Source organism: Cupressus sempervirens, chromosome 6, assembly GCF_028749045.1.
Source record: "Cupressus sempervirens isolate cs-2001-9-10 chromosome 6, ASM2874904v1, whole genome shotgun sequence".
NCBI lineage: Eukaryota > Viridiplantae > Streptophyta > Pinopsida > Cupressales > Cupressaceae > Cupressus > Cupressus sempervirens.
In genome coordinates, this window is record NC_143123.1 from 160,405,008 (window position 1) to 160,549,186 (window position 144,179).

At 35.4% G+C, this 144,179-nt stretch overlaps 1 protein-coding gene across 1 annotated transcript; it reads right to left on the minus strand.

Annotated features, from left to right (window-relative positions):
• Nucleotides 1–38,971: 38,971 nt before the first annotated feature.
• On the minus strand, nt 38,972–98,970 carry LOC149551742 (methylsterol monooxygenase 1-1-like). Its single transcript, XM_089787248.1, has 6 exons — nt 98,390–98,970; nt 97,673–97,995; nt 50,515–50,662; nt 50,197–50,229; nt 49,926–50,038; nt 38,972–39,308 (listed from the first exon to the last, which is right to left on the minus strand). The coding sequence occupies exons 1-5, from the start codon at nt 98,717–98,719 to the stop codon at nt 49,940–49,942; spliced, it is 933 nt and encodes a 310-aa protein (XP_089643374.1). The 5' UTR covers nt 98,720–98,970; the 3' UTR covers nt 38,972–39,308; nt 49,926–49,939.
• Between the last annotated feature and the right edge of the window lie 45,209 nt (nt 98,971–144,179).

Sequence of the window (144,179 nt, forward strand, 5' to 3'; positions counted from 1 at the left end):
TCATCCGTACTTTCTAGATTTTTCTTATTTGACTAGTTTGATAAAAATAGCTTTAATAATCATAATGTCATCTTTATGTCAAATAAGGAAAAAACCAAATTTGTAATAAGATATCCACATGCAATTATCTTTAATATAGTTATAAATGCTCTTAAAATTGTCGTTATAGCCTTGTATCACATGCAAATATGATTTGGAAGAACTTGTTCAATATCTTCCTCTTATAATTCCTTACAAAGAACCTACCAAAATACAAAAACCATATACAAAAAACTACACATTTTACATCATAATACATCATAAATTTTAGAAATTCTCCTCAATACCACTCCCCTCCAACTCTTCATGATGTACCGACATTCCAATATCATAAAAAAATTAGTAACTTATTGTATTAAACAAGATAATCATCAATTCATTAAATCATTATGAAGAAAATAACATAAGAAGTATATATACCTAGTCGAGTATTCCAATAGGGTCCTCTCTCTATTTTAGGGTCTCCAACAGGGCTTCATGATCAGCATTAGCAATAGTAAAAAGTTCTTTTACTTTTGGTCTTCCTTGATGCTTCAATAACTTTACATTTGTTGCTATAATAAGATGCGAATATATGAGAATTACTTTGTGCTTCTGATAGTCTTCAAATGCACGAATTTCGTTCCTTCTAAGCATGTATGTCCGCAGCCATGTTCCAGCAACAACCACTGAACCAATAGGATACATGAATCCATCATCATCTGTGATCGGTTGTGCAAGTTTTTTTTTGCCTCTTACACAACGTGCTAACCAATAATCGGATTTCTCATCATTCCCCTATGGTGCAACCAATGCAAAGACATGTCCTGGCTGAAGTAGATCTGATAGATGGTTATGCTCAAGTGAACTTTCCATGTCATCATTTTTGATAGAGGGTATGATAGATAATGGAGTAAGATAATGTGGAGCCCATGTGTCCACCCTCTGACTTGACTCACAGTGATCCCAATCACACTGAAAACAAGTACAACAAAAACAAGCTAGTTGTCGTGTCCAAATGGTCCATGTACTAGAATTAGAGCTCTGAAATGAATGCATTTTTTATGAGTCTCTCACTCTAGCACAATCTAATCTATCACCTATGGACCCTTCCTTAACCAACCAAAAGAACCTGCGCACCACTGAATCAAGAATCCCCCCCTGTGATAATGCTAACCTACACCAATCAACAATGGTACGAGCATCAAGAAGCTCTGTTGCTAAAATCTTTAGTTGCTCCTTAACTAGAGCTCTCTTCACACATGCCCCTGCTCCATCATGTTCCCCATTTCCATGGCCAGACTCAAAAAAACTCCAAATATGAGGCACCCCTCTCTCTACGTGCATCCTACACAACCAATAAAACATGCGAGCATTCTTGAATTGACTTGTACAGTTATCTGACCAAATGATATGTCTATCCATAGCAATTGCATTCTCATGTAAGAAATCAAAAAAATTCTCAAAACAATGTTGCACAAACTCGTGAGAGTGAGATCTATCATCACTCATATAAAAATGATACTCTCTAATAATCTTTTGATTATCTTCTGCACTATCAAGGGCATGTCTGTATGTTATGTGAACAAAAATTGCAATCTCATTTTGAGGTTGCAATGTGTAGTTCTCAGCAAAATCAACAACTGATATAATAGTGCCAATGGGAAAATTCTCCTTACACGTTCTAAATTGTTGATCCAACCACTAAGACCTGTGAGTATGTCTTGCATACTTGTAAAAAAGATTTTCCTTGAAATCTGAAATAAAATTAGCCACACTGATATCTTTTCCAACCAATTCACATCTAGAGCTCTCACTCCCACTCTTCAATGTGTATTTCACTGTTTCATATACCTTTTTTTTTAGTATTGTCTTTCCAAGATCTTGTTCGCACCCCTCATGGAAACATGTGTCAAACTTGGATAAGCCACCACATTCTGAACACTTCTCATTTAAGCAAGCATTTCTATAAAAGGAACAACCATCAACTCTACGACATAAGAGTTGATCTAGCAAGTCTCTTGATGATTTTGGAAGCCCACTAGCCCCACAATCCTCCAACATTTCTTTACTATGCAAAGTAGAATGGATAGAGCGTAATAGTTCATGGCGCATAGAAAACTCAACATGATATTTGCAACAACATGTATTTCGAATTTTGAGTGGCAAACAATAAAAAGGCTTCAAAGATTCAAAAGCCCTTTGTGATATATGAACACTTGGATGACTCTCTCTAAATTGTTTGAACAACATAGTTTGACTTACTTCTAAATGGTGTTTAGGATGTGGTGTGCGATCTCTAATGCCAATTCTCAACTTTAAGACGTCTTTAGCATTGGGTGATACTCGTGAGTTAGAGTGCCAAAATTGTGTAATTTCTTCCTTCACATCGTCGGATAGCTTTTTATCAAAACGTGGAAGTCTCCCACCAAATGCCCAGGTTTCATTTTGAAGAAGATCATCAATTTTCTCTCGTCGACTAAGTGCTCTTCTCAAAGTAGTATGATTTAGATTCAAATCAATACAAGTTTGTCTCATATATCTACCCTTTCTCAAATGATGACTTACCAAAGAGGTTGTAATGACCCTTCGAGCAGCTCTATTATCCTTCTCTCTACTATTTTTCCCAATGCTATTGAGAGCACTGAAAAGATTCTTCACAATAATGGCATTTCTTTCCAACTTTTTATTGACACGAATCTTCAATTTGGAAAGCATAGGTCTCATTTTTTGCATCTTTAATAAGTGCATGAAAAGCTGACATTGCTCTACCACTATCTTGTTGCCGAAAAACATCTGATAAAGTCTTGAAGCCCACAACCGAATGGTTCGTTCTGATTTTTTTCCTTCCAAACTAGCAATAATCGTTTCATCAATTTTAATTATCCATTTTGGTGTTTTAGAACCTTCACGCCGATTATAATTAGGAGATATGTAAGGTTCTTGTGCATTAGGTTCCTGTGCATTGTCATCTTCGACATGGTCAATTATGCAATTTGGATTATGACTTGGTGGCATTTCTTCTTCAACATTCTCATTCTCCAAATTTTCAATTTCGGCATTATCGTTTTCAATAGGTACATTTTCATTCCCCAACTGTACATATTCATTATCTGATTCTATGATTTCACCTTCGATTAATCCATCGTCAACTTGACTAATATTTAGCATACCTTGTCTTTTTTTTCGGTGTTCCATTTTGTCCCTTTCTCTATATGTCGCAATGTCTTCATTGGATATATTCCTTTTGCATTTATCCTTTCGACGACTACTGCTCCCCATTCAGATGACAAATTCGAACACCTAAGGTTATATTTTTGAAATTTTTTTGATTAGTTGGGCCCAAAAACGCGACTCTTTCCAAAATCCGTGAAGAAAAAGTGAAAAAGTGATGTTGTCCGGTCTGCAGGGACAGGGAATTATTGGGAATTGCTGCCAATAAAATCGGATATCCGATATTGCAAAGTAAATTTTTGGAGGGAAAACTTGCTATAATTTCCCTCTTTTTCCATAATTATATTAATATTATCAAAATCAAAACTTGCTATAATTTTTCGACTTTGGTTTATTACTAAGCTATAGTATTAATATATAGTAATATTAATATATAGTATTAATATAGCTATAGTATCAATATTACTATACCCATAATAATATTAATATTATTACTATAGATATAATAGTGTAAATATTTAGTGTTTATTTATATTATTATTATTATTATGCTACAATATAGTATTAATATATATATTATTATTATAGCTATAATAGTATTATTATTATTACTATAGATATGATAATATTAATATTTAATGTTTAATTATATTATTATTATTATTATCACAAAATAGTATAAATACTATATATATATATATCCTTTCATTTTTTAACCCATATACATACGAATGATTTGAATATGTTCGTAGGGGTCCGAGGACCCCTAGGGACATATGTCGTCGTTTAATGGGTCAAAGAGGGTCGTAGGTCATCCTATGACCCCCTTTGACCCATATGGCCCATTCGAATATGTCCCTAGGACCCTTAGGGACATATGTCGTCGTTTAATGGGTCAAAGGGGGCCATAGGGCACCCTATGACCCCCTTTGACCCATATGAACAATTTGAATATGTCCTTAGGGTTCTTAGGACTCCTAAGGACATATGTCGTCATTTAATGGATCAAAGGGTGTCATAGGTCACCCTATGACCCCCTTTGACCCATATGAACGATTCGAATATGTCCCTAGGGGTTATAGGACCCCTAGAAACACATGTCATCGTTTAATAGGTCAAAGGGGGTCATAGGTCACCCTATTACCCCCTTTGACACATATGATCCATTCGAATATGTTCCTAGGGGTCTGAGGACCCTTAGCGACATATGTTGTCATTTAATGGGTCAAAGAGAGTCATAGGTCACCCTATGACCCCCTTTGACCCATATTACCCATTTGAATATGTCCCTAGCAGTCTTAGAACCCTTAGACACATATGTCGTTGTTTAATGGGTCAAAGGGAGTCATAGGTCACCCTATGACCCCCATTGACATATATGAACGATTCGAATATGTCCCTAGGGGTCCTAAAACCCTTAGGGACATATGTCATCGTTTAATGGGTCAAAGGGGGTCATAGGTCACCCTATGACCCCCTTCAACTCATATGACCCATTTGAATATGTTCCTAAGGGTTCTAGGACCCCTAGAGATATATGTTGTCGTTTAATGGATCAAAAAGAGTCATAGGCCACCCTATGACCCCCTTTGACCCATAATACCCATTCGAATATGTCTCTAAGGGTCTTAGAACCCCTAGGGACATATGTCATTGTTTAATGGGTCAAAAGGGGTCATAGGTCACCTTATGAGCCCCTTTAACCCATATGAACGATTAAAATATGTCCCTATGGGTCCTAGGACCCCTAGGGACATATGTCATTGTTTAATGGGTCAAAGGGTGTCATAAGGCACCCTATGACCCCCTTTGACCCATATGAACGATTCGAATATGTGCTTAGGGGTCTTAGGACCCCTACGAACATATGTCATCGTTTAATGGGTCAAAGAAGGTCGTAGGTCACCCTATAACCCCCTTTGACCCATATGGCCTATTCGAATATGTCCTTACGACCATTAGAGACATATGTCATCATTTAATGGGTCAAAGGGGGTCATAGAGCACCCTATGACCCCCTTTGACCTATATGAACGATTCGAATATGTCATCGTTTAATGGGTCAAAGAGTTTCATAGGTCACCCTATGACCCGCTTTGACCCATTTGAACGATTCAAATATGTCCTTAAGGGTTATAGGACCCCTAGAGACATATGTCATCGTTTAATGGGTCAAAGGGGGTCATAGGTCACCCCATGACCCCCTTTGACCCATATGAACGATTCGAATATGTCCCTAGGGGTCCTAGGACCCCTAGAGACATATGTCCTCGTTTAATGGGTCAAAAGGTGTCATAGGTCACCCTATGACCCCCTTTGACCCATATGAACGATTTGAATATATCCTTAGGGGTTATAGGGCCCTTAAAGACATATGTCGTCATTTAATGGGTCAAAAGGGGTCATAGCTCACCTATGACCCCCCTGACCCATATGAAAGATTCAAATATGTCCCTAGGGGTCCTAGGACCCCTAGCAACATATTTGAATCGTTCATATGGGTCAAAACCCCCTTTGACCCATATGACCTATTCGAATATGTTCCTAAGGGTCCGAGGACCCCTAGCGACATATGTCATCGTTTAATGGGTCAAAAAGGGTCAGAGGTCACCCTATGACCCCCTTTGACCCATATGAACGATTCGAATATGTCCCTAGGGGTCCTAAGACCCCTAGGGACATATGTCATTGTTTAATAGGTCAAAGAGTGTCATAGGTCACCCTATGACTCCCTTTGACCCATATGAACGATTTGAATATGTCCCTAGGGGTTATAGGGCCCCTAGAGACATATGTCATCGTTTAATGGGTCAAAGGGGGTCATAGGTCACCCTATGACCCCCTTTGACCCATATAAACAATTCAAATATGTCCCTAGGGGTTCTAGGACCCCTAGAGACATATGTCGTCGTTTAATAGGTCAAAGGGGGTCATAGGTCACCCTATGACCCCCTTTGACCCATGTGACCCATTTGAATATGTTCCTAAGGGTCTAAGGACCGCTAGCGACATATGTTGTCATTTAAAGGGTCAAAGAGGGTCATAGGTCACCCTATGACTCCTTTTGACCCATATTACCCATTCGAATATGTCCCTAGGGGTTCTAGCACCCCTAGAGACATATGTTGTCATTTAATGGGTCAAAGAGATTCATATGTCACTCTATGACTCCTTTTGACCCATATTGCCCATTCGAATATGTCTCTAGGGGTCTTAGAACCCCTAAGGAGATATGTCGTCGTTTAATGGGTCAAAGGGGGTCATAGGCCTTTGACCCATATGAACGATTCAAATATGTCCCTATGGGTCCTAGGACCTCTAGGGACATATGTCATCATTTAATGGGTCAAAGGGTGTCATAAGGCACCCTATGACCCCTTTGGACCCATATGAACGATTCGAATATCTCCCTAGGGGTCTTAGGACCCCTAGGGACATATGTCATCCTTTAATGGGTCAAAGGGGGTCATAGGTCACCCTATGACCCCCTTTGACCCTTATGGCCCATTCGAATATGGCCCTAGGACCCTTAGGGACATATGTCGTTGTTTAATTAGTCAAAGGGCGTCATAGACCACCCTATGACCCCCTTTGACCCATATGAACGATTTGAATATGTCCGTACGGATTATAAGACCCCTAGAGACATATGTCATCATTTAATGGGTCAAACGGGGTCATAGGTCACCCTATGACCCCCTTTGACCCATATGAATGATTCGAATATGTCCCTAGGGGTACTAGGACCCCTAGGAACATATGTCGTCGTTAAATGGGTCAAAAGGTGTCATAGGTCACCCTATGACCCCCTTTGACCCATATGAACGATTTGAATATGTCCCTAGGGGTTATAGGACCCCTAGAGACATATGTCATCGTTTAATGGGTCAAAGGGGCTCATAGGTCACCCTATGACCCCCTTTGACCCATATGAACAATTTGAATATGTCCCTAGGGGTTCTAAGACCCCTAGAGACATATGTCATCATTTAATGGGTCAAAAGGGGTCATAGGTCACCCTATGACCCCCTTTGACCCATATGATCCATTCGAATATGTTCCTAGGGGTTCGAGGACCTCTAGCGAAATATGTCGTCGTTTAATGGGTCAAAAGGGGTCATAGGTCACCCTATGACCCCCTTTGACCCATATTAACAATTCAAATATATCTTTAGGGGTCCTAGACCCCTAGGGACATATATCATTGTTTAATGGGTCAAAGGGTGTCATAAGTCACCCTATGACCCCCTTTGACCCATATGAACGATTCGAATATGTCCCTAAGGGTTATAGGACCCCTAGAGATATATGTCATCGTTTAATGGGTCAAAGGAGGTCATAAGTCACCCTATGACCCCCTTTGACCCATATGATCCAGTCGAATATGTCCCTAGGGGTCCTAGAACCCCTAGGGACATATGTCGTCATTTAATGGGTCAAAGGGGGTCATAAGTCACCCTATAACCCCCTTTGACCTATATGACCCATTCGAATATGTTCCTAAAGGTTCGAGGACCCCTAGTGACATATGTTGTCGTTTAATGAGTCAAAGAGGGTCGTAGGTCACCCTATGACACACTTTGACCCATATTACCCATTGAATATGTCCCCAAGGGTTCTAGGACCCCTAGAGACATATGTTGTCGTTTAATGGGTCAAAGAGAGTTATAGCTCACCTTATGACCCCCTTTGACCCATATTACCCATTCGAATATGTCCCTAGGGGTCCTAGAACCCCTAAGAAAATATGTCATTGTTTAATGGGTCAAAAAGAGTCATAGGTCACCCTATAACCCCCTTTAACCCATATGAACAATTCGAATATGTCCCTAGGGGTCTCAAAACCCCTAAGGAGATATGTCATCATTTAATGGGTCAAAGGGAGTCATAGGTCACCCTATGATCCACTTTGACCCATATGAACAATTCGAATATGTCCTTAGGGGTTCTAGGAACCCTAAAGACATATGTCATCGTTTAATGGGTCAAAGGGGGTCATAGGTCACTATATGACCCCCTTTGACCCATATGACCCATTCGAATATGTTCCTAGGTGTCCGAGGACCCCTAGCAACATATGTTGTCGTTTAATGGTGCAAAGAGAGTCATAGGTCACCCTATGACCCCCTTTGAGCCATATTACCCATTCGAATATGTTCCTAGGGGTTCTAGGACCCCTAGAGACATATGTTATCGTTTAATGGGTCAAAGAGAGTCATAGGTCACCCTATGACCCCCTTTGACCCATATTACCCATTCGAATATGTTCCTAGGGGTCCTAGAACCTCTAAGGACATATGTCATCATTTAATAGGTCAAAGGGGGTCATAAGTCACCCTATGACCCCCTTTGACCCATATGAACGATTCAAATATGTCCTTATTGGTCTTAGGACCCCTAGGGACATATGTCGTCATTTAATGGGTCAAAGGGTGTCATAAGGCACCCTATGACCCCCTTTGATCTATATGAATGATTCGAATATGTCCCTAGGGGTCTTAGGACCCCTAAGGACATATGTCGTCGTTTAATGGGTCAAAGGAGGTCATAGGGTGACCTATGACACCCTTCGACCCATATGGCCCATTCGAATATGTCCCTAGGACCATTAGGGACATATGTCATCGTTTAATGGGTCAAAGGGGCTCATAGGGCACTCTATGACCCACTTTGACCCATATGAATGATTCGAATAAGCCCTTAGGGGTCCTAGGACCCCTAAGGACATATGTCGTCGTTTAATGGGTCAAAGGGCATCATACGTCACCCTTTGACCCCTTTTGATCCATATGAACGATTCGAATATATCCCTAGGGGTCCTAGGACCCCTAGGGACATATGTCATCGTTTAATTGGTCAAAGGGGGTCATAGGTCACCTTATGACCCCCTTTGACTCATATGAACAATTCGAATATGTCCTTAGGAGTTATAGGACCCCTAGAGACATATGTCATTGTTTAAAGGGTCAAAGGGGGTCATAGGTCACCATATGACCCCCTTTGACCCATATGACCCATTCAAATATGTTCCTAGGGGTCCGAGGACCTCTAGCGATATATGTCATCATTTAATGGGTCAAAGGGGGTCATAAGTCACCCTATGACCCCCTTTGACCCATATGAATGATTCGAATATATCCTTAAGAACATATGTCATCATTTAATGGGTCAAAAGGTGTCATAGGTCACCCTATGACCCCCTTTGACCCATATGAATGATTCAAATATGTCCCTAGGGGTTATAGGACCCCTAGAGATATATGTCGTTGTTTAATGGGTCAAAGGGGGTCATAGGTCACCCTATGACCTGCTTTGAACCATATGACCCTTTCAAATATGTCCCTAGGGGTCTTAGAACCTCTAGGGACATATGTCATCGTTTAATGGGTCAAAGCGGGTCATAGGTCACCCTATGACCCCTTTTGACTCATATGACCCATTTGAATATGTTCCTAGGGGTCCGAGGACCCCTAGCGACATATGTCATCGTTTAATGGGTCAAAGAGGGTCATAGGTCACCCTATGACCTCCTTTGACCCATATTACCTATTGAATATGTCCTTAGAGGTTCTAGGACCCCTAGAGACATATGTTGTCATTTAATGGATCAAAGAGAGTCATAGGTCACCCTATGACCCCCTTTGACCCATATTACCCATTCAAATATGTCCCTAGAGGTCCTAGAACCCCTAGGGACATATGTCGTTGTTTAATGGGTCAAAGGGAGTCATAGGTCACCCTATGACCCTCTTTGACCCAGATGAACAACTCGAATATGTCCCTAGGGGTTCCAAGACCCCTAGGGACATATATCGTCGTTTAATGGGTCAAAGGGGGTCATAGGTCACCCTATGATCCCTTTTGACCCATATGAACAATTCAAATATGTCCCTAGGGGTTCTAGGACCCCTAGAGACATATGTCGTCGTTTAATGGGTCAAAGGGGATCATAGGTCACCTTATGACCACTTTTGACCCATATGACCCATTCAAATATGTTCCTAGGGGTTCGAGGACCCCTAGCGACATATATTGTCGTTTAATGGGTCAAAGAGAGTCATAGGTCACCCTATGACCCCCTTTGACCCATATTACCCATTCGAATATGTCCCTAGGGGTTCTAGGACCCCTAGAGACATATGTTATCGTTTAATGGGTCAAAGAGAGTCATAGGTCACCCTATGACCCCCTTTGACCCATATTACCCATTCAAATATGTCCCTAGGGGTCTTAGAACCCCTAGGGACATATGTCGTCATTTAATGGGTCAAAGGGGGTCATAAGTCACCCTATGACCCCCTTTGACCCATATGAACAATTTAAATATGTCCTTATTGGTCTTAGGACCCCTAGGGACATATGTCATCGTTTAATGGGTCAAAGGGTGTCATAAGGCACCCTATGACCCCCTTTGACCCATATGAACGATTTGAATGTCCCTAGGGGTCTTAGGACACCTAGAGACATATGTCGTCGTTTAATGGGTCAAAAGGGGTCATAGGGTGACCTATGACACCTTTTGACCCATATGGCCCATTCGAATATGTCCCTAGGACCCTTAGCGATATATGTCGTCGTTTAATGGGTCAAAGGGGCTCATAGGGCACCCTATGACCTCCTTTGACTCATATGAACGATTCGAATATGTCATTAGGGGTCCCAGGACCCCTAAGGACATATGTCATCGTTTAATGGGTCAAAGGGCATCATAGGTGACCCTTTGACCCCCTTTGACCCATATGAACGATTCGAATATTTTTCTAAAGGTCTTAAGACCCCTAGGGACATATTCGAATCGTTCATATGGGTCAAAGGGGTATGTCGTCGTTTAATGGGTCAAAGGGGGTCATAGGTCACCCTATGACCCCCTTTGACCCATATGAATAATTCGAATATGTCCCTAGGGGTCCTAGGACCCCTAGGGACATATATCGTCATTTAATTGGTCAAAGGGTGTCATAGGTCACCCTATGACCCCCTTTGACCCATATAAACGATTTGAATATGTCCTTAGGGGTTATAGGACCCCTAGAGACATATGTCATCATTTAATGGGTCGAAGGGGGTCATAGGTCACCCTATGACCCCTTTTGACCCATATGAACAATTTGAATATGTCCCTAAGGGTGCTAAGACCCCTAGAGACATATGTCGTCATTTAATGGGTCAAAGGGGGTCATAGGTCACCTAAGACCCCCCTGACCCATATGAACGATTCGAATATGTCCCTAGGGGTCTTAGGACCCTTAGCGACATATTTTAATCGTTCATATGGGTCAAAACCCCCTTTGACCCATATGACCCATTCGAATATGTTCTTAGGGGTCCGAGGACCCCTACCGACATATGTTGTCGTTTAATGGGTCAAAGAGGGTGACCTATGACCCCCTTTGACCCATATTACCCATTCGAATATATCCCTAGGGGTTCTAGGACCCCTAGAGACATATGTTGTCGTTTAATTAGTCAAAGCGAGTCATAGGTCACCCTATGATCCCCTTTGACCCATATTACCCATTTGAATATGTCCCTAGGGGTCCTAGAACCCCTAGGGACATATGTCGTCATTTAATGGGTCAAAGGGACCTATGACCCCCTTTGACCCATATTACCCATTCAAATATGTCCCTAGGGGTCCTCGGACCCCTAGAGACATATGTCATTGTTTAATGGGTCAAAGGGGGTCATAGGTCACCCTATGACCCCCTTTGACCCATATGAATGATTCAATTATGTCCCTCGGGGTCCTAGGACCCGTAGGGACATATATCGTCATTTAATCGACCAAAAGGGGTCATAGGTCACCTTATGACCCCCTTTGACCCATATTAACTATTATAATATGTCCCTAGGGCTCTTAGGACCCCTAAGGACATATGTTGTCGTTTAATGCATCAAAGGGGGTCAATGGTTGACCTATGACCCCTTTTGACTCATATATATTAATAATATACATATCTATTAATAACATACATACATATATATATATATATATATATATATATATTACATTATTATATTTAATAAAAATATTACGTTATTATATATAGATTAATAACATATATATATGTATTACTTTATTATATTTAATGAAAATATTATGTTATTATATATATATATATTAATAACATGCATATTAATATAATAATATATATAATACATATTATATATTTATATTTAATATATTACGTTATTTTATATATATATATAATATATTATTATACATATTAATATAATAATATATAATACATATTATATTTAATAAAAATATTACATTATTATATATATATTAATAACATACATATTAATATAATAATGTATAATACGTATTTTATATATATATAAATCACATTATTATATTTAGTAAAAATAATAATAATATAAATTATATTTATAGATTGTAATAAGATTAACATAATATATTAGTATATATTGTTAGATTATATCTTATATCTTTATATTATGTTATTATATATATATATATATATATATATATATATATATACATCTTTACATAGTAATATAAGTGAAATAATTTAAAAATAATAAGTTGTGACGTTTAAACCTAATTTTCCCTCCAAAATGAGTTGAGATTTTAAATTTGCCCACCTCAACATATCGAATTTTTGATTTATAATCGGATATCTAGTTTGCGATCGGATATCCGATTAGGCTTGGTAAATACCAAGCCTACCCGGTCAACCCAAAAGACGTGTTTGAAGAGGGTTTTAGTGATACTTAGACTTCGGGTAACCGTCTGACAATGTTATTTTGATCGAAATTGAATAAAACGAAAAGGGTTTTTTAATATCGATCTCTAGATTCCATAAATATAATTTCTGTCAAATTCTGAGTTCGGTAATTATTTATTAGTTAATTATCAATGAAGATAATTGTAAAGTGCTTATTGACATACTGATTGAAAAATAGCTATAACTTTCAAACGGTACAACATTTTTTAAATCTAAAAGTTGCGTCACATTCTATACTTTGGCTAGTATAAGAAAAAAAATAAAAAATTTAAATTTTGTAAAATTTTCTATTAGTTAGGGTGGTCAGACACGGGACTTCTTTTTTTTCGAAAAAGTTTTGGTAGAAAATTCATAGTTAATTATTTATTTGGAATAAAAATACCAAAAAATATGCGTCACATCCGGGCATGAGTCTACTTTTCATATCTATAATTATATTAAAAAAATATTATGATTTTATTTTGATTAAGGTGGTCAAACATACACCTACTTTTTATTTTCGCCTTGAAATTTTCAAACTTTTGACCAATTAATTTTTTTTTCTCCTGATAAGGCCTAGTAGTTTAGAAACTACATTCAATCTCTTACAGATTATTTTCTTACAACTTTTTGATATAAAGTCCATAACCACTTCAAAATTATGTGTCAAGTTGACATAAACCTGATTTGCTGATTTTTCACTGCCACTTAAGGCCATAGTTTGGTACACCATGATCTTGCACATACCCGTGTGTGTGTGGAGAAAACCTTTTCCAAGAGCGTGACCAATTAGAGATTTGGACATACTATATAATTTCATGTATTCTTAGGGGTATTGAGTAAATCAATGATGAAGTACATGCTTTCCTAATTTAGTATAAATACCACTAGTTTTATCTTTACCCCTTAAATTTATGCTTTTGATGTCCCTTTACATAAACTAATATAATTGAAATGTATCCATCTTTTATTGTGTTCCATGAACATATCTTATTTGTTTCTTCTTTATATCCCTTATCAACCAAGAGCACTTCTCATAACTAAATTTAACATAAAATTGGATCTCATTGACATCCCATCCATTAAATTCCATAGCACAAAAAAAAAATGAACTACACATAATAGGTCATCCTCCATAAGCATTTCATTTAAAGCACGTGATCATTTGAATTCCCATCCCTTGCACAATGATTTCTCTAACAATGAATACCACTAGAATAACATGTATCTCAATTATGGCAAACATCTACAAATATGCCCAACTATTATGCATTGAGGGCCTACCTCAACGAGAAAGATTTGTTCACATCTGCAACATGTCTGTGATTCAATGCCAAGTCCAATTTATTACAAATTCAGTTCTCTAACAATGAATCTACTAGAATAACATATATTTCAATTATGACATACATATTGATCTAATTGATAATGGATTTGTTATAGATATAAATTGTGATGTTTCTAGGTAGAGTAATGGCACAACCAATAAGTTTCTTAATTAATTTTAGGAAACTTGGATACAATTATATTGAACATGCATGACCTAGGTGTGATTATTGTTTTCTTTGTTAACTACATTAAGTCTGGAATTGAGAAATTATTCTTAAGAAAATGAGACTCTACCACTCTACATGACTTTAAGATGTAGAAAGAAGAGAGCATCACAACCTTGACAAGAACAACATATTTGGTATTTTTTTCTATTAGAGATAGTTTATCAACTAGATTACATGAGATAAAATATATACATCACAAAACATGATGTCGAATACTTAAATCTAGGATTAACATCAGACTAACAGTATAATAGTTACAAGTATAGCATATATACAATATTCACTTTTAAACAAAAAAAATTGTGACTTAAACAATAAAAAACTAGTTCCGACCAGCATTGTAATTGCTCCTATTAATGAGGTTATGCCAACTAGCTCCATAGAAAGAATCTACTTCTTGGGCATTGTTGATGTATGTTTCGTGAGTGTCCTTGATCAAATTTGGAATAATAGCTTGAATGTTCTAAATATTGGTGCCACCATCCACATTGCTTGGATATGTGTCATGTTGAACACCATCATTCATGAATTTGATATCAGAGTCTATTGCCACATAGTTGGAAAGCTAAATCTCCTCTTTGAATATTAGCATGTTTCCTTCTTTGACTAATGAAAGGAACCTTTCTCTTGGTACCTCTAAAATGGAAATGACCGGTGACATTATATGGGAAAGAGTGAGTTTCATGTAGAAAACCTAGAAAGGTCTTATTCTCTATGTTGAAAGATTTCCTCATTCCTATTCTTCTAGATACACCATAAAATATTATTAGTAAGGGAAAACCAAAAAATATTGAGCTTGGTATCAAACTTATCAACAAACCAGCAAGAATTTCATGCCAAGATAGACCAGGTTTGTGCTTCCAGTTGATAGGATTACCAAAGAAAATTGACTAGATGTTACAAGAAAAACTACACCTAAAGAAAAGATGCTCAAAAGACTCTAAACAATTACACAAAGAACACATAATAGGTTTATTTCCCATAGGAGAAAGAAAATGACCAACAGCAAGTTTCTAGAGAAGCAACAACCACCTAAAGAAAACCTTCTTGGCCTCGACATGAGGGTGCCAAATTTTATTTTATTTTTTAAATTCCATCTAGTGCATGACCAACTAAAGCCCCAAACTTGATTGATTGTATTGATGATAGCCAAACAATAATTCAACAATTTACATATTTATTTACAAGAATTTTCTCTTAGAATTTTACCATCTATCCACCTCACCCAATCAATTACTAACTAGAATTAAAGATCTTGCCAAGAAATAATTCACCAACATTTTTCGTGATTAATGTATATGTTTTCTTTTGACAACATGGAAGTTGAAACTTGGTTCTAAGAGCCTCCCAAGAACCTAATTAGTTCTCTAGAACAATATCATGCAACAAAGAGATGTCTTTACCCTTCCAATCTTTATTCGAGCAGCATCATGTCAGAGCCAGAGGCTTGTTATTAAGAGTAACCTCCCACCATAAAGATTTGTCCATAATAGTGTACCAAGGATTCTTACGAACTATATCCCTAGAGCATAACAAGTGCCCAGCCTAGCTCTAGGCCTTCCATAGAGACTGAAAAATAGTAGTACCTATTGCTTTGACCTTAAACTCAACCATGGCAATATCAATAATTGGAACCTCAATCTATTGCTTACCTTTCTTGATTTTGGCTCTTGAGAGGTTGTTTCTAATCAACACTTTCCAAGTTTGATCTCCATTAAGGCCTTAATGATCCATTTAAAAGCTAGGAAATGCCTTGTAATCTAATATCCCTTAGCCCAAGGCCCCCAAGCTCCTTTAGGAAGCAACACTACTCCCATTTCACACATTGTCTCTTCTTATTACCAATGCCATCAGACCAAAGTAAGTCTCTCAGATTTATTTTTTCTAATTTTTTGTATTGATGATTGGAAAACATCCGAGCTTAAGAATAATATACAAAATGAGATGAAAGATCCTTTTGAACCACCTGAGATCTTCTAGAAAGAGAAAGCATGTGATTTTGCCACTTACTATGCTTGTTCTCAATTTGTTTGTATATCCAATTCCACATATATTTAAGATAGTAATTCGTGCAAAGAAGGGTATGCCTAGGTATCTCACAATCTTGTAAGGTCCCATGCATCGCCAGCATTTATTCAAGACCCACTTGTAAGGGAAATCATTCCATCCAATAATAGAAGATTTCATTGAAGAAAACTTGGACTCAAAGGCTTTACAATAGAAAAGGAGCCTAGCCAACATATTTTCAAAGTTATCTTCAACAAGAGTAATAAATAGGGCAGTGTCATCAACAAACTATTATAGAATCAACTCATCATTGTTAGGAAGCATGATGTCTTTTAGAGGATGACCCAATTCATTTTCTTTGAGCACACATAACATAGCATCTACTTCTAGAAAAAAAGTGAAGGAGTAAGAGGGGAGCCCATTCTAATGGACTTGTCAAGAACAATAGACTCATAGAATTCCCTATTGACTTTAATGACTATAGAGGAATTATTGAAGGGATGTTCACCCTTTTGTAGAAAAAGTGGGGAAAACCCATGGTCTACAACACTCCAACCACAAATTTCTATTTGATTCTGTCATAGGCCTTTTCGAGTTCAAGGAGAATCATTTTTGCATTCTACCCACTATCTTTAGCCCATTGCATGGCCTCCCAACTAGTGATTAGATTTTAAAAATTGAACCTCCTTTTGATAAAACTAGTCTTTGACATTGAGACAATGTCATTAAGCATGCTGGCAATCCTTCTAGCTAGTATCTTAGCAATAATCTTTAATGACATATTTGAAAGAGTGATTGGTCTCCAATTTTTAACCTGAGATTTATCTCCTCCTTTAGGCTATGGTTTGATCACTCCTCTATTAATCTTTTTGTTAAGGGATCCACATTCATAGGCTTCATCATATAAATCAAGTATCTCTATTGAAATCCAATTCTTTGTTCTTGTTGTAAAACTCGACTGGAATAGCATCAAGACTAGGTGACTTCCCATTAGCCATGGAACTAATAGTATCTTCAATCTCTTGAATGTCAATGCTTTGACTAAGTTATTTAGCTTTCCTTCTTGTGACTTTATGGGGGATGAGCTTCACACAATTTCTAAGAGTCTCCTACTTGTCTTGGTCCATCACAGAAGTGAAGAGGTCTTTGTAGTATTTATGGAAAGCACTTTGAATCTCCTAAGTGTCATTAGTGAGGCAATTCTCAGTTTGAATAGACTCAATATTTTCTCTAGAGTGTTTTTCTTTGTTAAGGTTAAAGAATTATTTGGACCCTCTATCACCATCCTCAAGCCTTTTGGTTGTCTCTTAGTTTTTATCATTGAATTTTATAGTTTTGAATTTTCCTCAATTGCATTTTAGTGCTAATCAGATCAGTTTCAAGAGAAACATCGTTTCCTTTATCTTGTAAATCTTTTTAAATTTCATTAAGTCTCTTCTGATACTAGTTCTCTTTTATTCTCTTTTTTGTAGCTACCTTAGTCCCAATGATTTGAAGCATCTTTCTCCAAGTGTCCATCATAATCTCCCAGTTATGTCTAACAGAGCAATAACCATTACAATATTTAGAAAGGACATAGGCAGTTTGATGGCATTACTTATATCTTCATCTTGTAACAAAGAAGTGTTTAATTTGAAAGAGCTTTTTCTAACCTTGGGCTTACTGCCCACATTATGGTTGAACTGAATGCAAACTGAGATAGGAGAATGATCAGAAAGGCTGGAAACATGACCCTTATGGGAGATTTCCCTGGTTGGTGCTTGAAGGAAAAAATGATGGGGTTCACGTACACTCTATCCAACCTAAAATAAATTCCTCTATTGTTGATTTAATTATTACACAAAGTAAACCAGATCCCTTCCAATACTTTCCTACTCTTCTCAAGAGGATCTCTAATTTTAAATCTTCTTTTTAATTTTGACCAAAAAACAACTCATTACCTTTCCAATTATGTTTTATCTCACCCCTATTGTCTTGGTTATCTTCAATCATATTAAAGTCATTTGTAAAGATCTAATTTCTCTCTAGAATATTATCAGCTAGCTAGTCCCACAATCTTTCTCTATAGTCATTGGGGGCATAGATGTTACAGATGCTGAAATGTTTGTCTTTATTATTAAAGGTAGCCCAGACAGCCCTATGAAAAGAGGAAAAGTTGTAGGAGACCATTAAGTTGACCAAATTGGGAACAATCAACAAAGCCACACCCCCTTACCCCTCTGGTGCCTAGAGTATAGACACTTGGCTTTATATCAAAGAAATTTGAGGATATTAAAAGCATGGTATCTCGAGACCTTAATTTCTTGCAAGAAGGTTATTGTGCAACTTATTATACCAGCTTCTCACAATGTATTTTCTATTAGGCATTTGAAGACCCCTAATATTCTAACTATGGATATGTATACTCATCATTAACATTTGGAGGGGTTAATAGGCTTACATAGCCTAGATTGAAACATTCTAGGATGACATTGTTATGAATTTTATTACTCCTTTCACAATTCTTTCCACTACTAGTTGTTTCATAGGTCTTTCTTTTCATTTTTTTGTTAATGACTTTTGTAAAACCTTCATCACCAAGAGCTTGAGGTATAGCATTACTGAGGATCAAATCATTCCATGGCATGGTTAAAAAATCTATTTGAACAGGATTGGATCTAGGGCAGACATCATTAAGTTCTAGGGATGGACTTTTCGACCCAAAGTTCATCATAGCATTGATCTTCTTAATAATTAAATGTTGGGAATTCAATCTTAGGGCATTATCTTCATTGACTTTCTCTCTACTAATAGGAATATATTGTGGTTTAGAAACAAAAGGATTGGGAGAGCCCTTCCCCTCATCATACCTAGCAAGAAGAATAACATATTCATCCTCATATAGAGGATTATTTAAAGTGACAAATTTCTCTGAAAAGCCATTTGAGTTACCTTCCCTAGAATTAGGAACATCACTCTAATTTCCAACATTAACCCTACCTGAGGTAACACTATTCATCTTTTTTCTCACATTATTATTGGGTGTCAATAGGTCACTATTGTTAGGAGGGCTAAAACTCTTTTGAATATTTTGCAGTAACAGGCAGTCTTTATGATTCTGACCATTCATTTTGTAATGAAAAAAAGCATCCACATCCTTGAGTTTACATATTTTCCAACAATAACTATCTTCTTCAATGTTCAAAGAAATTTCATTAAGGAACACAATATCAGGCTTGAGAGACATGAGAGCCCTAGCATTAAGATGTGGTAGGATACTTTTGGACTTCTCAACTTGGAGGACCGTCCCCAATGGTTTCAACATATGTGAGATGCAAGACCGAAATTCAAGTTGAATACCCTGGATCTCAACCCAAAACAGAGAGGAGGACGAATGGACATGCTTGGGTTTTCTTTTGGGTGCCCATGGAAAGGCCCTAAACAAAGTTTTTCCTACATTCCAAATTCCTTTCTTTAATAATTTCTCCTACATCAAATGATTCTTAAGATAAACAACAAACATGCCTTTTTGAACCATTTTTCTAAAGTTAACCAAAATCTCTAATTCATTTCCCCGCACATTATTAAACCAATCATGTTCAAAAATTTACGAGTAGGAAGAAAGTTCAAGTCCATATACACAAAAGAAAATATCAACATTCTTTAATCTTTCTTGTTCAACTTTAATAGATTTTACAATATCATTGCTAGGCTCAAGAGTGATGGTCTCCACAACAAGTAGCGAGACCTTACCTCCCCCTTGCCACCATGTTCCTTTCCTCTTACAAGTTCATATGCTTTTGGTCTATCTCCATTAGAACTGGCCCTTCCTCCTCCTAGTTCCAACTCACACAGGTTTGAAATGATCCATTGAAAGCAACAGATTCCAACAATATTGGCAAGGAAGATTCTGGAACCATGACTCGATATAAAGGTTTATGCACCACATTGTTATGAAAACTATTGAGATTGTTTCCATCATTATTACCTTCTTTCGACCTCTCTTTGTCATCATTCTCCTTTGGTAAGGCCATCAATCAATCAAGCTTGAGACTCAGAGCAAGCCACACACCAAAAGAATCAAGATCTAAGACAGTCAAGGCACTCACATGTGAGACTGAGCAAGTGGGCCGAAACCCTAACCCACAGAAGGCAAAGGAAAACAAAAACAAAGTCTCAAAGATGAAAGCACTACAAACAATGAATGCAAGAAATAGAGACCCAATGACACTTGGCACCCTCTGTGCAGCCAGAAGCACAACAAGGCACCAATGAGGCAGCCTGCAGATCAAGTATGATGGTGATAATAGTGCACCCACTTGCATATCACCCATCTTTTTCCTATTTGGTGGTATTTTCTATAATTGGCATATGCAAAAATGATTTGTAGAATATTTAGCATTCCACTTACAAACACCCCACCCCCATTTTTACAACATTATAAGGGTCTTTCAATATTTAAATAGAATAGAATAAATATGTAAAAAGCTCCCTTTTTTTTCAATTGGAGAATTTTTATATCAAATTCATAGAATTGTTTAGTTATAATATAGGGGCATAATCTTTAAGTTTACACATTTCAATTTAAATTAAAAGATTAAAGGATATTTATTCTACCAAACTCATCTAGTAAACATTTTCAACTTAATTCTTTATGATATCACAACTTTGCACTAAATAAGACTTGACCACAAAGAATTCATTAAGAATCATTTAACTTGATCTACAGAAATTTCTTTTAAAATTATTCGACTTTACCAATATACCAAAAACCCATTAAATAATTCTCACATTTTCAAGATTAATTAATAGTATGACAATATGAAGCATCCTAAAGAGAGAGGAAAAACAACTATCTAGGCAATATGACTTGATGTAAATCTACACTGCCACAACTAGAACCAGAGATAATTTACACTAGTCTATTGTCGTCAATATGCATTAGATCAATCCTCTGAGTGCCACATAATGTAAGAATACATTCCCCACACTTGAACATTGTCTACAAGGTCAGGCAACAGTAGTGCCTCTTCTAACACCTCAGCAGCCATTGTTATGTTGTCTAACCGTTTCCACACAAACTCAGCATACTCTATGAGTAGCTCTACATTGGAACTCTCTCTTGCAAGGGCCAAACCATAATACTTCTTTGCCAAATCCTTTTGCATCCAAACATGATTAAGATAACCAGCAAAATCCTTGTAAAAACTCTCATCCCCTGAATCAGACGCCAAGATATCTTGATGGCTTAATTTATCATGGTAAGCCTTGATTCTAGACCTCACAATATCTGATGCATTTTCTAAGTAAACCCAATTGTCACAATCATCATTTGATGAAGGCAGATCATCTTGTTCAAATAAAGGCTCGCAGCCATGGTGATTGCATTCAAGGTGGGGAGAGAATTGATTACTCAAGTTTCTAGAAGGCTTTCCTTTCTCTAATGAATTTCTGATGGCAGGCAGCCTTAATGCAGGACAAGATTTTTTAGCCAGAAAGATTTTGGATATATAAAAGGACTTGTTGGGCTTAAGTATAGGTTTCAAACAAGAGCTGAAAGAGAAGAATAGAGCTCCATCCGCCATTAATGCAAGCTTGATCAATCTTCCGTCTCCTAGGATCTAATAAGTCTTGTGCAATATCAGATTTTTAGATTAAGAGATTCAGTGCTGTCTCCAATTCAAACAAAAAATATAAATCAAAGAGTAAGTTTTACATGTAAATGTCATTTGGTTTCACATCAACGTGATTGAAAACCAGTCGAGCGTCTTTGGGATACTTTTTCTTGACAAAAATGATAATGTTTACAAAATTTGATTTCTACTTCCCCCGATAATGGACTTGATCAAATTGGACGATGACATGAGAGGACTAAATGTGTTGAATTTTGGAAGCTTAATGCAATTTGGACGATGACATGAGAGAATTTCCTTTAAGATATGAAGGTTTTCTTTCTAATATGGACGATGACATCAGAGAATTTGGCCCACAAGAAGTCACATATTAATAATTTGGGAGTGCTTTGAGATATGAAGGTTTTTTAGAGGTATCATTTTCATTCTTGCAAATTGTATTCATGTTCATGAGAGTAAATAGCATGCATATAGATAATATAATGTTTTTTCATATTGCAGAATATCTTAATATATCTTAATTGGGTATCAACATTTTTCATTATATGGTAGAAATGTGAACGGTGTTTTGGTGGGTTTCATTCTTTCAAATTGTATTCATGTTCAGGGGAGTAAATAGTATCCAGATACGTAATATAATAATTTTCTATATTGCAAATTGAATATCACTATCTTTTATAGATGAAAAATAATTTTAAGATGTAAATTTGTTATATTTATTTGATTGGACATAAATGATATTTAGTATTTTTTTTTTAAATTTAGTTATAGAAAAGAGAGTGAGTGACTAAATATATTCATTTCTTATTAACTGAAATGTAAATAAAATACAGTTGTGTAACAGTTTAATTTTAGATTATTATTTTTTATAGCAAAAAATGTTTAAATGGGAAGACATAAATTGAACATTATTTGAGTGATTCTAATAGATTTTTCATTCTTTAATTTTAGGATGTAAGTGTTAGATATTTATTTGATTGAAAAGGGGTTAGATATTTATTTGATTGAAAAGGAATGATATTTATTTAGTTTTTTTTCAGTTATAGAAAGGATGGCCAAATAAATAAATTCAGCTTTCATCAATTGAATAATTTAATAATTTAAAAATAATAATTAAATTCACACAAGGATGTTTAACTATTGTAGAATAATTTAATAATAGAAAAAATTGTAAAATAAATTAAATATTTATTAAAATTTATGTCATTATACACATATGGTAAATTTGCATATAAATTATTATTATTTGAAGAAACATTATGTACAATTTAATATTTGTTATTGTATCAATAGTTGCGAAAAAATAATGCACACATTAAATTATTTAGGCTAATTAAAAGTAATTACATAAACAATCAATTCAGATAAATGAGTAGAACAAATACTAAATTATTAATTGTAAAAAGTAACTTATTTTAAATATGATGCTAATAGTTAGATTTTAGAGATGAGAGAGTGATCTTCAAAGTGTGAAGAACCCACACACACAGGGACTAGGATTTTAAGGCTTGATCAAATGAATGTGTCATGATTTGTAAATGGATTGTGTTATCTTGCAATTCAAATCCACACTTGTATTAATAAAATGGTAAATGAACCTATATCGATAGGAATGATCCAACATAAATTTGATTACTAGGAATTTGTTTGTCTTCATCTTCCAATATCTTAATTTCATTAAGAACTAGCAATGTTCATAAATAAATTTGAGGAATCTAATAAGTTGTGTGAATCATATTATCCTTAGTTAGGCCCTAGGATAATATTTATGTTATGTCATGTCAAGATGTTTTTATGATGGAGGTATTTTTTGATAACCCATCGATGTCCTTGTACATTGTTCATCAATATAATTATGAGTGAGTGGATATCTTCAAACACTAGAACATAGAAATTAACATGAATTTGTACTCGTGTGGCTAACAATGACTTGTGGGAGGGAGTTTTGATTATGTAAAAATAGGTTTTAAAGGACCTAAAACCTTGTACAAAGTATCATAGAAACAAGAGCAGAGAAGCTCAGAAAATAGAATGCCTCGTAGCCCAAAAAGGAACAGACTAGACAAGCCAAAAACAAGAGGCCAGGAAAAAATGATGCATGAAAAGACAGCAAAAAGATAGCTACAATGTCTTTAGAAGATCCACTGCTTGGTCTGTCAGGATGTTCATGCTTTTTGTAGATGCTTTCATATCATCCACCTTTTTTGCTTCCACACCCTTATTCTTCTTGAAATTAGCCCTTGTTCACTTGCTCAGACCCTGGTCGTCTTTCATAACTTTAGAGTCTTGGCCTTTACCGTGTTCAAACTTGTTCAACAAGGTGTTAAAGTTCTTAGCCATGGTCTTCAAGATAGTATAGTTCTGATCAGCCAATTTCTTAATTGTTTTCTCCAAGTTACCCACTCTAGTATCCAGACCATCCATTCTTTTTTGAAGGTCTTTGCCCAACTGATCTAAATTTTTGTTCTTGGCTTCAAGTGTTGGCTCATGTTTCATCAAATTCTTTGCCAACTCGTGGGAGGGAGTTAGTAAAGTTCCATTATGTAATTTTTTAGCTTAAAACTTTGAGGTCCATAATATGTGATTGTGGAAATGACTTGGGTCAAGTCTACATTGGTAGGGTTGATCCCAAGTGATGAATGGGGGATAGGGATCAAAACTAATCTATAAAGATGAGCCATGGTTAGATTTCAATAAAATAGATTAAATTCACACAAGAATGTGCCACTTGTAAACTCCTTATCACATTAAGGATCTATAATTGAAGTTAGACACTTAAACAAAGAGAAGCTTGGTTGTTGTAATCATTATGATGAGTTGGTAAAGTTCCATTATGTAATTTTTTTACTTAAAACTTTGAGGTCCACAATATGTGATTGTGGAAGTGACTTGGGTCAAGTCTACACTAGTAGGGTTGATCCCAAGTGATGAATGGGGGATAGGGATCAAAACTAATCTATAATGAGTGGTAATTAGATTTCAATAAAATGGATTAGCTTCACACAAGAATGTGCCACTTGTAAACTTATTATCACATTAAGGATCTATAATTGAAGTTAGACACTTAAACAAATGCAAACTTGGTTGTTGTAATCATTATTTTTTGTTTTTGATAAAATTAAGTGTATAATATATCATTTATATTAACCTAAAATCTTGTCGAAGTAATAGATTGTGATAAAGTATATCAAATTACATAAATAATAAGTCATACAATAGTAAGCAACCATAAATCATAGTCCAATAAATAGATACAATGTAAAATAAAATAAAAGATACAAAACTAGAGCAAAGAAGCAAGATCTAAACATCTAAATAGAGAACAATGATGGATATGTAACATGCACAAATCAAAAGAGAGAGTAAATCATCATCAATGTCACTCATTATCCATCCCTATGGAATTAGCAATAGTTGATAACTTCCTTAAATAAAGCTAATGTTCATGATTAATAAAAGTTCCATTGAATATAATGTTTCAATCTTTTAGCAATCTTATTACAATTTCCATTGAATACAATGTTTCAATCTTTTAGCTATTTTATTATAGTTCCCATTGAATACAATGTTTCGATCTTTTAGTAATCTTATTGATTGTGTCGGTTTGAAAGTAAAATGAATAGTGGAAATAAGAATATTCACACATAATAATCACTTAGAAGAATATTTATGTTAATGAGAATTTGAGATACTTTTCTTTTTAAATGTCAATTTTGATTGTTATCTTTTTTTAATGTTAAATTTGAATAATATTAATCAAGATCACTACAATAGCAAGTCAAGAACCTTAAACAACTCTATACTCTTCTCTTGAAAGATGAACAATATGAATGTGGAGATTAAAAACTTTATCATGAGCCCCACAAACTTCAGACCACAAGTAGCACTCTTTGTAATTAAGGGGAGATAAATAGGAATAGTTTCCATTACATACATAACATTCAAGCCATTAAACATGTCATTATGTGAATTAATTTGAAAAAAAAAAACCTATAGGTACTAATGTTACTTATGATCATTATAGCTTTATGTGGTGTTTGTATATAAGTTATTCTGCATGTTATTGGGTAATATAATTAAAAATTTGTTACTTCTTGTTGCAGTATACTTTCACAAAAATATGAAAACTCAATAGAAGTAATTAACAAATTTTCTTAAAATAACTATGTAAAAGAGTATTTTGTATCAATATTTTAAATCATACATTATAAATTACTATGGATGTCTCATACAATAGCATAATCATAAAAATATTATTCAAATTTTGACATTGAAATGCCTTGCCTTGACATACAATAAAATTAGTCTATATTAAACTTTATCTTCTCAAAAAGATTATAGGTAAAAAGTATAACACGGTGTTAGTGTTTACAAAAGAAATAACCAACATTGATCAAACTTACATAAATCGCTATAAATTGATATATATGAACTTTGAAACTTAAAATATATAAACTAGAGTATATTTTTTAGTATATTTGTTCTTTGTATTTTTTTTTTTAAAGTTTATGCAAAGCTTTTTTTAAAATTGACACTGATTTTGTTATTGCTAAAATGTTGAAAAATCAATTTAGTTCAATACGACTACTCTTTATATAGTAAATTTTAAATAAAATATATTTTGAAGAATACTAAAATGTGTATTGAAAACACAAGTATGGGAAAAAAAAAATTAACTTTTTTTAAAAATAAATTTTAATATTTCTTCTTGAAAGACATATGATAGCACAATATTTGGAATATGGTAGATTGAGAATATTCAAAACGTTTTGAGATCTTAACATGTATCTTTCTTCTCACTTCATCAACAACCATGAAGGAAAACAACCATGAAGGAATGGTATTGTCTTTGAAATAAAATTTGCAAAAGAAAACATGCTGACCTCTAAAGTGGTCTAAGAAAATTGATGACACATAAAAAAATTGTATGTTGTAGAATACATCAAACATAAAATATCTCAATTCTATGTAGTCAATCACCATTGATTATCATATGACATTTATATATTCAAAATAAATTATCATGCATTCTAAACTGCATGAGTATACTTTCTTCTTATGAAGTACATTTTTTCTATGTTTGGAAGATGATATAATATCTTCAATAAAATGAAAGATTGTGTAGATCAATTAAGACTCATTTGATTATGGCAACAAAATTTTCTCTTTTCTATTGTTGACTTCAAAATTTAAGAGTTGATAAATTTTATTTTGGACAAAACACACTAAGCATGTAATTTAATGAAATATACAAGTAATACAAGGAATATATATAATAATGTATCATGAACCAATAAGACATGTTCCATGAGTAATATAAGGTATGGACAATAAAACATAATGGAAGTACTTCCCTCAAACCTTAACACACGTTAATATAGATACATCCACACAAGCAATTAAACACACTAAATGACTCACAACATCAAGCTGAAAATTCTCATACGTGTGATAAGAGGGAACATAACCCCATAAAGAAATAAAGATCCCAACTCATACAAATTAAGAGCTATAATCTTAAACTCAAGACACTTACTCAACCATCGACCCTCAATTATCAATTTAAAAATACTTTTACCATATGAAAAATTAAAATCAACCATCTTTAATTTAACTGGTTATTAATATTCTTTGATTATTTAAATAGCAACAAATAAACTACTACTCTAGGCAAGAGCCTATAGCACAACAGTACCTTGTGAGCCTCTCATATGGGAGGTCTTAGGTTCGAATCATAGTTATGGGACTTAGACTCACCTCTAACTTGGAAAGTCAAAATTTGGCTCGAACTCAGACTCGACAACCAAACTCAAAAAGGACTTGAAAAATTTAAAAACCCATGAAATTCAAAGATTTTTTAGGATTTAAAGATTTTTTCATGCATAATTTAGTCAATTAACATCAAATACAAAGTAATTGAGATAAATAGAAGCTACTTAACACCCATACAAAATTTTGCATAGATCACATAAGTATAAAAGCAAATTTCTAAAGGAAAAAAAACTAAATAACATAATATGAAGTTAAACCTAGTATCATTGTCAAATGTCTACAATATATGAAATCCATGGAATCAAAAGTGTTAAACATATATCAAAATATCAGGTAGAGTGTAGAAGACTAAGGCTCCTAGTAGCCTATGCCCTCCTACGAATACACCTAAGATAAGTCATGGAAGACTCTAGAGCCATCCTCTCTCCCTATCTTCAAGGTTGAACCTTGGGGGCATCCTCGTCCTCATCCATGCCCACATAATCTTCACAATTAGACTCAAATCCATCACTCCTAGCCTCTAGGTCCTGCACTCAGTGTCCTTCTGTTGTAGCCTCCCCAATTGTCATCACTACTACCTCTACCTCCCAATCCACCTAATCAACCCACTCCACGTCTTCATCACTGAAGACAGGAACAATCTCTTTGTTCCACTATGCATGCGGATCAACAATCTCGAATACAATCAGTGATATATCAGTGCCATGGATTTGTCTATGAAGAAGGTGAAGGTTGTAGTGAACAAACTACAAAGACAAGATCATTCAATTTTTGCACAATGGAAATGCAAGTAAGTCTGTAGAAGCCTCCTCCAAATGATTCCTTTAGCTATTCTCAATACTTAAGTATAAGCTACAAAGTTGCACAAACAATCAACAATTGAAATGGGAGAACCCACCAGTTTGCTAATTTCTCTCTTAAAACCTCAATACTCTTCTCTAACTCTTTTCTCTCTATCACAAGCATTAGCAAAGGATGGAATGACCTTTTTAGGTAAAATAGATGTTATACAAAGCACAAGCAATTCACTTAACCCTTTATTTTATTATTTTTGCACTTTATGAGTCATGTTGCCAGAGAGAGTCCAGAGCTCAAGACTCTACGAGTCAAGAGAGTCCTTGGACTCGGCAAGTCCATGGTGACTCTACCAGGACTCTGCCAAGTCTAAGGCCAGAGGCAATTTGCCTCTTTTTGATGGACTCTAGCTCGGACTCGGCAAGTCTTGCTCTCATTCACAGAGTCTGGGAACTATTCTTCGAATCTACTTGAGTTTAACACTTCATAATAATTAATTTCAACATATAATTGTAATTAAAATAATTAATCCAAGCCTCGGTCATTTATCCATCAAAAAATTTTAAAACTACTACTTGAAAAAAAAATCATATCACTTCATAGAATCACTCAAACATCAAATTCATTGTAATTGTTGGTGTAAATAAGTATTTACTTATTACACTTTACTTAAGTTTACTTAGGTTAATGCATTATTTAATTATTTTGCATTATTTAATTATTTTGCATTATTTTATTATTTATTTAAGTGAGACACTTAAGAGTTTGTGTACTCTCATGAGTTACGCAACTCTAATTATGCACATGGTGTCTACAACACAGGAGTTTGCATCATTCACTGAGTTGTCATGTTAACAACAGTTATTCGCACTCCTAATTTAGCACATGTTGTCTACACCACTTATTTGTGTGCTACACCATTGTAGGCTTATCCTCACATCATCGCACTTAATTTTGTGCTTAATGGAGGATAACCCATATCTGGTGGACATGTGCCTAGTTGTATGACTTATCATGATGCTAACTTTTGTGCATTCTAGAAGCTCTCCTGAGGCCTTTATATACAGGCACTCCTAGTGTACTCTTAAAATGGTTGTATGGCATATTGAATGAATATCATCATTCTGATTATACTCTCTCTATTGGTCTATTGTGTGCTTGTATTGAGTTGTTTAGGTCTTGGGTGAATTCAAGCCTAAGCCAAATTCTTACATGGTATCAGAGCTAAGGGAGATTCTCTACACATAGCCATTCAAGACTGATCATGCTTTAGCACCTTGACCTGAATCCGAAGAATCCGCAGAAATTGGGGATGTCTAGAGCCAGATCTGACCTCACTGTTGTGTCTGAAGCGTTGATTTGGTGAAGATCGACTATAAATTTGCCTATGCTAGGTGAAAGTTGATCATGAGGCCAATTTTTTTGCAAATCAGAACTTGAAGGTCCCGATTTGCAATTTGGGTATGGTCATTTCATTGATCTGATTATTGTATTTCAGATCTGTAATTATTTTATTTCTTTGCATTTTATTTCCGAACTGGTATTTTCGAATTTTTTAGTAGCACAGGCAGAGAAATTTTTTTTACCAAATTGAGTAGTGACACCTCGGCTCGGCTCTGTATTTTTGGTGCAAATTCGAATTTATTATTTGTAGGGATATCATTTTAAATCACGTGGGCGGGCTCATTATTCAACCTCTACAATTACAGCCATATTGCACTAAGCAACGAACAGCACCGTAGAAAGGAGCACCTCCAGCCACATAAATTTCGAGAGCATTAAATTTTCGCTGAGTGGCCATAGACCCAGCGACCATTCCCACTTCTGGTGGGACTGCCTTTGGTGAAGACACAACGGTAATTTACTTTTATAAAGCGCTTCATGCGCTAACCCCATGCATGTGGGATAAAATGTTGTAAATTCGACGATAGTTTTAACTCCTCCGGCATCTTATGAAAGTTGGGGCATTCACAAAAATAATTTGACAGGAACAGAGCCCAAAACCCGCAAACACACAACATCCAGTGACCTGCCCACATCTACCAAAATTCTACAGACTTTGACACACGGCCATTTACTATTCACTCAGTTGTACACAGCAGACGACACACGTCATCATTTTATTAGCCCACATTATACCACGTTGGCATGGCATCCAATCAGCGCCTATGTCATCAGCCACATCAGCCTTCATAGTCAGCCTTCCATACACGTGACTCAACATCTACGTCAGCTACCCACGTAGACTTTTTCCATATTGTCTGTACTGGCCATATCCCATGTAAGCCATTGACATCATCATTGACGTCATCACAAGGTAGGAGGATGCTGACATCATCATTTCAATGGCATAAATTTGACGATCATCTGACCATCATTCTAGTACCAAAATTGAAGTACTGAGATGGTCGTATGACCATCAAATTTAACCCCATCTTTTGCTGGTGCAACCCCTCTCCAAATTGATTTTCAATTTTATAGTCCGACTTTGGGAGGCCATAACTCGGACATCCGAACTCCAAATCAGGTGCGACTTTTTTTGAAATTGGGTAGAATTTCCTAAAATTTTTAGTGGTGCAGCTATTTTCTAGTTTTGGTGCACAAATTGTTTAGAAATTGCATTTTTTTGGCAACTATACTTGTAAAATTATGCATTTTGCAACTTCAAACACTCCGTATTGGCACATTTGGAGTCAAAAACAAGTTCTATTTTTTTGAAAGTGTGTTATTTTTTGTCTACTTTCCAGATCTGTAGTCAGATTCTAGAGTTGTAAGGACAAAAGTGTCACTTTCAGCAATAGGGCCTTTCTTTGCTTTGTATGCTTTAGAATTGTAGCACATTGCAAAGTTCCAAATTTGTAATCCTTATAGAGGTTGTAATAAGCAAAATTAAAAATCAATGAAGGCAAAAATTGGCAAGTGACCCATTGTAATCGCACTACTGATAAATTTCCCAAAGCATCTATTTTATTTTATTTTGGGGGGGGGTGTGGGTGGGTAAGGATTTCTTGATTTAGTGAAAAGTGGGGGTGTTCTTGGTGTTGTGTTCTATCTTTTCTACACTTTTCTTTCATTTTTTGCATTATGGCCAACTTTAAGTTTCCAAAATTAACTCCACATAACTATGCTACATGATCAATCAAAATGTGGTATCACTTAATACATAATGGAGTTTCACAATATGTAGATGGTAGTCTTCCTAAACCAGCAGGTGATAAAGTTTTAGCAAGTGATATTTCAGCTTGGGTAGCAATGGATAGGAAAGCCCTAGGTGATATATGTTTGGGGGTAGATGATAAGATCACGTATCAAATTAAGAAGTGTTCTACATCCAAGGAAGCTTGGGATACCCTCGAAAATATTTATGGTAAAGCATCTGAAGAGGATGTTTTCAAAATTGAAGATGAGCTTGCCTCCTTAGATCCTAAGTCATATGATTCTATACAGGATTTCATCATCAAGGTGAATGAACTAAGGACGAAGCTTACTAATTGTGGGAGTTCTATCAAAGATGACAGATTGATCTATCGCATACATAACAAGCTGCCATCAGAGTATTCCACATTGGTATCTTCTTTTAACACCTCAAAGACTACCTTAGGGTCTACCTATAAGAAAGTCACTTTTGATGAATATGTTAATTTGTTGGATACTGAAGAAAAGAAGTTGAAATCAATGAGGATTCTCAAATCACCTCAGTCTAAAGCATTGGTGGCCAGCAATAGGGGTTTTCAAAATTTAGTTGGCTAGTCTTCAAGTAAAGGAAAGGGTAAGAAGAAGTGGAAGAACAAATCTAAGGATGCAGAAAAGACAACACCACAATCCAATCAACAAGGCAAGTCCTCAAATTCCAACAAGAAGGGGGACAACAATAAGGAGAAGAAAAAATGTGCTTATTGCAAGAAATCAGGTCATGAAGAGCATGAGTGTTATCTCAAGAAGATTGATGAGTTGACCAACATCATGAGGAAACATAATGTTTCATTGCCTAATGCTATGAGGATAAAGGGTCTTCTTCAGATTCAAAAGGCAAAGGGCAAGCACTCATGGCCAATTCAAATTCTTCAAAGGAATGGATATTTGACTCAAGTGCCTCATATCATATGGGTTCTTCAAAGGAGGATTTTTCTTCAATGAAGCAATCAAAGGTACCACACATCTTCATGGAAAATGATAGCAAAATGGAAGTTGAAGGGAAAGGAAATGTGGAAATGGAAAATGGAGAGTTTCAAAATGTTCTCTATGTTCCAAACCTAAGTTCAAATCTCCTATCAATCTACCAAATCACTCACCTTGGAGATGGACATAGAGTTGAGTTACTTCCAAACTCAGTACAAGTGCATAGTCTTAAAGATGATTCCTTGGTTGCAGTGGGGAAAGTGAATCATAACAAAAGGTTGTACTCTTTCTCCCATTTTGTACCCAAGTCTCCTTCAAAGGCCTTGTTATCTCAATCAAATTCAATAATGCAATTATGGCATGAGTGGTATGGTCATCTTGACTTCCGTTATCTTTAGCAACTTTGCACAAACAGAATGGTCAAAGGTCTACCTCAAATCAACTTTTCTAAGGGTGAATCTTCAACAGATTTAGTGGATATGCATCCAGAGGGGAAGTTATAGAAAGGGAAGTCTTCAAGAGCACCAAGTGTTCTACAGATGGTTCACATGGTATTAGCAAGTCCTTTTGCATTCAGCCAGGGTCGCTACATACTGACTTTCATTGATGACTTTTCAAGGTTCACTTGGGTCTTCTTTCTTCATAACAAGAATGAAGTGTTGGACAAGTTTCTAGCCTTCAAGACTCATGTAGAACGGAAATCTAGAAAGGCCATCAAAGTACTCTGAATAGACAATGGAAGCATGTATGTGAACATAAGACTTACAAAATTTTGTAAACTCAAGGGAATTGATCTTCAGACTCCACCAGCATTCAGTCCACATAAGACAGATCTTGCAACTTTGAGGATCCAAACTCTTAAGTCTATGGCAAGTTGCATTATTCAAGCCAAGTCTCTCAATCCATCATTAGAAATTAAAGCAATCTCTAGTGCCACTCACATTCTTAATCGATCTGCTCATCCAGCCTTAGATGGCAAGACTCCTTTTGAGGCATGGTGCGGCAAAAAACCTATTGTGACACACTTTAGAGTCTTCGGTTGTCCTGCATGGGCAAAGATAACTTCCAGGGGATGCAAGGCATAGTCACCTCCGCCTTGTACTTTCATTGGTTATGAAGATGGTGTGAAGGCATATAGACTTCTAGATCCAAAGACACATCAAGTTTTTGTGGAGAAGGATGTATACTTTGAGGAAAGTTCACCAAGCCTGTCCTCTACTCCTCTCCGCACATCATATCATTTGGAAATTGATAGTGACACTAGAGATAGTGTTTCAACAGATTCAAACACGTGGGGTTCAATCCACAATTGCAGTGAGAGGTCACTATATCAGTTCAGTCTACATGCATACATCGCCACAGTGATAGGTCCAAAATAGCAGGGTACATCCAATCTTCTAGGTCTAGCTTCAGTGACAGATTTGGGGGATAGTATTGATGATCTACCTCTTCTTCTTGACGTAGAAGTGCCTTCTTCAGTTGTCACGAGGGCTCCATCAGACTCTCTTGTTCATTCTCTACATGATCGATCATCACAAGTTGAAGTGATTGTGGATAAGTTTATGATCAGCAGTTAAAGAAGGGTTCTTCATCAGTTGCAAAGAAAACAGTTCTCTGAGATAGGTTCTTCAACTAGTTGAGCAGGTTTCAGAGACATCACGTATCCATGGGATTCTTTCCACACACAAGGGAAGTGTCTCATTTGTACCTTTGGCATTATTTCTTCCTAAGGGGAGGAACACCATTCTGCAATCTTGGAATAGCTTCTTCATCAAAGTAGTTACTGTTCGACATTATTCTTTTGTGGGGGGCAGAGCCTATCCTATCTCTCTTCCTCTTTTCATCAGTCTCTTATGTATATACTGGATGTATGTCGTAATGGCGGGGTCTCGATTACTCCATTCATCTATGCATCCTTATTCATCTCTCTTTTTGGGGGAGGGTTTTTCCCATGAGGTTTTCCCTCTTCCTCCGCTTTATGAGAGATTGCATATCATTATGTATATGGGTACCTAACATGGCCTAGTAGTCGGGACCCATCATGCATTTCATCATAGTTTTCGTAAGCTTAAGGACAATCCCCTAAGTTGCACTTAAGGGGGGGTGTTGGTGTAAATAAGTATTTACTGATTACACTTTACTTAAGTTTATTTAGGTTAATGCATTATTTAATATTTTTGCATTATTTTATTATTTATTTAAGTGAGACACTTAGGAGTTTGAGTACTCTCATGAGTTATGCAACTCTAATTATGCACATGGTGTCTACAACACAGGAGTTTGCATCATTCACTGAGTTGTCATGTTGACAACATAGTTATTCACACTCCTAATTTAGCACATGTTGTCTACACCACCAATTTGCATGCTACACCATTGTAGGCTTATCCTCACATCATCGCACTTAATTTCGCGCTTAATGGAGGCTAACCCATATCTAGTGGACATGTGCCTAGTTGTATGACTTATCATGATGCTAACTTCTATGCATTCTAGAAGCTCTCTTGAGGCCTTTATAAATAGGCACTCCTAGTGTACTCTTAAAATGGTTGTATGGCATATTGAATAAATATCTTCATTCTGATCATACTCTCTCTATTGGTCTAATGTGTGCTTGTGTTAAGTTCTTTAGGTCTTGGGTGAATTCTGGCCTAAGCCAAATTCTTATAGTAATAAACAATACTTTGTTTTACAAAATCTATATTTGTAAGATGATATAATATCTTCAACAAAAAGAAAGATTGTGTAGATCAATTACATCTCATTTGATTTTGGCAACAAAGTTTTCTCTCTTCTATAGGTGAATTTAAAGTTTAAGAGTTCATAAGAAAAATTTAGGCAAAATGCTAGGCATGTAATACAGTCAAATATAAAAGTAATACAAGGAATATATATAATAATAGTATCATGAGGTGATAAAAAATATTCCATAACATAAGAAATGGACATAAAACATAATGAAAGTACTTCTCTGAATCCTCAACACACATTTATAAGATACATCCACACAAGCAACTAAACACACTTAAATGACTTACAACATCAAGCTGAAAATTCTCACACATGATAAGAGGGGACATAACCCCAATAAAGAACTAAAGATCCCAATGCCTACAAATTAAGAGATATAATCTTAAACTCAAAAAAATTGTCCAATCATTGATCCTCCAATATTAATTATACATTTACTATATGAAAAGGAAAAACAAATAAAAAGTTATGAATAGTCCCTTCCTTTAAATAAAAATTTATAAAGTTACATACTCACAAAAAAAGGGGTTAGGGGACACTAAGGTCACCCCACAAGAGTTCGCATGGCCAGAGATCAGACACTTGACTATACATAAAAAAAAGCATATAAAGCAACCCTCAAGTTGCAAGTGCAGTGCCAACCGAGGGGGCAGGATCACGATCATCATGGGCCCATACATCAATGGGGTTGGTGGGGGGCTCAGGAAGAGCCCACCCATCAACAGCATCATCATTCTTCTCTTTATCTTTATCTCCCTTCGGCTTGGGAGGCAAGATTGCCAAGTCCAACCGAGGGAAAGACCACTTAGGATTTATATTGGAAGAAGGTCATGCAGGAGCAGGAGCAACAAGGGGAGTCATTGGGGACTAGTTGAAATCATGGCTTGGGGGATGAGAAACTGAGCATCAAAGACCTCCAAAACCACCTTTGGTCAAGTGGTGAGGAGGCTACAACCCAAGGGTGTGGTAGCGGCAGGCTGAAGAGTTTCGGCCCTGCCGGTGACCACGGAGAGGCATACGATCTCCAGAAACAAAATCAGGCAGCACCCTAGCCATCGTACACAAAGCATTCCCTCAATGAGCTAAGAGGTCTTGCAGGTGGGCCACCTCTAGAGCCACTTTATTAGTTTGTACTTGTATCTGCACCTATGACTTGGGGGTGTGGGAGTGGTGGGTTGAAGAGTTGTGGCCCCATCAGACCACGTGGAGGCGTATGATCTCTAGAAATATAATCAGGCGGCAACTTGGCCATCGCAGAGGAAGCATTCCCCCAATGAGCTGAGAGCTCCTATTGGTGGGCCACCTCTGGAGCCATTTGTCAAGCCTTTCCGTCCAAAAGCTTTTTCTTGGCATATGAAAAATTAAAATCAACCAACATTTTTAATTTAATTGATTATTAACATTCCCTCATTATTTAAATAACAAATAAACTACTACCCAAAAAAGAATTTCATATCACATCATAGAATCATTCAAACATCAAATTCAATGTAATACAACAATAAGATGCTTTACAAAACCTAAACTTGTCAAACACAAGAATGTAACATACATCACCTTGTCAAAGACTCGTAGATAACAAGGACGCATTGTATCTAGTTCCTGTTGAATGCAATAATGTTTGAATTTATTAATAATTTGTAATATTTTGTTTGTAATACACATTACCATATTAATTTTTAAATAAAATAAGTAAACCAACAAAATTCTGAGATGGTTGGATTTGGACATGACAAAAGGGGTCTAGATTTGGTTGCCAAAATAAATATTGGTGCACTTCATTGGATCCAACAAATATAGAATTTGTGAGCTCTAATTTGGGAGTTATTTGTAGATGTAATTGCTCTCTCAAAGTAAAACAACACAACTACATGATACACCTATAAAATTTAGATTGGGTGAAGATCTTCAAATATTTTAAGGATAATTTCTAGATGATGCATGTTCCAAATATTATAGAAGGAAAAAAAATAAGGACCATAGATTTTTTCCTCAAAGACAAGAGCTCTATTGGAGCAGGAGTCCCTGCCTATTGTAAAAGGACATGTAAAAATTATAGCTAAAGATGTATAGTATGTGAATATTCAATATTAATATTTTAATGTTAATTTTAAAAGAGATTAATATTTGTGTATTATGAAATATATTTGATTTTAATTATGTAAAAAAATTTAAGTTAATTTTCTTAAAGTATTAATATATTAAAATTAAGTCTATTAAAGTATTGGCAATCATATGATTCAATATTAAACTTGATTTGTACTATATGTGTATGTATATAATTTGAGAAGATATAGGTCTATTTCTTAATCAAATTTCCATATAAAAATTGATTAAGAATATGTAATGTGTATTATTACTTTCGATTTTGACAATTGTGTATCTACTTCTCTTCTTGAGATTTGGTAACATAATCTACCATTATTATTAGTTTTTTTTTAAATTTTAGGGTTGAAATCTTCTTTAAAGATCTTGTTTGAGCATAGAATATTAAGATCATAAGATTCTTACAAGTATATTGAACATCAGCTCTCAATATACTACTACCTTTTTCTCTTATATAATTATTTTTAACTTAATATATATATATATATATATATATATATATATATATATATATATATATATATATATATATATATATATATGTACATATATATATATATATATATATATGTACATATATATATATATATATATATGTACATACATATATATATATATATATGTACATACATATATATATATATATATATATATATATATGTACATATATATATGTACATACATACATATATATATATATATATATATATATGTATGTACATACATATATATATATATGTATGTACATACATATATATATATATATGTATGTACACATATATATATATATGTATGTACATACATATATATATATATGTATGTACATACATATATATATATATGTATGTACATACATATATATATATATGTATGTACATACATATATATATATATGTATGTACATACATATATATATATATGTATGTACATACATATATATATATATGTGTACATACATATATATATATATATATCTATGTACATATATATATATATATGTACATATGTACATATATATATATATGTACATATGTACATACACACACACACACACACACACACACACACACACATATATATATATATATGTATGTATGTACATATGTATATATATATATATACATATATAAAACCTATGGCATAGTGTCGTGGACTATAAAACCTACTTACTTACTTTATATGTGTGTGTGTGTGTGTGTGTATCAAACCAATTTTATTTATTTTTCAATACCTTGATTTGAATTGTTTATTGTCTAGAATATGGGCCATCTATTTTTAAATTGCATATTGCAATATAAATATAAACTCAAGATCCCTACTTATAAATAAATAAAAGTGCAAAATCATCTTTAAATCAATTAGATGAAAAAACAATAAAAATTTACATCAATGAGCCCTTTTAATATTTTAAAAAACTAAATAAAGTGTGCCCGATGAATGCCCTCTTTTGCAAAAGAATAGGGAGTGGACGAGCAGTTGTAAGACATTTAAAAACACGTCTTTTAATGGGAATTAAATATTTTTTTTCTTATGGATGTTGCAACGAGATTAAATATGAAATCCATTTCAATGTGTTTTGATTCACTATTGTTTAGAATAGGCGTGCATCCAACATTCCATGGCATGACGAAAAGGTTTGATTGATTCCAAGGCACCCAACCCACCGGCTGAACAATGTCATCACAAATCACTTAATTAATAAGAATAGTACAATGTCAAATAGTACAATAAATGCAATTAATGATGTCTATCCATTATTTTTCATATTTTTTGAAGTGGGAAAATAGAATAAACCCCAACAAAAATGCAAGGGACTAATTGGAAAAAAGGAATAAATCAATATAAATTAATTTAAAAATAAAAATTTTGTTGAATGTTAGAACTTAGTTTTTTTTTTGAGTTGCATAAATTAATAGGGGGTCTAATGAAAACATTAGTACCCTGTATAGGGACTAATAAATATGCATTAAATGCAACCACCAATCAATGAGTCAGATTTTACCGAAGGAAACATAGAAATTTAAAGTTGAGGAAAAAATATTTTAAAGTCAACATTTGAACTATTCTACCATGACTATTTATGTTACTAACCAATAGAAAGAAGAAAAAAATAATAATTTAAAAACTCAAAACTAGAAACATTATAGATACACAGATATTTGTAAAAATTCATTTATTTGATTGGTTAGAAAATAAAACAAATGAGCATTCACATGAATGCTATAGTATCCTGCTTGTGGTAGGAACTAATAATGATGTTATAACATTCCAATAATCCTCGTTGTATATTTGTACAAGGTTGGTTGGGTCCAATAAAAAAGTAGAAAAGGGTAGAGAATATGGAACAATAAAAAACTAGCACTCCATATGGATACACTTATATTTTAAGCAATTTAGTTAATTGAATTTTAATTTAATTATTATAAAAAAAAAACCAATTCAAATATCGGATGAAGTTTTACATAGAAAAATGAAGATAACCTCACAATGATGGGTCGTAAAAAATGTGCGTGCACACGTGTGCGTGTACGCGTGGATATAAAGTTTAACTTATTTCAAATTATTTTATTGATTGATTTATCAAGATTATAGGTTTTTGCAATCTGTTCACCATTCTTTTGTGTGTGTGTGTGTGTGTGTGTGTGTGTGTGTGTGTGTGTGTGTGTGTGTGTGTGTGTGTGTGTGAAAAGATATAAAGTACAATTTTGTGTGTGTGTGTCTGTGCATGTGTGTGTGTGTGAAAACATATAAAGTACCATTTTGTGTGTGTACGTGTGTGGGTGTGCGTGTGTGCGTGCATGCCTGCATGCGGGTGTGTGTGCGAGTGCATGTGTGTGCATGTGCGTGTGTGTGTGATACAAAGTTTAACTTATTTCAATGTGTTGACCATTCTTAAATATGTTGTGTTGGATTTATTAAAACATATTTAGAAAGAGATAATCACAATCTAGTCTCCACTTTCAATAATTTTGAATGTCAACTTTAAATTAATTTTCTAGTTATTGGCACTATATAATCTAAAATTGGAACATAAGCAATTTGTGGTTATAACATACTAGTAGAGAATAACATTTATAGTCAAACTAATATATAAATACGTAAAATAATTAGCAAAAGTTGGCATAATGTGATGGTTAAGTTATAGTCAAGCCCTACTACGATGTTTGTTAAATAGTTATATCGGGAATGAGGTCTCATATTTGTGACCTTGTTGATTCATAGATATAAATTAAAATATCTAATCTTGTTCATAATATAATGTAATGGTTGAAATGTGGCATTTTTGTTGCTACAATTATTCCAAACCCTGCTAAGTTATAACTAATGTACTTGGAAGCTTGTAGTATTTACACATTAATGTTATGCATAAGGATGAGATACTTTGTCTTGAACTCACTAGACATGCTCTAGACTAAAAATGTCCAATGCACTGATCTCTTTAGATATAACTTACGTTCTTATGACTCTCATTAACGTGTCTGCTAGGGTTTCTGATGGCGAGAATGTGAAGGTCAACACTGGTGTTTCACAAGTCGGGATTGTGGTTTCTAGAACTACGTCTGGTAAAGGAGATAGCAGGGACTCTACCTCCATAGTGGGCTATCATGGTGCAGTGATTGTTGAGTTGTCATCCTCCATATTGGTGGCTTGTGAGCTTTTGATGGCTTTGGGTGGGGGGTTTGGGTTGCCCTCTGTTGACATTGCTATATTGCAGGAAGCTAGGGCTTGGAAGGAGGCTCTTAGGGGTGCAAATGGGCCTTCTTACATCCATTATGTGTGTTTTGGCGGAGGCTTGGAGAAGGTCTCTAAGTCTCTTGTATCTAAACATTTTCCCTCTTACAGCCCTATTTCAGTTAATCTAAAAAGGGATACTATTTCAAAGATTGGGCAATGGGTTGAGGGTCTTGAGGTGGATATGCTCATTTATTGATTCAAGGGCTTTTGGCCCTCTCTTAGGGATCTCCATTCCTGAATCTCAAAGCACTGGGATGCATATATTACTAATTTTGTCCATATTTTTCCTCTAGTAAGGGGTTTGTTTATTGCCTGATTTGATAATACGAATTATAGGAAAGCAATTGTATGTGATCATTTTTTTCTCTTGGGAAAATCGTTTCCCTTCGATGATTAAACCTTAGCATAAGGACTTTAACCTTGCCACTAAATATTTTTGTAAAATGCCTATATGGGTTCAACTTCTTAATCTCCCTCTTCATCTATGGCATGACTTTGTGGTAGACGATTTTGGAAGGCTTTAGGTGATTTCTTAACAGTGAATTCAAAATCCTTTGATATAATTCACTCTACCTACATAAGGATATCGATTGATATTGATGCCTTTAAAGGCCTTCTGGAAAAGTTTAAGCTTTGTAGCCCAATTGGCTCTTGGATTCAACCTTTAGATTATGAGGCTCTCTTGTTTAGATGTAGGAAATGTTTTAAAACCAGGCATGTTGTGGCAAAGTGTGAGGTTGAAAATATCAAATCTAAGAAACCCTTGGTGGATGGGGGCTTTGAGGCAACGTTATACGATGGTCACCCAAGTTCGTCAAGATGCTGGAGTTGTTCCCTCTTATGCTTTGGATAATGCAAGTGTCCTTAAGGATGTTGAGGCAGCTCCCCCTATGGTTGGCTCTGTTAATAGAGTTTCTAATGCTGATGTTGATCAGATTCTGAATGATATTGTTGGTCCATCCCAGCATGTTGGTTTGGCTAGAAGTGGTTGCATTATGGCTACTATGGATAAGATAAAGGCAATTGGCCATGTTCATTTCGGCTTTGAGATGGGTGGTTCTTGTGTTGTTGGTGTTTCTTATGATGTACTTGTCAAAGTTAATGTTGAGTTCGTTGGTGCTGATAGGTTTGTTGATTTGTTGGCCTAGCATTCTATGGCAACCAAAATTGAGGAGGGTTGGGTCACAGTTAAAGGAAAACATTCAAAGAAGTTTCTACCTTATTCTTCTCTTAATTCCCTCAACAAGGGGGCAGTGGAAAAATCTTGAATTCTAATATCTAGTTGGGTAGTTCAATTTTAAAGCTTAGTCTTCCCTTGCCCACCAACTTATTTTGTCAAGTTTGTGAGTTGTTTGGAAACCCTGATTTTGTTTAAGCTTTGTTGTGTATCTGTCATGTGTCTCTTTGTTGAGAGTATTGAATATATTTTGAGTTTATTTCATAGATGTTTAGTTTTACATCTATTATGTATTTAGGTTTTAGGGTCCCTTCAAAACTTGTTTTCGTAATTAAAAAAACTTACATTCCTATGACAACATTTATTATTTATAGAATTTTTGGATTGAAGAGTGGGACTATGAGTGTCCACACATTAGGGCTCACACTATGAGTGTTTTGCAAAAGGCGTTGCAGGGCCCTACTCTTACCACCATTGAAGTGTAGATTTAGATTGTGCAGTGTTGCGTGAAGTTGTGACTTTTGAGTGCTCACCGCATGCAAGGGTTCCTATGGCAATTGACTTGTTGTAGGCGAGTATTGGAGGTGTAGCTCCCATTGTGATGGGTGCTAACATGGATTTTGGTGGATTGGGGACTATCAGAGTTCCCTCTCCATTGCATCCTTCTACATTTTTTTCTATCCTTGGTGTAGAAGAAAAGGGGTCATCTAAGGTGTCCCCTACTGATGAGGGCTTCTGCCATAATTTTGTCTTATGTTGCTAGGGTGGCATCTAGGTCTTCAATTCCTTCAAAGGGGAAGGATCCCATTCTTGTACATAACAATTTCTTGCTAAATTTGGAGGAGGGCATGATGCAAGATATTATGGAAGAAATTGAAAATCTTTCTGATTATGTTGTGGTTTGTTAGTTCTAGGGATTTTGGCTAAGTCTTTCTGACTTGCATGCATGGATTTCTAGAGCGTGGGAACCAATTTTATCTACTTATGTCCACCTTTTCCCCATGGCTAAGGTTTTTTTCATTGCTAAGTTTGATGAAACTGAGGATCATAAGAAGATTCTTTGTGGCCCTTCTTTTCCTTGGTCAAATCTGCACCACTTGTTGATGGTGACATCGTGGCATTCTGATTTTGCGCTTGCTACTGAAAATTTCGCAAAGTTTTCGATTTGGGTTAAGCTCCCTTACCTTCCTCTTCATCTTTGGGTTGATTCCATGTTGGAAACGGCAAGATATGCTATTGGTGTTTTTTTTATGGTTGCTGAAGATTCATCAAACATCTTGCACTCTACTTATGCGAGAATCCTTGTAAAGGTGGACATCTCTGAGGGTTTACCTGAGAAATTTAAAGTCGGTCTTCCTAATGGGAGAAGTTGGAATTAGACCCTAGATTATGAAGGAATTCCCTTTACATGTAGAAAATGCTACAACATTGGGCACTTGGGGGCTCATTTTGATCTTCATAGGCCAAGGACTAATAAGGTTTCTTCATGGTGGAAGGGGGCTTGTCCCGAACACTACATTGTTATTAAGAAGATAGCTCAGGTTTCCCCCACTATTGAGCCTACTTCAATTGATGCTCAAGTCCATGTTCATATCTCGATTGTTGCTACTAGCATAGCTACATGTAGAGATGCGGTTGGTCCAAATGTTGTGCATTCACTTGTGCTGGCAAATTGTACTGAAGTTGATGATTTTGTCCAACATGATCTAGTTGAGGCAATAGTCTCTAGAAATGTTCCAAAAAAAAGGCCTAATGCTAGCCCTAGTTTTGTGGATGGTGGTTCTCATACCTTTAGAGGGACCACCAAAATCACACTCTTGGCAGAATAAAGCAGCTATGGTTGAGGAGGGTTGGATCCCAGTTAGTGGAAAGCATTCTAAGAAATCTCCACCCTTACTTGATATGACCTTTATTTCCCAAAAGAAGGGAAGTAAAGGAGAAACTTAGTTTTGTCTTTTTCGCTCTATTAGTTGTGGGATTTGTTATCCCTATTAGACAAATTGGACTAAAAGGTTATGTTTTTTAAATAATTTGTCATTGTATCATGGGCCTTGGATTGAGCTATCCTCAACTTTCTTACGTTGTTCTATTTTGGACAACTAAACTTTTGGTGGCTAGTCTCTAGTGTTTTGTTGTCACTATTCTATCTTAAGTTGTGATTGAATATTTTTCTTCACAGAGAACTTAAAGGGTTCCAAGGCCCCTTAAAACTTGTATTTACCATTAATCAAAAAATATTTATTATTTATGACAACCAAGACTAGTCAAATAAACATAAATTATATTTAGAATGGAAAAAACTTCCATAAAATTCATAATAATATCTTATTACACATAACATTTTTATTTTACTTCCAGAAGTAAGCCTAAATATCCTAACCTTTCTTCATGAAAAATTAAAAAGTAACAACAAAAAATAAACTTCAAGAAAATAAATTTTCCCCTATGCTAGTCCCTCCGTAATATTATTGACATCTTTTTAGTTAAAAGTGGAGTAAAAATTTATATATTAAATGTAACTAATGTGTCTATAAAAAAATGGTTTATAAGTTCACAGACAAGGTAGAGCAAGCTTCTAAAGATTAATCTTAGTAGTAGGCAATTTGATAATAATATTAAATCTTAATATTAAAAAACATAGTTTTGTGAAGTTTCTTACCAGGCCACGTTTTGGGCACAAAGGGACCAAGGTCCTAAATTTTTACACGCTAAGGAGATAACAAAGGGATGATAGCAAAGCAAAAGTTGGGGAGGTGTTAATATACAAACTATAATGAATTGAAATCTTCACAACAGAATCTACAATAAAACATCTCTACAAGTACCCCATGAAAGGAAAACTAGTTTTTACAAAGTTGTGATCAATATGTAATGGCATGTGTCATACCGCAAGGGACCTAATAAAGACAACAAAGGTGGTGGTGTTGTGGGGGGGCATTTCCTTTGAGTCCCCAAATTTTAGAAACAACCCCAGGACCTAAGTTTTTTTTGGAGGGGACACTTCCTTGTGTGCATTGTTAGTAATAACATTTACGTCCATTGAATTATCTAAAAATTATTTGTTACAAGTGTTTAGTTTATTATAGTTGAAAGTGTTATTATAAATTGATTTTTAAAATAGAAGAAAGGTTCTATAATAGAAAACAAGATGATGTTTCTAAATAAAACAATCAAAAATAAAAGACAGAAAAGAAAACTTCCTAAACCAACTAAGATGACTATTAAACAAACATTACATTATTTTAACATCCTCCCTTAAAGGTTGCCATACTAACTATCCTACATAAGACCCAATATGCACATGTTTGCATAAAAGGTTGCCCCTTTCTCTTCAAAATGTTTGCAAAATGAATCTATTGTTGCGGTCCTCCTTAATTTTATAGAACTTCGAGAAGTGACCAAGAGAACCATAATCCTTCCAACCTAATGTTAGGAAAACAAAAAAAATGTCCTAACTTATAGCTTGAGAAAACCAAGTTTAGCTTATGAAACTAGAACAGTTTTGAGGAGAAAATTATCAAATCGTCTGATGCAGTAAAAAAAAAAGCTACAATTTTATTCAAAAAAATCACCAATTTTGTTTGCAAATGATCATTATGACCCAAAACATACTACCGAAAAACACAATTTTGGTTGGAAAAATCATCAAACCATTGATCGGTTTATTTGAATAAAAATTAAAAATCTTTGAGACCATCAACATTCATCATGATTTTTGAATTTTTGTAGGAGCTTTGTCATCTAATGAAGCCTACCATGGTTGGAGTTTTCAAGCCTAAAATTAGGGTTGTTTGCACTTTGTCGTCTTTGAAGGCTTCACTTTCTAGTGCTCAAGTGGTTGGTACTTTGTCATTTCTTGGAGCTTTGTCATCTCTTGGAGCTATATCATCTAATGTTAGGGTTTCTCATGGCAATGGATCTAAAGTTCTTGAGGGTGGTTTGCCTTCAGCTAGGGTTTTGCCTCTTGTTGGGGTATCCTTGTATGTTGGGGTTTCATCTTCTTTTGGGGTGTTGCTTCTTAATGGGGTTTCGACATCTTCTTTTAGGGCTTCCTCTAGATTTGGTGTTGTTAAGGGTGGTTCTTTGGGTGTTGCACTATCATCTGGGGTTCCCCTATCTGTTGGTGTTGACTCTAGATCTCTTCCTAGCGATATGTCATCTACTAGGGTTTGGTCGTCTGGTGGGATCTCTCTAGTTGTGGGGGTTATTCCGATTTGCACTCATATTGCCCTTAAGCTTTCTTTGGAGATTGACAAGGAGGTTGCAAACAACGAGTCTATTTTGCTTCTCATGATGTTATTTGTAAATCCATAGGTTGATAACTGAGTCTTCCTCAGTTGCATGAGTGGATTTCCCAAAATTGGCAACCAATCTTATTAAGTATGATTCACATGTTCTCATTGACAAAGGGCTACTTCATTGCAAAATTGAGGTTGTGGAAGACAAAACTAAGATATTGCAGGATCACTTCTTTGGTTGGGGTGATAAGCATATGTTGATGATTAAACCCTAGCATTTTGATTTCAATCTTTTGTCAAAACTGTTTAGCAAGATTCATATCTGGGTGAGGCTTCCCAACCTTCCCCTTCACCTATGGGTTGATTTGATCCTTAAGGAAGTCAGTGAGGCTCTAGGGGACTTTTTAATGATTGATGATAAATTTTTCAATATCCAGCACTCTACTTATGCTCACATCTTGCTTTTTTTGGATGTTTCTTAAGGTCCCCCTATTGAGATCAAGATTGACTCTTCTTAGGGGTGAGGGAATCCCTTTCAAATGTCATAGATGTTTTTAAACAAGTCATGTTTCGACTCAACGCTAGATGGGAAAAAAGAAAATCTATATTTCTTGGTCGAAAAGGGTCTCTTCTTAGCAATACACGCAATATATGATATGGAAGAAATCCTTCTCCCATGTGGTTGCCCAAAGTGTTCCATGTGTAAATGTTGTTGATCCTACTATGGCCTTGGTGGTTGGCAACTCTCATGACACTTCTGATGTTATTACTCAAAGTTTGCCATGTGTTTTTGTTGATGATTGTCCTTCATTGGCTAGTTTTCCTCCTAGTGTTTTTGTCTCTACTTATGTTCACGGTGTTGATGTCTCTATTATAGTTGCTTCTATTGGGAGTTTGTTTCTGATCGAGTGGGCATTGTCTGTTTGTCATCTATAGGTTTTGATGCTCACATACCTTCTCAAACTCTTGTGGACCCTGATACTTCTGTTGACCCTACCATATCTTTTGGGTCAATATTGCCTTCTCAAATGTTTGTAGTCTTTGATACTAATAATCCTTCCTTGGAATCTTTTAAGCCTTCCCAGGATGGAGGTATTTCTATTTTAGATTCAATTTGTTGGCAAAATGCTAGTTCTAGGTTGGAAGAGGGCTAGACAACTCTAAAAAGTAAAAAATATAAGTCTCCTCAGTCCTTGTTTGATATGACCCTTCGTTCCCAAAAGGGAAAGTTGAAAGGGAAATCTTAATGATGTTTGCTTGCTTTGGGTTGCAGGTAGGTTTACTTTGTCTTTTACTTTTTCATGAAACATTCAGTCTTTTAGGCAGGGAAGCTTGTGTGGCTTGCCCTCTGTTCTTGGTTCGGTCACGTCTTGCTTTGTCCTCCTACTCTATCTAGTGAGTAGTCTTAAATATCATTAGTCAAGGGGTTTCTAGTCGCTTTTCAACCTGTTTCGTAAAAGGTTTTAGGGTCCTTTGAAAACTTGCTTTCCCTTAATAAAAAATTGTCATCATGATTTGAATTAGAAAACCCATAGAAAATATTCAAGAGAAATACCAAAAATAATATTTTTTAGGAAAAGAATTAATCAAAGTTTTCTTCTTTTAAAAAAAAAATTCATAAATGTGGACAATAACCTTTTGAGGGACAATTTATCAAAAAAATCACAAAAACCCCAAAATAATTTTTTTTTTGGAGGAAAAAACATATCAAAACCCCAAATACGATTTTTTGAGGAAAAAGTTATTAAAAAAAAAAAGAGATTGTTGAGGAAAAAATTATTTTAAAAAATATTATAAAAAAATCCAATATAATTTTGGTAAGGAATAATTTATGAAAATACCCAACAGCAAAAGAACCCACAAAAAAACATAAATATGTAGAAGTAAATCCATATCTAATTTTTTGAGGGAAAATTTATTAAAAAACTCATATATAACTTATAAAGGAATAATTTATTAAAATAACCAAAATAGAAAAAGAACCCACAAAAAAATCGTGATATTAAAAGTTTGGAACACTCAATTTTGAAGAAAAACGAGAACCCTAGCCATGCACAAAATCACAAAAATATGTAGAGGTGGGCATTGTGTGAAAAAAAAAAATGAAAAAATCTTATAACTTGAGGGACAACAAAAAATAAATGTCCTAGAAACAATATTGTGAAAAAAACACGATCTTGTAAAAAAAAACACGAGAACATAGGGTCATCATGTTCAACACAAGTCAAGGAAGCCTCAGTAAATATAAATACAACACAAAAGAAAGACAAAGTCTTCATTACAGGATAAACCACAACCAAAAATGAAGTCGTCACATAGTTAAGGAAACAAAGTCATGGCTCAAATGCCTATTATCACGATGGGAAGCACAAAATTATTGAAAAAAATAAGGCACGTAGAACATAAAATGCACAAGACAATGTACAATGCACAGACAAGAGAGAAGTGATGCAGGTTCAAACAAAATGCAAAGAAAAAACCCCAATCTCCACAAAGAACCTCACAAAAATACCACCTAGCAAAAAACACCTTGCAAATAAACTCCTTTTAAAATGCACTAGCGATTTTTTCATTAGGAAGCCAATTAAAAATTCTAGGAAGAAGGCCACGAATTTTTGTAAAAATCATCCAACTTTATAAAACCCCATTTACCCACTCTAATAGTATGTTTATTATAAATCGATATGTACAATAGAGAAGAAAGGCTCTATTTATAACACACTACAAGATGGCGTTTCTAAATGAAACAATTGTAACCAAAGGAGAAAAAGGTAAACTTCCTAAACAACCAAGATGACCATTAAAGACCATTACATTAGTTTAACAGAGGGTTTGGTTGTATTGTCTTCTAAAAATATTCCACTCTGCCTATCTTATAACTAATATTTTCTCCTTCTCACCTGTAAAAGAATTAATTTTTTACTCCACCAAAAAGTCTTATAACAACTCTTTGCCTTTTAAATAACTTCACTGTTCTATTCTCCATGATATAATTTCAGATCTGACAAGACTCAACCATTCTTAATTTGAATGTCTGATTCTATAAACATGCATAACAAACAGCAAGGACATGGAGCATAAGAAATTTGTAGAAGAGAAATACAAGGCTAACACATGCATGTCAGATGAAATACCCCATCCTCTTGCTCTACAAAGTCTTCTGATCTTCAACGAGCTCATATGGAGCCTGCCCATTGCTTTCATCCCCCTTGCAATTATTGTCTGCAACTACACTTGTCCCACGAATCTTCACAAAGAAATAGTTTCCAAGCAAAAACAAACCAAATTACTTTTCTCATTCATCATAATGAACCACAGAAAGGTATGCGAAAGAATCATCAATCAAATAATAAAATGACAGGAAAAAGTAAGGAAACAAACTTTCAACTGGGGAAAAGATTCTACCTTCATAAGATACTCCTTTTGATAGCGATAGCCCTAGATGAACATGACAAAAAATACTCAGTTATATGCTTAAAAGTTAAAATTAGCAAATACAACACACATTTTCTATGAGATAAAATCTTGTGGGCCATATCCTCTACATTATTTATGACTGCAGCTCTCATGAGTGTTAACTAAGCAATTCAATTTTAGAGAAAATCAACCAGTTTATGTTTTTCTTTCATGATGCCTTTTGACAAAATTCAACATCCATTTAGAACAGCCTTAGTTATAAGCAGCTGTTAGCTAAAATCAAGTAAACCAAATGTGGTAGCTTACCTTGTCTGTACCGTAGATATAATCACAGTATGTGAACACTGAAGCAAAGTTACTCTGACTTTGTCCTCCTACATAATGATGGTAGTCATGATACTCTGGACCTCCATAGAAGGGAATCAATTTGGTAGGACTCCATGGAAAATCGTACCTATACAAGTATACAAAAATATGACTTTGGGAATAAATGAAATATTATATTTTATTGTGCAGCTTGAAGGGAAGACAGATTTTCATACAGCAGTCAAAGAAAACAGAAATGCACTTTTCTTTTGTTGTTTTTATGTTTAAATGAGCAGTACATAATAGAATAAAACAAGCTAAAAAAAAAAAACTAATCAAGAAAATTAAACCAATTTTATCTAATTGATTTCAAGTTTGAACTAATCAAATTAAGCTACTTAAAATCTTGCTAAATGCAATTGCTTTTTTTCTTTTCTTTTTGAGAAATAAATTAATTGATTAATTATTTTAATTGTTGATATTAAATAGCCAAATACACTAAACTAGTCCAATGGCTGTGATTGTGTACTCTTATCACCTCTCCTATTCATGGGACCCGTAGAATTGATTCTACAATCAATCTATGTGTAGGAATCAAATAGAATCTCCCTCCCAGTGGGTAGGTGAAATTACATTTTAGTGTTGTTAAAGGCAATCCAAGTAGCTCAAGGATTTGATGCATCATTTGAAACTCAGAAAGACAAATGGTCTACACCCCCTCAAAAAAGATCAAAGATAGCACTAATAATGAGTCAAAAGCACAAGCATGACCTTTGCCTGTGAATGGCTTGCCCATTGTGCAAGTAGAAGATGACTCCATTATCATATTCAATGCAATAAGGATAAACTTGCAATTCTTTCAAAGCATGGCACCTTGTGGAGTTTTCGGAATCCTCCACAATGCAAAAGATTTATAGAGAGATAAATAGAGAATCAGATATCCTATCAAAGCTTGTAACTCACAACCATGGGGATTGCGAATCAATGATAAGGTGGAGGCAAAGCCCTCTCTTAGCACAAGGTTCGATCATCTGGGTGATATACGTAACAAATGATACTCATGTGGCAAGGGGAATTGACCCAACGTAAACTGGAAATAGAATAATGGTCCCACACATGCCTTATTGTCTAACAAAGATGCTTCGTACACCCACCCCCAAAACAAGGCCCCATAACCGTGAGAAAAAAGTTGAGACGATTCGACTTCCATTCCATTCAATAGGTTGAGTGTGGAATATACCATCAATTTCCTCAAGGCAGTGACCATGAGAGAGGATTCAGACCTAACGAGTTGATCAATAGACTTTATTGTTTGTAATGATATATGGTAAGGTGAACTCTCCATCTAGACCTCATCCTTGAAATGTGCAGAGGCTAAATCCCTTTTTCTCCATTCATAGGCATTACCAACGATTGAGGCAACCCAAAGACGAACTTGCAAGAACAAAATAATCAACCATTCCTTCAATAAAGCAATATCAACCAAGTATAATCATACTATGTGTTAATGTATAGATTCGTTGAAGAGTTATTAATAACTCTTATATTTATATTTATGTTATTCTATATGTATAAGATATTTAATATACTCATATGTGTGTGTGTGTGCAGATATCCTAATATACAAATATGAATACATAAATAAGTTATGAATAAATCTATTCACATCAATATATTATTAACTCATTCCATCGATTTATAATAATCTGATGTCAACATATAATTAGGCGTCAATATATCATTATCGGGTGTCAGCATAAAAACAAGTAATGACATTAGTTTGGTCTATCGTTTATATTACTCACGCCCGATAGACGTGACTCAAGTATGAGTCATGGCTATCAGTTGTGACTCTTGAATATGACGCCTGCATATAAGATATCACTCCTCTCTATTTTTGTAATACATCGAACACATAAATAAGTCTTCCAATATATTACAGAGCAAAGAATACTTCATATCATCTTCCAGTACATATATATTGCAGAGCAATAGATACTTCATACCATCTTCAGTATTATTTTATATCCTTGTCTTGAATGGTAATTTTGAATAATATAAGTCTTCAGTCTGATACTTTAACATAGTATCAAAGCAGGTTTAAAGAAGTAATCCTAATATCAGACTTTAAACAAATATTAGTTAAATAAAAATGGTGGATGGTATGAGACTGGAAGACAGATTAGAAGATGATTCAGATTTTGCAGGCTGGAAGTTACGACTAAAACTCTTACTTAAAGAACATGGCCTAAATAAGTTTATTGAAAAATCTGACCCAGCACCTAAAGGAAATGATGTAAGGGAAAAATGGGAGAGTGACAACAATAAAGCTATGAAAATTATTGTGGATGGTGTTAAAACTCATCTACTTCCTGTGATCTCAGAACTGGACATTGCACATGAGATGTACAATGCTCTTGAAAATATGTTTGAGGTAAACAATGTTGTTTGGATCATTACATTAAAGGACAAAGTGTCAAATATTAAAATGAATAAAGGAGAGAAAATTTCCTCTTACTTAAAATAACTGAACTTCGAAATCAACTCTCATCCATAAGACACATCTATGATGGAAAGGAGTTAACAATAATGGCTCTTAAAGGTCTTCCATCATCATGGGATACCTTCAGACAAGGGGTATGCCTTGGTCAAAACTGACTTAAAGTTGATTGTATACAAGAAGAGTGTGTGCATATAGCTCAAGGCCAAAATGTTTCCTCCTCAAAAGAAGATTTACAAGTTCTCTTGACTCAAGTAAATAAAAAGATAAGAAAATTCAAAGGAAAAAGAAAGCCACCTAACTTCTCCAAAATGCAATGTTTTAGGTGTGATAAAATTGACATCCAGCATCTAGATGTCCTAATAGAATTAAGTCACAAGCTTCATTTGCAGCCACTCAAGACTCTAATGGAAATTTTGAACACAATGCTTTCTATTCAGCACTCTACAGTGAAGCATCAACCAGATCAAGTACTTGGGTAATTGATAGAGGAGTCTCTCGACATATTACAGGTTTTAAAGGATAGTTAGACTCTATCAAAGAAGACTATGTTGATGAAGTAACCATTGGAGATGATACAAGCTATCCCGTAATGGGAATAGGAACATGTACTATTCATCTAAAATTAGGGAAAACAATTGAACTTACTAAGGTACTATATGTACATGGCATAAAAAGAAACTTGCTTTCTATCTCTACTCTTGAAGATGAAGGACTTAGAATTACATTTATGGAAGGAAAGGTCTTAGCTTGGCCTAAGAATTCTAACATAGAAAATGCATACAAAATTGGCTCTAGACATGGATGTCTTTATCAGATTAACTCTCTCTCTCTCTCTCTCTCTCTGCTCTAATTCATGATTCTTTCAAAGTAAATGAAATCTGGCACAGGAGACTAGGTCATCTTCATTTTCAAGGATTACCTTCTATAGGAAAAATGGTAACAGGTATACCTAAACTTAATCCATACCATGAAGGAACCTATAAAGGTTGTGCTCTAGGGAAGAATATTAAAACTGCATTCCAAAATAGTGAAACCAAATCCAAAGAAGTTCTAGAGCTTATTCACTCAGACTTATGTGGTCATATGTCAATTCCCTCTCTACTTATGTGGTCATATGTAAATTCCCTCTCTAGGAGGTTCGCTATACTATATCATATTTGTGGATGATTTCTCTAGGAAGACCTAGATCTATTTTCTTAAAAGTAAAGAATTTGAAGAAATCCTGACAAAATTTAAAAAGTTTAAAGCCCTTGTAGAAAACCTTTCTAGAAAGAAAATAAAACCCTTAAGAACAGGCAATGGTAAAGAGTACATTTCTAATATCTTTATAAATTATTGTAAAACTGTTGGAATCAAATGGGAGTGTTCTGTTCTTTATAATCCTCAACAGAATGGAATAGCTGAGAGAAAGAATAGATCCATAGTTCATTTTGCTAAAGCAATGCTTCATGATCAAAATCTTGAAACTTTTCTTTGGGGAGAAGCTTCAAATACTATTGTTTTCCTTCAAAATAGATGTCCTCACTCTCATCTTGAATTCAAGACCCCCGAAGAGGTATTTACTGGGAAGAAACCTGATCTTAAATACCTGAGAATTTTTGGTTGTCCTATTTATGTACATATTCCTAAAGAAAAGAGAACCAAACTAGAACCCTTGGGAAAGAAAGGAATCTTTTTAGGTAACCGTGAAACTTCCAAAGCTTATCGTATCTATATCCCTGGACAAAGAAATATTGAACTAAGTCAAGATGCAATATTTGATGAAGATTTGGCCTACAAAAGATCTAAAGATGAAAATGAATCAAATTCAGAAGAAACTCTAGAAGAACAAAACTCTGATAATGAGAGGGAGTCTCTAATGGAGGAAGATAAATCAATTGAACCCATGGACATTACTCACACCTCTGAGGAAAAGAAAAGACCACTATGGGCTAGAAAGCTGATTGAAGAAAACAATTCCATTCCTTCAGATTTCATTAGGGAAAGAAAACGACCTAGTATATACTCAAGTTATATTGCATTAATGAGTGAAATCTCCAAATCTAAACCATCTAATGTAAAAGAAGCTATAAAACATCAACATTGGAAAGATGCTATGACAGAAGAATATAACTCCATACTAAAAAATGTTGTTTGGGATATTGTTCCTAGACCCAAAAATAAATCAGTTGTTTCCTCAAAATGGCTATTTAAAATTAAGCATGCTACAAATGGAAGTATTGACAAGTACAAAGCAAGGTTTGTAGCAAGAAGATTTTCCCAAAAGGAAGGAATAGACTATGAGGAAACTTTCGCTCCAGTAGCCAGATATACTTCAATCAAAATTGTTTTAGCCATTGTTGCAACCAAAGGATGGAAAATTCATCAAATGGATGTAAAGACTGCATTTTTGAATGGTGTTATAGAAGAGGAAGTTTATCTTGAACAACCAGAAGGATTTGAAGTACACAATAAACAATCTCATGTATGCAAATTAAAAAAGGCTTTATATCGATTGAAACAAGCTCCCCTAGCTTGGTATGAACAAATAGATCAGCATCTAACTAAACTTGACTTCTCTAAAAACATTACAAATCCAACTTTATATTACAAGGTAATAAAGGGGGATATGTTAATCATGGTTCTATATGTTGATGATCTTTTGATTACAGGAGAAGATCATCTAATTGAAAAATGTAAACAAGATCTCATATCTGAATTTGAAATGAAACATCTAGGAATACTACACTACTTCTCGGGACTAGAAGTATGGCAGCATTCAAAAGGAATCTTCTTAAATCAAGGAAAGTACACTCTGGATCTACTCAACAAATTTCGCATGTTGGATAGCAAGGCAATGAAAACTCCTATGGAAACAAACCTCTAGAAACTAAAAGAAGCAACTGAAGATTCTGAATGTGTTGATCCTATTCTATATCAGCAGATAATTGGCTCTTTAATGTATTTGATTCTGATTGGGTAGGAAATTCAGAAAATCGTAAGAGCACTTCAGGATGTTGTTTTACCTTGGGTTCTGCAATGATATCTTGGTTTCATTGGAAACAGTCTTCAGTAGCACAGAGTTCTACAGAAGCCGAGTAAATAGCTACATCTATGGGAGCAAGAGAAGTTGTATGGTTGACGAAACTTCTATTTGGATTATTTAGGAAGCCACTTCCACCTACTACTATTTATTGTGATAACCAGAGCTGCATCAAGCTACCTCTTAATCCAGTGTTTCATAATAGATCAAAACACATTGAGATACCATACCACTATGTTTGAGACATGGTTCAGAAGGATGTGATCAATTTGGAATATATTAGCACAGAGGATCAAATTGCAGACACTCTTACCAAACCACTTGCTAAGACAAAAGTGGAGCATTTTCGTAAAGAACTTGGTATGATTGTAAAATTTGAGGAAATGTCTTAGAGAAATTGATTATTGTACATTTTTATATATATTATTAATAAAACTTGTGTTAATCATTAAGAAGTGACAACTTCAAAATGATTTCACTTGTATCAAGAGAAGTTGTTGTAAAGTGATGCCCTTATAATAACTTGTAGCATGATTCATTTTTGAGAATTGTTTCATGTAAAGGCTTTATCTTATAAACCAACAACTAGGCATTTGATATCATTAACTTGATTATCTACAAGTTGCTTGTATAGATATATTTTTGGTACTTGGTGAATATCTTGCCCTGATATTCTGATAGGCCATTACCACACTGAGTACTTGGTGAATATCTTGCCCTGATATTCTGATAGGCCATTACCACACTGAGTACTTGGTGATCATCATTCAATTGATGTTTCTGATAGGCCATTGCTCCAGAGAGCTTGGTGAATATCATGTGATTGATATTCTGATAGGCCAACTCTCATATTACATGATGTTAAATATAAGTTGATTAAATTAATGAATCAATACTTATATTTGACATTGTATAAAAGAAGTCTTCTGATCAAAGACCTCTTATGTGTGTTTATCTTACTAATCTAAGAGGGAGTGTTAATGTATAGATTAGTTGAAGAGTTATTAATAACTCTTATATTTATATTTATATATATGTTATTCTATATGTATAAGATATTTAATATACTCATATGTGTGTGTGTGCAGATATCCTAATATACAAATACAAATATACATAAATAAGTTATGACTCAATCTATTCACATCGATATATTATTAACTCATTCCATCGATTTATAATAATCTGATGTCAACTTATAATCAGGTGTCAATATATCATTATCGGGTGTCGGCATATAAACAGGTAATGACATTATTTTGGTATGTCATTTATATTACTCACGCCCGATAGACGTGACTCAAGTATGAGTCATGGCTATCAGTTGTGACTCTTGAATATGACACCTGCATATAAGATATCGCTCCTCTTTGTTTTTGTAATATAGCGAACACAGAAGTTAAATAAGTCTTCCAGTATATTACAGAGCAAAGAATACTTCATATCATCTTCCAGTACATATATATTGCAGAGCAGCAGATACTTCATACCATCTTCAGTATTATTTTATATCCTTGTCTTGAGTGGTCATTCTAAATAATATAAGTCTTCAATCTAATACTTTAACACTATGTAATGTCCCTTTCTAAAATAGGATTTAAATATATATAATAATAATATACTTAATGTAAACCTATTAAAAAAATATAATCAAAATATAAAATTAAGTAAATAATAAAATACAATATAATATTTAATGAGAAGTCAAAAGATGTGCAATGAAGAGTTGTGACTCCCTCAAAATAAGATATAAAAGGGAGGAGAGTGCATTTTAGCGGAGATATGGAGAAAGTAAGGAAGAGGGGAATATAGGAATTAACGAGGGATCAATGGAAGAAGAAATGAATTGGAAGAAAATAAGGAAGTGACTAAATTTTTGAACCAAAAGTAAAGAAGAGACTAAAAAATTGCAAAACAAACTTAAAACACTTGAGACTATCTTGAGAAAAACCCTCCTCACTGAGGGAAACAACCCATCCCACTGCGAATCAGATCCTTTATTTAGTTTTCCAGAACAAAATTTACAGGATATTGATCAATATAATGTAAAAAATGCACAAATCTGAATGGTGCAGAGCACCTAAGGTTTGAGGGGTAGAATCCTAACATTTTGGCTTGAAAACCCTTTAATGGGATCTTGAATGTACCAAGGGCAAGGGAGAAGGCCATTGTTTGAGTTAAGTTTGATGTCATCTTATTATAGTTGGGTCACTTTGGGTAAATGTTGTAAAAATTGTCATATGGTGATAATTACCCAATTTGGGGTAACAAGGGATGTGGAATCAATTTTGGGGAGTTAGGAGGTTTAAGGAGTCATTATACACCATACTGCATCAAAAGGAAGTGAAACTTCACAAAGGTTGGCAAGTTGTAAAAGTTGCATGCAACTTTGCAACATTGTAACTCTTGCTTACACAAGAAAATTCACAAAGGCCGGCAAGTTGTTTAAATATTGCATGCAACTTTGCAACATTGCAAATGTTGCTTATGCAAGAAAATGCAACTTTTGCATTTCGATGAAAAATCAATTATAGAGGTTTCCTTTCAATTGGAAAATGACTAGGAAGCAAATATAAGGCTCCTAGATCAATTGTACAAAGTTAGAAGTCATTTCAATACACCTTGCAATATTGAACATAGTGACAATTTTTGCATTTATTGTACAGTTTTGTTGCAACTTGAGCAACTTGGTGTTTTTGAATTGGATAGCAGTTTTCTTTATTGTAACTAGTTAGATTTCAATTAGTACTTTCTCTTTGTATAGTCATTTTCATTGTTTTGAAGTTTTTGGTGTGCCCAATAAAAATTAAAATGTAACTGCAAATTTACTAGCAGTCTTAGGGTTTGATGACAAAAATGCCCCTATCTTGATATTCCACCATAAAAATTTCACAGCATTGGAGGGATGCAAGAAGGGACATTGTACATCATGTTCCAAGTGGTAGTTTGCAAAGAGGTTACAACTATGAATTTTGCAAGCCAGGCCTAGGCGAGTAGACAAAGTGTCGAGCTAGGAACTTGGCATACTAGACAACCTAAATTGAGGGAGTGGATTGATTGGTGGAAAAGAATGATTAGGGGGTGTTGATGGAAGTCAGAGGAGACTCTATACAAGTTTAAATCCATTTTGTCATCTTTGTGCATGAAAACCAATTCATTACCTTGTTTAAGCCACAATAAGCCTAAGGTAGGGTTATGGCATTGTACAAAGGGTACAACCCTAAAGCCTAGAAAATCTTTTAGGTCTTCCCAAAGGGTATTCGGAATGGTCATTGATCTCGGAAGTCACTTGGCAAAATTTTGAGTAAAGCTTCAAAAAATGAAAATAAAGGCCTAACTAGGGCTCAGTCCTAGTAGGTCTATCTTACTTGTTTATGAGCTCAATAAAAATATGGCTCTTATACAGATATACAAAGCGACAACAATTTGAGACTATACACAATAAGAGACATTTAGAAACATAACCAATTTGGTCAGTTCTGAATAATATCAAAGACTTTGCCTCTGCATAAAGATTATTGGAAAATCTTGATCAAGTACAATCCACAAAACTATATATTGTTCACTACTATCATAAATTTTTTACAACAATGATAAAAAATAATCTTGAATGCCAAGAGAGGCTTTCAAATACTAAGAGACCCATAAGAATGAAACACTTTAATCTCTTTCATGTTGCATCATTAATTTCATCGATGAACGCAATAAGAGAACCACCGCATATATGCAAGAAGAGAAGCAACGCATATATTATTACCAAATGCAACCTAGAAGTAACCTGACACTACTAGAGAGTTAAGAAGATGACGAGGATATCAAGTAGATAATAGTGCCAAGTCCTATGCTGAGATGGATTTCATAACAATACAGACACACAAAAAAGTCACGGGAAACAAAAGAGAAATCACATAAGATATGAACAAAGAATAGCACAAAAAAAATAATCTTGAGCCATATACTCAGATCGCAAGAGCTATGTATGAGAGAAAACATCTCCAATAAGAGAGCTCAAAAAGCAACAAAAAAGATTTGATAGAAAGGCATACAGGGGAGAATATATATGCTACAAAAACAGGTACTCAGATCTCTCTCACAACTACTATTCTCAACACTCACTCTTAGCAAGATAGAGATCTTCAGAGTACCTTTTCAAGACAATAGCATGAAGTTGCAAGAAAAGATACAATCAACAAAAATAAAGTCTCATCATAGATTCTCTTAATAGAAATCTTATGTTAGGATAACAATAGAAAAAATAACTAATTGTTATCTCATCATATGGATGTATTCACCATAGCTACTCCAAGAGGGTGAAAGAAAGGATGCACATCATGTCCACCATGCCTACTCATAGAATGTGGATTCACCATGCCTACATGCAGAGTGTGAAACGAGGGCTTGCACCTCAATCTTCTCTCAGAAAAGAATGCATATCCACCATACCTACTTTGAAGGGATGGAAAAAGGATCTCACCTTCAACTTCTCCTGCAAAGAAGAGCTCATTAAGCATGCAATGAGTCACTGAAGTTGAGACTCTCGCTACAATACCAAGTTTATACTTGGAGTAGCAAAGCTTCACTCTAGGAAGAGGGTTCGTGAGAATGTTTGAAAATTGCACTGTTGTAGAAATATTCTTAAGCTTTATAGCCTTTGTTTGAACCAGATCTCTCAGATAATGGTACTTAATTTCTACATGTCTTGACCTGTCATGAAAAAATGGATTAACTGAAAGCTTTACACAACTTTGATTATTACACATAACCATAGTTGGATAAGAAAGTTGACCAAATAATCCAGTAGGTGATTTATGAAGCCATACAGCTTCTTTTGCAGCTATAAATGCTGCTAACACTCTGTTTCAGCAGTGCTCTGACCCATACAAGTTTGTTTCCTTCTACACCAAGAAATCATAGTTGAACCCGAGTTGAAAGACCAACTTAAAGTACTCTTCCTATCAAGCACACACCCTACCCAATTTGAATCAAAGAAGCTTAATAAAGTTAGTTCAACATCAAATGAAAATTTTAATCCATATATCATTGTGCCACGAACATGTCTCAGAATCTATTTGGATGCAACAAGATGAATTTGCATTGGTTCACACATAAATTGACTCCATGCATTTACTGCATAGCAAATATCCGGCCTTGTGTTAACTAAAAACATTAAAGAACCAATTAGTTGCCTATACTGTAGAAGTTGTGAAAACCAACTTCACAGATTGCCAAGATCACTTGCATGCAAATAACCTGCTGAAGAGAAACTAAAAAAAGAAGGAAAAAGCATAGTTTGGAAAAACTCAACAAGATGAGAGAAAAACTGTATTCCAAGATTGATTGATTGAATGCTTCAAAAAAGAATTACAAGAGTCCAACCTTAAAGGTGAACGAAAGCCCTAAAGCCTAAAAAAGCTAGGTTGCACAATATAATTAATATAAAATATTAATTATATGCACCTAAGAGATAGCTTAAGAAAACAAAAGTAATAGGCGACTTATTTAATTAAATCAAAGTGATTTAATTAATAAGTATAAACAATTAATTACTCTAACACCCCCCCCTTAAGCGAAGCTCGAGAGGTAAGCTAACTTAGCACAACTAAGAAAGCAGGAAAAAATGGGTCTTGGCAACAAGGCCTGATCAGGTACCCAAAACAAGGAAATCTCTGTAAACCGGAGACAAAGGAGAAAACCCAGTGGGAAAAACCCCTCTCCAAAAAGAGATAGCAAAGAATGTTCCAGATGATAGGAACAAAGAGAAGATCATGAAGAAAACCACTGAAGCAGAAGAAGCCACAAACTCTATCAAAAAGAAACTGCTGATCTGAAGATCCTCCATGGAAATAGAAGACAAATCGAGAGTGTCTATATGGTAGGTGATCCATCTCACCAAAATGCATAGGTAGCCAGCCACTGCAATCGCCTAGTATATAGGATCAAAATACTGAATACATAGCTCACTCCAACGAACCATCGAACCAAGGAAGCATTAGAACCAACAATATAAACCCCCCTTAACGCAAACAGGGTGAGGTGACAGGCAACTGAAAAGATGGGCCAAAAATCTCCTACAACACAGGAACCAAACACATCGAGAGTGAGGTACAGACACCTATAAAGGCACGTGTCACCGGCACTGCATGAGGCAAAAGAGGAAGAGGGCACAAAACCGGCAAACAACTATCCCCCCCATGTCACTTTATAAAATAGTGTGAGTACAACAAACCACAATGATGAAAAGGATCCCAAAATGCAAGAGTGGCACTTTATTTCAGTGCGTTTGCATAAAGATGCGTACAAATGATATCAACAATGATCAAAACAAGAAAAAAGTTGATATAAAAGATAGTACAGCCCAAAAAAGAGATCCCATGCCAAAAAAACGATCCTCAGACCTGAAATACCCAAGATATCCATCATAGAGCAAAAATGCCAAAAACATGATAGAAAGAACATGGGGCAGAATCTGGAAGAAATTACATCATTTTTGAAAAGTAGACAGAACCAGTTTTTCAAAAATATCACGTTTTCAAAAAACAGAGATGGGACGCACAAGAAATGCTCGTCGGAGTCAAAAACAGAACTTCGGACTTTAACTGCAAAAACAAGAAACTAAACTGCATCAAAACAAAAAAACTCCTCACCACTCTCTCCGTCTCGGAACCAACTTTCCGACGCTTCTTTCGGATCGGAAAAATACCTCCCTATGCTCAAGATATGGCCAAAAAGGCGCGAGTAGGTCAAAAAAGGACCCTGGAGAGCCTGCAGGTGTGTTGATGCAGTCCTGACGTCATGCTGACATCAGCATTTCAAGGAAAAACATTTGACGGCCACGGGGCCGTCGCAGCAAAAAAGGCCACATGGCAAAGGCTGACTGGGCAGCTGACATGGCAAGGGCCACGTGGCAAGTGCCAACGTGGCACCCTTGGCCAAGTGTCAACTGCAGACTGGGCCAAAAACGTCACGCAAGCTGCTAAGTGATTGCTAATATCAATGATGAATTATCTATGGATCTGGCAATTCCTACCTCAATAGCTTTCTGCCTCTATCTTATGTAACAGGGGTTTGCATGCAGGTGATTTTTGGGAGCTGTGGGGTTGATCAGTCATCAACTTCAACATGGTATCAGAGCCGCCCTGCTGCTTCTTGTTCGAAAGATTTTTGAAGCCGCGACTCGAAGTTAGAAACCCCATCTTTTTTGAGATTTTTTCTTCAATCGAGAGGAAGAGCGACTTTTTGGGACACTTTAGGCCCTAAACGAACGCTGCCATTGGATCCGAAAGGCCGTTTACAATCAGGATCCATATAAAATTTGTCTTTTTTAGCTTCCAGGCGTCTGGAAATAAAATTTAGCCCCCCCGGGATGTCGTACGGACGCATTTATTGCGAAAAAATATTCAATTCAATCAATCTTGGAATACAGTTTTTCTCTCATCTTGTTGAGATTTTCCAAGCTCTGCTTTTGCCTTTTTTTTCGGTTTCTCTTCAGCAGGTTATTTGCGTGCAGGTGATCTTGGCAATCTATGAAGTTGGTTTTTCACAGATTGCCAAGATCACCTGCATGCAAATAACCTGCTGAAGAGAAACCGAAAAAAGAAGGAAAAAGCAGAGCTTGGAAAAACTCAACAAGATGAGAGAAAAACTGTATTCCAAAATTGATTAATTGAATGCTTAAAAAAAGAATTACAAGAGTTCAACCTTAAAGGTGAATGAAAGCCCTAAAGCCTAAAAAAGCTAGGTTGCACAATATAATTAATATAAAATATTAATTATATGCACCTAAGAGATAGCTTAAGAAAACTAGAGTAATAGGCAACTTATTTAATTAAATCAAAGTGATTTAATTAATAAGTATAAACAATTAATTACCCTAACATATACATGGTAGGATCAACTAAATCTGAAATAGCTACATCCTCATGTAATTTTTCATATTTGGTTCCATAGGACTGACCATCAATTTACAATCCAGCATTCCAAATCTTTTCAATATATTTATGGCATATTTACCTTGACTTAAGATAATACCATTTGGATTTTCACCATACCTCAAGCCCAAGGAAATAATGTTATAGTCCAAGATCTTTCATTTCAAATTCTAAAGTAAGTTCACTCTTACACTTAACGATAAGATCGTCTTCACCAATTAGAAATAAATCATCAACATAGAGCACAAGGATCAGCACTATGTTACCATTTATTTGAAAGTACAAATTTGTGTCAACATCATTCTTTTCAAAACCCAAACTTCGGAGAGAGTTATCAATTCTCTCATGCCATGCTCGAGGAACTTGCTTGAGACCATACAAGGCCTTTTTCAACTTGTATACATGAGATTCTCTATCATACATAACAAATTCTTCAAGCTATTCAATGTAGACTTCCCCTTCAACGACTCGATTTAAAAATATTGTTTTAACATCCATTTGATGAAGTTTCCAGCCCTTCACTACTGCAATAGCTAGTATTGTTGTAGTGAGCTACAGGTGCAAACGTTTTCACATAATCTATGCCTTCATTTTGAGAAAACCCTCTAGCAACAAATCTAGCCTTGTCTCTCTCTATACTACCAATAGCAACATGTTTAATTTTAAATAACCCTTTAGAAGAAACCACAAATTTACCTTTTGGTCTTGGAACAACATCTCAAACATCATTTTTAAGTTTAGCCTAATGTTCTTCCATCAGTGCATCCTTCCACACTTGTTGATTTGAAGCTTCTTCAACACTTGAAGATTCTAAAGCAATTATGTGACTCCTTAATGTAACATAACCAGCAAACTTTTAAGGTCTCTTACTTTCTCTAAAAGTTTCACAAATAGTTGCATAGATTTCATCTTCTTCCATGATGTTTCTAGCCCATAATGGACTTTTCTTATTTGCTTGAGTAGCACTAGGGCCTGCTGAAAAAATCAATGGGATCAGGTGGATTTGATTAACCAACATGAGGATTTGAATCTACAATCTCCCTCTAAATCTCTAAAGGTGATTCTGGATCAGCCATAACAAATGCTAGAGAATTCTCAACATTTTCTCGAGCATTTTCAGAGTTAGAAGCTTTGGATAATTTGCAAGCTACACATTCATCAAATTTTGACATCCCTGCTGATTTCAATTTGTTTTATATGCTTTTGAAGAATCACTATAGCCAATAAATACCCCTTTCTTTCCTAAAGCTTCAATTTTGTTATTTTCTCTTTAGGAATGTGAATATATACCGGACAATGAAAAATTCTGAAATAACCTTAGTTACCGGTGCATAGGTCTCAAGCCCAGATGTGAAGTCAGATGCTTGTGTGGATGTGGAGTCAGTGTGCATAGGGAACACATACTATTGGATCCTCAAATGGAAAAAACACGTGTCATTTTCCCCCAAGAGTGCATCATTTACCCCCACGACAAAAATACTCTTGCTGCTGAGCTGGCATTTTTGACACAAAAGACGTGTACCAGGTAAGTTGCAGGGGCTTGGAAATAACCGAATTGGCCCCAAAAAAAAGTGGGGATAGAAAAAAGTCTTTGTTTGTAGAAAACACTGAAAAGACCCCTGCCCCGAGCTGGACCTATGTGATGTGGCCAGAAAACTCCAAAAACACGGTAATGAATGCTGCCAAAAGGCAAAAAATCAAATATTGGTTTCGGGTAGGAAAAAAACAAATCTTCGCCGATGGTGGTGAGGCACCAATAAAATACTGAACACTACCCAAAAATCACCCAATTTTACAGAATATCGTTGTGAGTTGTTTATAATTATATTGTTTGTTCTTTTTTCATTTTGTTATTGTTTTAGTTTTTAAAATAAAATTTGACATATAAAAATAGTACTAATATTAGCAATATATTAATTGGATATATGTAATGTCCCCTTTCTAGCATTCATAGCATGATGTTGTCGTTAGCCTATTTCCCCACAGTCCCGTAGGCTAACTAGGGCATTAAAGGGGCTTAGAGGCCATTTGGCCTAGACAGTTTCAGTTGCAGGTCTTTCTGAGGGGTTCTGAGGCAACTTTGGGCATACTTACTATTTATAGTAAGTCATCTTGGACATGGCCGGACATTCAGTCACAGTGGTATGTCGATGGTAATTGTTTAAAATCGACAGAAAGACTTATTTATCATTGATAAGATTTGTTGTGCATTGATAAAGCCATTTTATAAAGTTAAATTTAAATATTTAACTTTATTAATGCATAAACTATAGTTTGTGGGAAATATTTAAATTAAAAGAGTTCCCTTTATTTTTATAACACATTGGAGACATAAGGTACATAAAGGGAGTTATGTTTTATCCCACATTGAGAAAACGAAGGATTGAGCTCTTGTGAGAACACTATAAAAGAAATGGAAGAGCTTTTTTTTTGTACGCTTGGATGAAGATTAATGTTATCTTGCTGGATATCTGATTATCGGGCTTGGAGGACGGAATCCCTCTTTGCTAGCATTCTCTTCGCTGTTGGAAGACACAGTCAGGAGGATCAAGGGTGTTTTCACTTCAGGAAACACACTGGGTTTCATTTGGGGCGTTTGCATAAAGAAATTTACAAGGGTTTGAGGTGCAGATCTGAAGTTAGTTATTGCTATAGTGCCGCATGAACAGTATTTTGCTATAGTCGGCATGAACAGTATTTTGCTACAGTACGGTGTGAACAGTGTTGGTATCAAGTTTACTTGTTTTTCCGGCTGATTAGAAGTTTGGAGGGCTAGCCGACTACATCTACAAAATACTACGGCAACTAATTCCAGGTTTCTTCTGTCAAATTTTGATATTTTGCATAATAATTGTTGAATACAAGTCTGAATAGTTGTTGCAACCTTTAAGGCAGCTGTAAGTGCACATCTACATTTAAAAATCACCCTTTATTAGCAGATTGAAAGAGTTTCCGGATTTTTCATATACTATTGAATGTGTGCCAAGTGTTTGTGAAAATGTTATGATGTGTATTATGCATTTTAATGTCACTTCATAGTTGTTCGTAAATCTACTCATTGGAAAGCAATTTATTGAGGAAATCAGCTTTATGAGTTTGCATACAAAGTGTTTGACAATATTCCTTAAGTTAAATTTCTGCAAGTCAAAGTTCAAATCAGGGGAGGATATTGTCATGTCCCTCTCTTAGCAACGTAATTATAACAGGGGATTTGCCTATTATTGACTCTCGTAGGCAAATAATTATGTGAAGAGGGTCGATTTTGTCTTCCAAATAAGAAAGCGGGGCCTACTCATTTGAATATTAAATAAAGGTTGTATTCTAACTTTATAAAGTCAATTATTTAATTTTATAAAGTTAATATTTGTAGTGCAAGATGATTCCGGATGATTTCCAGAAACTTCCCGGCAAAGAGATAAATAAAGGACATAGGGCTCCCTTTGAGGCAAGCGATTTCGAGGATTTAACTTCTATTCTAATTAGAGTGATTTGTAACCTTCGGGTCTGCAAATTCTCAGATTATCTTTGGGAACGATAACTCCCATTGATAAGCAATTTTGAGGGTGTGAAATATCACCTGAATTATTGCCATCCGGAAGCAATACTACGGTCACTTCATCTGCGCAGTAAAGAAGAATCAGATTGTTGCAGAATCAGCGAAATTCAGAGGGAAACCCGGAGGGAAGAAAAAGCTAAGTCATATCAAAGAGCCACAATTCATGCCACAGGTTGGCGGATTTAAATCCTGAAGAAATCACAGGTAGCGATCCGATTTTCAGCCGGCAAGTTTAAAACCTCCGGTTCAGGGCGAGCGAATTGGAACCACCAAATTTCGAAGGGAGGAATTTTTTTTTTTTTATTGCGGGCTCGTTGCAGAGATTAAGGCGGAAATTCGCAGCGGAACTGGGGCGGATTGCAATCAGTGTACACCTGAGGTGGGTCGATTTACTTAAACAAAGTGTCCACCTGCTTTTTAGGGTTTTTTCCAACGCGATCCGAACCATATCTCTTTCGGCGGACACCTAGGGAAGAAATTTGCGAACTCTGGTTTCTACTAGACGACTTGCCACGGGCGGCTCTCCTTCAGCAACGAATCTGCATACAACTATTAACAAATTCAGCTCGAGGCCTGGATCCATGGTGGTCAACAATACTTGTACGTAGGGATGAATTGAAGGTGACACGGGAATATTTCCCCACTGTTGCACGATATCAATAATAGGAGATTATTAAAAAAAACATGCTCTCACAAGCAAGGTAGCCGAGACCCTAAAACGGCAGATGAGCTTGCGGCGCAAGTAGGGTATGTATAGACTTATAGCTATGTTCGGATTCCACCTATACTACAAGTTGATTAATGTAAGCCTGTGAGCACAATAAGTTACTTCTCAGGTATGAGTTTATAATGCATACAATGCATTTATTTTCTTCAGGCCACTATGTCTATAGTACATGCATGTGCGTTTCATATTTTTTCCTCAGCCTTAATCTAAACAGCTTAAATTCAAACGGTTTTTCCAAGGTAATATTGTTATTAGCTTGGTTTAATTAGTAAGGGTCAGCTCAGTGGTATCAGAGCAGTAGTCCTGCCATCCTGATTGGGTAAAAGTACTCTAATTTCCGGAGTTGTACTCGAAAACCATATTCAAGAACAGGGATATGGGTGAAAGACAGAGTCCGCCAAGATTTCCCAGAGTCGACGATGATGAAACCAGAGAATTTTACAGAGCCATGACTAACGGACAACAAGAAATAACTCAGACACTACAGGCTTTGACTACCATAATGGAAAGAGTTATTCAGCCCAGGATTCAAGATCAAGGAAGAGGCACATCTGATCACGATGATAGGAGTGTGGCAGGATCACAAGGTGCTCCTAGGCGCAGATCATGGACAGCCAATAGGCCTACTCGTCCCACCTTCCTAAGGGAAGAGGCTCAGGAGATAGGAGAAGATGATGCACCAGAAGATTTTCAGGATGATCTTAGGGCTGCTACGGCGGAATGGCAAGCATTACCCCCGCATGTGCGTGAGTTATTAAACTTTGATCGATATCTAAACCAAAGAAGAGAACATATGAGGAATAGCCGCCAGAATCGGAGACCTAGAGGGAGTCATGAAAGTGAGTTACAACGAGCTGTCAGTAAACTTACTTTGCCTTTCTTCGATGGGAGTGGTCAGATGACGGCACAAGCTTGGATTCATAAGTTGGACACCTTTCTAGCATTAAGGCCTATGTCTGAAATAGATGCCATCAGATATGCTACCTTGCATCTGGAAGGCGCAGCTCATGACTGGTGGTCACATGGAATGGTTACCTTGCAGCACAATCAGGTAACATCATACCAGGACTTCGTGGATAGATTAGTTGAACGTTTTGATAAGAAGGATCCAAAAATTTATTTTCGCGACCTTGCACAATTAAAACAGACTGGCAATATCGAGGTTTATATTAGTGAATTTCAGAGGTTGTCAGTCATGGTACCAGATGTATCGGAGAGGAGGTTAGTTATCTTATTTACAGAAGGATTGTCTGAACCCCTCAAAGGATGGATTAAGGCATTTGACCCACCAACACTGCAGGAAGCCATGAGGAAGGCACGAAGTATGGAACTTACAGCCCCTTCTAGCCGGTTCCCTCCCAGAAGTACTACCTCTTTCAAAGACAATAGGAGGTTTGATAAAAATAAAGGGAAAAGCATTGAAACCAAAGGGAAATCTACCACATCCCTAGATACAGAAGCATTAAATGATTTGCGAAGAAAGAAACTATGCTTCTATTGTAAAGGTCCATATGACAGGGATCATGATTGTCCCTTGCGACCAAAAGGAAAAGCCAATAGAGTTATGTGGGCATATTACGAGGGATCAGATTCCGACGGTACGGCAAAAGAGGATGAACACACTGGTTCAGAATCTGAGGAAGAGACGGGAAAGCCAGAACAGAAAGAAGAACCTGAATTGCATCTACAGCAAGGGCGTTTGTCTAGTATTCAACAAGAAGGATCTTTCAGATTACGTGGTGTCCTAGCAGGGCAAAAGGTGATTACATTGGTTGATACCGGAGCCACACATAACTTCATAGATGCAAGATTGGTCGAGCGTCGTGGTATTAAGACGGAAGAATTTGAAGGCCTTCGTGTACAGGTTGCTGACGGATACACTCTTAAGTGTAACAAGATAGTCAGAGACATGCCTTTACGCCTGAATAATTATGAGTTCAAAGCAGACTACCACGTGGTCAATATGGGTGATTTGGATATCGTTTTGGGAATGACATGGTTACGTCTATTGGGTGAGGTTACTTTCCGACTCAGGGACATGGAGATTAAGTTCGAAGTAGATGGGAGGCAGCATGTATTGAGAGCTATTCGGAATAGTGATATCCGAACGATCTCTCTTAGACGATTGGAAAGATTGGTGAGACATGAGGATCTTGAATGGGCAGCCATGTGTACTCTCATGCCTACACAGGAGGAACAACCCAAGACAGAATATCATCCCGACATACAGATATTGAGAGAAAAGTACAGTAAGGTATTCAGCGATATTCCACCTGGTACACCACCTGATAGAGGGATCGAGCACACCATCGAATTGGAAGAAGGCGCTAAACCAGTCATGATTACTCCATACAAGCATCCCAAAAGGCTTAAAGATGAGATAGAAAAAACCATCAAGGAGCTTCTCGCAATGGGACACATCAGACCTAGTAAGTCTCCTTTTGCTTCTTCAATAGTTTTGGTTAAGAAGAAAGATGGTTCATTACGGATGTGTATAGATTATAGGATGCTGAATAAGAAAACCATTAAGAATAGATATCCTATTCCACGGATTGATGAGCTAATAGATGAACTGCATGGGGCATGCTACTTTAGTAAGATTGATTTGAGATCAGGTTACCACCAGATTAGAGTCAGAGAACAGGACATTGAGAAGACTACATTCAGGTGTCATTGTGGACATTTTGAGTTTGTAGTAATGCCATTTGGATTGACCAATGCACCAGCCACTTTCCAGTCCACCATGAATAAGGTCTTCCATCATCAGCTGAGAAAATTCGTGTTGGTATTCTTTGATGATATCTTGGTATACAGTCGAACATGGCAGGAGCACATGGCGCATCTAGAAACAGTATTGAAGACTTTGCAAGAAGAATCCTTGTATGCCAAAGAATCCAAATGCGACTTGGGAATGACTGAGTTGTTATACTTAGGTCATATTATCAGCCAAGAAGGTGTACGGATGGATCCTGATAAAATTCGTGCTATTGTAGAATGGCCTACTCTTGAGAACCTAACTCAGTTAAGGGGATTCCTTGGTTTATGTGGATTCTACCGCAGATTTGTTTGCGGGTATTCACGACACGCGGCTCCTATAACCGATTTGCTTAAGAGGGGAGCTTTCGTTTGGACAGCAAAGGCACAGGCTTGTTTTGACAGGTTCAAGGAGATCATGACTTCGTGTCCGGTACTAGCATTGCCTGATTTCTCGAAACCATTTGAACTCCAGTGTGATGCCTCAGGAGATGGTATTGGGGCTGTTTTAATGCAGGATAAACACCCAATTGCATATGAAAGCAGGAAACTCCGTGGGCCAGAGAGATCATTCAGTATTTACGACAAGGAAATGTTAGCTATCATGCATGCACTAGCTAAGTTCAGGCAGTACTTAGTAGGTGGCAAATTTTGCATAAAAACTGACCACAACAGTTTGAGACATTTCCTCGGGCAAAGGGATCTCAATGATAGGCAGCAGAAATGGGTCAGTAAGTTACAGGCATATGACTTCGATATAGCTTATGTTAAGGGCACACAGAATGTGGTAGCAGATGCTTTGTCACGTAGACCACATCTTAGTTCAATGATTGAGATCTCTGAGAATTGGAAGCATTTGATTATTGCAAAATATGCCAAAGATTCATGGGCTTCTAAGATAGTGGATGGGACACTTGTTGATACCAGGTATACACTTGTGGATGAATTGATTATTTACAAGAGCAGGGTATTTTTAGTCCCAGGATCGAAGGTGAGACAGTTCATTATGCGAGCTCTTCATGATTCACCTATAGCTGGTCACCCCGGATACTTTAAAACATATAGACAGGTGCGAGAATGGTTCACATGGAAAGGACTTAAGAAGGATGTTTCGCAGTATGTTCGTGAGTGTTCCATTTGCCAACAGAATAAACAGGAGCACACTTTTCCAGCAGGGCTGCTACAGCTACTTCCCATTCCGTGTCAGAAGTGGGAATGCATATCCATGGACTTCATTACTGGGTTGCCCAAGGCCCAAGGACGTGATTGCATTTATGTGGTGGTGGATAGGCTAACAAAATATGCTCATTTCTTTCCCATCACCACTACTCATACCGCAGTACAGGTAGCTGAAGTATTCTTCAGGGAGGTTTTCAGGTTACACGGGATACCCCGCAGTATTGTCAGTGACAGGGATAGTAGATTCTTGAGTCATTTCTGGCAAGAGGTGTTTCGATTATGCGGCACCGAGCTCACCCCCAGTACTAGTTATCACCCGCAAACCGACGGTCAGACGGAAATAGTAAACAAATGGGTGGAAGGCTACTTAAGGAATTACGTAGCTGATCAGCAGAAGGCTTGGGTAAGATGGATTTATTTGTGTAAGTATTGCTATAACACCACTTTCCACATGTCTATCCAAATGACACCTTTTCGAGCCTTATACGGCTATGATACACCCAGTTTCATTGACTTAATGATGAGTGATGTTCGGGTCCCACGTGCTGGGGATTTACTGCAAGAAAGTAAAGATATCATTAGCTCTCTACGTGATAACATCGCCCGAGCACAGAATCAGTATAAGCAATATGCAGATCAAAAGAGGACGGAGAGAAGCTTTGAGGTGGGCGACATGGTTTACTTAATGCTTCAACCATTTCGGCAATCTACTCTCAAAAAGAGTGGGTCAGAGAAGCTTAAACCCAGGTATTATGGACCATTCAGGATCAGTAGGCGAATAGGGGAATTGGCTTATGAACTTGAGCTTCCAGCAGACAGCAAAGTATATAATGTGTTTCATGTATCACGTCTCAAAAAGGCATTGGGACAGAATGTGATACCCTCTGCAGTCTTGCCGCCTCTGGATGATGAAGGGAAATTGATTATGGTACCGGAATTCATTTTAGAAAGCACAGAAAAACAGCTTCGCCGAAGAGTAATCCGAGAATATTTGGTTAAATGGAAGAATCTACCAGTCGAAGATGCTACTTGGGAGAATGAGACCATTTTGCAGCATCCAGCTCTGAGATTGCTTGAGGGCAAGCAATATCCGGAGGGGCGGACTGTCATGTCCCTCTCTTAGCAACATAATTATAACAGGGGATTTGCCTATTATTGACTCTCGTAGGCAAATAATTATGTGAAGAGGGTCGATTTTGTCTTCCAAATAAGAAAACGGGGCCTACTCATTTGAATATTAAATAAAGGTTGTATTCTAACTTTATAAAGTTAATTATTTAATTTTATAAAGTTAATATTTGTAGTGCAAGATGATTCCGGATGATTTCCAGAAACTTCCCAGCAAAGAGATAAATAAAGGACATAGGGCTCCCTTTGAGGCAAGCGATTTCGAGGATTTAACTTCTATTCCAATTAGAGTGATTTGTAACCTTCGGGTCTGCAAATTCTCAGATTATCTTTGGGAACGATAACTCCCATTGATAAGCAATTTTGAGGGTGTGAAATATCACCTGAATTATTGCCATCCGGAAGCGATACTACGGTCACTTCATCCGCGCAGTAAAGAAGAATCAGATTGTTGCAGAATCAGCGAAATTCAGAGGGAAACCCGGAGGGAAGAAAAAGCTAAGTCATATCAAAGAGCCACAATTCATGCCACAGGTTGGCGGATTTAAATCCTGAAGAAATCACAGGTAGCGATCCGATTTTCAGCCGGCAAGTTTAAAACCTCCGGTTCAGGGCGAGCGAATTGGAACCACCAAATTTCGAAGGGAGGAATTTTTTTTTTTTTATTGCGGGCTCGTTGCAGAGATTAAGGCGGAAATTCGCAGCGGAACTGGGGCGGATTGCAATCAGTGTACACCTGAGGTGGGTCGATTTACTTAAACAAAGTGTCCACCTGCTTTTTAGGGTTTTTTCCAACGCGATCCGAACCATATCTCTTTCGGCGGACACCTAGGGAAGAAATTTGCGAACTCTGGTTTCTACTAGACGACTTGCCACGGGCGGCTCTCCTTCAGCAACGAATCTGCATACAACTATTAACAAATTCAGCTCGAGGCCTGGATCCATGGTGGTCAACAATACTTGTACGTAGGGATGAATTGAAGGTGACACGGGAATATTTCCCCACTGTTGCACGATATCAATAATAGGAGATTATTAAAAATAACATGCTCTCACAAGCAAGGTAGCCGAGACCCTAAAACGGCAGATGAGCTTGCGGCGCAAGTAGGGTATGTATAGACTTATAGCTATGTTCGGATTCCACCTATACTACAAGTTGATTAATGTAAGCCTGTGAGCACAATAAGTTACTTCTCAAGTATGAGTTTATAATGCATACAATGCATTTATTTTCTTCAGGCCACTATGTCTATAGTACATGCATGTGCGTTTCAACAATAAGCTCCTCAAAAGCAACTGTAGGAGTGTACTTACCGTCATCTATCTCAGTAGTCAAATGAACTGGGTCTGGGGCTGGTTTTGACCGCAAATGCTCCAACTCCACGGTCACCTCCTTCAACTGAAGCTGCGACTTCTGTAGATCTCGCTGTGTGTCCTCTAATGCCTCAGTAGTCGCTATGAGCTCTTGGGAAAGCTATAAGTCCTGCCATCCTATAGAGGTCTTATAGGAAATTTGGAACTGGCGGATAGAGGGGAAAGTGTTTGATGAAATGTCAAAACACTAAAATTAGAGCATTTATGTTTGAGCATGCGACAGGGGCCTTATAATTTTCGCAATACCAGAGCAAGACAAAGTAGGAGTTCAGACCTGCAAAGCAAACAGTCTAGTTCATCCGTACAGGGGGGTATAGAATCCAGTCATACAGACACAGCGGAGGTATTCTTTGATCAAGACAGCAATATGGGAGACCGAGATGACAAGAATACAAGATTAGGTGGAGGCGGGAATGCCGGTCAAGAGCCTGGAGAGGAAAGATTCTTACAGTTATTAGAGACCTTGGTACAGGGTCAGCGAGTAGCAGAACAAAGGGCACAGGAACAGAATCAGAGATTGGATCTTATGATGCAGATGATGGCTCGTCAAATGAGGTTGAATGCTAACATGGGTGGAGGAAATAATCAGAATGGTAACAATCAGAATGGAAATGATCAGGATGGGACACATAATGGAGATGAACAAGTTGGGAACAATTTTGGTCATGCACCCCAGCGAGCTAGGACAGTGAGTTCAAGGCCCATGATTCCTACATTTCCTCCTAGAGCTCCAAAGCAGCTCGTACCAGAGCCCCAGATTACTGATATACAGGACCAGTTGAGGAGAGATTGGGAAGCCGGAGGGCCAGATTTTACTGCTGCAATTACCTTTAGGGAGTATATGGATGTGCGGATGAAACATATGCCACGTGGACATGACAGGAACCAGAGCTATGAGCTACGGAAGAAAGTAGGGAGACTTGAGTTACCATATTATGATGGCTTAGGAAAGTCTACAGCAAGAGCTTGGGTTCAAAAGCTTGACACATACTTTCAATTGAACCCTATGCCCGAGGAAGAAGCTACTAAGTATGCAGCAATTCATCTGGATGGGTTAGCACACGAGTGGTGGCATCATGGTATGGTCACTATGGGACATGCACACATTACCTCATATGTGGAGTTTACAGAGAGGCTGATTGAACGTTTTGATAGGAAGGATCCAGAACTCCATTTCAAGGAGTTAGCTCAGCTTAAACAGTGGGGATCATTGGAAACATACATTTCAGAGTTTCAGAAACTTGCAGTGTTAGTAACAGATGTATCTGAACGGAGGATACTAGTTCTATTTATGGATGGGTTAGCTGATCCGTTGAGAGGGTGGATTAAAGCTCTCAACCCTCCCACTTTGCAGGAAGCCATTAAGAAAGCTCGTGACATGGATTCCTCTTCATCTTCAAAAAATAAATTCCAGGCAAAGAGTTTCCCTTCAAGGAAAGATAAGGACAGGAAACCTTTTCATAAAGAGGTTCAGCCAACTAAGGAGGAAAGTAAGAGGTTGGACAATGAGACACTTAATGATCTCAGGAAGAAGAAGTTTTGTTTTCATTGCAGGGAGCCTTGGGATTTGTCACATAAGTGTCCATTGAAAGCAAAAGCTAAGCAGGTGGAGTACTTTTCAGCCGAAGAGTCAGTAGATGGAGAATCAGAGCAGTCATCCGAATCAGATGGAGATGATGATAGTTCTTCACAGGAGGAAGCACGCGGTGATAGCACGATAGCTCAGTTGTCAAGTATACAGGAGACCGTCACTTTTAGAGTTAGGGGAACCTTGGATGGACAGAGAGTTGTGGCACTCATTGATACAGGGGCGACACATAACTTCATTGATGAGAAGTTTGTGACACGCAAAGGGCTACATACAGAGGAGCATAGGGGATTTAAGGTGATGATTGCCGATGGCTTCAAAATTGAATGTACCAAGAAAATCTCCAACTTGCAACTTCGTTTGGGAGATTATGACATGACAGGAGATTTCTTTGTGGTCAACATAGGTGATCAAGATATGGTGCTTGGGATGAACTGGATGAAGTCTCTGGTAGAGTTTACATTTAACCTTGAGAAAATGGAAATGAGGTTTGAGGCAAATGGTAAGAAGATAGTGCTCAGAGGTTTGTCAGATGGGAGACTTCGAGTGGTGTCACTCAAGCGGATGCAGAGTTTCTTTAGACATGATCAGGTGCAGTGGGCAGCAGAGTTTAGAGTAATGCCTGAGATGACAGAGCAGCATAAACTAGAGTATCCAACTAATGTACAAAAAATAATAACCAAACATACTAAGGTGTTTGGTGAGATACCTCCAGGGAGACCCCCGGATAGGGGAATCAAGCATGTTATTGAATTAGAGGAAGGGGCTAAGCCAGTTATCATCACACCTTACCGCCATCCGAAGAGATATAAGGATGAAATAGAAAAGGCAATTAAGGAGTTGATTGACATGGGGCACATACGGCCAAGCAAAAGTCCTTTCGCTTCTTCAGTAGTATTGGTGAAGAAGAAGAATGGTACAATGAGGATGTGCATTGATTATAGGGAGCTAAACAAGAAGACAATCAAGAACCGATACCCTATCCCACGCATCGATGAGCTTATTGATGAATTGCATAGTGCATGCTACTTCTCCAAGATTGATTTGAGATCCAGCTACCATCAGATACGGGTTAGAGAGGTGGATGTGGAGAAGACAGCTTTTAGATGCCACTATGGACATTTTGAGTTCTTAGTCATGCCCTTTGGGTTGACAAATGCCCCTGCCACTTTCCAGTCCTGTATGAATAAAGTGTTCAGAGATCAGTTGAGGAAGTTTGTGTTGATATTTTTTGATGATATACTGATATACAGCCGTACTTGGGAGGAACATTTGAAGCATATTGATACAGTGCTCAGTATTCTAGAGAGGGAGTCATTATATGCCAAGATGAGTAAATGTGAGTTTGGGATGACAGAGTTGCTCTATCTAGAGCATATTATTAGTGCAGGAAGTGTTCAGGTTGACCCAGACAAGATCAGGGCCATTCTGGATTGGCCACCACCGAGGAACACTTCACAACTCAAGGGATTTCTCGGGCTTTGTGGGTTCTACCGCAGATTTCTGAAGGGATTTTCATAGATAGCAGCACCACTTATAGATTTGACACGGAAAGATAGTTTCAAGTGGTCAGAGAGGGCTCAGGATTGTTTTGACAGGTTTAAGGAGCTGATGAGTACATGTCCTGTTTTAGCCATTCCAGATTTCACCAGGCCTTTTGAGCTGCAGTGTGATGCCTCGGGAGAGGGCATAGGAGTTGTTCTCATGCAAGACAAACATCCCATCGCATATGAGAGTAGAAAATTACGAGGTGTGGAGAGAACCTACAGCATCTACGACAAAGAGATGCTAGCAATCATGCACGCGCTAGCTAAGTTCAGGCAGTACTTAGTGGGAAGCCGATTCACAGTAAAAACAGATCATAATAGCTTGAAACATTTCCTTGGACAGAAGGACCTTAATGACAGACAAGAGAAATGGGTGAGTAAATTACAGGCCTATGATTTCGACATAGCCTATGTCAAAGGGAAGAAAAATATTGTTGCAGATGCTTTATCTAGAAGGCCTCATTTGCTTGCTGTTGGGATAGTCATGGATGATTGGAGAGAGATGATCTTGGCAGAATATGCTAAGGATAGTTGGGCATCTAGCATTATTGAGGGAGCTATTCAAGATAGTCGATACACTGTCGTAAATGATCTGATCATCTACAAGGAAAGGATTTATTTAGTACCCGGGTCTGCTATGAAGCAGAAGATTTTGAGGGCATTTCATGATTCACCAATGGCAGGACATCCCGGATTCTTTAAGACATATCAGCAGGTGAGAGAGCGCTTCACTTGGAAAGGACTCAAATCAGAGGTGCTTCAGTTTGTTAGGGAATGCCCTGTGTGTCAGCAGAACAAACAGGAACATTCTTTTCCGGGTGGTTTACTACAGCCCCTACCCATACCAGAGAAGAAGTGGGATAGCATTTCCATGGATTTTATCACAGGCCTCCCCAAGGCACAGGGTCGGGATTGTATCTTTGTTGTGGTAGACAGATTGACGAAATTTGCACATTTCTTTGCAATTTCGTCTACATATTCAGCAGCACAAACAGCAGAACTATTTTTTCGAGAGGTATTCAAACTACATGGGATACCACGGAGCATAGTCAGTGACAGAGACAGCAGATTTATGAGCCACTTTTGGCAGGAGTTGTTCAGGTTATGTGGAACAGAGCTCACTCCGAGTACCAGCTACCACCCCCAAACTGATGGGCAGACAGAGATAGTGAACAAATGGGTTGAGGGGTACCTTCGAAACTACATTGCAGGAGAGCAGAAGGCTTGGGTGAAGTGGCTACATCTAGGGGAGTACTGCTATAATACCTCTTTCCATATGTCTATTCAAATGTCCCCTTTTATGGCACTGTACGGGTATGATGCTCCTAATTTTTTGGATTTGTTATTTGGGGATAGCAGGGTGCCTAAGGCCAAGGATACTTTGCAGGAGTGTCAGGACATTATGCGATCCTTGAAGGAAAATTTGCAAAAGGCACAAAATTAGCAGAAGCAATATGCTGATCAGCACAGGGTTGAGAGGTCTTTTGAGGTGGGAGGTATGGTGTACCTCATGTTACAGCCGTATAAACAGTCCTCTCTCAAGAAGAGTGGAGCAGAGAAATTGAAACCACACTACTATTGACCGTTCAAAGTAATCAGGAGAGTGGGCGAAGTAGCTTATGAATTGGAGTTGCCTGCAGACAGTAAAGTGCATAATGTGTTCCATGTGTCACGCCTTAAGAAGGCATTGGGTCACAATGTGGTGCCTTCAGTAGTATTGCCACCTCTTGATGATGAGGGAAAGCTTATCTTGGTTCCCGAGGCCATACTTGACTCCAGGGAGAGGGTGCTTCGCAGGAGGACTATCAGGGAGTATCTAGTGGAGTGGAGGAACCTACCTGTCGAGGATGCTACTTGGGAAAATGAGCAGATATTGCAGCATCCAGAGCTGAAATTGCTTGAGGACAAGCAATTTTGGGAAGGGCGGACTGTAATGTCCCCTTTCTAGCATTCATAGCATGATGTTGTCGTTAGCCTATTTCCCCACAGTCCCGTAGGCTAACTAGGACATTAAAGGGGCTTAGAGGCCATTTGGCCTAGACAGTTTCAGTTGCAGGTCTTTCTGAGGGGTTTTGGGGCAACTTTGGGCATACTTACTATTTATAGTAAGTCATCTTGGACATGGCCGGACATTCAGTCACAGTGGTATGTCGATGGTAATTGTTTAAAATCGACAGGAAGACTTATTTATCATTGATAAGATTTGTTGTGCATTGATAAAGCCATTTTATAAAGTTAAATTTAAATATTTAACTTTATTAATGCATAGACTGTAGTTTGTGGGAAATATTTAAATTAAAAGAGTTCCCTTTATTTTTATAACACATTGGAGACATAAGGTACATAAAGGGAGTTATGTTTTATCCCCACATTGAGAAAACGAAGGATTGAGCTCTTGTGAGAACACTATAAAAGAAATGGAAGAGCTTTTTTTTTTGTATGCTTGGATGAAGATTAATGTTATGTTGTTGGATATCTGATTATCGGGCTTGGAGGACACAGTCAGGAGGATCAAGGGTGTTTTCACTTCAGGAAACACACTGGGTTTCATTTGGGGCGTTTGCATAAAGAAATTTACAAGGGTTTGAGGTGCAGATCTGAAGTTAGTTATTGCTATAGTGCCACATGAACAGTATTTTGCTACAGTCGGCATGAACAGTATTTTGCTACAGTACGGCGTGAACAGTGTTGGTATCAAGTTTACTTGTTTTTCCGGCTGATTAGAAGTTTGGAGGGCTGGCTGACTACATCTGCAAAATACTACGGCAACTAATTCCAGGTTTCTTCTGTCAAATTTTGATATTTTGCATAATAATTGTTGAATACAAGTCTGAATAGTTGTTGCAGCCTTTAAGGCAGCTGTAAGTGCACATCTACATTTAAAAGCCACCCTTTATTAGCAGATTGAAAGAGTTTCCGGATTTTTCATATACTATTGAATGTGTGCCAAGTGTTTGTGAAAATGTTATGATGTGTATTATGCATTTTAATGTCACTTCATAGTTATTCGTAAATCTACTCATTGGAAAGCAATTTATTGAGGAAATCAGCTTTATGAGTTTGCATACAAAGTGTTTGACAATATTCCTTAAGTTAAATTTCTGCAAGTCAAAGTTCAAATCAGGGGAGGATATTACAATATATATATATATATATATATCGAAAACCATCTAAAAAAATGTGTGCATCCACGCACCTGATTCTCACATCGGCACCCACATCCACATCTGCAACCGAATCGACAACATGTCTGGTTTGGTACCTGAGAAAGCTTCTTTTGGAGTCATGTCAAGAATCTGATTTGGAAAACAACTCTGAATATCAACTGTTGTCCTACAAGCTTCAGCCCATGGAAAAGTGGGAGTATTTTGATCATGAATCATTGCCTTTGTTGCTTCAACAACTATCCTATTCTTTCTTTCAGCCACACCATCTTGTTGAGGATCATAACAGACAAAGAACTCCCTCTTAATCCCAGCTTCAATACAAAAAATTAGGAAAGATTCTGGATGCATATTCTCCACCATTATCAGATCTTAAAAACTTAATTCTTTTGTTAGATAGATTTTCTACCAAAGCTTTGAATTCTTTGAAACAAGACTGCAATTCATCGGATTCCTTAGACTTCAGAAAATAGATTCAAGAATTATGAGAGAAATCGTCGATGAAATTACAACTCTTTCCATAGAGCCTAGAGATTCGAAATTAGGTGCCCAAAACTTGTGTCATAATTCACTTGATTCTGAAGAACTTAGAGCAAGAGTGTGAAGTGGACGAGCTGAAAGTTTGTAGAGGTTGTCAAGACATATTCCAATTTCATGAGCTGATTTAAAATCAGAATTCTTTTTCCATCCCAAAACTTTAACATCAAAGAACTCCATATGATTTCCTTTATCCTCTAAGGCTGATATAGAAATCAGATTTCTTTTAATAACTGGAACAAAAAACACATCATTTAAATGAAGAGGAATACCAGAATCCAATTTAAAAGAAGTAGAGCCGGCACCTTTTACTGAATAACTAGCATCATCACCAATGATGACTTGTAAATGAGAGTCATTTTCCTTCAAATCAGAAAGATGTCCTTTGAATCCAGTAATGTGACAGGATGTGCCAGTATCAATCAACCATGTATCACTATTTGTAGGAACATTACTGGAAAGAGCAGAAATAAAAAGAAAACCTTTAGAACTAATGCTAGATTTCTTTTGAGGAGAAGAATTCTCCAAATCTGCAACAGCAGCTTCATAAAGAGGCTTTGGTCTCATATTGCAATCTCTTGCAAAATGACCAAATTTATCACACCTAAAGCACTGAACTCGAGAGAGATCTCTTTTCTTTTTCTTGAATTCAAGAGCAGAATCAAAACTCTTGTTTTCGAACCTTTAGAAGTTTTCTTTCTTCATTTTACCTTTCGAAGAATGAGCTAGAAGAGTGTGATATCTTCATGACGACTTCTACGACTGCTTCCTCTTGCTTCCAACCTACATTCTTCTTCAATGCAATCTGCCCCTAACCAATCAAATGAAAGTTCATTGCTTCCACTAATGCCTTGAATGAAGGACTCCCAAGAGTGAAGAACCACATTCATCGCCAACATAACAAGATCTTTGTCACCAAAAGTTTCACCAATAGTAGCAAGTTAATCTTTGAGTTCTGTAACTTTCATGAAGAGACCACAGATTCTCCTCTTCACATCTTTATGTGCAGCAATTGATGCCTTAGAGCAAGAGCTCTTCTGCTGTTAATAAATTCATAAAGGTTCTGCATAGCGTTGCACATATCCTTAGTTGATTCCAGTTTTGAAAACACTAGAATCAAACAATCTTTGACAGAGTCAATCATAATCTTTCTAGCCATCACTTTATTCTTCTTCCACTGAGCTTTACCAGCATCATCAGATGGCTTTGTAAAATCAGAGTTTATATAGTCTAAAAGATCATTTTCCTCAAGAGCAATCCAAACTCTTGGCTTCCAAGAAGCAAAGTTTGAAGATCCTTCTAACCTATCCTCAACTTTCAAATCATTCACCATCTTCACACACTATCAATGAAGAAATGAATAATCAAGAAGAGTAAACAAGACAATAGAACTACTGGTTCAAGATCGAAATACTTCAAACCTGCTTTGATACCATGTTAAATTTTTGAGCCAGAAGTAAAGAAGAGACTGTAAAATTGCAGAACACACTTAAAACACTTGAGATTATCCTACGAAAGACCCTCCTCACCAAGGGAAACAACCCAGCCCACCACAAAACAGATCCTTTATTTAGTTTTCCAGAACAAAATTACAGGATACAAGCTCCTTTCAACTTTTAGAAAATTGATTATTAATCAACAGATTATAAAAAATGCAAATATCTGAAGTAATATAACTCGATGCACATAACAAGCATAGCTCTGATACAAATATACAGAACCAATGACAATCTGAGACTATAGACAATAATAGACACTCTGAAACATAACCAATTTGATCAGTTTTAAGTAATATCAAAGACTCTACCTCTGCATAAAGATCATTGAATAATCTTGATCAAATTTGATCCAGAAAACTATATGCCGTTCACAACTATAACACATTTTTTACAACAACGATAAAAATCCTTTTTCTTGAATGCTAAGCAAGGCTTTTGAATAATAAGAACACTTAATCTCTTGCTGGTTACAAACCGAGTGACGTGGCATCGCGAATATCGTCGATAAAGCCAATAAGAGAACCACCACATATATGCAAGAAGAGAACCGCTGCATATATCATTATTGAACGCAACTCAGAAGTAAACCCAACGCCGCTATAGTGTTAGGAAGATGATGAGAATGCCAAGTAGATAATAGTGCCAAGTCTTATGCTGAGATGGATTCATAACAATACAGACATGCACAAAGGTCACAGGAAACAAAAGAGAAATCACAGAAGATACAAACCAAGAATAGCACGAACAAAATAATCTTGAGCCATGTACTCTGATAACAAGAGCATACGAATGAGAAAACACCTCCAATAAGAGAGCTCAAACAGCAACAAGGTAGATTTGATAGAAAGGCTCTACAGGAGAAAATATATCGCTGCAAAAACAGGTACTCAGATCTGACTCTTCCAAAGGGTGGTAATTATGAAAGGTTGTGACTCTCTCAAAGTGTAGAAATGATGATGGGTTGTGAACTTGTGACTCTTTCAAAGGGCGGTTATGGAAGACTGACCATTGCAACGGGTAGACATGAAGGGGTATGACTTTGTCCCACATTGGAAGATATAAAGGGGAGAAGGCTTCATTTGAAGACATTCAAGGGAGATAAATGTGGAGAACAATATATTATTCTCAACAGCAAGAATGAAAAGTGGCCACTCGGTTCTTATGAAAGGCGGTAACCTTTTACCATTTCATTCTAAGAACTGAGGGGCTTATCAATCATCATCTTCCATCTGTCAATCATTAATCCCTAAAGAAATCAAGAAAACAATCACACAGCAAGATGAAGCAAACATTATCAATCATTATTTCATTTTGGGTTCCAGAAAACATACAATTTAGCAATCCAGCATTACTCTATGAAATCAACATTCATTCAATCATCAAAAATCAATATATCAAACTAGCATTCATCATGTGATTACTTTTTCAATCATCTAGTCAACTATTACTTAATCATAATTCACCAATGCCTCAAATCATTGAATCAAAGGAATTCATTCAATCAATCAGGAAGATATAATTACTAAACAACAGAATCATCTACAGCAGTCAAGTTGTAATAACACCTTGAATCGTCGGTATGAAGGAATAATTGTACTGCTTGTACATATCTGAATGGATGTGCATGTCAATATGTTTACCTCTCTAACATATCTATATGTTTATATGGATATCCATACAATTGACAATATCATACACCTAGAATAATCAACCATGGTAGGGAAAGGAAGAGCAAGGAGGGGGGATGGTGAGGCTTCACTAGGTACACCACCTCATGAGATCATTTAGGGACTGCATGAGGCCAAGGGGGACAGATTTTGCTCTTGGGCCTAGGGTCGAGTTAAGGGCACCCTATTGCAATCTTCCCACCAAGCTTATATGGGTTAGTTGTTGACATAACTAAGAAAGGGGTCCAATCATAAGAGGATGAGAGAAGGATAGTGCAATGAAGGAGAACATTGTATAAGCTCTACTAGGTTTGCCACCTCAAAAGCATGGTTAAGACCACATGAGGTCAAATCGCACAGACTTTCTGCTCTTAGGCCTAGGATTGGGGAAAATTAAGGCACCTCATCATGTCCTTCCTATCTCAACCCTCATTATGGTTGGGCCCCTGAGAATTATAAGTCAATTTCTCTCTTAACCCTAAAAATGGATGTATTACATGTATTATGAATCTATGATTATATAATTATCTAATTTGTTTAAACATTCCAAGACAAGCTTATCTCATCTTAGTACTAGGTTGCATTATACCTTCAACTATACTGCATTCCTTATTTTATTTATTTTGTGAATTTAGGGCAGATTACCAGGTAATCTAGGACGGGGAAATTACATATTGCTGGCCTCATATCCCAACTCAAATAGCACTTCACCAGACTCTCTCCATGCAACATATTAAAGCAACTAGCCAACTCAATAGTAAGAACTTTGGATCAAATTGCTAGTGTGATCTTTTGATACCAAACAAATGAGAGCAGTCTTCATAGCTGGGGCACAAACCATCAAGAACCTGATGTATCTGTTGTATGGTACAATTTGTTTGATCAAAAATCTGAGCACTCACATGACAGTGAGGTCACTTCACCATTTCTATTGAACACAATAGATCTCATCCAGGACGAAAGGATAAACAAGGGCTTGGTGGCAAGTTATCTTTAGAAGAAGCTCTTTTATGAGAGTGAGGTTGCGAGAATATTTCTATCAAACACAATGGACTTATCCAAGATGAACTGATAACCAAGTGTCCGGGATATCTTCAAAAAGATTACAAACTGCATGAAGTGGTTGTCATTGATAGGTACAATCCACAATCAGAAAACATAAAATAGATGACCTGTTCAGCATGTCATAAAGGGCCAACCATTATACACACAACTAGAACTGAAACTGACAACAAGGAATGATGGGGGAATCACTCATACCTCTAACAGATTTTCTAAGTCAAGCTGGGCAGATATTATTATACATTGACAAATGGGTAAAAATTAAAACAATGGCTCCCTTTAGATGAAGCCATAGGAGCAGAAATCTGCTAAAAATCATGATTATACCCGATTGATCTGGAAATGCCGATGCTGCTGATCTATTCCCCAAAAATCGTGACTATTTGATCAATGGTTATCAACGACTTTTCAAGACTCTTTGGCAACTAATTGAAAAAAATACCTATACAGTAGTTTTTACAGAGGAGATGCAGAGTTCAAGGGACATTATACATGATGGTCATGAGAAGGATCACAATAAAGGTAGGATTCAATGCATCTTCATAAAACTGTACTCACATTGGTATTTTTGAGTGTCTTCATTCAAGATTTGTGAGATAAAAGATCACATTTGAATATGAGATGTCTTTCAATGTTAGAAAGGTTGTAGAATTTCTTTAGAGCATTGGTGAGATCAAAGAGCGGTGAAGGGGTTTTCATTCATGTGTTTATTGCATTTGATTAGTCATATTTTTCAAAGACATGGGCAATGCTCATAGATTGATAGAGCACATCTATTCACAGATTCTTGAGGGGCACAGATATCTTGATTTTATTCATAAAGAATATCCAATATCTTATAAGTTTATTACACTGCTCTAGATAAGGGTTTCACGGTCACCCTTCTTTCAAAGTTTTCATACTCTGCTTCAAAAGATATTTATGTTTTGAAGGTCTATCTTATCAATGATCAAATGGTAGTTTTGAAGATCAAAAGACTGACCCAGAGGTGAATGATTATTCTATGAAAATAGTGATTGACTTCTAAACGAGTGATTGAATGTTCTTGAGAAGTTTCTCTCACTATTTGAAGGTAATATTCACTGTCAAGAGACAAGATCTATTCACAGCTATAAGGAAATAGAGATCTGAACGTTAGGCAATGAATAGACATAGTCATAAACAGTACCTTAAGTAATATGCACAAGGATACAGGTTATCATGACAAAGGGAAGCAATATACAGAAGAGTCCTATTAACTATTCATATTAACTGTCACAAAACAGTGAAAGGAAGTCTTGCTACCTTTGTTCTTGTCAAAAAGTTAAGACAAATGTGCAATCTAAAGTGTAGAAGTAATACAAGGTTAATGAAGCTTCCAAGAACAGCAATAGGGAAACCACATGAAAGGTAATTTGCAGTCGAGAAGAAATATGCAATCAAAAGCATAATGCTGCAATGATACACAATAACTACAATACAACACAAACTAATATTTTGTTAAGACAGGTGATGTATCTCAGCATTAGAGAGAAGCCATCTATTCATTGAAAAACTCCCAGCTGAGGAAATCAGAGAAGACCAAATATATAATACATCAAGATCCAAGATTTGTAGTATAAGAAGTCCTGAGGTACCACGGACACTTTTCATGCAGTGGAAATCAAGTAAATGGGAGTTTAGACCTAATAAAAAAGTTTTAAGTTCCTTCAATTGGATTGCAATTATCAGATATAAACACTAGGCAAGCTAGGTAATGCACTTAGTGCAGGTTTAGAGTTACTGCTGCAAGGATATAGCAAACTCATTGTAGAAAATTCAATGGTCTTTGTGCAATACCTTCTATTTTCTACACTTAATCGGTTGAATTCTATATTTTATTTGCTCTCTATATCTATATCTTCACTATGGAAATGGCCCGCCCTTATTTTTTTGAAAGGTACTTTTTGGCTGTTTTTCTTCATTTTTTATGTGAATCTGATTTTTCCTGATCTTTTCACAAATCCTACACTTTTGGTTTGCCGCTTTATTCCCCAAAAGAGTAATGCTGCTATGGATGAAGCTACGACTCTCCCACTACAACATCCTCTAACTCTAGCTCTAGTGAAGAGATATGAATGATATTTGAAACAGCAATAGTAATGAAGATATGCAGTCAATCTTATTGGCCTCTACAGCAGATTTTTATATTGTAAATGCAGGACTTTTGTTCTTGAGTTCCAAGACTGTAATCTCTCATGTCCCCACCACTTGGAGTGGTAAATCTGACATTGTTTTCTTTGTGCCTCGTACAACAAGATGTAGTGCTTGGTTAGTGGAGTGGAGTGTCTCCTTATGTGGACCTCAGCTCACAAGTAGCTGACACAATACAGTTTGCATTTCACCAACCAAATAAGTAACATTATTAAGTAAATATATTTGATTAAATATGGCAAATAATGTTAACCTTTCCCTTAACATAGGAAGTTTTGACTTACTTTTATAGAATTTACAGAAGCAATTGAATTGCAGAAACTGAACTGCCTTTCCAATATTTCCAACAAATGCAAAGCTAAAGTAATAGTTTTTAGCCACTAAATATTTCACACACGAAGAAAAGAACAAAAACCCTTGTTTTCAACAAAATTATTCCTTTTAAGCATAGATAACGGACTATCTAGTAAAAAGTATTCTATTTAATTAATTATTTAAGTTTATTGAAAGAACTTAATTTCTTCTACTGTTTGAATCAACTAAAAAACCTTCCTACTATAATTTCTAGTAGAAAAATCCCCCAAATGTTTATAAAGAATTCTTATAAGAAAACCTTCAAGGAGGCTTTCCTAGAAGTCTGAAAATGAATGGTGAGAATACAATGAGAATAACGATCTTTTTAGAACATAAACAACAAATCTTCTTTTTCCAGAAACTAAAGCTCCTATTTTTAGTGATTTTTTTCTTGCGGTAAAAAATGACAAAAGTCAAATATCCTATGATGCCTATACTATTAAAGCCAAAGATGGGAAAATCGCCGAGCAATCACCAAGTTTTCCAGCTTGGCAAGTTAAACTAGAAAAAAAGAAGCCCTTACTCACCAAGTTTTTAGTAAAAACTTGCTAAAAAATCAGCAAGTTTTAATAAAAAAAACTCACCCACGTTGCACAGCCAGCATCAAGCAAAAAAAATAATGACACTTTCTCATTTCATTTCTTGTTTGCAGTGACTTGAGTGGAGAGTGGAGGAGAAAAGTGGGTTTCCACAACCTTTCTAGGTGATTGCAAGTATTGGAGGCAGAATCAAGTGGATTTAAGGCAGATTTCAACCGATTTTTCAAGAAAAATCACATTGCCAGGTAAGTTTGCTGAGTACATTTTCATGTTTTTTTAAAACATTCTATTCTTTTTTTATTGCATCTGAATGAATACAAAATCAATCCTAAGTAGTTAGAAATGATTCAACAAGACTCTAACACTATTTTTGACAAGTTTTGTTGAATCTATCACTATTTTTTTGAAGAATATCTAGATTTTTTTAAAATAACAAACCCTGGCGCAGTTCCTTTAGTTTTTTAAAACTTTTAATGATGTCTCAAAATATTAAATGATGCTTAAATGACCATTAACAAAGGTTCTAAATTAACGAGCTAAATATAGCAAGAACCTAGGATACTAAAATTAGTCTAATAGGTGCAATGCCCCAAATGGGGTTGAGGATCAGTGCCCCTCATAGGGACTGGAGGCAATGCAGATGGAGTAGAGCGCCCCCTCTTCACCCTCGCCCCCCCCACCACCCCCCTCCCCCCAAACAAGCCCAAATGAAGACAATCAAAACCAAGTAGAAATTAATCATACAAACCATTTTCATAATTTTTGTAACTACTAGATGGGCATGTCATAAGCCAAAGAAGCATTGGATAGTTGTAAGTTTTTTGTTAAAGTAACTAAACTAGCAAGTTTACCTCACTCGACTCAGCAAGTTTGGTGCGAGTACTCAGCAACTAAGTACCCCAAATTTGTTGAGGGTCACTCACCAAGGAACTTGTCAAGTTTAGGTGAATCCTAGCAAGTTTTGTATTAATTCATGGCTAAAACCAAAAGAATAGAAAATTTCCATAATTTTTAAATATGTGAATTCGAATTGTATGATGTGCTCATGTGCAAGGGGCAGCTAACCTACAAAAACCAATTTGTTCCCACCAAACTATAATGATGGTATTCACCAACTTCCTATAGACATGTCAAGACTTGAGGTTAAGTAGGCCATCTAAGACCAAACTCCCCAATGAGTTTTTCAAACTCAAATGGAGTTGCAAGTCTTTCCAAGCATACTCAATTATCTAAGACTGCCCCATACAAAATATGAAAAATTTGTATTTTATCAAGCATGGACTTCACCTAAGTAACCAAGCATTGGCTTTACTAGGGTGCACTCCAAGACCCTCCTTTTTTAAGAATATCTATTATGCATCATTTAATTAGGACCTACTTACTATTGTATGGCCTTGACACACATTTTTAAGGATTTAGAGTTTGGACTCTTGGACTTGGTTAAACCAATATAATTAGGAAAAATGGTGACTACCGTGAAGGTCTTTGTGGCCCCAAAGGCCTTAATTTGGGTTTGGTGATGTTGCACTCAAACTCTTGTCCTACATTTAAAAAGCCAAAAAAATTGCCTAGTCTAGATAGAAAGAGCATTTTTTTCCCTTTATTTGTCTTAAAAGAATAATATTATTAGAGCAATATAGTATTTCCTTATTAATTAAATTATGTTGATTTAATTATTAAGTTGCTTATTATCTCTAGTTTACTTAAGCTAAAATTTGAGCATACAATAATTTATTCTTTTATTCTTTATTATTATGCAGCCTAGATTATTTACCTTTTAGGGTTTTGATCTCCTTTTATAAGGATTGATCTCTCTTTGTAATATTCATTCATTCAATACAGTTTGCAATTCTATTTTGCACATCAAAAATATCTCATCTTTTGTGGATATCCAAATTTGAGCCTCCATAGCTTTGCTCCTCTCTTTCTATGACAAGCATTTGCATGCAAGTGATTCTTTGGAGCTATGGGGTTGAGCTTTCATCAACTTCAATATGGTATTAGAGCACAAGATCTTCATGCCCTTCTTCTGTTTGTGAGAGGTTTGGCTTGGTTTTCAGATCTATGTTTTCTCTTTCAAAGAGTTTCAGTTTTTAGAAGTGTTTTGCATTGGATCTGAGGGGGACCTATTTTTTGAAGCACTTTGAGCCCAAGCGGACCTCACCATTGGATGTGTAGCACCCAAAGGCAAAAAGCCTCATTTCCATATAAAATACATCCAGTTTGGACGTTATTGAAATATGAATCAAAACAATTTTTTCCCAAAGTTGTATAGCCTTGGGCGAGAATTTCAAGATGGTGAGTATTTAATTTTTGTATCCAAAAAAAAAAAACATTTTCAATTGTTATTAAAAAGCGATGCTTCTTTAATAAAATTGACAAATGCTATTTACAAGTGCATAAGTTTTTGGAGGCACCACTTGTTTTTTAATGGAGTGCATTTTTTTAAGAGGGACGCACGTACCTCTACACGAGTCTTAACTTTTTTGTCAAAGTGCGCCTTTAGAATCCGCACACATTGGTGTAGTGTACCTTGTAACAGGCCTGTGCTTGCTTCTCCATGTCCCAGGAGATGTGCTATCAACCAATGGTCCTTTTATAGAGGCTCCGACTTCGGTGCCACTCCTTCCGAGCCAAGTACAGACATGCACTGTCATAGGTCCTAGCCAACACAAGGATGCCTCGATTTTTGGGGTACATTTTTTGTTTAAAATGTCTATGGCCTCCGTTTCGGCATTCTTATTTTTTCTCTACTCGTGATTTCCCTATTCTAGCGCATTAATTTTGGATCTATCAGTATTGGCGGCATTTGTTTGGGATATGTTGGAAACGGTGCAAGTTTTTATCAACTTGCCCACCGCATACTTTGGACCAAGACATGCACATGCTTCTTTGGCCCATGTTCATGCCATCCGAGATGGTCATCGACCTCAACTCCTTGATGCCCTTTATATTGGGTCAACACCCAATCAGTAGCTGGTGTAGCCACGTGGACACCTACATCTGCAAGCATTTTATTTTCATTGGCATTTTTTGGAAGTTTCAATGGTTTTTCAATGGTGGTTGTTTTAGCATAGGCAGTTTGGATTCCTTTTTGATGGTTTCCCTCCCTCCTCTAGCGGCTTTTGTGGTTTCAATTGTACTCAATTGTTTTATTTTTTGCTTGGTGATTTACTGATTTCACACACATACAAAAATTCGGCCACTGGAATTTTATTCTAGCTCCAGCTTTCTAGATCTGGCACCATCTTGGATATTCTTTCCCAGTAGGAGATTGATTTTTCCGACATATTGATATTTTTAGGCACCTGGATTATTTTTCAAGCTTTTTTTTTGCCTAGACGGTCATTTGACCGTCAAACTTTGGGCTCCTCACTTGCTAACATCAACGATTGCATCATCACCCCTATTGACCTTTCTAGCTCTCTTTGGACCTACCTTTGCATTTGTGCTCATATCTTGGGCATCCGAACTTCGTTTTCTATAAACGAGATATCGTCGGAAAGCTGGTTCTGAGCCCGTTACAGTGGGACAAGTAATATTCAATTTTGATTTTTTTCAATGGCTTTTCTTTCTGTCAAAGTTAGGAGCTCTTTTTTGCACTCCGGGAGACATATCTTAAGCATTTGACCTCTGATTTAGGAATTCTTTATATCGTTGAAAAGGTCTTTCAGAGATCTTTCTAGTGATGCTAGTTGTTTTTCCATATTTTGCTCCAATCACATTTTATTCAATATTTTGCATTTTTTGCATTCTAGCAGATACCTTGGTTGTTTCAGGTTCGGGGATCAATTCCATTGCTTCAAATGATTCATCACGGGTTGTACTATTTGTTGTATCAGCCTTATGTCTCTTCTAGTCTTTGTAAACATCATTTGTGTATGCATTCGAACGCGCTGAGATAAAGTGCCATATTCCATCTGTATTTTTGTTCCAATTAATTTGTCTTGGTTTGCCTTTTGATTCGAGCAGTGTCATCTAAGGACACTCGTACAAATTATTGTATTTTTGGGATTCACCATATCTTGTGCCTTATTGGACATGTAATACTATGATTAAAGTGCCATGGGGGTTGATGTTTTACCTTTGTTTGTCATCTTCCTTTGTCTTCTGAGTATCCCTTATGTGACATTAGCCTCATGACGTGACTGAGATTGATCACTTCAGTACACACACATGTATTCTTTTGTGCATCTTGATCACAGTTCCTTGACATGCAGTTCTTTTGGCCCACTTTTTCAGTCGCCTATCACCTCACCCTTGTCTACATTAGGGAGGGGTTCTTCTTTTCATTTCTATTTTGGATGCAACCTTCCATGTTTAATTGATCAACTCTTTAGGCCTTGGTGTTTTATGCCATTTGTATCTTCGAGTTCAGTCGTTTGCCTTTGTGTGCCTCCTGATTTGAGTAGTGTCTTATAAGAGCACATGCAAATTATAGTCTTCTCTGCCTGGTCAAGTTCTATTTTAGGGGAGGTTTTTCAGATCAGCAGTTACTGAGCTTTGCCGCTTCTACATGCTTCAATGGTGTTCTACATGATCATCTCTTTTGTTCCTATCTTCTGGGACATTCTCTAGTTTGGAGGCTTCTTTAGTCCACTAGTTCTTTAAGCATTCTTTCCATCTCTATTTCTCCTCTTTACAGAGATTTTGTTGTGATTGGGTACCTCATCGGGCCTTGTTGTCAGGACCCAAATTTACTTTCAGTAGTAGTTTCTAGGTTTCTAGCTACTCCCTAAGTTTATCTTAAGTGGGGGCGTTAGAGTAATAAAGTATTTCCTTATCAATTAGATCATGTTGATTTAATTATTAAGTCACTTATCTCTAGTTTACTTAAGCTAAACTTTGGGCATATAATAATTAATTCTTTTATTAATTATTATCATGCAACCTAGGTTAGTTACCTTTTAGGGTTTTGATCTCCTTTAATAAGGATTGATCTATCTTTATAATATTCAATCATTCAATACAATTTGCAATTCTTTTTTGCACATCAAGAATGTCTCATCTTCTGTGGATCTTTGAATTCGAGCCTCCATAGCTTTGCTCCTCTCTTTCAGTGACAGGTGTTGCATGTGATTCTTAGGAGCTATGGGGTTGAGATTTCATCAACTTAAACAAATATTATAAACACAATTTTTCCGTTAGTTCATGAAATTGTCAGAAATTTTTAAGTTACCAATTAAATCCCAAAAAAATGAATTACAATTTTATTTTGGTTTGTTGAGTTGGTGCCTATCTCAAGTAGTGCTACCATGGCTGCAGCAGCATCGTGGACCTATCTGATACATAAGCACAAGAGCCATCATAGAGCTCGTGATGCTAGGTCAAGTGATATAGGCTCCTCTACTGTAATGCATGACTGTGTGTAATTTTTCTTTTTGATGCCATGGGTATCATAATCCATGAGTCTTCTACAACAAAACACGTGAGAATATTTGTAGATTTAAAAAAAATTGTTTTGTTCAAACTCAAATACAATTTTATTCTCATTTGATCAATGTATAATTGTGTTTGTGATAAAAAAAGGTTGTATCATTTTAGTTATTTATGTCTTTAAAGTTATTACTTAGTTTCTTGATTAGATTGTGTAACGATTTTTGCCATCAACATTTCGAATCACACTACGTGATCCATCGTCAGGATGAAAGAGCAAGAGATGTAAAACAGTGTGATTTCGATAAAAGTAGGCAATGCCCCATCTTCAAACCAAAACCCTGAATACATACCCACCAGGTCACCATTAATAACAGTAATATTTACAGAAGTATTTGTTATAGACATGGTGCAGGTTTATTCTCCAGGAAAGCATAATCACCAGCCAAAGGATATAATCTGCCACCTAACAAAATGATGAGTTCAATCAAGACACAGAAAATTGAAAAGACAATCAACAAAACAAGGAGAAGTTCTCACATCAGAAGAATAAAAGAAATCATGGGATACCAGAGGAAAATTTAAATAATAAAAAATGCATTTAAATAAAGTTTAATCTTATATTAAGAAGCATGTAAAGAATTGTGATCATTAGTAGGAAAATGGTTTTTAAGTGAGATCAAGCAAGGAAAGGTGTAACATTTGAACAAAAATTTATGATCTGATTTTTACTACTTATAGAGGATGAAAAAATGGGTTCATTAACCTAGGGATGAAACTCCTCTAGATCTGTTTTTCGAGGACAAAACCTATGATTCCTTAAGTGCGGTTTCACACAGAAACCACCAGTGTGCAATATAGGATTAATTACAGTTTGAATTAAAATATTCCTTCAACTAGCAGCAGGTTGAGGCATTTAAGGTAAAAGCATTTCAAGTAAGAATGGTGCTGCAGGCTTAACAGTAGCAGCAACTGCAAATGATAAATTCAGACTTTTCTAAGCTATAGGCTAAACAATATATTTGAATAATACATTATTAAATTGTAATTTCTGAAATCATTTCATATCTATGTTTGAGTATGTAAAATATTATGTGAGCTGGGGTTTACAGATAAATTAAACAGATCATAACAGAAAACATAGAAAAACCTTTAATCAATTTTATAATTCTTATTTCACGGATTTTGTATTTTCAATTTGCCATGTCTCAGTGCTGAGCCCAAGTATGGTCCAAATTAAGCCTGCTGGGTCCAAATCAGATAACTGTGCATAAAAGCTTTACGCCATCTCAACAAACTAACAACCATGTAAATATTTCTGTAACTTCAGTAATGGTAATTATTTCCAATGTCTTAAATTAATTATATAGATTCAAAAAGTCTGATTTCAATTTTCAACAATGAACAAATCTTTTGAAAAAATCAATTTCAGTCATGAAAACAGCTCTTAAAAAGTTAAAACAGAAATTTCAGTCACAAAGCCAGCTTTAGGGAAAAAAAGTAATTCCAGCCCACAAAAGGGATGTAACCTATATTGTTATTTCCATGGATTTCAAAGAAAGAATGCGATGTCTTCTAATGTAAAAAAACTCGGCAAACAGTCTCCCGTGTTTTTTTTTTAAAAGGCAAAAGGCATGAAAACAGTCTCCCATGTTGTTTATGATTTCCAGATGATACACATGAGCCTTAGTGCTGCAGTAACTTCCTGTAACATTGGGTGATGTGAATCCTAAAATGATTGGTGAATTCATAATACAATTGGGCTACAAACAAATCAGCAGAATCTTGAAACAGATTGTAATAGTATAGATGGGTTTTTCCACACTAAAAAACAAAGCAAGGTTTCCATCTTATTCAGTCAATCCCACCCGTATTCCATTCTGTATATGGTCAGTTATCTTTACTTCTTGCTGTTCTTTGAAGGATGATTTGGTAAAAGGGGCTTTAGCTACTTAGTGAGTTAGAATATGAACTGACACTATAAACCTTCTAAAGTCAGCCTCCTTCACTATTGACTAATTTTTTTATGGCCAACTCTGTTATTAGGCTTTTAGTCATCCTCTTCTAAATTGTGGTCTGTACATGACTTCACCAAACATGGGCATTTGATATACCGCCGCAGGCTCTTTAACATATTAATATATCATTGGATAGTATCACCGTATCAGTATAACAGATATTGAGTATCAATTTCAAACATGGGTAAGCTTATTCCCACCCCTCTTCTACCAAATATACTCTACTAATCAAAACTCTTAACAATGCCACATTCACAATGACCACGCCTGTTGTATTGATATGTAACACATTTACCCAAACAATTATCCTTCAACGGTTCTTTTCTGAATTTGTGGCAATATTTTACCTCCAGCTTGAATTCGCCAACATTCTAACCAGTGCCAAAGCGTCCAAATTCTTGGAATTTGATAGATGTTATGTACAATGCAAGGTATCCTCAAATGAAAGGAAGCCAGTAGTACATTGCTTTAACTAACTAGAGAATCAGATTATGGATTCTATGGTAATGGCCTTTGAAAACAAAGTGTATGAAGCCACAAAAAATCAGAGCAACTCCACTGATGGTGAGCATCACCTGCTTGAACCCAGAATAAATATTGTCAAAACATCTTCCAACATTTCCAAAGTCTTTTTCAATGCACCCACAAGGCAACATTCATGCAACTAGTTATTTAGCCCGTGAAAATAAGTTGGATAAGTGGCTGTTCAGCCCATTGTGATTCACATCATGAGGATCCCATTGTATGTCTCACAGGTGGCTGTTTAGCCCTGATAAATGATTTGCAAGAACCACTATATTTAATTTTAGGAGGTACTTTGGTTTATAATATATATAATATATTGTATATGCTTGTTTTGAAGAGGTAAAAATAGACTTAAAATGTCTGAAATCGGATGGGTTGATTGAAATTAAGGTGATGTAGCAAAGGAAACCAATCATCCAGTCGAATCTCTATCTCATTGTTTGTAGCTGTAACACTGACTATCATTAAGAATCAGATCACATAGGTGGCAGTGAATCTGTCAGAGGTGGCTAAGAGACACCCCCGAGTTTCTAAAGTCTGTTTAGGGTTACGTAGACCATTTGTCATTCTTAGTTCCCATAGCAAATCACAACCCTCTTTTGCACAAAAAAGAAATGAATAGCCTATATACCAATTCAGTTGACAGAGTGTTGAGCATATACAGCAGTTTGATGGGGTTGCAGAATTAAAGAAAGGTATATAGCCGTGTTCGCTACATATTCTTCTTTTCACACAAATTGGTCAAATATTGAGGATTCTAATTTCTTGTCATTGGGACTAATAGATTGCTGCCGATTTTCAAAAAATATGGAAACTAAAAGGCAAGATGATACACAAGCATCTCAGAGGTCCAATTTTATAATGCAAGCAGCCATTCGCTACAGACTAACTAGAAAAAAGGAGACGTAAAAACTGGATCAAAAAGGAGAGAATTAGTACCCGCTGTGCGTATCAATAGCTTCTATTTGGCGCAGCGCAATCCATAGCCAGAATGTAATCATGTGTCCTGGAGCAATTGCGGGTCCAGCAAAGGATGGGATCCCCAATATTAACACCTCTGCCCAATGTGCATAAGGCGCAGCAAACCCCATTGGAGCAGTAAATTCATGGTGAATCCGATGGATCTTATCATAACCCCATTTGCAGTGCAACCACCTGTGGATCCAATAATTCCCAAAGTCTTCCACCAGAAAGTACACAGTAAGCTGCGCAATGACTTCCCACAGAGATGGCAGGGGCAAGCTTGTCTTGATACCAATAAACTGCAAGAATGCCAAATTCAAAATATCATCGTTGATATGATGCTATACTCCCGAATTCATCATTATTAATTTGAATGTGGCTACTTTGGCACTTGAAGTTCTTCTGGTTCAAGTATATAGAAATAATATTTTCCAATCCATCAAACGTCAACCCTGCCCTCCGTATAGATGTAAACAAAATATCATAAAAAATTCACAGATACCTCTAAGCTTATCCATTAAAGATCAGATATGTGATTTGTGATGTGTGTATGTGATAACTCCAAAGATCTGATTGCTGTTTAAGCAGGAGTTTAAGGAAAACAAAGCAAAACACAACGTCTCTCCAGACTCCAGCCCAACCCATAAACATAACATATCAAAAATCAAAAGATGAGATCGAGATTCTGCATACCTTGACAATAGGATAAGATGACAGCTGCAGGGGACCAACAACTGTTAAAAAAACATACATTACACTCTTGTAACAATGCAGCACCTCCGATTTGGGTGCGTAGATTTTGGGCTGAATTTTATACTTCTGTAAGCCTTTGGCCTTGGCGAGGTCCAGAATGACCAGCGGCAGCGGCACCATGGAAAAAATTACAAAAAGAAACAATATGTTGTGAAAGTAGAGCCAACTGTCAGGCATTTTTGCTGAGTATCTGAACCATAGATTTTCCCAATAACTGAGGTCCCTGCCCAGAACGCCCTGGGCTTGTTCTATCGTTTCGTAGGGCAGCATTTTGCCTTGTATCTCACTAGATTTCCCCTGTTTGGATTAATGGGCAACTGTATCTTCCGTCTGGTATGTGGATAACAGGGATACTGAACGAGTACAGGAATTTATTAAATAGAGAAAGGTGCAAAGATTCTCTGATGGGACTTTTGTAATTTAAGACCAGAAGAAAATAACAGAATTAAACCAGAACACCTGTTGCATTTTGAGCCCAATTTAACGGTGGGCCAGTTGGAGCGGAGCATTCGATTGCTGTCAAACTAAAAGATTATTATCATAAAGTTTATATGGGGAATGCTGGTATTCAATGATTTGAATTTTGTAGGAGCATTTTAAGATGTTTCAGTTTTTAGTGGGGAGATTGATTATTAAACAGAAACGATTTTTGACGTCATTCAACAAATGTAATACTTTTAGGTTCAAAGCCTGCTGATTAACTTGAAAATTGAGACTTTAAGTAGTAGAAGAAAATTAGAACTTTATATCCAAAATAATATTAAAAAGCTCAGTGGTTTAATTGGATGGGTATATCAATAGTCTATTTTCTAAATTAACAATAAGGTTTTATTCAGTTGTGAGGCTTATTTTAGTTAGCATGAAAGCATTTTATAAAGGTGGTGGCTCCATGCAACTATTAATATTGCTACAATGATTTTATAAGTATAATAATTTTTAAATAGATATAATAGCTAAATTATATTTTTTTTAAATCAATAAAAATATTATTAACATTTTTCCATTAAAAGTAATTTCATATATAAAAGTTATACCAAACAAGAAAGAAATAATAATAATAAACTAGTGTCATGTAACTCTCTAATTTGGTGATCTTATATGGTAAGTACTTGTTAAATATAATAAGAATAATGTTAAGAAACAATAAAAGTTAAATAATTGGACTAAAATATTTTTTATTATAATAGTATTATTCTATTTAACACGAAATTTTGTAATTAAAAATTTATTTATTTTTAAATAAATCATTATATAATATATTATAAGTAAGATATTAAATTATATGAAAAAGATTTGCAAATTTTAATTTTGACATATTAGATTTAGTAAAAATGTGCATGCGTGCGTGCAATGTTGCAAAGCAACTTAGTTTGGAAGAGGAAATTTGAAATCATGCAAATTTTAAATAGATAATATTTTTTATAATTTGAAATTTACCTTTATACCAAAAAAGTGGAAGATTATTTAAATTTATATAGAGAAATAGAAAAAATATGACTTTGGCTTTGGAAAAGGAAATTATAAATTATGGAAATTTTTAATTTGATAAGAGTATAATAAAAGGAATAGTATAATAAAAATCATATAGTAAAGATCATGTTTTAGTGGTCAAATATTTTAAATCAAAATATATTCTTTTAAGCTAAATATTTAAAAATATTAAATTTTCACATAGTTTATATCAAAAAAATAAAAAGGAATAATGCCAGAGAAAAAGAAAATTATTAGATCACTAAAATAATATTAAATATAATTATAAAAGTTAAACTTTAGAAAAAAAATAGATTATATAAATTAAAAATTCCCTAGGCCAAGTATAATAGAAGAGGGAGATAGATTTATGAAGAGATGAAGTTTTAATATATTAATATTTTTATTATTAGTATATTAATTATTATTATTTTTCACATATTTTAAATATATAATTAAAATAATAATAAAATTTAAAAATAAATAAGAAATATGAATAGAAATCAATATATAATACTATTATATAGATAATATATTTTTAATTTTATTATAATATTTTGTAAACAAAAAGAATTCATAGAATATAATTTTAAAAATTATTAGCATTTATTCAACCAATTTGATGGAATGTGGAGATATAACAAAATGGTGTATGTATTGAGAATTTGGCATATAAGTCTCACAAATATGACAAATTTTAAACTTAAAAAACTAACTTATATATTATAAAAAGTACATAAGTTATAACAAAATATAAAATATGGTAAATTTTAATTGCTTCTAAGTAGTTATTTAATAAGAACACGAGATAAGAAAGTGTAGATGTTTGAAGATAAAATATCTATAAAATTGTTGCTTTAATTGTAGAATTTTGTCACCGTGAATACCAAGTATATATAAGAGAAAAGGAAAAAGAGTTGAGAGTAAGAGATGGTTTGATATTTAAGAGAAAAGAAAAATAAAAACAAGATAGAGAGAGGGGTGAATTATGTCATTTATTTTTTATAGGAATATTTTGAGGTTGTGAATGTTATGTTTGTGGGATGATTTTGATGGATTGAATTTATTTTTTGTTCATAAGAATTTAGTCAAAAGGTAACTTTTAGTTTAAATGTACCATCTTTTATATCATTAAATTTTCACTATGTAAAAGGAGATGTGATATCTATATAATCTAATCATTTTTATCAAATGAAATTTCCAATGCCAAGGATTCTAGTATATAAGAAGACAATGATTGTAATTTTCTTGTACCCATATTTTGTGTTTTTTGATTTATCTAATATTTATTGTTAGAAAATAAATAATTGTCAAATGTGGCATACCCATAATTTGTGATTTATCTAATTATTATAGTTAAGTGCTTTAGCATTTACGAAAATAAATGATCGCCAATGTTTTAAAAATATATACTATTAATAATTTAGATTTATAAAGAAAATAAAAAGTTTTCTTAAAGAATGGCCTAGGATAATCTAATAATATGTATTTAACTTAGATTAGTGTAATGATAATTTTTATTTTTTTTATGAGTACAATAAGTATATAGACATCAAAATCTATATCTTATTAGTCTTTTTCATGAAGGCATAAGACTAAAGTTTTTCGATTGTCATTCTAACATTGGTTTGTACTTAAAAATCCTAAAAAATATGCTAAACATAAGGTCTTAATCAATATTTCTATTAAAGTGATTTTTTTATGATTAATTCTTATTTTCTAAATGACTATTTCAATGAAGGAGAAATATGAGGTGAAAACTCATGTTTCACCCTCTAGGAGTAGCCATAGTGGATGTCATGTGAAAGAATCCATGACTTAGCACTTGTGCTCATTCACCCTCTAAGAGTAGCCATGATGAACATCATGATGAGATGACAACATCACATTTGGTGATTTCACAATGGGCACTTGTGCTTATTTGCATTTCCACTCATGGGAGTAGCCATGACGGGGTCATCCTTTGGGAGTAGCCATGGTAAAGGTCATGTAACAAACTATGAATCAACTCTTATATTGATTCACTTTCTGGGAGTAGCTATGGTGGATAACATGATGAGATGATGACATCATGTTGAGTGATTATGTGATGAGAACTTGTATTCTTTTACATTTTCATTCATGTGTGTAGCTATGATGGACCCACCTTCTAGAGTAGTCATGGTGGATATCAATACATGACTTCAATATTGAGAAGGATTCATCACTAACTAAGAGAGAATGTTAATGTTATTATAGTCATGGTCATATTCTTTCAAGATGACATAGATAACAAAAAGGTTGTGATAAGATAACTATTGTGATAAAATAATTATATTGGTAATATAATAACTATATTAATATTGTACTAATAAAAAAAAACTATATTAATATTGCGAGATGGTATAGTTATTTTATTATTATAATGATAATATAACTATATTATAATTATTATATTTATTGTAATAATATAATTACATATTAATTATGTAAATATTTAATATATAATTAACATTTATTAAATTAATGGGGCTACGTGTGATGAGTTGTGGCCCTTGGTGAAGGAGCACCACCAACATATATAAATGAAGATTGGATCTTCCATTTTTGGTAATTAAAGAATACATACTATCTACTTTATGGAGAAGGAAAAGTGCTCAAGGAAGACAATCAAGTATTGTAAATGGCTAGGAGGGCAAATCATTATGTGTGGTTAGATGAACATATAAAAAATAAACAAAAGGTTTAGGTTGAGAAATCCAAGATAACAAAATAATAAATATGAAAAATATCTTAACCTTAACAAAGAATATTGTGAAAGACTTGAAGCTATAATTACAATACTTAGAGAGATGACCAATCTTCACCACATCTAAATCATAAGAATTGGTCCCGGGTAAGATAAAAGTTTCATGCCTACAAAACAAGAACAATTGAAGATAACCACTGATAGGAAAAATGATTCTTCGTCAAAGGTTAGAAATAATGCTTTCAAGAAGCCACTTATCTCAAGACAAACATGTATAAATGAGTTTAGCAATTCTCCTTTCATTCTCTTCCAATTAATTTGGACACAAGGAAACAATCTAGTGAAAGATTGTGTAAAATTATTTTAGATTTAGGAGTAGGAACTATATTTCTCCTCCAAGTAACTACAACATTATATGCTAGTAATAATTTTGGTCACACTGCAAAACCTTGTAGAATTTGTGTGGTAGATTTCTATAAGAAGAAGAACAAAAAGTTTAAGAAGTAGGACAACACTAAGTAGGTTGCTAAGCTAAAGGAAGATTTAGTGGTAATACATTTGGAGAAATCAAAGGTGTAGGTGCACTTGTTTTGAATGATGATAAGGTTGGAGTTGAAAATTTTTTATATGTAGAAGGTTTGAAACACAATCTTTAAGTGTGAGTCAATTGTGTGATCAAGGACATCGTTTAGTTTTTCATCCATATTGTTGTGAGATTTGAAAGGATGGTAAACATATTGTTGATGCAAGTAGGTTTCTGCCAATTTAAACATTATTGATTATATCATAAGGGAGAAGTTAGGAATTTTCTCACTCCATCATTGACATATTTTTTGGACTTTAGGGATTTTTCTTTGTTATATCTTTTTTGGTCTCATTTCAATAGTGTAGTTTGATTTTAGTGATGTGTGATGGCTTTAGTTGTTCAATTATGCAAGATAGTTTTAGGTATGCAAGTTGGTTTCATCATTGATATCAAAGGGGGGAAATAATTTAGGGCATAAATTTTATCTCAAGATAAGTTTGTTTGTTTGAGCATTGCTTTAGAGCATCACTTTTTAGGTTGATTTTGAATGAGTTCCCATAAATGAAAAAGGGAGAGATTGTTAGTGTATGTTGTTATTGATGTCAAAGATTGATGATTAAGGTCACATTAATTTTAGATGGTTACTTAAATTAATAGAAAATTAGTTGAGCTACTTCCTCACTTGATTGAAGTTCTCATGCTACTTAAGTTGGTTGTGTGCTTACTTGTCTACCTAACATTGCTTAGTCAAATTATGTCATTGATTTATGTGTATTGTGGGACCTATTTCCCATTTGGTTCAATTCTTTTTTTATTGATTATTAGATAAGTTAGTACACTATGATATTTTATTTTTTTAAGTTCTCAAAAAGAGGTAAAGTTGTTGTTAGGTATCAGTGGTCAAAATCCAAAACCTAATTGTCACTTATAAGATATACATGTGAAGCTACATAATACAAAATGAGCTTCTTTTTTATACCAAGAAGAAAGACTATTAGACAACTAAGAAGATATGAACTAATCCCAAGCACCAATGATGTTGTTGTTGCATTCACCATCATCAGTATTAATCGATGGATCAAGTGGGGGAATCTTAGCAATAACTTCCCAATTGGGTGCATCTAGGACATGGTTATTTTGGATTTCTTTGTTCTTCTCTAGAATGTTGATGTTTTCCTTGCCCACAAACTATTACAATGCTTTGTGTTCCTTTTTATCATGCATCTCACCATATGTATTGAAGTAGTGCGCAAATTTGGTATCTACCTTGTATAACACCATTGCTCCTTCCTATAATAAAATCATAAATCTACTTTGGGGATCTTCAATGCTGTAGATACCTAAGACATGATAAGTAAATATGTGAATTTTATTGAAAACCTAATAAGGTCTCTTTTGGATACCTAGAAAAGTTTCTCATTCCTCTTCTTCCAAATGAACCACAAGATTTCATTAGAAAAGACAGACCAAAATCTACCAATCTTATCATAAAAAAAAAATCTAGTAAGAATCTCGATCTAGGAAAAGTAGAGCCTTATTCCACATAACAGGTCTACTAAAAAATGAAGATCATATCAATAATGCAAATCTACACTCAAAGAAAATGTGTTCAGTGGTTTTAGGGACATGAAAAATAGAACAACCAATGGGCAATATACCAACATGACACATATTATTAGCGAGAAGTCTCTTAAGTAAAAGAATCCAATGAAACAAAGGTTGTTAGGCTTGTTAGATTGGTGCATCATAAAGTCTAGGATGAAATATCATTTGGAGTTTGGCCAATCAAGACACTAGTTTTTGTTTGAACCTTTAAGAATAGTATTATCCTCTTTAACCATGTTATAAATTTTTTTTTGTGTTCATATCCATAAATGAGGATCCATCTTTCTATTTGATTATGTTAAACATTTCTACTATAAATACTAGTTTGCCATGGAAAAAAGTGTATGTGACTTTATTGATAAGGGTATATGTTTTTTGTGTGATGTTGGGAGATCAAATTTAGTCCTTAGTTCAACCCAAGTCCCTTTCATGTTGTTAATCAAAACAGCTCCAATACCAATTATGCCCTTATTACACCATAATTTGTAGAACAACTTTGAGTGAGTGCAAGAGGTTTACCATTCATTTGAATACCCCACCAAACGGATCTATCCATGACAAAGAAGCGAGGAGGGTCATCTACTGCATCTTTGAAACATAATAACCTTCTTACCTAAGTCCAAGCCTTCTAGATTGTAGCAAAAACATTCAAGCCAAAGACTTTGATCAAAATCATCAAGAATAATATCAATAAATAATAGTTCTTTCCATATTTTCCCTTTTTTAATAGTAGACCTAACAATGTTATTTCTCATAAGAATTTTCCAAGGTCCATTGCCTCTGACAGCTTTAAGGATCCATTTCACAACATGTCTTTTTCTATTACCTTGGCCATCGAACCAAAGGAAGTCTATCAAAATTTTATCTAGTTTCTCAATATGATAGTTGTTAAATAATGAAAAATATGCAAAATAAATTGTGTGTGATGTCAGGACCTTCTAAACAATTGTGCTCTTACAAATAGGCATAAAAGTTAAGATATCCATTTTTTTATGTTTCCTCTCAATTTTTTAATAGATCCAATTCCACATATCTTTTTATAGAAGGGGATACAACAAAGGGTATTCCCAAATATCTTACAATAAAGTTAGGGTCAGCCATACTCTAACCCTTTTGTTCAATCAATATTGGTCTTGTATCATGTCATCCTAGCATGGTAAATTTTTGTAGAGCTACTTTAGCACCTAGGGTTAAGAAAAGGAGTTGAAGTCGAATCACCATACTATCAAAATTATCTTCCTTGATATCAAAAGATAAGTTGCATCATCAATAGATTGGGCATTGAGGAAATTATCTTGATTAGGTAAGGAGATGCCTTTAAGGGGAGGGCCAAGAGTTGGAGATCTCAAGATGTAGAACAATGCATCTACAACTAGGATATAGATATAGTGAACAATGGAGCAACCTTGTCTGATTGATCTTTGTAGCATAATTGGATCATATAATTCAACATTGATATCAATCATTGTAGAAGAGTCATTGAAAAGAATCTTAATCCAATTACAAAAGTTGTCCGCATTGCTAAGAAAAATGACCATTTAGTTCAGTCGTAGGCTTTTTAAAAACCAAGGAGGACTATAGAAGCCTCTTGTCCAATTCCCTTGACTCAATGTAAAGCTTCCCAACTTGTAATCAAATTTTCAAGGATATATCTTTCTTTTATAAACCATGTTTAAGTCTTTGATACCACTTCATTGAGGAGATCTAACGTTCTTCTAGCTAAAATTTTATCACTAATTTTAAAAGAAAGATTAAGGACCATGATAGGTCTCTAGTTGCCAACTTAGGATTTATCTTCCCTTTTGGGGATTAATCTTATAACTCATCTATTAATCTGTTCTCCTAGTGATCCCTAAGAAAAGGCTTCATTATACAAGTTTAGAAGGTCAAGGCATATCTAGTCAATTTTTAATTTATTAAATTTAGTAGGAAGAGCATCAATACTAGGAGATTTTTCATTCACCATATATGTAAGAGTTGCTTTAATTTCATCAGTAGAAATTTCTTTATTCAAGGTTTTTTTCCATTCTTTTGAAACTTTTTTTGGAATTAACTTCAAACACAATTTAAGGGCTTCTTCTTGAAGCTAATTATGTTTAGAGATTAAAAAAATGTGATAATAATTTGTAAAAATATTTTTTATTTCTTGAGGAACATTAGTGTATCCCAGTTATCCTTTAATACCTTCAACCATTTCTCTTGTTTATTTAGATCTGATTAATTTGAGAAAATATTTCAACCGCTTGTCCCCTTCGTGAATCTAGTTTACTTTGGCCCTAACTTTTTCCCCTTGAAGTCTAATTTTTTGGAGTTTTCTGAGTTCTATTTTAGTATCAGATAAGTCTTTCAATAAATCGATATCCTCTCTCTATATTTGTAATCTTTTCTCTAGTTCATTAAGATTGTATTGAAGACACAACTCTTCTAAATTCATGTCTTTAGCTTTCTTCTTTCTCACAATATGATACATATCTCTCCATAACTTAGTGAAGATGCTCCAATGGTCAATGCAATTCTTACTTTTATTCACAGTTTGGATATATAGGTGGTCATCTGGATAACATCATAGGTGTCTTGATCATTAAGAAGAGCGACATTTAACTTGAATGAACCTTTCTGTGTACAAGAGGAAATAGAGCCATTCATGCTATCAATAGTAGTAATGAAATAGATAGGGGGTTGGAGTGACTTGAATGGGGGAAGAACCATTAATAGAGGGGAGAGAGAAAGTACAAACATTGGCATATACTTTGTCAAGTCTATAGTATACCTTGTACCTTCTAATTTAATTATTAGTCCATGTAAACCAAATATCAAAAAAGAATCCTTTTTTGCTACTAATTGGGTCTACTAGGCTTAACCTTCTTTTAAAATTAGCCCAAAGAAAAATGCATTACCATTCCAAGTATTCTTAATGCCTTCACATTTGTCTTCTCCTACCTATCTCATGTTGAAATCTCCAGAAAAAGTTTGATGAGCCATTGGGAAGGACATGGCCAGCCAATCCTAAAGAGGGCTCTTTCCCAGTAGTCATTAGAAGCACACATACCAATTTTTTACTATGAATATTAAAAGCTACCCAAACAACCCTATTGTAGGGAGAGGATCCATGACCTAAAATAAAATATTCTCATTTAGAGTGGATTAATATGGAAACACATCCTTTTCCTTTCTCATGTGCACATATAAAATTCTTGTCTTGAATCCAAATGAATTTCATAACAATGAATGAGTGATATCCAATCACCTTTATTTGTCAAAGAAAAATGAATCTTTAATCTGCAATTTATCTTTTCAATCTCTAACTACATATTTCACATTTGACATCTGAAGTCTCCTCACATTTCATCTTGCGAATTTTAACATCAAGATTTATTTAGTTATTTTTGGATACCACAAAATCTTTTGAAGCACATAGGAACTTCCACCCTCTTGGCTCTTTTACTCAAACTATTGCTTTTAGAAATTGAGTTTTTGTAACACACCTTTCTTTTTTTTCTTAACACCTACCACTATAAATCCTTCATCATTCGAAACATCAATGTTCAGGGTTAAAATGATATCTTATTTTTCATCATTTACTTGTTCATCTTCACTTTTAGAGACTAACACACATTCTTTATAATTAGTCTACTCAGACATTGGAGTGTCTTCATTCATTATACCTTCTTCATTGCCTTTATTATTGTTCTAACCACCTAATTTATAAATTTCATTGAATTTAATGTTTCCCTTCTCAAAAAAATAGACCCTTGGAAAGTTTTTTATATTCTAGAGATCTAGTAGAAGGTTTATTACAAGATTTTCTAATTTTCTTTGCTTTTTCATTAATAGCTTTGAGAGCTAGTTTTTGGGCATTTTTCTTGCCTTGAGTTTCAATATCCTTAGTAATAGTGGAGTCTTTTTTGTGGATAATAGACTTGGGATGAACTAGGTTGATGTCATTATTTGGAATAACTTCATAATCCTCTTCAAACAGGCAGTTCAAAAGAGAGACAAAATAATTATTAGTAAGAATGTCAGATTCTGCAGGACTGATAACAATTTTTTCCATTGCCTTATTCACATTTTTTGTTTGGCCATTCTTAGGAATAAAGGTTTATATATATTTTTTTTAATAGGAGTATTAGGGATGCTCTTTTTAATAGTGCTTTGAACAAAGGGCTTCATCATAGTATTAACAAAGTTAATAAAAGGGAAAGTTTTATTGTTGTGGTCATTCTTTTTACAATTAAAATAGGCATTTTGATTACCTAGCAAAGTAACTTCCCATTCAAAAAAGACATTCAACTTAAATGCCAATTTTCTAGGGACGTCTACTTTAGGAGATAGGATAATAAGGACCATGGTATTGAGGTGAGGAAGAGTTGCCTTTAATTCCTCAACTTGAAGAACCAAGCCCAATTTTTTAAGCATGTGAGGCAAAAAAGGCCAAAATTCTGGCTGGAGGTTAGCGACATCCAGTTAGTGAGGGGAGGATCTTGCCAAAACTTGTTCTAGTTTACCATTAGTCGACCATGGGAGAGCCCTAAAGATAGTTTTGCCTACATTCCAGGAGGTCTTGCTAAGAACCTTGTCCTACATAGCATGATTCTTGAAGAAAATAACAAAGAAACTTTTTTGAAGCATTATACAAAAACTTATATGAATGCCTAATTTGGATCCTCAAACATTATTCATCCTCTCATCAAAAAAAATTCTTAAAGGTGAAAAATCAAAATCTATAGCCACAAAACAAATAGTTACATTCTTTATCTTGATCTCTCATTCTAATGGAAATCCTCATGTCATCATTAGGAGAGAGATGAAAGGTCTTAAAGAGATTCGAAGAGGCATTGTTGTTTCCTCTTTCTCTAAGTTTGTAATGTTCACTCTACCACTACCTCTGATTCCATCAGAGCCTTCCCCCAAAACTCCTTTGGTTTCTATTGTTTCCACCATGAAATTTTCATGGAATTTGAGTAAGGCAGGGAAAATAGTCTTTGATTCCTCTGTAATAACTTCCTCATAAGAAGGTTTATCCAATGCTTCTCTCTAGAGAAGAATATTTATTTTGTAATTGACTAAGGTCATCCTCATTACTATTCTTCTCATTTTCATCTTGACTTGATGTGCCATCATCCATACTCTTAGGGTCATCCAAGGCCATACTTATCTTGTGACATTACAACAAAATTAGGCCCAAAGATTTGAACTCTAAGGGCATGGCAAGATAGGTGACAAAGGAGAAGTTACAAAAAACACAAAAGGGAGGACCCAACTACACAAGTTAGAAAGAAATAAATAGAAGAAAAGACACATGTACAAAAACACTTCAAACAAAAGAGAGAGAAAGAGTAAAAAAGAAGGAAATAGTACTGGTGTATTGCCCCAAAAAGTCACTTCAAGGGCGTACTAGGTTATCCTTTACGTAGGCACCAAGATGAAAGTTGTAGAGCCTCCACCTTATTAAGATATATCGATCATTTCTTTTAAAATCAACCACCTTATTAATTTGTTCTTATTTGGTGGCAACAAGTTCTTTAATGATTTGGAATGCATTCAAAGAGATGGATTTCTAACAACTGATGGGAATAAGCATTATTATCGCTAGCTATTAATAAATATTTTGTGTTTCATAAAAATTGTTTGATCATAAATAGTGCAATTAACATTTCTATAATTATCATACCAAGTTTGTAGATGGAAATATATTTTTTGGGTGCTCAATAATGTTGATATATATTTTGTGTTTCTTTCCTTGTGAGAGTTTTATAATAGTATAGAGATGGAGTTGTTTTTGTTTCAAAAAAAGTTGTCTGTTAACTATTTTTTAGAGATGACTTAAGAAATAATGATTGAAGGAATATGAATATGCAAAAAAAGATTGGGTTGTGATATTATATATTTCTATCTACTATTTTTTACTAAGCATCATCATGTGAGACTATTTTGGGATGTGTGTTGTACATCCATTCCATGAATGAATAGTAGTGGACAATAGTAAAATGTAAGGACTTCCCTATCTTTATCCTTAATATTGGGAAATTATTTTTGTAGAAGTTATTTTATTAATTATTATGCGTGGTTGTTTAAATATATCATGTGTTGAAGGTTTTTGAGACTGGTTGGTTTTGGCATTGAGTTGTTAGTTATGTCAAGAAGTCAATTGTGTTGGAAAAGGGGGAGTTAGAGGCTAATAGAGATAATTAGTCAACTTGCAATAATGTTTGTATGTAATAGATACAGGTTACATCTTGTAATTGTTAGTTGATGATGTTAATAAAGTGATGCTAGAGCATCTTGGGTATAAGGGAAATCTTGCATCACCCAAAAAAAATTATGTTCCTATCTTTAGGATAAGGGTTGTTTAAGTGTAGAATTTCTATTTGTGGAAGCTTAGTATTTTTAATAAGTTGGGCATACAAGCTCAGAATGTTCTAATTTCACAAGAGGAGCTTCTTATTAGATCTATCAACCTACCTTAATTGAGTTTCATTTCCATATCATATGTATTGGTGAAGTTATTGAGACTTTCTGGTATAAAATGTTGAGTTCAATTTTGAAGGCCTTAGAGGCTTTGAAACAAGGTCAAACCCCAACTAAGAGACACTTACCTCTTCAAATGTTGTAGATCGGAAACTTTTGTTTACAAAAAGTGATTATAATAGCAAATCAAAATCTACTCTTAAGAAGTTATGGCCTCTAAAAGTTGGGCTACCTAAAATTATTTTGAGCCAACTCTAAATATGAAAAATATAGTATTTATAGGGATGGTTAGCCTCAAGGGTTAGGTTAAATGTCTATAACCTTCTCGGGTGATGGAAAATTACCTCTATAAGGAAGGCATGTAGGGTTTTCTAGGGAATCCTGAGTGGTATTTAGTTGCTTTGTCTTACATAATATTGTAAGGAAAATGCTCATGTGGCTTCGTATGTTGTATTTCTAAAATATGCAATTCCATACTTTTAGAGATAATAAGAAGCCAATTTTTTGTTCTTAAAAACTATTGGTGTTTCTCTATTTATGTTATGTGTTGTGGTATTAAGGAGAGAAACCTTCATTAAGTGATATTAGAGTGGGAGCTCTTGATTGTGTAGATAGATTTTTGACTATGATGCAATTTGCACTAAGATTGTGGTCTAGGATTTCAACAATAAGCACAAAAAAATGTCTCCACGAAGGGGACATGGAAGAAGAGCTGGAGGTGTGACACCTGAGGTTAGATACCTCCAGAGACAAGTTCGAGCATTGCAAGAAGAGATTCACAAAGGGATGAATCTTGTAGTAAGAGATGAAAGTGAGCCTGAATTTGATGAAGAAGGAAATGTTGTTTAGGAAGGAGAAGGTGATGCTATGAACCAAGAGGAAGAAAGGTTTTTTAGGGCCATTTCTAAGATATGGAAAAGACCTAAGATTGAGGTCCCCACATTTTTGGAAAATCTTAACCTGGAGGAATTGATCAATTGGATCAATGAATGAAATAATATTTTGAGTGAAGATATTGAGGATCCTAATAGGGTCAAGTTTGTGAAGGATAAACTAAAGGGGCATGTGAATATCTAGTGGTGGGAAATTCAATTGGAATGAAATAGAAGAGGAAAGGAGAAAATCACAAGATGGAATTAGATGGTAGATAAATTGAAGTCAAAATTCATTCCTATTGATTATGAGATAGATTTACTGAAGAAAATGCAAGGGTTGAAGCAAGAAAAAAGATTTGTTCAAGAGTATACAAGAGAGTTCTATTGAGTCCTCATCAGAATAGGTAATGTGAAAGATAATACAAAGAAAGTTGTTTGTCACCTTACTGGGTTAAGGCCAAGTATTCTGGAAGAGTTAAGTCAAGTCAAAATGAATAGTATTGAAGAGGCATACCAATTTTCCCTAGGAGTAGAGGAAAAGTTGAACAAAAAGTTTGAGAGCAGGAAAAGTGGAAGAGGTCATCGTGGAAGATCCAACAAAAGGTCTTATGGAGGTTGAAATGAAGATTAGAAGAAGAAGGATGAGGCCAATGATAGTTAGAATTAGAGGGCCCGAAACAATTTAGATTGTTTCCATGATCAAAATAATAGAGATCATGGGGGAAGAAGAAGAGGACAAGGACCAAGAGGAGGAGGCTTATGGGGAAAATGTTTTCATTGTAGAGAAGGTCACAGAGGTTTGGAATGTCCTCGATGCCAAGGAAGGACAGGTAGGAAGGAGAAAGGCTAGACACAACTTGTACATGTGGATGAAGATGCCAAATTATCACATTCAAAAATGTTGAAAGAGAAGTCCTACTTAACAAAAGAGTCCTATTGAGTGGTGAAAATGAACCTAAGAAAAGGAGTTTTTTTTGTACTAGATGCAAGTGTAAGGATAAGTGTTGTGATGTGATTATCGATAATGGAAGCACTTACAATATGGTGTTAGAGGAGATGGTCATATGTGAAGTTAAACCTCAAGAGTTAGAAATGCCCACATCCATACCAGATTATTTGGGTGCAAGATGATCACAAGGTCATGGTCAATAAATAGTACCTAATAAAGTTCAAGATTGGGGACTACCATGATGAGGTACAATGTGATAGCATACCTATGGATGCATGTCATATATTTCTGGGTAGGACATGGCAGTTTGACAGATGTAAATTATACATGATTGTCATGTGAATACCTATTCCCTCACAAAGAATGGAGTGTAAGATAAGCTAAATCAATTGAAGGACAAAGAAAAAAAGGTATGCAATAGTTCTAGAATATGTTTTGTTGATTAAATAAATTTCCTAAAGGGTATGAGACATGAGCATGTGTGTTTTTCTATAATTCCAAAAGATGGTAAAGAAGTAGAAGATGTAAATATAGAAATTGTAGATTTATTGAATGAGTTTCAAGATATTGTATTCAATGATGTGTCTGACAGATTACTCTTAATAAGGAAGATCACTCATCAAGTGGGATTGATTCCAAAGGTGAGCTTTCCAAATAAGGTAGCACACAAAATGATACTAGCAGAAAGTGAAGAGTTGAACATACAAGTACAGGAATTGATGTAGAACAAGTTGATTTAAAAGAGTTTGAGTCTATGTATTGTACTAGCAATATTAGCACCAAAAAGAATGGATAATGGTGGATGTGTATAATTTTCTAGGGCTATCAATAAGATCATAATCAAGTACAAATTTCCCTTGCTAAGGATGAATGATATTATGGATTGTTTGAGTGGAGTTGTGTATTTCACAAAGACTAGAAAGTGAAGATTTGAACATACAAGTACAAGAGTTGTTGCAAAACAAGTTGATTCAAAAGAGTTTGAGTCTATGTATTGTACTAGAAGTATTAGCACAAAAAAAATGGATAATGGAGGATGTGTATAGATTCTAGGGCTATCAGTAAGATCATAATCAAGTACAAATTTCAATTGCTAAGGATGGATGATATTATGGAATGTTTGAGCAAAATTGTGTATTTCGTAATGATAGATATGAAGAGTAGATATCATCATATTTAGATCAAAGAAGGAGATAAATGGAAGACATCCTTCAAGACAAAGGAGGGGTTATATGAGTGGTTAGTCATGTCTTTTGGGCTAACCAATGCACCGAACACTTTCATGTGGCTCATGAATGAGGTATTGAAAGAATTTCTGGGTAAGTTTGTCATTGTTTACCTAGATTATATTTTGATTTTCAGTAAGACATTGGAGGAGTGTATAATGCATACTTGTAGGGTGTTTGAGAAGTTAAGGGAAGAGAAATTGCTAATTAATTTGAAAAAGTGCAATTTTGTGAAAGAGGAGCTAGAGTATCTAGGATTTGTAATTTAGAAAAAGATCTTAAAATGGACCCAAATAAAGTAAAGCTATCCTCGAATCTCTTACTCCAAGGAGTGTTATTAAGGTAACATGTTTTCATTCTTTGGCTAGATTTTAAAAAATATTAGCATGTATTTTATCAATGTTTGTGGACTCTTGACTGAAACAATGACAGGTGATAGGAAGGAGTTTGAGTGGACTATAGGAGAAAATAGGAGTTTTGAATTGTTAAAATAGAAAGATACAAAAAAAATAAAATTTAGAACTTCCATATTTTAATAAGATGTTTCAAGTAGACTGTGTTGCTAGTGGCACGAATATAGTAGTTGTTTTGAGCCAAGCAAGTAGACCTATTGCTTATTTCAGAGAGAAGTTAAATGATGCCAAAAGAAAATATATTTTTTATGATGAGGAATTGTATATTATGGTTTAGACATTGAAAACGTGGTGACACCATATTCTTCCAAAGGAGCTTTTTTGTATACTGATCGTCAAGCTTTACAATTTTTGAACAATCAAGAAAAGTTGAATAAGAGGCATTTTAAATGGGTTGAGTTACTGTAGAGTTATGCATTTTTTTTTGAAACACACGGGCAGAAAGTCTAATAGGGTTACAAATGCTCTTAATAGGAGACAAATTTTGTTGATAGAGTTGCAAATTAAGGTTGTTGAATTCAAGGAACTCAAGAGTTTGTATCCAAAGTATCCTAATTTTGGACAATCTTGTATAGAACTAGTTACTCTAGATAGAACAAAGTGGTTGGATTTCTCCATTCAAGATAGTATGTTATTCAGAGGGAGTCAGTTGTGCATTCCAAGGAGTTATGTGAGGAATAATCTCATCAAGGAGACACATAGTGGAGGGTTGGGTGAACATTTTGGTCGAGATAAAACCATTTCTTTGGTTAGTGAGAATTATTACTAGCCATAGTTGCAACAAGATGTCAAGAAGATTGTACAATGTTGTAGAATATGTTAGATGGAAAAATGAGCAAAGCATAATACAAGGTTGCATTAGCCATTACCTGTATTAGAGAAGTTGTGGGAGGATATCGATACAAATATTGTTCTTAGTTTACCAAGGACTGAGTGAGGGCAATTTAATTTTTGTACTAGTTGACAAGTTTTCAAAGATGACACATTTCATTCCCTACAAGTATACTAATGATGTTCATGTGGCAACATTATTTTTTAGAGAAGTGGTGAGACTACATGGTCTACCAACGAGTATAGTTTTGGATCAAGACACCAAGTTTGTTGGGTACTTTTGGCACACATTGTAGAAGAAGTTAAAGATATTTAAAGTTAATCTCATCACAACATTCACATACTAATGGACAAATAGAGGTGGCAAATCAAAATTTGAAGAATTTGTTCAGATGTTTGGTTAGAGATAAGCCAACGGGATGAGATTTGATTCTACCACAGGCAAAATTTGAATATAATAATTATGTCAATAGGAGCACTGATAAATCAACATTCCAAATTGTATATGGAAGTAGACCCATAAATGCTTCAGAATTGAGGAAGTTGGACAAGGGGGAGATAAGTAGTGCTAAAGCTGAGGATTTTATAGAACACTCAAAGAACATCCATGAGGAGCTAAGGAAACACATTACAAAGATAAATACATAGTATAAGGCTAAGGCATATGAGAAAATGAGGCACACAAAATTTCAAGTTAGGGATGAAGTCATGGTTTATTTGAGGAAGGAGTGATTTCCAATAGGTACATATAAAAAGTTGAAAATGAAGAAGTTTAAAAAAATGTAAGATGTTGAAGAAGCTTGATTTAGGAAATGCCTATGAAGTAGAGTTTCCTAGTGAACTCAATATTTTGTCAATATTTAACATTTCATATATAAAGAGTATCATGAAAGAGGTGTTGAAGATGAGGTCACAGAAGCATAGTGGAGTATTCTAGCAACTACTTCAACTACAAAGGAGATAGAGTAAATACTAGAGAGTCATGTTGGTAGAAGCACAAGGAACATGACTTATAAAGAATATATGGTTAAATGGAAAGGACAACCTATAGAAGATTCATCATGGCTGACAAGGGAGTAGGTTAACCATCTAGGTTTCCCTTTGAATAGTTGAGACATAACAAGGTCACTTCTTAAATTACTCTAAGTGTTTGATGAAGGCATATCTTGGGTGTAAGGGAAATCTTGCATCACCTAAAATAAATAAAAATTTTGTCTTTTCAATAAGGGTTGTTTTAGTGCAGAGTTGTTATTTGTGGAAACTTAAATTTTTTAGTAAGTTAGTCATACAAGCTCATAATCTTCTGATTTCACAAATGAAGGTTCATCTTAGATATATCAACCAACTAATTGAGTTTCATTTATAGATTATATGTATTGGTGAAGTTTTTGAGGATTTTTGTTATAAAAAAATTGTGCTCAAATTTACAGGCCTTAGAGGCTCCAAAATGAGGTCAAAACTTAGTTAACAAACACTTACATTGTCAAATGTTGTAGACAAGGAGCTTTTATTTTTTAAAAGTGGTTATTATAGCCAATCGATTATATGGTTAAGAAGTTATGGTCTCCAGAATTTGAGCTACTTGAGATTGTAATTTGAAATTATTTTGAACTGACTCTAAATATAAAAGATAAAGTAATTTTAGGGTTGGTTGACCTCAAGAGTTAGGCTAAATATCTACACCATCTTGGGCGATGAAAAATTGCTTATATAAGGAAGGCTTGTGGGGTTGTTTAGGGAGTTCTAGGTGGTATTTAGTGGCTCTTTCTAACAAAATATTGTAAGGAAAATGCCCATGTGGCTTCACATGTTGTATTTATGAAATATGTAATATATACTTTTGGAGATGATAAGAAGCCCATTTTTCGTTCTTACAATTTTTTGTTATTTCTCTACTTTTGTCATGTGTTTGTTATTAAAGGGAGCACCCTTCATCATAAAGAGATTTAGGTGATCAAATTTGATTAGTTGTAGGAGAAATGTTATTATGACCAAGAATGATGATACTTGATAGTAATGCTCAATAGGATGATTGCAAAGGATTGAATCTATTCATGACTAAAGACATGATATGATATGAGGTGAGAATTGAGGTTTGGATAGATAAGCAATTGAATAAGATCAAGATGACGTTGTCGTGGATGTTAAAGAGTAAAAAAAATTGTGCAGCTAAGAAACATTGAGTAACTTGATAGAATGCATCAATTGCCTATATAATTTTAATGAATTATCAAGTATTTATTTCTTTAACATTTTGTCTGCATACATCAATCCAAAGGGTGTTCTAAAGATAGAAAGATAGTAGTAGAAAATTAACAACACATTAGTAATTGTTGATCAAGTGCATCGTTTAAATTAATTCCACATTGTTGTGCATAGTCATTGAGAAAAAGAAAAAGCGGGAGGTGAAACTAATGCATAAAATGTAAGTTTTTTATAATTTTGTCCACAACAGTACATGACCAAAACAATCTACTATAGTAGGAGAAAGCCAATCTGCTACAGGATCAAAAAAATCCTCTATGGTAGTAGAATGATCAATTGTAGGAGTAGATAGCCAACTAGATGAATTTGATTTATTAGCTGTATGAAGGTCAAAATATTGGGAAACATTATTTTTGGTCAAATAAATATGTGGAAGCATTTATTAATGTTGGTTGGAAGTATTTCGGTAGATAGAAATTAGAGTTGTATAGTTAACTAGAGTTAATGAATCCAATGAATGGTGGGAAGTTTATAAAATGAGAAAAAAAGGTAGGTTACAAATGGATATATTTGAAGGGACTACAATTAGTTATATGTGATTCATGGATAGCAAACAAATAGTGTTCCAAATCAAATTTAAAAAGAGAAGAATAAAGATAGAGTGTGAATGTATGGTTGAAGAAAAGAAAAAAGGTGATGAGTCAAAATTTTGATATCTACACCAAAAAATATTGTTAGAGTTTGAGTGTATGTAGAAATGGAAAGAAATCTACTATGAACATAAAGGAGACATGTAGGTAGAAAGCGAAAGAAGATATAAGGATGTTTAAAGTAGTGAAAGGAAGAGATTGGAGAAGTACGAAGAAAGAGTGAAAGGAATATTGAAATCAAGAAAATGAAAAAAGTGTGAGAGATTGAGTGTATGTCCAATATATCTTTAGCAACACATAGTAGAAATTTAAAAAGGGTATTCAAATTGTTAGTGGGAAGAAAATGATGCACATGTAAAAAGTCACTTGTAACAACATGGAAAGAGATTGTTACAGAGCATTCACAAAAAATGAGAAAAAGATAATGTAGGTTTGAAAATAAGAGTTCCTACAAAAAAATGTTGTTGAAAGTGTAGCTATTCTTGTAGTTGTAAATACAAGATTGGAAGAAGATTTTGTAGCTGCAAACAAAAAGCATAAAAGTTGCATTAGTTGTTAGTGAGGTGTTAAAGGAAGCTTTTGCAATATCCAAGCACAAAGAGTTGAATTGTTCATGAAGTTCAGACAAAGAGAGGGGCTACACAATACATTTGTTACTAGTTATCTACACTAAATTAAATATTTCATCATATTCTTGTAATAAAATGGGTGTTTTTGATCAAGGGTTTGTACTCCTTTGGGTTGGTGCCCATTAAATGTGTAACCAAACTATTTTTCTTTGTATGGCTAGATTAGAGAAGTAGACTCTAGCAACTCTTCTCATCAAGGTTTTTTCCACTACTTTTTTTCCTTGTATATTTGGTGTCATGTGCACCAGTGTTGTGGGCCACTAATTTAGTCATTCTCAACTTTATTATCTATGTGTTTCAATTTAAAAGGACCACGATCTAGAGAGAATTTTTCAATATCCACTAATTAATCTCCTCCACCTCTTAGTGGACTTTGTGATCCTTTAGTAGGGTATTACAAAAGAAAGTTGAGCTTCAAAAGATTGAAATAATGGAAATGATTCAATAAGTAATTTGTTGGACATGTGTACATATGTGAAATGAAGTGTTGAATATAGTTTTGAGAGTGGATGTGATATTCAACATATGATTTCTTCGAGTTGCATTAAAGATTTCTTTTTGCAATTATTGAGTTGTATTATTATTAACAAGAGTTACATTGTTGAGGGAAGAAAGGGAGTTTTTGTTTTCTTCAAAGTATGAATGAATTATTATTGTGTGTATGATTTGCATGAGTTTAGAGGAATTGTGTGGTTGAAAAAGGATAGATATCTCTATCGTTGTAAGATATACAGTTCTGATGTAATTTATGAAATGAGATTGAAGTTCTTTGGTCATCGTGAAAGGTTTTTGTTTGGTGTATTTTAGGGATTGTGCCTAAATTTGGGTTGGTGCCTCAATTGACTAGAATTAGTGCTTCAGTGTTTAGATTTGGTGCCTCAGTTGACTAGAATTGGTGCTTCACTATTCAGAGTTGGTTCTTCAAATAGGCTATTGGCAATATGGTCAGATAGATGTCTTGGTGGTTGTCATTTTTGGCAACATATATTCAACATTTCATTTATGCATTTAGAGTTAGAAAATTGTTTAAGTGTTAGACAGTTTGTAGTAGCACAGTGAACATATGTTAAGTGTACGAACGACTCATTGAGAGTTAGCTCAAGTTTAGTTGAGGGAAGCTTCATGACAATATCATGATCATGTGTGCTAGTGCATAGATATGTACAGACAGTACGATGTGAGATATGGTTAAAATACTAGTGTGGGTATTTAATAGTGTAGTTTAAAGCATAGCAGCAAATTGTATATTATGACTTTAGGAATTATTTTGGTTATGAAATAATTATTAAGTTATGAAAAGCTGAATATGTGGATATTAATCCATGAGTTACTTTATATTATGTCAAGCCTCTAAACACATGAAGGCCAACTGAGCATAGTTTTGTAATTATGCAAGGTATAGGTAAAGATCTTATCTTGCGTAGATAAGTGTGTTATCTATGATAGAGGAGCAAGTGATATGCAATATGAATTTTGATGTATGATTAGAACAAGTGCAAAGTACAATAGACAACAAGTATTGTATGTATATCTATTCTTATGAAGAACTAAATTGTATAATTGCATGTTAAGGCAGTGGGTTCTTCTTGCATACATTGTACTTGTTCTACCAACTCCTAACAAGGTTGAGGCTTCTAACAATGCCTAGTCTCCTAACAAAGACTCGAGACACTATATGTACTTCATAGACTCCTAATAGGGTCAATATCCTTAACAAGATCCTATTGCTTAGTGAATCATCTAGTGGGTATCATCCCCACTAGGGTTTTCCCTTGGAAAGGGTTTCCTTACTTAGCAAATAATGGTGTTATGAGTTATCTATGTGCATGGTTATATTTATTGTTCAACATTGTTGGTTTACTTTCATATGCAAGTTATAAATACTGATTCACACCCCCCCCGACACCCCCCCCCCCCCCCCCCCCCCCCCCCCCCCCCCTATATTATCTATTTCTAACAATTGGTATCAAAGCTTAGTTACTTTGAAGAAGTTTGATAGCATAAGTAAGATCCCTGAAGGAATGAAATAGTTAAAGAAAAACCTTGAAGAAGCTCTTGAGTAGATTGATCTTCTTACTAAAAAAATAGATAACCTAAAAGACAGGTATGAAGATGCAAACATTTTCATTGGCAAGTTCAAAGACAAGATTGATGATTTAGAATCTGACAAGGAATCAATTACGCAGACTAGTGATAATGATGAGGTAGGAGATCTTCAGAAGGAAAATGAGATCTTGTAACATGAACTGAAAATTGTTGAACTTAAGTTGAGTCTTAAGAAAAATGGGGGCAAGAATGAATCTAAATTGAAAATTGAGAATGCAGATCTTAGATCTCAGTTAAGTCAAGTTACACCTGAACTAGATACTATCAAAATTGAACATGCTGAGTTAGAGAAGTACAACATTATTGTATGGAGAATTGACACAACTTAAGCAATAGTTAGAGAAACTTTATTCCAATAGTGAAAAGATTGATCAATAGATATTTCATCAAAGACCTTATGACAAGATAGGACTTGGATATCTTATTGGAGAGAAATCAGCCAAGAAAGTTGAAATCAGAAGAGAACCCGATCCAGTTATTAAATCCCCTAAGGAATTTGATCTGAGTAAGGTAGAATCAAGCACATCTACTGAAGTATCAAAAGGAAGTTGAGTTAGTTGATTTGTCAACTAAACCCGATGAACTAAAGAAAATAGAGCAAGTTGATAAACCTAAGCAAGATGAACCACCCAATGAAGTAAGATGTGAGTTCTACTCTTATAATTGTCATGGTTATGGACATAAGGCAATAGAGTGTAAGAAACCTAAGTTTGATGGTAATAATGCAAATAGTAGAATGTTTAAGAATATTAACCATGTAGGTAATGAAAGAGGAAGATCATAGAACATATCCAATGATGGAGAGAAATCTAATGGAGAGAAGAACTAGTTCATGTGTTACAAGTGTAACAATCTTGGACACATTGCAAGGAATTGCAGAGCACCTATGAATCAAAATGGAACTAATTAGAGGAGAAATGCACTTGTATGTCAGTTATGTAATAACTTTAGATGCCTGACAAGATATTGCAGAATAGATAGAAGGGACATTAACATGAATCCGAATAACAGAAGGAACAACAATAGAAATGACAGAAGGAATGTTAATGGCAATGACAATAGTCAAAAGTAAGCCATTTGTTAACCGTTTCCACATAACCCATAATAGATCTGAAATAATCACGGAATTAAAATCCACATGCAAGAGAATAGATGACATACCCACAAAATTGTGACACAAGATATACCCTGGGAAACCCTCATTGAGGGAAAAACCCAGCCTCCAAAAGCATCCATCATCATGTATTATTCAGCAAAAATACCATTGCCATACAACCATGGAAGCCTTCATGGCCATAGCCACAACCGAGCAAACTATGTGAACAAGCATGAATCCACACATCCCATGCCATGCTTCCAACCTTCACAAATGCTCCCTTGGCTAACCTGTCAAGCCTTGTCCCGCTCGACTCTTGCCTTTTGTCTTCTCCTTGTCACTCTTTTTCTTTCACAACAACTACCCTTGTGGCTTCTTATATAGTAGCAAGTCCCACAAAACCACCAAGTGGTATTACATAAACCATGTGCTAAAACCATGTGCTACCTAACCCACTGACCCCACATTTAATATTAGGCATTTAATTCTTTTCCCCCAATATTAAATAATTACATGAAATATTATCACAATGTTACAATACAACTCATCAAGAATATTCCATGGGAATCTTTACATGTTGCACGTCCATCTAGGCACAACATTACATAATAAAATAAAATATAACAATATTATGCAATGTGTGCAACACCCATTATCTCAACACCATTAAGGAACATGTTGATGAATTCAAAGAAGCATTTGTGACACCTAAAGATCAAGAAAGCTCTTATATAGTTTTGGAGGAGCAATTTTTTGATGCACCTGATAAGACATTGAAGTCACAGATTGTCTGTGACTCATCCTACCTGAATTAAGCAATTTTAATTGTGGCAGGGCATCAGTTGGTCAGAACTAATGTTAGAGAGAGAGTTGGAAGTTGTGCAATTAACAAGAGGTTAAGGACATAAAGAGAAGTGGTCAAGTGCACTATTCTTGATATGATCACAATGAGTAGGAATTGTAAAATCAAGCTTACTGGTATACCAAAATAGTATTTGAATCTGTGGTAGATACACATTTAATGTGCAGTACGATTTGAAATGATTTAAGGAATGCAAGCAATATTGTTTGTACCATTTGTTCATGTGAAGTGTCTTGAGCAAATTGAAGAGTTTTTTGATGGCTAATTGAAGTGTGAAGTAAAGTCTGAGAAGCGAATAGTTGCAGAAGCCCTAAATTGTGATTTTAAAGTATTTTGTGAAGCTTGAATCCAATTTTTTTAGTATTTCCAATTATAGTTCAAATGGAAAGTCAGAATGTGTGTGATATAAGTGAAAGACCACAATATGAGTTAAGGAAACATCTATTTTTTTCCTTATTAGATGATCCATTGGGTGCATTTTCACAAGTTTTAGAAAATATGTTACATGTCGAGGATATCAAAAGTTACATCCATTGTAAGATTGAGAGGATAGGTGATGAAGAGATTCATGAGGACTTGGGAAAGATGTGTAACATTGGCCTATCCTTGAAGTCTGAGTATGCACACCTAGAGAATTTGAATCTGGTAAAGTATATGTTTTATATGGAGTTCGACAATCACGATTAGACCCTAATCATTCTAAGTAGGGTACATAATGATATGTTTTGGCTAGGAGATGAGAAGATCATTATTGACAATGACCTAATTCACAAGGTCATAGGATTGAGTAATGAAGGTTGCAATCCTATTAATGAGAAGAATGTCAGGAAGATGGTTGAGAGAAACCTGAATATGAAGTTTGATGGAAGAAACATGAGGGTAGACTCCATTCAAGATAAAGGAGTAAAGTTGTTAACCAAGATATTAGGGTACATGTTGAACCATGGATCAAGGGTTAACTTAGTATCAGATGGATGTTTGCATGTAGCTTATGTAATGGTTATGCAAGAAAGAAAGGTTAATTTATGTGAGATTATTAGATTTCAACTATTGGACAACATTGCAAAGATTAAGAAGACAAAGAATGCAGTTTTCAAATTTGAGTCTGTGTTGACTCATATATTCTTTTATGCTACAAGGAAGTTTTTTGGATTGATAAATTGCGATAGCAGCAAATGCACAATCAAGATGGTGACTCAATGCTATAGATCCAAACTAGAAAATGTCAGAGATGATGACATTGGCAGAATGATGAAGAGTTTCCAGTCTAAGATGAAACAAAGGTATAGAATACCTCCCCCTATGGTAGAGAAGTACAAGGAATAAATATGCTTCATGGTGGAAACTGACAGCACCTACATGGAAGCAGTAATTCCTAGAGTTAAATTTACATAGCCTATGGGATATGAGATGAGTGTTGAGCTCATTGAAGGGTATGCATAGATCATACTCCAGTCAGAAAAGGATTCAGAATGCCCTCGATGGGGTACATATGAGGAAAATATGAGAAGAGTTCATTCATAACTATACAACAAAGAAAGCAATAAAAAGGTTGAGAAAGAGATAGATTCCATTCTTAAGGAATCAGGCATGACTAGGAAAGAGTTTAATGAAATAAAAGGTATTGCATTGGAGATGAAGGCTAGTGGACAGACTGACGTGTTGGCAGCAACTCCCATTGTAGTTACAGGGCCTTCAGAGGGTGTGATAGTAGCACAACCATGTGCGCAAGCACCAATTGCACCATATGCAGCAGTTGCACCAGTGCAACCAATTAGATCAAGGAGTTGTAACACCCCGCCAAGGGATCCAAAAGAATTAACTTAAAGTTTTACTAAGTTTGCCAAACATTTTTTTTTAAAGAAAGAATAACATACACATCAAACATAAAGTAGCGGAAGCAATAACAGACAATCATACATAAGAAAACATAATAGATTACATTCATTAAGGATCCCAAAACATTGAGTCACATTTAAATTTAATGAATACTAAATCTAACAATTACCACATCCACATGAAAGAATAATTAAAAGCCCAAAGTCCATTTAAATAATATACATTTGTTCTAAATGCCACTTGGCAATAAAATTTAGAATGCTCAATCATCAATTGTACATGTCATAGAGTATGAAAGACTAAAAGAATATACATTTATAAAAATAGATTACATCATCCCTTTCGGATCCATGATACAAAGTACAATACAATAAATGAAATCATCCATCATAAAGATATAACTATCCATCATAAAGATACAACAATCCATCATAATACGCAAGAAAAGAATGAAAGGAAATGTAGACAGAAACTATAGCCATAGTATCAACAGACGGATCTCAATGGTAAGAGTAAAAAGCACTACCACCCGACTGCGTGGAACCTAAATGGCCCACTCCCACCACACTGAGGAGATAGTCTCAAGTCCCAAATAGGATATCAATCCAAATATTAAATGTAATCTCTAAGTCTAGGAAACCCTAAAAGTAATCTAACTCAAAGGTTCCAAGATAAATTGACATCTAGACCCAGAGGCACACAAAAACATGTAAGAAATCTATATTGCCAGTGGGCAAGTGTCATCACATGAATCCAACCCTAGGGTTACCCAGCTAATTCTTTTAATCCTTCGGCCCCCTAATGACCCTATGCAACACTAGTATTCTTTCATACTGACAAGGCATACTAACGAGTCAACTCTAAGGTTACCCAGTTAGTCTTTTAATCCTTCGGCCCCTTAGTGACTTTTTGTGGTACCAATATCTTATTAACTCATTTAATGAAATGTTATCACTTATTAAACTGCTTACAATGGGTTACCCTGGTAGCCACTTTGGGCCTTAGCCTCCATTGCAAGCCATTTTCCAACTTAACATACATATTACTTACCCTAGGCTCATAAAAGCATAAATCAAAGAATCACAACTTTCACCTCAGCCCTATACATGTGACTGGAAAGCATCAAAAGATAATCACACTAACACATCAGTTCTCTATGAGCAACTGAAAAGCATCCCCAAAAATACTGGTCAAAGACTCAAAATGGTTAAGTCAAATATGTCATAACATTCACCTCAGCTTCACTTAAGAACATTGGAAAGCAATAATGAACAATAAATACAACTCATCATAGAGCATACCAACATATTACCAAGGTTGAGTTAAAAAGATCAAAATCAATTCATCATAAAATCACAAACACAAAACTCCCAAGCCTCTAGTAGATGTCCTAAACTGGTCAACACTCTAGTCAACCCAAAACCCAAAACATAGACAACATATAGAATAGAGTAGTCTCATAGTTTGGTTTGATTTCGAAGCACATGGTTGAGTTATCAACAAGGCATAAATATTTGTTTTAATGTAAGTTTGCGAGTACCTAAGATTTACAATTTAACCTTTGCAATTTACCTCATTCTTATATTTGAATGAATTGCATAATTACCCTAATTCGACTTTAAGTTCACTGTTCCAACTAACTTAAGGACAATTATTTATTTAAAATATTAAAATAATACCTATTGATTTTAAATTTAAAAAATTATAATTTTATTAGAAAAATCAAAGTTATTAATCATAATTAAATAAATTTTACAACTTTATTACATAACTTCCATTATTAAATAAACTTAATTAAATTTAATTAAATGAATTAATAATTATAAAAATTAACTATATTAACATCCATTAATTATTTATTAAATTATTAAATATTAATAAAATTTATTAAATATTAATTAAAATAATTAATAAATAATCATTTTAATTTAATAACATTAAATTATAATAAATAAAATATTTTTTTTAAATGCATGTTTGAAAGCATTTAGGGCTTGCACAATCGGCATCTACATTGCTCGCAACAACACTACCATAGCAAACTATTGCTGCAGTAGTACCTGCTACGACAGCGGTAGTAAGGCCGCCGTAAAAAGGAAAAACTAGGGAGGGGAAGAAAGGTGGGTGGGGTTGTGGTGGCCCCTGCCCATCATTTAATATATATTTTTATTTATTTATTTTGTTTTTAAAACAAAACAAACCCCCTCCCAAAAGCATACATTTTTATTTTGTTTAAATTTTATAAAATTTATTTCCAACAATAACCCCCCACCCCAATAAAATTTTAAATATTTATTTTCTTTATAAACATTTGCAATTTTAGTCTGATAGGAAAAACACAAAGAACTATTCGAATTCCCAATTTTAAAATTTTCTTTTTTCTCAAAACCCTTCCCAATTTAATTTCCAAATTTTAATTCTATGGAGGGAGGATTGTACTGAAATTTTAATCTTCTCATATACAAACGAAAACAACATGCATATCAGAAATTCCAAATTACAAGATTGAAAGATTTGTCACAATAAAACCCAGACAATCAATACACAGTCACAAAGAAGACAGGAAAAGTAATGATGTAATTAACTGTGCGATTAAATCACAAGAATCTACCTGGACTTTGATGCTAAATCACTATGCCCAAAAGATTTGTGAGAGAAATTTCTCCTCTTAAAACCTTCTCTCTTTCTGAAATTCCTTCCTCCAAAATTCACTGTCTTTCGAAAATGAACCCTCAAATTGTGATACGGAGTTCTCTCCTAAAATCAGGGCACTAATTGTGCAATTACCCGAGAGAAATCCTTGCTTGCTAGACTTTAACTCTTTATTATCATTTTTCATGTACGTTTAATGAATTATAAAATATCTTTATTTAATTTTCACTTGACTTCTCTTTTCAATTAATTTATTAAATTTTAATCTCATGCACACATTATGTAATCATAAAACTTTTAATAAATTAATATTTTTTCCACTTTTTAATTTATTTCGAAATGTTAATTAATAAAATATTTATTAACTTAAATAATAATAATATTTAGCATTTATTTAAAAATGAACTCTAAATATATTATTATTAAATTAAATTAATATTATCACCTTGTAAAATTAAACTTATAACGTTTATCTTTAGATTTAATTCTTTTTATTTAATTAATTTCTCAATTAATTAAATATTAAAAATACCATAATAATTTTCCATTAAATTAAATCATTTAATTTGACTTAATTAATAGAAAAATCATCAAAGACTCATCAAACAAAATATGAAAACCCATCATAGAAAAACACATACAAGATCAAACTAAAGGGTTATAATCACAAATTAATGTCATCTGACGCATTTGAAGGGTAAACAACTCAGATACTTGTCCTAATTTTTTTGGACAAATGGCTTTAAGGGTTAGGATTTGGACTTAAAAATTTATTTCCCCTCTCTTACCATAGAGATAATGTGATAGGGTACGCTCATCCTGGCAATTCAGGGAAGTCAATACCCAATACCTACAATTTGCATAAAATTCATGCATGTACAAACACAATATTCTAAACTAAACAGACAATGGCAGGAAGTGGTGCATTATGTAGATCTCGACTAGCAAGTGACTACGACTCCCTTCCTTAACCACACAGAAATGTCATACATAAAGAAAACATACATGCACACCATACACATGCACTATGGGGTAAGTATCCATAAGAAAACACATAGGATAATCTATCTAACTAATCATCATCAATAACTGAAAACACTGTAATAATCATCATGGATACATGAAGTATAGAGTATCAAGTAATCTCATCATAAATCAATTGAATATGAAACAATATTTTATAATCTTAAAATAATGCTACTAATCATCAAGCATAAGACTGGCCTTAAAGAGTTTGGCAATGATAGCAAAATGCAAACTAGGGGCAGACACTATAGGAGTGATCAACCTAGAAGATAGCCAAAGGTTGAATCATCTATCACGCAAAGGAAATCAAAGATATTGGTAAAGGTGAAGCATGAATCTGCACCAACAACTAAGAAAAGGCTCAATGGACCACCAGTGGACATGGAAAGAGAAGAAAAATAACACAAGTCGATGATTCTAAGGACTTAGAGGATGAAACAAAAGATAGATAAATAGTCCAGAATGTGCAAGAAGGAAGAACAACATCTGGAAAGAAAGCATGGAAGCCAAAGGTAGAAAACCTTAACATGCAAATTATTAGTGACGACAATTTTGTACAGTTGAAAAAATATATTGATTTGTATAGCAATATGGATAGGAGACAGTTAGAACATGCCATTATAAGGAACATGATTTTGAGGAACAAAAGGTTTGAGAATATACAAAATAAAATACCTGAGGATCTGTATAATAGGCTTGTAAATAGGAAAAGGAGGATGTCAGAGGAAGATATTAATATGAAGATCACAGTGATAAATCAAATATGTGATGTTGATTCTAAGGAGCAATGAGATAGAATTTTGAAGGGTATTGAGCCCTTCCTGAGGAACAAAAGAAGAGCAATTCTTCTGATGGGAGGAAATTATGAAGATGTAATGAAAGAAATTGAAGAGGCAATTGTGAAATAGATGACTTATGCGCCTAAGGCGAGTGCACAGTCTAACCCGAGAGTTCAGTATATGTACAAGTACATACACCTTCCAGGGAAGAGAAAGAAGCAGAGGAGACATAGTAGACACCCTCACCACCTCACATTGTTATGGGTACTGAATCCATGCAAGTGGATAGTACATGCATAACTGTGGAAAGGAGAATCATTTTGCACCATTTGGCCAATCCATTGTTGGCAATATTACTGCTTACTCTAGCTCTGATGATGAGGAAGAAGAAAAGAAGAAAGAGGCAGAGGTAATAAGAAAGGAAATGATACAAAGAGAAAAGGCAGAGAAGAAAATAAAAGAGGAAGCAAAGAACAAAGAAGAAGAGAAAAAGAAGAAGAACGTATAAGAGGAAAAGAAAAAGGGAGAAGAAGAAGGGAGGAAAAGAGAAGAAGAACAAAAAAAGAGAGAACAAGAAGATAAGAAGAAAGATATGGAGGAAGCAAGGAAAGAAGCAAAAAGATTAGCTAAAGGAAAGAAGCACAACTGAAAGCAATTCCACTCTTTTCTACAATAGCTCTAGTGACAACAATAGCAGCATCAACAACCAATCCATCAGTGGCAACAGTAGTGACATCAGATGATGAAGATCAAAAAGGCTTAATGAGCACATTAAGTACATTATTTGAAAAGAATAAATCAATAGTCTTTGGAGAAGACATTAACTTAAGTCTTGGACAAAATGCAAAAGATAGTCACTACAACTGTAGTTATTCCAGACTTGCAGTTGAAGGCCATAGAGTTGGTGAAAACCTCTGATAAGGAATTCACAACTTTAGCAGAAGTAGCTTTAGCGCAAGTTTAGGTAAGACATGATGCAACACTATTTAAGATAGTATGCACCAATGTGTGCAATGATCTAAAGGCACTTGATGGAAACATCAAAGGATTGAGAAAGCATATTAATGAAGGGAAAAAACTATATGGATAATGTGCCCAGTCATACAAGTAACTTATAGAATTTGAGAGTCAGATAAAAGGTAAGCTAAGTGAACTTGAAAGATTTTTTGTCAAGTTACAACTCCCAGAATCTAGAATTGAAGACTACGCAACAGAAGTGGAGAAGATACATGATATGATTAGAAACTTGGAATCTGATAAAGAGAAAGTAACAATGAGATTCTCTAGTCTTAGAGAATTTTTTTCGTCAAAAGTCATCATTTTGCAGAGGCAACTTGAGGAATGTCTCACAACTAAAGCTTCCTATGACAAGTTTTCTTATACTAACTTGAGTGCAGTTGAAGTAGCATCCTATGCACTTTGCGCACTAATCAATATCTCAAAGACATAAAGGAGAACTAGAAGAAAGAGATAGAAAGACTAAAGGTTGTTTATGCAGATTGTTTTTCTAGATTAACAAGTTGATCAACAACAGAACACCCAAATTTTTGTATATAGTTGTTGACACCTTTGTCATTGATGTCAAAGGGGGAGTATTATGTAGATATTATGAAGAGAAGGAAAATTTTATAGATGTATATGTATATATAAGGGGGAGCTTATGTATGTATCAATGTAAAGGAGTGATAAGGAATGTAATGATCCATCAAAACATGAATAAAATTGTTATGTTTTGAAGGCAATTTTGTAGTTATTTTTATTTTGTTTTGATGTATGACATCATTTTGGGACTTAGCCAAATTTTCCAATTGTTGCTATCAATGCCAAAGGGGGAGATTGTTGGCAATATGGTCAGGTAGATGTTTTGATGTTTTTCATTTATGGCAACGTACATTCAACATTTCATTTATGCATTTAGAGTTATAAAATTGTCTAAGTGTTATAAAGTTTGCAGCAATACAATGAACATATGTTACTCGTTGAGAGTTAGCTCAAGTTCTATTGAGAAAAGCTTCATGGCAGTATCATGATGATGTGTGCCAATGTGTAGATATATAAAAATAGTACACCATGAGATATGGTCAAAATACCAGTGTGGGTATTTAACAGCACAAAATAGAGCATAATAGTGAATTGTATCATACGGCCTCAGAAATTATTTTGGTTATGAAATAATTACTAAGTTATGATGAGCCAGCTATGTGGATATTAATCCCTAAGTTACTTTATATTATGTCAAGTGTGTGAACATATGGAGGTCGATTGAGCATAGTTGTGTAATTATGCAAGGTATAAGTAAAGATCTTATCTTGTGTAGATAAGTGTGCTATCTATGATAGTCGAGCAAGTGTTATGTGATGTGAATTCTGATGTATGATCAAAGCAAGCATGAAGTACAACAGACAACAATTATTGTTTTTATATCTATTCTTATGAAGAACTAAATTGTATAATTGCATGTTAGTGCAGTGGACTCTTCTTCCATACATTGTATTTGTTTTACCAACTCTTAATAGGGTTGAGGCTTCTAACAAGGCCTAGTCTCCTAATAGGGACTCAAGACACTATATGTACTTCATAGACTCCTAACATGGTCAATATCCTTAACATGATCCTATTGTTTAGTGAATCATCTAGTGGGTATCATCCCCACTAGGGATTTCCCTTGGCCAGAGTTTCCCTAGTTAACAAATAATGGTGTTATGAGTTATTTATGTGAATGGTTATATTTACTATTCAGCATTGTTGGTTTACTTACATATGCAAGTTATAAATATTGATTAACCCCCCCTCCCCCACTTTCTTAGTGTTATCTCTTTCTAACATAGGTTTGGTGCTCTTTGAAGGTAACTCACTTTTGTAATATGGGTTGGTGACCCTTTTTGTAAATAAAAGTTTTTTATGCCCTAGTTTTTTAGTTGAAAGAATTTTCCACGAAAACTATGGTTTTAATGTCTTCATAGTTGATTTTTGAGACCTACATTAATATTTTATTTTTCAAATCATTGAGCTGCATTATCATTAGCTAGAGCTACTTTGTTGAGAGAAGAAACTGAGTTGATGTTGCCTTCAAAGTATGAATGTATTTTTATCTTGTGTATGATTTGAACGAGTTTAGAGGAGTCATACGATCGAAAAGGGATTGTTACCTCTACTATTGTAAGATATAGAGTTGCAAAGTAATTTTTCAAATGAGATTGAAGTGCTTTGGTTAAGGTGAATATTTTATTTTTGTATGTTTGACTGGGCACCTAAAATTGGGTTGGTACCTCAGCTGACTAGAGTTGGTGTTCCTAAGAGGGTTGGATCTCTCTATATGATTTGTTGCTCACTTTTTTAATCTCGTTTGATGCCCATTTTTGTTAATGAAAGTTTTGTATTCCCCAGTTCTTTAACTAATAGGATTTTCCACAAGAAATATGGTTTTAATGTCGTCATAGTTGATTCCTTTATGTTTTATGTAGTTCCTTGCAATTAAAAGTATTGAATGTTTTAAAATACTAATTCGCCCTCACCCCCACTCAATATTTAACGTGTGCTCTTTATAATAAAGATGGACCATAGTGGCCCCACAAAAAATTTATTGATTCATGCATTTGGTAAACCTTGAGTCAGATTTTTCCAACATAGAATAACTAGTAGCCTAAAAGTTATTAGCAATTGGCCCTTCCTTGAACCCTAACATATATTCTTCAATGTTGTCATTACAGACCAATATTACTATTATTTGTAGCTAACAATTATACTCAAAACTACAATAATATACTACCAAACCTAGGAAGAGAGGTGAAAGCACAAAGTACAAGTTATATAATATGCTTTCGAAGCAACACTAAAATGTCATAATGTTGCACCACTTTCACACGATTCACCACCTCTCTTGGTCAGCTCACCTAGACAAGTACTCTTAGAACACCTCCCATTTCACATATTGCTATGAATTATGCCTAATAAAGGTGGAATCACATCCCAAATACATATCTTTATTGCATCACACACAATGAATTGAACTATCGTAGAATACTGGAATGGAGAAATCGCTCTCTACTTCTACACAACCATTTCAATGGGTGATAATAGTTAAATGACAGTTATTAATGAATAAATTATTATGGTGCACTCTATAGAAGATAAAGTGGTGAGACATAATATAATATTTGAGTTGGGAAAATACAAATGTGTAGTAAAACGTTAGTTGATAGAGGCAACTACTCTTCTACTTGAAAATATAACTCATAAAGTGGACGATACAACACATTTGTTTTTCATTTTTTCAGGATGGAGAAGATGCAACATATTAATGTCATGGTAGAGGCAACCACTCTTCTAGTTGACTATACTATTTAAGGAATCATACAACATATAATTATTTTCGTTATTTCTAGATGGGGAAGAGGCAACACACAACTTCTCTTACTCCATATCTAGCATAAATATTGCTTATGTTTGGAGGTGTGAATTGTTGGTGGACACCACTGCACCTGCATAGGAGTCCAAGACTCTTCCATAGTCACTTAGGTTGGGGTCCAATGGGGGGTCAAGCTTCCATATTTAAGGAAGAGGAGGTCTCATGAAGGAAAAAGAAATTGTTATGTGATTATTTTAAATGTTTTGAAGTGTCATACTATCAAATGATTATATATATATATATATATATATATATATATATATATATATATATATATATATATATATATATATATCCAAACACATCCAACACCCCCCTCCCCCTCCCCCCTCAAAAAAGAAAAAAAAATAGCGCATCAACGTATCAAGTTCTTGTACGCACATCTATCCCCACACCTAAACTAGTAACTTAGGTTAGAAGCTTTGAAATTTGGGCCATTGAACAATAAAATTAAAATAAAATCATAAACTTAATAATAAAATCAGCAATTTAATATTTAATATTTAGTAAGTTAAAAAATCTATTAATAAACTCAACAACGACTTACCTCATAATGGGCAACTAATCATCATTAAGGATCCTTTAGTTGATGGTTTTTACTTCAATAGAAACTTAAATCGAGTCATCTACTCCACTTGAATTCACCATCATCATTTGAAAGAAAAGCCATCAAAGTGGGATGTCTACTTGTTTCCTTGATTCAAAGACACCATGAGGAAATCTCCAAAATTTCCCTAGGTCCCTAGAGTGTTTATAAATAGGAAAGCCCCCAAAAATACTAAGAATGTGTCCTTAGATTTCTCTAATAATAAGCTTATAATAGCACTACAACTATTTACATATGTCAAAAAATAACTAAATACAATCTACATCATCCTCTTCCCCCTCCTAGTGTAACTTCAAATTTGGGGCCTTGAACTAGAAGTAAGTCAATGTCAACCGGAGGATTGATTGTTTCATCTAAAATGTATTCATTTTCCTCAAATGCATCCATCTTTTTTGCTTATGCTACTACTCACACCCATTCAGTGGCATCTTCATCAATAAATAGAATGCCATTATGACAGTTCTATCGGCAAAGGGATTAATGTCATCATCGTAAGTACTCTCCACCTTTTTTATTTGATGGTTAAGATTGTATTAGAAGAAGACTAGAGGCAATCATGGGTCCAACCTATTTCTCTTCTTTACATGATTGTTCTTAAAAATTACTAAATGTGTTCATACCCCAAATCACTATGATGTCCCCGAGCGATATTGGAACTTTTGTTGGCCCAACCTTCTTCCCAAATTCCCATGTGACTGGTTCCTCCTCAATTATACACCTATCACTTGATGTTATTGTTATATGGTTTGTACGACTAACTTTGTCCTTCATGCAAACTACTTGTTCCTCCCCTCCATGACATATGCACAACACCCAATAATTGTCCACATCATACGACACAACCTAGTGACTAGGGTTACCTTTGTATAGTATAGTCGTATGACTTAGTGGTTACCCATTCAGTGACATCTTCACCAATAAATAGAATGCCATTATGACAGTTCTATCGGCAAAGGGATTAATGTCATCATCATAAGTACTCTCCACCTTTTTTATTTGATGGTCAAGATTGTATTAGAAGAAGACTAGAGGCAATCATGGGTCCAACCTATTTCTCTTCTTTACATGATTGTTCTTAAAAATTACTAAATGTGTTCATACCCCAAATCACTATGATGTCCCCGAGCGATATTGGAACTTTCGTTGGCCCAACCTTCTTCCCAAATTCCCATGTGACTGGTTCCTCCTCAATTGTATAACTATCACTTGGTGTTATTGTTATATGGTTTGTATGATTGACTTTGTCCTTCATGCAAACTACTTGTTCCTCCCATCCACAACATATGCACAACACCCAATAATTGTCCATGTCGTACGACACAACCTAGTGACTAGGGTTACCTTTGTACAGTATAGTCATATGACTTAGTGGTTGCCCATGACAATCATACCATTGTATAGTGAACCTGAGATGTAACAGTGAGAATGATTGTACAACCTTCTCCAATATCAAGCATGCATGATACTAGTTGTACGATTTCAATGGTATTCTTTCGGTTGAATTTACACCCATAGTTCATCACCAATGATCTTTCTTTGCACACATATAACTCAAAGATTTTGTTGCGAAGGGTCAAATATGATTGATTATATATTGCAAGATGGAATAATTTGACACAAACTTGAATACATAAAGACATTAGCTGAAACACCAATGATGCAAATGGAAATTTAGATTCAGTAATGATAGCACTTTGGATTACACAAAAATATATCGTTGTCAAATACAAATTTGTCTTTGAAAAAAGACTTCACATATTTGGAGCACATAGTGAAATATCCAAATGATATTTCCAATCACAAACTTGGGTGATCGTGAACCACCAAAATTGTGATCATAGAATAGGGAGGATCTTCCATCTCCAAAAATATGCATGAACTACCTTCAGCTTCCAAAAATATTAAAGAGTTAGAGACATTCCATGATGATTTACAATGTCCAACCATCTTTGTATAAAGCCTGCCAAGCAACATCTACAAATTTACAATTCGCCAACATAATTTTATTAATTTAAGCCACACTTTAATTTATTTAATTTAATTAAAGGTCCTTTATAATATTATTTTTATTCTGAGACCACTTAATTAGTAAATTTAACTAGTCCAATGGGTTTAGGTTAGTTGGTTGAAGCAATGAGTTCTCATTGTGGAGACCCTAGATCAAATCCCAAGAGGGACATCTTTGTGGAATTCTAAGTTGTGACTCTTGGTCTTCTTTTGGTTGTATTTGTCTCTGTTTGTGTAAATATGTATTTACTATTTACACTTATTTAAGTTTAATACGTATTTACTATTTACACTTATTTAAGTTTACTTAGGTTAATGCATTAATGCATTATTTTATTTTGTGAGACACTTAGGAGTTTGTGCACTCTTGTGAGTTGTCATGTTGACAACACAAGAGTTCACACCTCTTTTATGTACATGGTGTTTACAACACAGGAGTTAGCACACTAATTAAGCACATGGTGTCTACAACCTTGTCATTCTTATCCACTCATCTAGAATGATGGATAAGGCATGTGCTTAGTTGTTATGATGCTTATCTTATCTCCTGGTTCTTTCTAGAGACATTTTAGGTGCTTTCTGAGAGGCCTTTATATACAAGCACTCCTAGTGTGTTTGTACTAAACATACTAAACAGAGCAATGTATTCAGACATACTTTGATTAATAGATCATATCCATTTTTGGTCTATAGTTGTGTTTGTGTTTGAGTTCTTAGTTCCTAGGTGAATTTTTCCCTCAAGAAAATTCTTACATGGTATCAGAGCTATACCAAATTCTTACATGGTATCAGAGCTCTTGGAGAATTCCTCTTCACAAAGCCATTCAAGACCATCATCTTGTTTCATCACCGCAGCCCGACGTTGGAGTATCGCAGAAATTGAGAGTGTCTAGTGCCAGATCTAACCTCACCATTGCGTTTGAAATGCTGATTCGGTGAATATTAGCTATAAATTTGGCTATCTTTGGCCATAGTCGACTGTAAGGAAAAATTTGTTTGCAAACTGAACCCCAAAGGCCCCGATTTGTATTATGGGTATCGTCATTTCAGTATTTTATTTTCTCTAAAATTTCTGTTGTATTTCTTCAATAGAATTTTTGAAAAAAAATTCAGGCCAGGAGACCTTGCAGAGAAATTTTTTTAGCAGGTATTGGGTTGTTAGATCCCGGCCCTGCAGGTTTGCACAGATAACATTCAGTGAACTATCCACTTATTTTGCCCATTGCACTGCTACTTCCGGTGAGCAAGCCCATAATTCTGGCTTATAACATTGGCAAACTACACCAACGATAAGCTCCTTACCAACCGACAATAGGGACCACACAACCGGTAGCTTGCATTTGTATTGCCTTTTGTGGGCTTTGTCTTTTTAACAACGCAAAGCGCTTTGACTTGCTCAATGTGGGATTAAAATATCGGATTTTGGCAAGGGCATACATGTCCGGCGACCATTTTTCAGCATTGTCTTCACACTTTTGGCCAATACATTGAGCTGCATCCAGTTGGCAATACATGGCAACTGATCACATTAAAGTTTACCAACGGTCTACATAGTCATATTTCAGCGACCCTCCGCCCCCGCTGCATTTACTTTCCAGCCATCGTGTTTTTGAAAATTGGTGGCATTAAACTCTTTCTGGTGACAATGACTGTTGCGCCACATGGAACAGAATGATACGTCCCCATGGAAACAACACTATTCACCACATGTCCTAGTAGATAGTGCATACAAGAGTGCCACGTGTACAACAAACTAATGACACGTGGATATTTTACCTGCTCAACTAGATTAGCCGCCAACTATCTGCATACGTCATTTGATATATCATCCCGACATTGCCACATCAGCCGCCACTTCTATACGTTCCGTACCATACGGACACAGTCAACATCCTAGTCAGCAAACACATCATCAGGACTGGTGTATTTTTCACTAACATCACATTTTCACTAGGTTAAATTTGACGACCATTTGATCGTCAAAACCAATCATTTTACAATTATAGCAACGACCATTTGACTATCCAATTTAGACACAATTTTTGCTCCAGACCCCTCTCTAGATTGCTTTTCAGTTTGGCTGCTTGACCTCGTGAGCTTATATCTTGGACATCCAGACTCCGATTCAGGTGCAATTTTTTTTGAAATTGGGTAAAATTTCCTAAATTTTCCAGTGGTGGTGTTTTTTTTTTTTGTTTTAGTGCAAGGATTTGTTAGAATTTGAGTCTTTTGGTGACCATTCCTGCTCAATCCTGCATTTTGCAACTTGAAATGCTCCGTACGGACACATCTGGTCACTTTTTCAAGTTTCATTTTTTTTTAAAGTGCATAATTTTTTGTCTACTTTCTAGATCTGAAGTCAAACACTAGGGTTGTGTGGATAGAAATCTCACTTTCAAAACTAGGGCCATTTCTGCATTATCTTGCTTTCAGAATTCAGCTACAGTGCTTAATTCCAGTCTTAAGCCTCAAGCAGCAGTTGCAACAAGCAAAATTAGAGGTCTACTTTGTTCATTTTGACAAGTACACACACCACATATAAAGTGCCAACAACATCTTTTTCGGGGGGGTTCTTTGATTTTTTGGAGGTTACATTGATTGGTCCATCATGGAAGAGTCAGATTTGATCTATTTGCACCCATATAACTATTAGGAATGGAGTCAAATTGCTATCAAATTTCTTAGTCAGCACAATGCACTACTGTATGCGAGAGGACTTGAATACGATCTTGAGACTTCTACCCTCATTGATACTATTCTCTTTCTATACACGGATTATGAGGTTTTGGATTTAATGATTAACCTTAAGCTATCTGATCATTATGATAATTGGATGCATCTTTGGGAGACTTATGGAGATCCAAACACTCCTCCATTCCCAAAAGATCTCATACCTCCAGTTGCAGCTGACTCCTCTTTAGATGAGATCACGCCTTGATGCAGGAGCATCCAGAGGTATAAGGGCAATCCTATTTCATCCAAAAAAATGTACTTAGACTTAGTTTCTCTTTAATGTGTTTTCATTTCTAGATACCCATTTGGGTTAAATAAAGGTTCCAACTCTCACAGTTCCACTATTAGTGTTCTAGGTTAGAGTTTTTAATCACCTTGGGATACGTGTAAATGTTGAAAAAATAGGAGTATGTAATTGAGCCATCATTTTGGTGAATTAGAAGGTTTAAATTGGTTGGATGATTGTAATTATAATTTAGAGCATTCTAGAAAAAGAATCAGGTCAAAAGGCCCCACGGTTTGAAAGTTATTGCAGTTTTTCAATTTTTGGAGACCTCCTAAGAATGCTTCAAAGTCAAGTTAGGGGCATTAAATGACCTCAAACAGGGCCGAAAATGGGGGATGAGCAAAGCTCATCCATATGGCTATAGAGCGCTTCGAGAGCTTTCTGAAAATGTAAACGGTTCGTCAATCGGAGCTACGGTTCAAAAGTTATGCCTCCTAGAAGTTCGGTTACTGTTTTCGGATTCTTCTAATTTTGTGTCGACTTCTAATGCGACTTCTAGAGCCTTCTATTTGGTCGGTGGATGCCAACTAGCACTTTCTAAAATGTATTTCTAATCCTTAACCCTCAGGGGTCTATTTAAGAACATTTCTGACATTGTAAAAGGTAGTTCGGAGTGGAGTTTAAGAGAAGGTACTGGAAGAAGAATTTATCTCCAGATTTATGCTATTGTAAGCCCATAGGGCATGTTTTGGAGTCTTTTTCTCTACACTAAGTGTACTAGCATATTTTTACAATTAATAAATTTTTTCCTTTCCTATTGTGTCCATTCTGTGCTTGGGTTGTGTCCCCATCAAGTGGTATCAGAGCTAGTTTTCTTGAGTGTGTAGACAAAGCGCCGACTGTGAGGCAGATTGCACCAAGACTATGTGGTTGTGGGTTTGAATTAAGAAGATGTCTCCACGAAGAGAGCGTGGTGGAAGGTTTGGAACTATTAATCCTGAGGAGGTTAGAGCCCTCCAAAGGCAGGTACAAGCATTGCAGGAGGAGCTCCGTAGAGGAACAAATGTTGCTGCAGGTGATGAAAGTGAAAATGACAAAGATGAAGAAGAAATTGGACCAGAAGGGGAATTTGACAGGGAAGTTTTGAATCAGGTAGAGGAAAGGCTTTTTAGGGCCATTAATAAGTTTGGGAAAAGACCTACAATTGATGTGGGTGTATTTTCAAGAAATCTGAAACCAGATGAGTTGATCGACTGGATCAATGAACTAGAAGAGTACTTTGAGTATAAGGATATGAGGGATCTAGATAGGGTTAAGTTTGCAAAGGCCAAACTGAAAGGCCATGCCAAAATCTAGTGGCAAGAGGTTCAATTGGAAAGAAACAGAAGAGGAAAGGAGAAGATCACAAGGTGGGATCGTATGGTGGACAAATTGAAGATGCAATTCATTCCTGTTGATTATGAGCTTGATTTGTTTAAGAAGATGCATGGGTTAAAGCAAGCAAGAAAATCAGTCCAAGAATATACTGAGGAGTTTTACTGACTTCTGATTAGAGCAGGGCATGCAGAAGCAAATAAGGAGAAGGTTTCTCGTTATATCAGTGGGTTGTGACCTAACATCCAGGAAGAATTAAGTTTGGTAAGAATGACCAGCATTGAAGAGGCATACCAGTTTGCCCTATGAGTTGAAGAGAAGCTAAATAAAAAGTTTGAAGGGAGACAAAGAGAGCGTGGTCAAGGAGGAATGGGTAGTGGTAGGTCATCTAGAGGCCAAAATGAAACCCAAAAGAAGAATGAAGATGTGGGTACTAGCAGGAACCAGAGGAACGAGGGTTTCAACCGCTCCCGTGATCAAGACTTTGGAAACCAGAGAGGAAGAGGTAGAGGACATGGACAAGGAAGAGGAGGCTTTCGTGGTACTTGTTTCCATTGCAATGAAGAAGGTCATTGTGCCTTTGAATGCCCTCAATGACAAGGAAGGATAGATAGGAGAGCTGAGGGTCAAGCTAGGGTTGCTCATGTGGATGAGGATGCACAATCATCACATTCAGAGGATGCAGAAAGAGGAGAGACTTTAGTAAATGAAAGGGTCCTACTAAATGGTGAGATTGAAGCAAGACAAAGGAGGAGTTTATTCCGTACCAGGTGCACGTGTGAGGATAAATGTTGTGATGTGATCATTGATGGTGGTAGCACTGATAACTTGGTATCAGAGGAGATGGTCTCTAAGCTGAAGCTCAAGAGGGAGAAACACCCCAGCCCTATCGGATTGCTTGGGTGAAATATGATCATAAGGTCCTGGTAAGTGAACAATGTTTAGTGAAATCCAAAATTGGGAGTTACCATGATGAAGTTCTCTGTGATGTTATTCCAATGGATGTTTGCCATCTATTGTTGGGTAGACCGTGGCAGTTTGATAGGCATGCAGTACATGATGGTCATGCAAACACATACTCTCTAACAAAGGATGGAGTTCACCACAAACTGAAGCCCATGAAAAAGGAAGGCAAAAAGGTATGTAGCAGTGCTAGGATTTGTCTTGTTGATGGAAGGAAGTTTTTAGATGGCATGAAACATCAGCATATGTGTTATGCTTTGATTCCTAGGAAAGATAAAGAAGGTACTAGTGAAATACCACTTGAAGTTTTAGATTTACTAGGTGAGTTTGGAGATATCATTTCTGATAATGTTCCAGAAGGATTGCCACCGGGAAGGCAAATTAGTCATCAGATAGATTTAATCCTAGGAGCTAGTTTGCCTAACAAGGTTGTTCATAGGATGACTCCTATTGAAACTGAGGAGCTAAATAGACAAGTTTAGGAGCTATTGAGGAAGGGCTTGATTTGGGAGAGCCTGAGTACATGTGCAGTACCTGCAGTACTGGCACCAAAGAAGGATGGAGAGTGGAGGACGTGTATAGACTCTCGAGCTATAAATAGGATAACCATCAAGTATTGGTTTCCTTTGCCATGAATGGATGATCTTATGGACTACTTGAGTGGAGCTTAGTATTTCACAAAAATAGATCTCAAAAATGGCTATCATCAGATACAAATACGAGAAGGAGATGAGTGGAAAATAGCCTTCAAGACAAAGGAAGGTCTTTATGAGTGGTTAGTCATGCCCTTTGGATTGACAAACGCCCTGAGCACCTTCATGCGGCTTATGAATGAAGTACTTAAGAAGTTCTTGGAGAAATTTGTTATTTTCTATTTGGATGATATTTTAATTTTCAGCAAGACTTTGGAAGAACATTTATTGCATATTCGTAGTGTCCTTGAAAGGTTAAAGGAAGAGAAACTGTTAATTAATTTGAAGAAGTGTATCTTTGCAAAAAGGGAGTTAGTCTATTTGGGGTTTGTTATATCACCTAAAGGTCTCAAAATAGATCCAGAGAAGGTAAAAGCCATCTTGGAATGGCCTACTCCAAGGTCTACTATTGAGGTAAGATCATTTCATGGTTTGGTTAGTTTTTACAGGAAGTTTATTAAGAATTTCAGTGGCATATGTGCACCCCTGACTGACACAATAAGAGGGGATAGAAAAGAGTTCAAATGGACTGTAGTAGTTGCGAGAAGTTTTGAATTGTTGAAGAAGAAGGTGACAGAACAACCTGTGTTGGCACTTCCAGATTTTAGAAAGGTGTTCTAGGTGGATTGTGATGCTAGTGGCAACGCTATTGGAGTTGTATTAAGCCAAGAAGGTAAGCTTATTGCATATTTTAGTGAAAAATTGAATGATGCGAAAAAGAAGTATTTTGTTTATGATCAAGAGTTCTATGCAATAGTTCAGGCCTTAAAGAAATGGAGGCATTATTTGTTGCCAAAGGAATTTGTTTTATATACTAATCACCAGGCATTACAGTACCTAAATAGCCAAGGTAAATTGAATCAGAGGCATATGAAGTGGGTAGAGTTCTTGCAGAGCTATACACTTGTGTTGAAGCATAGAAGTGGAAAATCTAACAGGGTTGTAGATGCACTAAGTAGGAGACAGTTGTTGCTTACCGTAATGCAGGTCGAAGAAGTTGGGTTTGCTGAACTCAAGAATCTGTACCTTAAGGATCCTGATTTTGTTGAAGCGTGGAAAGCTTGTAAAGAGCCTGTTGTTGTAGATAGAACTAAGTGATTAGACTACCTAATTCAGGATGGTATGTTGTTCAAGGGCAGTCAATTGTGCATTCCAAGGAGTTCCATGAGGGAAAATCTGATTAAGGAGAAACACAGTGGAGGGATGGCAAGACATTTTGGTCGTGATAAGACCATTGCCATTCTTAGAGAACATTATTTTTGGCCTCAAATTTCACAAGATGTGAAGAAGTTTGTACAGAGTTGTCAAATTTGTCAAGTTGCCAAGGGATTTAGTCACAATACTGGACTTTATCAGCCATTGCTTGTTCCATCAAAGCCATGGGAGGACACAAGTATGGATTTTGTTCTTGGATTACTGAGGACACAAAGGGGTAACGACTTTGTATTTGTGGTGGTTGTTAGGTTCTCAAAAATGGCGCATTTCATTCCATGCCACAAAACTCATGATGTTGTCCATATTGCAGACTTGTTTTTCAGAGAGGTGGTAAGACTACATGGTCTCCCAAGGAGTATAGTTTCTAACAAAGATACTAAATTTGTGGGGTATTTCTGGAGAACATTGTGAAAAAAGTTGAGAACAAACTTGAAATTCAGTTCCACACATCACCCGCAGACTGACGGCCAAACAAAAGTGGTAAACAGAAGTTTGGGCAATTTGCTGAGATGTTTAGTTGGGGATAAGCCCAAGGGATGGGATTTGATTCTACCACAAGCGAAATTTGCT

Coding starts and splice junctions, on each gene's coding strand:
- LOC149551742 (XM_089787248.1), bottom strand. CDS start 98,719: ATGCTGCCCTACGAAACGATAGAACAAGCCCAGGGCGTTCTGGGCAGG. Junction 97,996..98,389: donor CATCTTATCCTATTGTCAAG/GTATGCAGAATC, acceptor GCATTCTTGCAG/TTTATTGGTATCAAGACAAG. Junction 50,230..50,514: donor ATATCTACGGTACAGACAAG/GTAAGCTACCAC, acceptor ATGTTCATCTAG/GGCTATCGCTATCAAAAGGA.